Genomic DNA, 123,181 nt, shown 5'->3' on the forward strand with positions numbered 1-123,181 from the left:
TGAGGGGGAGGCTGGGCCTGCTGAGGAAGGAACTTCAGACATTTGTACCCGGTAGCCTCCCTCCAATGCACCCGAGGCCATTTACCAGGTGATCGTGGATTGATTGAAAAAGGGGAAATAGTCAGGATTTTGCGGGATTTCTAGTCATTGGCTTTGAAGTGATACAACTTTCTGGAGACCCGAAATGCCACTGTTGTCCATCAGTCAGTTATAAGTCAGGTGATCAGTGGCACTCAGGTGTCTGTCTCATGGTGTTCCTGAACTCACCTACAGTTACAGTTATTTCCCATTTGGGGAATGAATAATTGATCTACACAGCAACTAGAAGAATCCCCCAAAGACTGCATCTAACCATCTCTATATGTATATCTATATCCATCATTTATCTTGCTACTACTGCTTTTACTATTGTTGTAATAATAAGACAATATCAATGAAACAAGGCACTAATATAACAATAGTAATAGATACCACCTACTGAGTACTATTTGACAGACACTGGTCTGAGCCCTTTATATGGATTTACTCGCTCACTCGTCACGACACAGAGACCCCTAGAAACTATCTTTTTTTGTTCATGTTTGTGGCCTAAGTCGCCAGGCATTCATGTTATAGGAAGGACCTGGTCAGTCTGGGTGCTGATGATACTCATTTGTGCCACTTTGGGGCAGCAGTGACCCAGAGACACACCTGTCTCCTACCTGCCCCAAAATATCTGACACCCAGCTTTCAGAGAAGGAAGCTCTACTTGTCCTATAAAAGCATTTTAATTATTATTATTAATTTTTTTATTATTTTATCTTCACATCCAAAAAAGAATCTAATAATTCTGGAATGTTAGCCAGAGGCATTTAGAGACTAGTAATAATCAAAATAATGGCATTTAAACCTCAAAATATTACATCAAGTGAAAGATGCCAGACAAAAAGTTCACATTGTCTAATTCCACTTACAGGAAACATCCAGAATAGGCAAATTTATAGAGACAGAAAGCAGACTACTGGTTCCCAGGGGCTGGGAGAGAGGTGCGTGGAGAGTAACTGCTTCATGGGAACAGGTAACAAAAATGTCTTGGAACTAGACAGATGTGATACTTGCCCAACATCACAAATGCATTAAATGCCCAAATGCACAAATGTACTGGAAATGTACAGTTTAAAACTGTTACTTATTAATTTTATATTTTGTGAATTTTACCTCAGTTTTTAAAAGATGATAAACTTTTGTTTAAGTAGTTGAAAAAAAAGAAAGGCTTGTATTGGCTGAGCACCTCCTACAGTGGACCCTTGGCATGGGCCACTCACACTTGCATTTTCCCAAATATACAGCAGGAAAACATTTTACCTCCATACCCACAAGTTTTGCACTTGCAGATTCAAAAACTGTAGATCAAAAACAGTATTTCAATCCATGGCTGGGATCTGCAGATGTGGAGGACGGACTGTACGCATTTTTCTACTCCATTTGACATAAGGGACTTGAACATCCTTGGATTTCTGTACTCACAGGGTGTCCTGGAACCAACCCTGCAGATACTGAGGGGTGATTGCAGTTAAACTTTGGGGGAGTCAAAAGTTACATGCAGATTTTTGACTGTGTAAGGGGTTGGTGCCCCTAGCCCCCAAGTTGTCCGAGTGTCATCTACATATGGCAGGCCCTGCAGTGAGTGCTCACCTCCCATATTATAGCATGTGGTCCTCACAATCAACCCTCTGAGATAGGTGCAATTTTTATACTTGGTTTACAGATGAGAAATCTGAGGCAATAACAGAGAAGTTACATAATTAGCTCAAGACCATATAATCAGTAGTTTTCAGATTGAGACTCATACACAGGAAGTCTGCTCAGGGCCCGGCATTCTCCCTCTCTGTGCTCTGCTTCACTGCCTTCGGAGGCGGTCTGCTCCCCACGCTTTGTCAGAGGAGAAAGGAAGCTACCATGCCGGTGGGAGGAGTGGCCTACTACCATTTTTGTCGTACCTACTCTGGGTCGGTCACTTCCATACATTCCTTATTTAATTCCTACAATCGCACTTTGAAGAAAGACTACGGCTATGCCCATTTTACAGATGAGGGGCCGGAAACTCCGCAAGGTCAGGCAACATACCCCAGGTCACAGGACCAAGGAGTAGCCTTGCAGGCAAATCAGCTGAGATACCAGCCCTTGCTCTGAGCTGAGGACGGGGAGGCTAGCTCTGAGCCTCTCAGGCTGTCTCCAACAGGACCCCTTCCCGCGCTTAGCTCAGTCATTTCTGCAGCAAACAAGAAAGCAATGAGGAGAGAGAAGGCACTCACCTCCCCTTCCTGTCCCCCAGAATAAGCATTGCCATTGTCTTCTGTGGGACCCCCTTTCAGCCCAGTTAGTCCAACTGCAAAAGACTGTAGAGTTGGTTTCCTTTCTGCTGTGATGTGCATGTCTAGTGGTGGCTAAGCATTGACTTATTTATGACATGCTAATTAATTTAGGCCTGAGGAGCAATATAGACACAGGGAGAAGTCCTGCAGCTGGGCCTGAAACTATTATCTAATCTCCTGTTAATGAAGTAGACAACTTTATGTTTTTTTACAGAATTTTTCAGAATGCAGTTCCCCACGTGGGGTCCACAATTTTGACCTTTGCAATCATTTTACTAACAAAGGTGGACAGTTGTCACTGGCATTGAGGTTCTTGGGTTTCCCAAGATAGAAATAGAGAGAAAATCCCAGAAAAAACTTCCAGACGGATTTTAAAGCTTATGCTAGAGCATGAGAGAGGCAACACAGAGCAAAGGAAAGTCCTCTGAACCAGCTGGAGGCTGGCTGCTTTTATAAGTTGAGGACAAAGTGGGCCGAAACAGTGGGCATTTTGAAAAAGGCAGGCTTTCAGAATTTTCCATTTCAGGGTCGGTGACTTCTTCATCCAGTGGCCTTGCTAGACAAGATTACATAGTAACTATGTTCCTGTCTGCTATTGGGGCAAAGCGGCACCAACCCAGAAAGGCTGTATAGTGGTCAAGCCTTGATCCTCCGAAGCATGCTGGTCAGCAGTTTCAACTTCGGCAATTAGAGGGGAGATAAAATCAGCTACCTGTGCGTTTCTGAGTAGGAAGTAGAGGAGTGGCAACATTTTTTGGCTAGTTTACCTTGAGTTTCTGTTGACCACCAACCAGGTCCTAACTTGACTCTCTTGCCATCAGAAAGTTTCCACTCCTGCAGGCCCAAGTCCTTAGGCTGTCTTACGGCCCCACGCAGACATCCACAAAGTATGTGACTGGAGGAAATCTGAGAGAGGAGATTATGGGTAATTTTCTTTTTTTTTTTTTTATGTATCTCCATTCCCCAATGTTCAGCAATGGGCATGAGCATATCCTCACTTTTGTGATCAGTAATGGAAATAAAATTTGCATTTAAAAATAGAAATTAGTGCAGAAATCCACCATGAAGCAAATTATTGATTGCGATGTCCTCCTTTTTATTAAATTATAAAACTGTTATCAATACACACACTTTTGGTCTGGTCCTCACTAAGCTCAGCTTCAGGAGGTCACTTTCTAAGCAACAAAAATATACCTGGAACCCTTCCCCAAATAATCTACCTCTTATTCCAACCCATCTAAACATAGTAGCCACAGAGAACAGGACCTGAAAAGATACTTCCTCCAGAGCCAAGTGAAATTTCTGGCCCACCTTGTAGAATAAACGGCGAACCTGCCAGGAAGCTGTGGAGTTCCTTCCGCAGGTTCAGAACCCTGGCTTCCCTCGCAGCTAGCTGCACAGGTGCTGGGCCCTTGGGTCTGAGGGATGGGGAGGCGAGGAGGACGTGAGCAAGGGCTGCACACTCGCTGCCCTTGGCCACTGTGAAGGCCGGGTCCGTCAGTGCGGCAGGGCCAGTGCTGTCTGCACAGGCAGCAGGCACCCAGTCCAGCCCGTGGTGGTCATGCACAGATGTGGCCCGGAACAGCCGAATACTCTGTTTTGAAAAGGGAAGTCCAAAATCCAAATGTGTATGTAAAATTTGCCAATTTCTAAATTAAAAAAAAAAAGTCATCACCCTGTGTAGGCAAAAACGAAACAAAATAAAACAAAAACATGTTTGTGAAAGAGATTAGTTCCTTGGCTTCTGGCAACATGAAACCTTGGTTCTAACGTACTTTAAAAAAACACATAAATAAAAAAATAAAATAGTAAGTAGAAAAGTATACATGATCAACAAACTATTTCAAGAGATCCCATAGAAGGGGCTTTTAGATGAAAAGAGACGAAGACTGGACTTGAAGCAGAAAACTTGGTTTTGAATCCAAACCACACTGTGATTCATCCGCCGAAGGATTCTGAGCAAGTTGCATAACTAAGTTATGGATTACTTACAAAAGTAGTATTGGCACACCTGCCATTCTTGCTATGCAGCGCTGTTACACAGAACGAAGCACACTATCGATTCAGAAAGTTCTCATGCAAATAACTGATGACTTACACACTTTCGGAAGCAGACAACAGGTCAGGTCCAGCACATAGTGATGTGTTTATCTGCACAGAGACAGACTTGGCCCATATTTTTAATTGCCTGAGCTGGTCGATATCTCTGCTATAATCCAAATTTAGAGAATTAATCTTTTTAACGACTTAAAAATAGTTTGTGTGACTATTAGTCATAATAACTCACATAGCGACTAATTAGTGCTAAAACTATTGATCAAAGGTTTCAGAGTCAGTAAGCGTAATTACATGTTAGTGTGTACATTTTTGTCTGGCAGAGATGCAAATAAGTAATTTTCGTCTGGTTGAAAAGCTATCTACAAAGGTTATCATTTACTCTTCTGTAGATATTAACCAGCTGTATTTAGCCTAGAATTTTAATTCTAATATTCTTTAATTAATTGCATATATTTAACTGGTTCCTCAAAGGCTCTTTAAACAGGTCTTAACATCTTACTGAGTCTTTCATTAGGTAATGAAGTGAGCTACATAAAATCCTTGACATGTGTTCCTTTTCTATTGTCAGAAAAATCATAATTTTGTCCTTCTGCATACTCTACTTTAATATCAGCCTGTCTTTTCCTAGCCAAACTAAGTTCTTAGCAGCTTTTCTCAACTTATTTCACTAATGTTCTCCACTTTACATCAGAGGTATCAGTATTGAAGTTTAACCTGGGCACGATGTCAAAACTTGTTACGTTACTGTCCTGCTTTTGTGATAAAAGACAGATACTGCGTGCCAATTCATTTTTCCATTCATGCCATGTTTTTTACAACAGCATTTTTATAATACATGCTGCAGGGCACTGCAGAGGAATGAAAGATAAGTAATAGGCCTACACACACACACAGCCACACACTCCCTTTTAAGGAAACATAGAAGGGAAGGGGGAACGGATCTGCCTGTTGATAACTATTGCAGAATTCCAGCTGACACACATAAAGGGCTGCAAAAGGTTACTGAGGGAATCAGAGTTAAATTTGACTGGGGGCATCAGAGAAGGCCTAATAGAGAATGTGACAGATTAGCTGGACCTGGAAGAGTGACTGGGGTTTTGAAAGACAGTGAAGAAAAGAGCAGGGTGTTCCCAGTGGCAGGGAGAGCAGAGAATTCCAGAACACATATGGACCTTGTAGGAGTTGCCTGTAAAAGGATCTGAGGGTCTGTTGCTGCATGAAAAGCACCCCCAAAACTCAGTGGCTTAAAACAACCTTATTTATCATTTCTCATACATTTACCCATCTAGGCTGGACTCAGCTAGGATGTTTCTGCTTAGCCTGCTTATGCATCGCTCTCATCCTGCTAGGGGAACAGCAGCAGGTGGCCTGAGGAGTCACCGCTCAGAAGATGGCACAGGTGCAAGAGAGCAGTCACGTGGTCCATCCAGAGTCAAGGAGTGAGGAAACAGATCCAGACTCTTTAGCGGGGGGAAACAGTAAAGCCATATGGCAAAGGACATCCACACAGAGAGGGGTGAAGGACTGGAGCCGATGGTGCGGTCTCCCACAGGGACGGTAGAAAAACCTTGAGTGCTGTGATAAAGAATTAAACTTTGTTGCTAAGAGAATAGATCTTACTTGTTCTTACCACGATGGGGGGTGGGGCGGGGAGAGAAGTGATAATTTCCTGATGTGAAAGAGGCATTATCTAAATCCAAAGTGGCGATCATACTACAATACATAAATATATCAAATCAACAGGTTGTACGACAGTGTTACATGTCAATTATATCACTGCCCCCCAAAATGAAAAAAACTAAGCTTCATTCTAGGCAAAGGGAAATCATCACTTTTTTTTTTAAGCAGAAGGGAGACTTTCTCAGATTGGTGTTAGAAAGATGATTCTGCCTGCTAGCTAGGTGGAGAATTAGAGTTTACAACCATGCAAACTAGGATAGTGGTCGTGGGAAGAGGGACAGAGGGACAAATTAAAAATAGTTCTTATGTGGAATAAAGCAGGTCACTATTTGGAGGAAGAGTAAGAAAAGCTGAGACAACACTTAGGTTTCTGAACTGGTATGGCGGAACACGCAGTGGTACTGATAATAATTCAAGCTACTTCTACTGAGTAGTTACTCTGTGCCAGCTACTTCAGCAACCATTCTATGCATAGCATCCTATGAAAGTGCCACAAAAACTATGACATAGTGGTATAATTTTTTATCCCCATTTTATCAATGAAAATAATACTGACACTAACTAAATTTGAGCAATTTGCTCAAGTTCAAAGCAAATAACTGACGAACGGTTTTTGAACATGAAATCACTTTGATTCCAGAATGTGAGCTCATAACCTCTCTAGGCCACCTCAGCAGGGGTAACAAAGCAACCATCTCCTGGTTAGTTCTGAGGAAAGGAACTAACGTTTGACGTGGGAATAAGGGCTGCTTTAGTGAATTATATTCTGGCCCCCCAAACTGTAATAAAAATGCCACTGTATTTACTGGGGTAAAACACTTTGGTCTTTTTAAATATGCGATATTGGAATCATTTACACTTTGACTCAAAGATGCATTCACCTGGAAAGCACTTAGAACGGGCCCTCCCATTTCAAACCCTCCCAGAGTACCTTGCTAGGGTTCGCATTCCTGAGCTTCCAACGAGGTTCATGTGTATTCATCAGTACTGTTTCCCGCAGGTCCTTTGGGCGCCTCTATACTTCCTACAGACTCTAACGGAATTGTTTGAGAAAGCGGGGGGTGGTGTGGGATTTGGGATTAGAGGAGAAGGAAAAGGGGTTTCGAAGTTTCTTCAAACTTCAACCCCTTCCCCTCATTTTTCCAGGTGCCCACGCTCTCCACTCCTCTTTCTTCTCCTCAGAGACAGAACTACCCTCATACACTCAGCTCAACCATCCCAGGATGATTCTGATCAGTCATAATCTTCTTCCCCGACCGCCCTTCCTAGAGAGACCCACACTCCGGACAGAGGAACTTGGATGTGGCCTTCTCTGAGGTGGAATGGTCTCCGAGGATGGTGCAGAAACAGTGAAACCACGGCTCACCTTTTATTGCACAAAATAAATACCAAACTACAGTCACTACTTTGGGGAACATAAATGCCAATTTATACGCACACACATATATAAAATTTAAAATAAAAGGCAAATGGCAATGAGATAAGCTTTATCTGTATTTCCCTGTGTATACACACATATATTTTAGTTGCCATTCCACCTTTTATTTATCTTATTTAATTTTTATTGATTTTTAGAGAGAGTAGGGAGAGAAGGAGAGAAAAACATCCATTTGTTGTTTCACTTTTTAAAAAAGTTTATTGATTTTAGAGGGAGACTGTTTATCGATATGAGAGACAAACATCAGTTGGTTGCCTCGAGTACCAGCGGGCACCAAGTATTGAACCCACAGCCCATGTACATGCCTGACGGGGAATCCAAGCCATCTTTCCGGTGTACAGGATGATGCTCCAACCGAGCCACACTGGCCAGGGCTAGTCCACCTATTCGTGCATTCATTGGTGGCTTCTTGTATGTGCCCTGACCAGAGATGGAACCCACAACCTTGGCGTATCAGGACAATGCTCTAACCAGCTGAGCCACCTAGCCAGAAACACAGCCTTTCATTTTAATCTTACTTCTTTCACTGAATATTATTTTTAAATGTCAAATAGTTTATTTTTCTTAGGGTTTCTCAACTATATTACTTAATCTCTTATTTTTAAGACTTTTCTACTCATTCAAGTTACTCTTTAAATAAAATATAAATGTATAAACGAGTACGTAAATGTATCGTATAAAATCTATACTGTGTGTAAATATATGCAATTCTCACTTCTTCTGGCTCATTCATTCACCCATTCCTTCACACTTCAGCACCGACAGGAACTGGACTGCGCAGTGGCCCACGACGTAAAGGGGTGGGGTATTGTGATGGTTAATTTTATTCTTGACTTGGCTGGCGAAGTCACGGGGAACACATTATTTGGGCAAATGTTATTCTGGATGTTGCTCTAAGGGTGTTCAGGGGATGACAGTAACATTTAAGTCAGTGGTTTTTGGGCGAAGCAGGTTGTCCTCCGTAAGAGTCCCCAGGGGGCCTCATCCAGTCAAAGGCCCGAATACCGAACCCTCCCTGAGCTGAGCGGGAAGGAACCCCGCCGGCACTGGGCCGGTGCGCTCACACCGCGAGTCTTCCCTGGGTCTCCAGCCTGCGGGCCTCCCTTGCTGATTTTGTATTTACCAAGTTCCAACATCAAGTGAGCCCATTCTTTAAACCAAATCTCTCAGTCTCTCAATCTCTTCCCTCTCGCCTGCCCCCGGCCTCGCGTATGCATACGTGCTGCGGCTCTGTGTCTCTGGAAAACCGCAACTAATACAGGTACGGAGGCTTCCCCGCACGCCTCTCCCCTTCTCCCTGGAGATGATCCTCCAGTTCCTCCCTTGTGTCTGTCTCCCGGCCCATCCTCAAACCCTACTCAGAAAAACCTCTCACCGTGGAGGACTCCGTAGATGTACAGGCCTGTCACCGTCCTGATCCACGGCCAGGCTGCTCCGCCCTGGCCCTAGGGCCGCGAGCTGCTGGGGTCTCCAGCTTTCCAACCGCCACTCTCTACCCTTCTTTGCCGGCAGGGTGAGGGCACCTTCTTCCCCACCAACGCAGGCGCGCACTGCACGCACAGAGCTGCCCTAAAGGCCTGGCGCCGATAGATCGGTGAAAGCTCTCCACCACCTGGGCGGGAGGCACGTGTTTTATCCCATTCACCTGCGTTTCTGGGTAGGCTCAGGTGCTGGTTTCGAATCGAAGAATTTACTTGTACTTCCCAAACAATTTACACCCAAAGCCTGGACCTTTCGCAGCTCCCAAATTACTGCTGTTCATCCAACAAACAAAACAGGGGTTGACAGAAACAGTACACTGAGGAATGGACAGAGTTATGCATCACTTCTCTAACTGGCAGAGACTGAGCACACCGCTCCTGAAGTGGTAAATCACTGTGCGGTACCCCACATTCTCCAAGCAGGGGGTGTGGCGATGTGGCCCAAAGAGACCTACTGACAGTGCATAACTTCCCGCATCCTGTTTTATCCTACAAATTCGTGGGAGGTTTGCACTCTGGTGCACGACCTACCCTGTTTTACCACTCACTCCCAGCTCCATCCGTGGTCTTTGATTTTGCAGGATGATGGGTATGTGTTTACCTGGGGGCTTCATGGATCTCAGTACTGCTATTTGGGAGGTGTTGGCCCTGGATACTCCGGAATGGATCTCCAGATGAGGCTGGACTGCAGACCTGTATTTCTACACTTGCAGCTTTGGGTGCTTTATCCAGAACTTTTACTGAATGGCCTAGGAATTGTGCGACTGCCCCATGCAGTAAGACACGCATGTCCAGAATCATCCTGGCAAGTGACTGGCCGTGACTGCACGATGCTACCTAAGGCCCCACAGAATAAAAATAACGAGGCTGGGAAGAAATTCTGAAACAACTTTCCCACTTAGGGACATTCTGAATCAAATTGCATACCAGTCACCATTCTGGCCCCACAGTGGCCTCTGGAGAGCGGAGGCCCTCTGATAGCGTGTGGTGAACGCTGCCCTCACTCGTGGCTTTGTCTTTCCTATTTTGATATTTCCCTCAGTGCATTTGCCCAGTGACCACTTCCCCCCCCCCAAAATGCATTTATTTACTTTTAGAGAGAAGGGAAGGGAAGGAGGAAGAGAGGAGAGAAACCTCAGTGTATGGGAGATACATGGATTGGTTGCCTCTTGCATGCCCCCAACTGGGGGGGACCTGGCTGGAAACCCAGGCATGTGCCCTGACTGGAATCTAGTGATGTTTCAATTCACAGGCCAGGGCTCAATCCACAGAACCACACAAGCCGGGGCTAGTTTTCCTTAATTACACCCCACATATATTATAGGCAGCCTTAAGTCCTTCCCAGAACAAAGCAGGATACAAATTAAAAGGGATGGGGCAGGCACTGGTTGTCCACCGGGCACACTATGGCACATTCTGGGAAGCACAGGTCCTGCCTGTCTGCACCACTTAAGATATCACAAAAAAAGTGCTGGAGCCAGATGACAGCCTATCCCCTGCTGAAAAGCCTCCTCTCTTCCTGTCCCTGGGTTTGCAAAAGGGCTCCTTCCTGAATGTAAAGGACATAAGCAAACTGAATAATTGTATTTAGTGTATTTTTTTCTATCCACAAGAGGTCGCTTTTACTTATGAAATACCCAGATTTGAGTCAGTGCCTTGAGGATGCTCAGAAATTCAAGGTACTGCACTAAGTGGTTTCTGAATTACAGCACCCATATGGATAGAGACATAACCAAGGCTGTGTCTGTAGTATAACTCAGTTATGAGTAAGCTGAATTTCTAATGCGACTAAAGCTAGCTTAACACCTTTGTCTCAACTCATGACCCTGAGTGGAACCAAGACTCTTTCCTTTTCCTAAATTCAGTGTTTTGATTCACACAAACCTAAATTCCTAGGCTCTTGCTTAAATTGTAAACATATCTTAACCTTTCAAGAGTGAATGTAGAAGTACAAACTGATGCAACTTTTCTAGGAAGCAACTGGCAATAAACATGAAGAGCCTTAAAAATGTTCCTATGCTTTTGCTCAATAACTCCACTTCTGAGAACCTACCTGCAGAAAAGAACAGAATGGTGACCACTGATGCCCCAAAATAGATTACAAACAAAGAGGCATATTTCGTGTAAAAGAGGCAGAAACCCAGGAACAATCCAAATAGCCAACATAGCAGAACTGTCCACTTATGAAGCAGTCACGCAATGTATTAGTTTACAGTTATTAGCAATGATGTTTGCATGAGTTTTAACTACCTGAGAGAAACGTATGTAACAGAATGTTAAATAAAAAAGGTAAGAAACGGAACTATAAATATAATTTACCTCCAAACACAACACATGCAGACATCCACAAAATATGTAACTGGAGGAAATCTGAGAGATGGGATTATGGGTAATTTTCGTTTTTTTATGTATCTCCATTCTCCAACGTTCAGCAATGGGCATGAGCATGTCCTCACTTTTGTGATCAGTAATGGAAATAAAATTTGCATTTAAAAATAGAAATTAGTGCAGAAATCCACCACGAAGCAAATTATTGATTGCAATGTCCTCCTTTTTATTAAATTATAAAACTGTTATCAATACACACACTTTTGGAAATAAAATTTGGTTTTTTCAAGTGTCTGCTTTTGTGGAGCACAAACAAAAAACTTCTATTTCAATTTCTTGGTCTTGAAGCTATTTAGCGCTGGTAGCCAAACTACCAAGAATAGCTACTATATACTGTCAGAAATTATGGAAAATATTACAAAGACAAATGCTTCAAAAAGATGACACAGTGCAGAGAAAACCATAGCTATTAAACTGGTATAAAATTTAGTCAAAATGTTTTAGTCCATTATGGCTTTGTATAAAGCTTCAAAGAAGAAAATGTAAGCCACTGCTCATCAAAGGCACTTAAGAGTTGTAATAAAATACTTCTTTGAATTTAGTTGGAGTCGGACAGTTATTTTTATTCCTTTTTTCACATTCTGTTTCATGGTGAAAGAGTCCTTGAATACAGCTATTAATGAAAAATAGTTATCACTTCTTAATATACATGTTAAAAATACGCAAACAGATTTAATACAGATTTTGGTCCACTGAAGCAGGCAACATTATCAGACTGTAGTGTTTCTCTTAATTCTGAGCAAAAAGCCACCAACTCCCCAGACCTAGTCACACAAATAGAACCTTCAGTTCTGAATCTGCGTGGGCTGTGCCCTGTGCTCGCCACGAGGGACTGGGAGCTCAGGTCCCGCCACATCTCCACAGTGCAATTTAACTGGAAAGAACCAACCCACAGCTCCGCGGGGGTGTTGCCCTGAGGTGGCGACAGCAGGGTACAGAAAAGTCCATTCTCAAGACATCTACAATTCCGTGTCTCGGTACTGGGAAGGCTGGCTGTAATAACCGCGCTTTGAGTGTTCCGACAGCTGCTGGCGGTATTCTTCCTCCTCCACGTCACTGCCGTAACTTCCTCTGGCATCTTGATAGAGTCTGAGAGGACCTTTCTGTGGTTCAGGGGGTCTGAAACTTAAAGAGTGAGAAGGTTAAAGGCACAGCAGGCTATCACCCAAGATAGACTGCTTACCTCTGGGCTAACAAACCAGGGACACTCCTGGCCCAGCTGCAGGTTTGCAGAGGGATGGGACTGGGGATAAAAGCAATAGGCCAACACTGACGCCAGCTTGGGTAGCAAGGGAAGAGGCCATCCAAGTGCTCCCTGACCTACAAATTCCCCAGCTGGGCAAGGGGTTGCCCTTCCCATCCCTAAGGTCTGTTTGACTGGTAAAGCAACTTGCTCCTAGTTTTCTGTTGCTGTAAAACTAGACTGTAGCTTCCAGTCAGAATAGCCACAAGAAACGTGATTTATTTTTTTCCTATTCTTGGAAGCAGGAGACGATCCAGTGTTAAAACCTCAACTGGAAGGCACTGTGGTAATTCCTAGTGCTTATGTAGCATCTTTAAAAGGCAGGATCTTACCGACACCAGCCATTTGGCTATCACCTTCCCTTCCGGCCACAGTTCAGCACAAGTGGCCTGACTTTGCCAGGTGACGCTAAGGAGTTCAGGAGCTTGGCTAAAAGCCAGAAAATAGCAACAAAGTAGGTCTAGGCCCCAGAAATTTTGCTCATGTACTGTCCTAACACGATTTAATGTATCTGTGCTCCAGTGTGTCAAGAGAAATTGGGTTGAAATGCCAGTGAGTTGAAATGCCAGAGAGTTTTAGCATATAGGCAAAATTACCATGGAATTTTGACTCTTTATAATAAAATTTGTGCAAATAAGTAAGGTAAACCACTGACCATGGAGGAGGAAAAAGTTTTCTTTGTTATTCTGAAATGTAAATAGAGAAAATTCTTTCCTGGGAGTCTAAGTTCTAGGTAAGCCCCTCTTGTAGGCCTGTACCTGCCAAGCAGCCCTTACCTTGCGTACTGGGGCAAGCCAGGGTCCGGCTTGTGGGTTTTGATTGGAACTGCATAGATATCAGGGTGCTTCTGGGCAATTTCAATCTGTGGTGATAAAGGAAAAAGCAGAGTAAGAAGGAAGGAATGAACCACTGGGCAGTCTGCTGGCTTCCTGCCGGTCCGGTTTTCCAATTCCATTTGAAGGAGAAGAAAACCAGAAGAGACTCTGTAGTTTTCGTGCTTCCGTGTGATGTCTGAGTGGCACATGCCGAACGGGGGAACCACCTGGGGCAGTGAGATTCTGCCACATGCTGCCATGTGGAGGAACCTTGGGGACTTCTACTAAGTGAAATAAGCCAGTCACAGAAGGTCAACTACAGAATTCCACTTTTATAAGGTCACCAGTATAGTCGAAGTCCCAGAGGAAAAAAAAATCTCATGGTTACTGGGGGGTGATGGAGGTGTGCGTGAAATAGGGAATAACTTGTTTAATAGTTTAATAGGTACAGAGTTTCAGTTGGGAAGGATGAAAAATCCTGGAGATGGACGGTGGAGACAGTGGCACAAAAATGTGAATGTACTTGATGTCAATGAACACTTAAAAATGGCTAAAATGGTAGATTTTATGTTATGTACATTTCGTCACAATAATAAAACAAAGGAATGCTAAGAAGCACTGCCGTCATTGTGGTGGGTCGAAATGAGAAAAATCCCATATCCACTGGGCAGAATATGTTCCACAGACTTGTACCTAAATTCTTCTTTGACTTTTGAAATGTTATGTTTGCACATGGTACAAAAATGAGTGGCATCTGTGAAGCGAAAGGTCGCAGGTTTGATTCTCAGTCAGGGCACATGCCGAACCCTGTGGTCCCCAGTCGGGGCCTATGTAAGAGGTGACTGATCAATGTTTCTCTTTCACATCAATACTTATTTCCATCTCTCTCTCCTCCTCCCCTCCCCTCTCTCTAGAATCAATAAGTATGTCCTTGGGTAATGATTTATTTTTTGTAAAGTACAATCTATGGGCCTCTCAATTTCAAAACCCGAAGTTTGCTAGGTTTCTATGGCAAATCTGAGAGCAAATGAAGACTCAGTTACCAAACAAACATAAATGTTGTAATGAAAAACAACTTCTGAGAGGCATTGATTCTCCTGTCACTCTTCCACACTCCAAAACCCAACATAAAGTTCTGATTTACAAAAAGCAGAATCTTACTGTTAGGCTTTCCTGACTGGAAGAAGTGGTTATGCACGAATAGCCAACGGTCTGGAAATGGCACACAGAGGGCATGTGAACATCCCTTTGTGTTTGTGCCATGGGAAAAGGGCCTCAAAGCATTTTGATTAAATGAAAACATTTAAAATTCTTAATTGTCGACATGCAAAAATAATCCAGTGGTTTAGAGACAATTACCCTTGCATTCTGTGCTTCTTGGAGCTCCTGCATTCTCTGCAATCTTGCCTTGTGATCCATCTTCTCAAATATTTTAACTTTGCCCAGGACAGACTTGGGCGTGTTATCTTGCTCCACACTGTCCTCTCCTGCCTCCTCATTCTCTGGGGGAGGCACAGGAGTGGAGGGCTTCAGGATAGGCTTGCAAAAAGCAGGTTTTGCTGCAACAGGAGGAGGATGACTCTTGGTAGGTGCCCCTGGAATTTCGTTCCCAGCAACAGTTGAGGGAGAGTTTGACTTGTATTCATAGGATCTGGAGTAGTCGAAGGACTCTTCCCTGTTCTGGGTTCTGGCCTGCAGAGAGCAGTGACATATTTTTTACCTTAGGCTTTCGTTTGGTTTTCACATCAATATTAGTGGTTTAATACACTCCATTTCCTGATCAGTTTCCGTAGGTGGTCAACAAACAGCATTCCAACAAAGAGTCAAATATGGGAGGGCGAACAGCCACTGGCTGGGCACTGTGATCCCTTCCTCACTCCCTGCGAAGAGTAAGAGCTCTGGAAACAAGAGGATGCTGGGGAAGTGCTCAGAGCCCTGCAAGGGCTAGAAGTAGATCGGACCTAATTTCACCCTGGAGGAGATTCGAATTTTGGAGAACACCTCAGGACCAATCAGGCTTTTGGATCGAAGAGTGGGCTCCTGAGTTCACACCACACCAGGGTCCACGCCCCGGCGTGGAGGTGACGAAGGAGACGGGAGTGGGGGGGCATGCATGCAAATGGCCACTTCCCTTCACATTTCGATCCTAGGCCTGCTTGTAAATTTTCACTGTTATATTTTAAGAGGTCATTAATTACTTCTGATAGCTCACACGATCAATTATTACTTTCTTCTCAACTGAACTATTGAGTTAAATAGACAAATTTCATTAGTTTATTGAAAAGCATATAGTCATGTCTTTGAGTCAGAGAAGAGATAAAGAATCATGACACGCCCATGTGTTCTTATATTGATTTTGTGCTGGAGAACGATTTGCTTAAAAAATAAATTAGGCTTCCTCATAATAAGGGGCATTATAAACAATGGTACGGTGGTTGTTTTTCTTTAGCAAATCATCAGTAAGGATTTTCCTGGTGCGCCTAAATCAGACTGTGGGCAGAAAACTCCAACTGGATGGAAAAAGAAAAACTGAGCCTGCGTTTTGTGATTTGGAGCATGTGGCATTTGTCAAACTTTGCTCTTCCTGTGTCAACTAATTTAAAAATACTGACAGTTTTAGAACTGTACATTCTCCTAAAACTTCCTTTCCATCCTTCCTATCTTTTCTCCCTTCCCAAATTTCTTAGTTTACCCAACGGGACAAAAGGCAGGTTCTAATGGAGAAACAGTGAGTCAGCACCACAATTCCACACCATCTTCCTGTGCGTGCTCTTCCCTGGGTATGCAGAGAGCTCCAGGGGGGGCTGCTTCCTCTTCCTTCCCATCCTGGGCTTCCCAGCCACATACCTTGGGCGGCTCTGGTTTGAATGCCGGAGGCGGGCTATTGTCCCTAAGTTGATCTCTGCTAGTAGCCCTCCTCATCTGAGCTCGTGGCTCTGGGCTGGGTCTCCTTATGCTCTACAAGACATAAAGGTTTATTCACAACGAGAACATCGCAGCAGAGAGAAAAGAGCACTCGTCTGCTGTGCTGGAGTTCCAAGGACCTGCGTAAGTTCAGAATCTGAGGCTTGCAGTTTGCATAAACGTTCCCAACTTGCATGAGCTGAGACACTGACTCAGTGCTTCTTTACTAGAAAGGCAGAAACCTGGCAGACTCCCATTAGCAAATGCTCCAGATCAATTTTTTAAAAATTAGATGCATCCCTGGTAGTAGTCTCTTCCTTTAAAGTACAAAAGTCTAAAATCTAAAGTCTAAAACCTCTTTTCACTCAAAGCTTTTTACATTTTTAAGCATTAGGTATCTATATCTACAGACATGAAGAAGTTAACGTATTCTTTACAACTTGTCCAGTGCTGTGTACTAATATTTTTATTGTCACGGTGGGTGTTATCCCCTCCTTCACCTCAGTTTTTGGTACTTCTATTTTATAAAGAATAAAATCATTCACGAATTGCGCTAAGTTGCTAAAGGGAAGTCCATAGCAATCATTATCCAAATATATGGATAATCTCATCTACTGTACAAGATCATTACCCCAATGTTCTCTGAGGTGCAACTAATAATTGCTCAGGTCCTAACTTAGGGCATGTGGACCTGATTTCTAGGATCACATAGCTGTCTACTCACTGGCCAGTGGACGCATAGTACACGTGCTCAGACATGTATTTGATCATGAACTCAATTCAAAAATTGAAATACAAGAGAGAAGGAAACTGATGGGGAAACACTCAGGAGTTTCGGCAAGATCAGAAAGGTTAAAGGGAGGACGGAGGAGAAAAAGCAGGGATATCTAAGTGTGCAGAGAGAGGGGCCTAATCAAAGGTTACAAGTAAATACAATCATATTGTATTTAAAAAATGTTCCACCTGCAGTTTGGACGGCCAGCCCATGAAGCTGTTCAGTTTATCCACTGTGCCCAAGGGCACCTGGTTCCTGCCCTGCTCTCCCATGGACCACTACCCCTATCGTGCAGGCACTGACTTGGCATGAGGGACTCCCTACTAGTCATCCGTTGCAACCCTCAGGAAGACCTTCCGCAGCACCCTGAATTAACAGTTGTCCAGGAGAATTCCAGTGAAGCACCAGAACCTCTGCCTCCTGCCCATGGCCTCACGGCCCGTGGCCTGCCTCGCCTCACCTCCTCATGCTGCACCGGCTCCGAGGAGCGGGTGATGGAAGACACCAGCGGCTCCTCGGCTGGCTCATCCAGCTCATTGTCAGTGTAGGCGCCTCCTTCGCCGTCGGTGTCTTCAAAGTCACTGATGAGGCGGCTGTCGCAACTCAGATAGTCCGCGCCCATGGCGGTTAAGTAGGACATGCGGTCTTCAGGGTCATCATCCATCCCTTCCATCTAGAGGAATGTGTTTTGGAGGGTCAGTGGGGTGTGACATGGCTCCTGGGAGTGGGGACTCAAGAAAATTCCCAAGGGCACAGCCAAGTGACAGAAACCTCGATGTGTTCTACAAAGGGAAGTGAACCTTATTTTCCTGAAATCACTTGGCTTTGTGTTCATGTGTGTGCAGGGACTCAAATGAGGAACCCTTCGCCCTATCTGTCTTTGCCGCCAGATGCAGCTCCATCTGATACAGAGCTACTGAGCCATGCATGCTTCCTCGACTGTTGTGCTCTGTCTTCCAGAATCTGGCTTCTCTTCAGCTTCTTCTGCTGGTACTTGTCTCCTAGTAATAAATGCACCCTGCCTTGTGCTGCACCCCTCTTCACTCAGCCACAAGATTCTCAAATCCTTGAGGCAGAAGCTCTGTCCTGTTTAACTTCTTGTCCCTGTGGAGGCTAACACAAAGCCTCAGCAGGCCACAGGCACTCAGGAGATGCTAGACACCTTGACCAAACATGCAGTTCTCAAAGAGCAAGACTTGGGCTCAACAACCTCCTTGGCAATTGACTCATTTCCACAATGAAACTGTCCCTCTAAGCTACCTCTATTCGGCTAGACTACAGAAGACTATCGCCAAAGGCTCCCAGAACCACAGGAAATTATATACGCTCTCTGTGTCCTCCCCAAGGAGAGCTGTGCGTAAACTATGTCCACAGATGAGAAGCGGGGCAATTTTAGAAGTCTGTATGAGTTTCCTAATGCCCCCTTGTCACCTACTCAAATGCCTAGGGCCCATTCTCTGCCAATCTTTAAGCGAATGATTCCACCTCCATTTGCCTTTTCTTCTATTAATTTTTAACCATGTTTTCTGCGCACTCAACTTCATCTGTCACCTCCACTCTGAGTTTCCCCATTCTGAGTAAGCTGTGAGATCTTGTAAGCTCTGATTAGTGTGCTTAGGGTACAATACTAGTTACTACGTTAAAAGTAAAAGGGAAGTGAATGTAGGGTTGCACGGATCACATTCTGCTTTTCTTCTAAAAGCCCTTTCGCTTTATTACTTTTTCAGAGAATTTATAAAATTACGAACGTGACTGGCACACGTTGGCATTCCTTCAAACAGGCATGGCTTTACTACATTCACTACCCTCTTGAGAAAAGATTCAAAACACGGACTCTCACCTCACAGCAGAGCATCCATGCCACATACCTTCCCTTCGGAGACCCAGACTGCTTCCCCTTGCTGATGCTGAATTGTGTCTTTCAAGCTGCCAAACCAGCTATCATTTGCTGCATTCAGGTTGATTGTAGCTATAGAAATGTAGGCAAATGATTTGCATCAATTTGCAAAGCAACATTTACTTTAAAAACTTATTTGACATCATTCATACTCATTTCTGTCATATGTGAATGAAAACTCTGTCAAATGTAAGAGGAAGTTTGAACATACTTAAATACTAAATTCCTTCAGTTGGGTTTACATTACAAATAAATGTTATAAACCTAAAAATGGGTGAATTTCATTTCAGAATGCATATCTTTCATAAAAACTACTTTTAAAAACATGCTTTTAAAGAGTGTATTTTTAGGAGCAAAGAAAACACACCTAAAACAGATATAAAAGCACCACATTTTAAAGACTGTTACATATTCTAAATAAGAAAACTATACACTAGCATGCTATTGGTTATCTCCAATAAAATACTGAATATTTTAAATACATATCATTTTGACAGGTTTAAACATCTGGAATATACACACAGGTTAACCAAGCTCCATACGTACACGCTCAAGTGACGTACATTCTCTATACAGAACAAAATTGACCTTACGTAACAGGACTTCCCATGGATCGACCAAGCATTGTGCAAATACTTTCCATGGACCAGCTCATTTCACACTCACCCCAATTCTGTGAGTAGGTATCGCCATCACCCCCACATTACAGGAGAGAAACTGGGGTACAACAATGAAGCCAGCCCAGTGCCTCACACCAAGTGAGTACAGAAACCTAGATGCAAACTCAGAAGTTTGCTTTTACAGCTCATGCCTCAGCCAGGGCACAACACAGCCTGTCCAAAACTGCAAATTCAGAGTGCAGATATAAACCACCAGCCAAGTAAAACACTCAAGTCACTCTTCAGTGCTGTGTATTTATGGTACTAATGGAAATGAACTGACAAGCAAACTGGTCCCGGAGAACAAATGAAATCGGACCTAAAATAATCACACTGCAGGCAAATTAGGATTTTTAAAAAAATGACAATGTCATAACCTTTTCTCAGAGGGTATGGCATTCTAGGGAACACCCAAAAGTGGGGCTTCCTGGGAAGGGCGTCTGGCACCCTACCCTGCTCCATCTCGCCTGAAGTCTGCACAGTTCTCGGCAGAGAGCCAGGAAAGAACCACTGAGCCAATTTTGTAAGCCATTATGCTTCAAGTTTTCTGCCTAGTAACATATACCACTCTTTCATTTGAGGAGTTCTAACACTGACCTTGGAAAATCCCGAGTGAGCTTACAATTTCTCTGGTTATTTATTATTTATAGCATTAGAATAAAGTGATATATTGGACAACCCCCCAAAAATTAACCTTGATTCCTTGGACTTTGGCACCCTCATCACAGCCCTCTGCCAACGATGCTCTGCTCTTGGGTAGAATGTGATGCCGTAGTACTCAGACACGGAAGCGAGACTGGGCACCCAGAGACAAAATGAGTGGTTTGCAGTAAATGCACACAGAACATTAGGCTGTCTTTCTTTCTGAGCTTTTAGTTGGAGTTGTATGAAATAAGTACAATCTATTTATCATGAGAAAGACCTAGTTAAAATGGCCATTTATGAAATGCAGAAGATATGTTATGCCCCCCGGTAAAATGAAAAAAGGCCATAAAACCTCTTACTGAATTCACATTGAGTCAACTGTATGAAAAAGAAAAAAGAAGAAAGAACGTCACTGTGGCTCATTTCCTAATTCCCATATAAAGGTGACATCTAAGTTGGTAACAGTCATCTCATGAACTTGACCTCTTTTTAATGGGTGGGTACAGACTATGATTTACCTTTCCTTTATTTGGAACCAATAACTTGGGTTTATTGTTGGCTTTTGCTCATCGGGTTTTCCAGATTCTTTTGACCCTGAGCAGTATTAGGTAATTCTTGTTGCTCACCACCTCTAGACTAGACCTATGCTCCCTTGGGTAAGCTTAGCACATTTACAAACCTCAAGTGAAATACTGCCAGGATCGCCACTCAGCCTGTATCTGCCCCTGCTGGGAGTCCTGGGATTCCAGAAGCATCTGTTCCCAGCCTTGGTGCAGTGAGTCCCCTGCTCCCTCCCCAGCCAAGGAGGTTGGGAAGTGCCGAGAACAACAGCAAAAGCAACAGGCAAGGCTGGAGGGGTAGGGAGAAACTGAGGAAGGCTGCTAAGGGGTGTGGGGTTTCTCTCTGCAATGATGAAAATGTCCTGAAACGGACTGCGGTGATGGCTGTACAACTCTGAGGATAATACGACCCACTGAATTTTACATCTAAAGTGGGTGAATAAATCTCAGTTAAGCTATTCAGGTGGTAGGGATTCCCTCTAAAGAGCTTCAGCCGAGGAGCCCAGGCAGACGGCACAGCATCGCCATCTGCTTCCTGTCTCCACAATCCCCTGGGAAACCGGAAATTGCCAACTGTGACTTTTCAGCTGGTTCGAGATCCACTTTGTCCCCCGAGCCTTCTCAATGACACAGCATTATACGTTTAATAACACATAACATTGAAAGACAATAAAAATAAGCATAAAGTAACATTGCTAATAATCAGCAGCAGCATTTATTCAGTACTTCCAAAGTCCCGGGGCTGAACTAACCAAATTTCACATTAGTGAAACCTGTAAAAGCTGATAAAAGTGCTAAAATATCCAGTGGTACTTTAAAAATCCCAGTTTCACACGAAGGGTGGCCCTGCGTGGGTCTCTTAAGTCCACAATTCCATTGCAGTGGCCTATAAACCAGGAGCTGAGTGAACCCCAAACTTTATGTTTTAAAAAGTAACTTTTCTGACATGTACATGTAAATGTATCCTATAAGAACATTTTTTTAATGGGGAGGCAAAGGGGCGGCCCAACATTTTAACTTACACTGACAAGATAACTTGCTTTTAGGCAAATCTCAGAGTAAAGCTCCCCCTGTCACTGAGGAGCACCTTGGGTTTGCAAGGACAGCCCTTTAACACTGTCCCAATGAAGTACTCACCTCTGGGACAGGTCTGCTTGCTACTGCACAACAAGGAGAAAGGATATTGAGCCTAGTGACACAACGGGCAACCTGACCCTTGAGTCTGAACTTTGACGATGGTGTGTTCATCAAAGCAGCTCTACTCTTCCTACTTATTAACTCATAAAAATGCAAATTTAAAATCATTAAAAGCCTCTGATTCTGGCCACAACACATACTATCGAGTCATAACCTGGCCAGGCTGAGGGAAACACGGGAACAGATAGTGCTGACGGGGCCCATCCACGCAGCTTTGAGGAGTCAAATCAGAAGTCTGCAACAGTGCCGTAAAGAGGCCATTTGGCAGACACGGGGGCTTGTTGGTAACAGTTACGTGGGACTCTGCTCCATCTGTCTTTAAGACTGCGCACTTCCCCAGTGGAGGCTGGGAACATATGTACTGTAAGAACGGATCACTCCAAAGTTCTAGATGAAAGTAGATGTTCACAGTGTCTACATTGCCACTCCAGCTTCTAACTTTAGTCACCCTAAAACTTCCCATTTCTTGATTACCTTAGGCAAGATATGGTTTGCGGTGCCAGAGGCAGTGCTGACTAAGTCGCAAACAGCTATGCCCTGCCCACCGGCTAGGCCCAGGGCTGGCCTTCAGCACACAGAGCTGGGTCATGGACAGGCCTTGCCTTTAAAGATCTCACGATTTATCAGCGGGGCTGAATCAGGAGTTGTTGCACCCGCCACACATGGGCTCTTCAAGACTCTTGACCAGACACATCCCGGTACTGTGGCCTGTGCGCCAAAGGGCAAGTGATGATGACTCAACGGCTGATGAAGGAAGTGCCCCGGGGCTGCTGGCCCCTGCTTCTGCCCTGACCTCTCCTTTATCCAGCCTCCTGCAGCCTGGTTCTTCCTCCACAGGCCATTATTTCCCGTCCTGGTATCTCATATCCTCACATGAACCCCAAATTCAGCTCTCTGAGGGAAAGCTCCTAGCCGTTCCATGGACTTGAATTTGACTTGAAGGGATGACGTAGGCATAGGCTGAACATGACACCATCACCTGGGCCTCAGGTAAACTCATGCATTATCTGTTAAATGGAGGAACTGTCCTATGTGACCCACTCTAACATCAGAAAAATAAGTCTGTGCTGTAACAAATATAGAATATTGGACACACATGCAGAGACACCATAGTTTCGGTCTGGGCTCAACCAGATACCAGAGGCATGATCGTGCAGAAGTCACCTGTCTTCCTTACGGCCCAGAAAGACAGAGCCCCTGAAAGACTGAACCGCTGTTAGCTACCACTATCCTGAAAGGAGTAGTAATAATTACTATTATTGTTATATTATCATTACTATTAGTGGTAGCAGTCATAAAAACGACAGAGAAAGATTATATGTGAATATACGAGAACCACAAGCTCTTAGGACCCTACACTCACAACCTGCAGTGTCTGATGGACCACTCACTCCACCCTCTGCATTTGGCTAAATTACCTCCCAGGCACAGCATTTCGCCTCAGTGGTGAGTAGTGCAGCTCACCCCTTACCAGGAAGAACCAGTGACAGTAAAATAAGAGGCGAATGTGGGCATTCACTCATGCTTTCCCCCCTCCTCAGTGTCAGGTATGCTAAATATAACATAGGTTGACAATGACTGGCGCTCAAGTCAGAAGAGCTGTCATTATCTTAAGGACATGACATCCACACGGCCTCCTCCTGGGGCTCCCACGACCCTTCGGGACCGAAACGCTCTGTAACCCCCTCACGCCCTTAATTACACCATAGTCAGAGAACTAGTCATTTATATAGGTTGTGCAGATAATCAGTTAGTACATTCCACAATCTTATATCATTTTACTTTTATGAGTAACGGTAGCAATGGTCTTCATTTCAGGGATTTAAAAAATATTCCATTATGGAAAATTTAAACACAAACAGAAGGAGTGAGAACAGCTTAGGGAACTCCCGTGTAGGTGCCAGTCTGGTCCGGCCTCTGTCCCACCCACTTTCCTCACTGAAGATGACGTAAGCAGGTCCCAGACAGCCTGCATGTCATCTGCAAACACCCAGGGCTGGGTAAAGGGAGGTCTACAGTTGTGAGCACGCGGAACAGATTTTGTTTTGTTTTGTTTTGTTTTTTTAAAGATTTTATTTATTTATCTTTAGAGGGGAAGGGAAGGAGAGAAAAAGAGAAGTATGGTTGCCTCTTGTGTGTCCCCTGCTGGGGACTGGCCTGCAACCCAGGCAAGTGCCCTGACTGGGAATTGAACTGCAATCCTCTGGTTCACAGGCCCATGCTCAATCCCCTGAGCTATGCCAGCCAGGGCCAGAGTTTATTTTTGTATTATTATAATCACAGCCGGCATGGTTTCTCTCATACAAGCAACTGTAAACCTACTTTTGCCCACCCCTGTCCATTAGGTCATTCACACCTATTTTGTTTAGTAAACATTCCTAAAAGACAAGTACTCTTTTAGAAAACATAATCACAAGAACATTATCATCCTAAAAGCAGGAGTAATAAATCTTTAATATCATTCAATACCCAGGGTGTTCAAGTTTCCATGGTGGGGACATTTTTAAATAATGAGACCAAGTTCCTATCACTTTGTAAGTCAGTGCAAACATGGGTGGTAGGTAGAGAACGATGACACAATCTATACAGAGAGGTGGGTGCTGGGTGGTACAGCGGGCTCAATCACCAATCACTGCTGTTATGGAACTTCATGACCATGTTCAAACTGTCAAAGTCAAATAATACAAATGCCATGGTTCTCAACACACAGTTTTATAGGATTAGCTGCCTTTTGAGGAGTGGTGAGCAGTATTTCATATTACCATCTGTATTACTATTCAGATCATTATTTCTCCCACTTTTAAATTCTCCAATTCTCACCTTGGAGCAAGGAGACTACATTTTAAACTTCACTTACCTGTGAAAAGATGTGCGCACGTTTTTTTCAGCTTGTTGGCTTGATCATATAACTTTCGAGAGCTTTTGTTGGATGTTGGATTCAACCTCTGTCTCATGGTTTTGATGCCTTGTCTAGAGTCTGGGTTGAAGAAAATCACAATCGGGAACCACTGGGTATAATTCAACAGGTCCACGGCCTTAGGAGTCACATCCAGTAGGGCATGCTTGTCCTGTGGGAAGTGGGAAAAGGTCACAGAAAGGGCATGTCAAGTCACACAGCATCGAAGGATTGGTCTTAATCAGTAAAGGCAGCACCAGGTAAAACTTGTCAATTTAAATAAAAAAGCAGAAGACGTTTCTCTTCACATTATGTCTCCTAAATATTACCGATCTATTAGAATTTCCAAGAAAATGCATTAACAGGTAATTTGGTACAAAGCTGCAGACTCTCGGAAAAAACAACACATCACAACCACAGATTACCCAGCAGTTTCCACACAAAGAAACACCTTGGATTTTTATACCCCCTTCCCTTTTTTTACTGTTAACATCTAATGGTCACTAAAATACAGACTCCAGTTTCAAAATGACTGTAGCAAACCATGACTCAGTTCCTCTGGCAACGTGGCCTTGGGTCCCACCTTCTCACCTGTTCAATAATTTGCCTCACGGTATTTAAACGCACCACCCCGCTGGATTTCTCAGAGCCTGCATCTTTTGGTTCCGTTTCTGCAAAAGCAAAAACGAGAGGTAAAATAATGTTTTACAAACCCGTGACTACCAAATACTGCAACCCAACATCAGCAACGACAGGACATCCGACATGAGGCACCACCTGGTACAAGGCAACCGGGACGACCCACCCAGGCTGCGGAGCTGAAATCCAATCATAAGGAAACACACAGTCCCGTCGGTGAGGCGAGTGGCCCACACTGTTCACAACATCCCTGTCACCAAATAATTTAGAAAAGAGGACACGAGAAAGACATAAAAATCAAATGTATTTCAGGATTCAAGGCTGCATTCAGAATTTTAAAAAATAAGCCATGAAAGACAAAATTGGAAAACTGGGACAATGGAGAAAAACCTGAAAAACGGGCTCCATAGTGAGTGTTACTGAGCCAGTGTTAAGTTTCTCGGCTGTGACCGTGGTAGTGTGGTTGTGCGGGAGGAGAGACGGTCTTCACTCTCGGGAGATTCACAGGGACAGAGGGCGCTATAATGTCTGCAACTTTAACTCTCAAATGGTTCAGCAGAAATTTTAAGAAGTGTGTAAATGATGTTTATGGGGGGAGCGGCATATAGCAAAATGTTAACAGCTTATGATGGGGACTCCAGGGGACCTGGATGTGGGTGTTCACTATTTTTTCTTTTTTTTCTGTGTATTAGATATTTTTCAAATGAAAATTTTGTGAGGAAAAAAATATCACCGACAGACTTACTAGCAGTTTGGAAGAGGTCGGGTAACTCATTTGACAGCTTTTCCATGGCTACATCTGCTATGGGGCCAAATAAGACCACAGGTCTCTTGAAACCAGCTGAAATGAGACAAGAAAGGTGATGGAAACACATACACTTCCTCAGCTGTTAAAATAAAAAGCAGAAGTATTTTACAGGCTACTGATATGTCTACATGAAAGCAATTGCATTCTCCCACCCCAATTCAGCCCAGCTCTTTTCTGAAGAATATGCCTTCATTCCCCTATTATTAAAGATAAACTTCACTATAGGTAATATAAAAAAATAACTCAGGTTGTGAAACATGCCGCCATTTATGAGTTTGCACAGCTTGCCTATTGATAAGCCTTCTTTCGTGTTTGAACATGAGTCCAACTCTATAACCTTGCTCTGGTCTAAGCAATACAGGTAAGTTTGAACTTGATGGTTACAATGTGAAAATGAAGGCAGACAGCTGAGTCCGGTCGGATGACTTCCTGGCCCCACGCGGCTTCCTCACCTTCTCGCAGCAACACCCTCTCGTAGGCCGGGAACTTGGTGCTAACCGACACAACCGCCGTTAGGTCCTCCCGACTCTTCCGTAAGTTCTTCTTCATGCCGGACCTCTGGCCGCGCATTCTCCAGAAGTCTGCCCTGTCCCCAGCATTGTCTCTCTGGGCATTCTGCACGCTGGCCATTTGTTCGGCTCTGAGGGAGGAAACCACAGGAAGTCCATCTCTAAAGCTACAAAATGTGCCTACGTGCATGTCCCTAGCCAGGTGTGTGGTATGAGCCTGGGTTAGGGAAGACGCAGCGTGGCAATGGGGAGGTTTCACAGGGTGGGAAACGTGGGGACGCTCTCTTCCCAGTGGAGGCAGATAAAGGCTCGGTCCCCATAAAACCCCCCCAGAAGTTGCTCGGTGATAAACACACTAAAAGTGGCTCATTCTGACAGGCTGGTATTCAGCACACAGACCTGAGACCCCTGCCAAAATACAAGTGTTGGCAAACCATCAAGTGTCCACTGGGGTTAAGGGCAAGGGACACTCACTGAAAAAGGGCAACGTATCTCTAAGAGGCGTGCTGGTACACTACAGCCGCTCGGTATCTGCCCACATGCCCTGCGAAGCGGTGGACATTCCTCAGGATATTGGTCAGAGCCAGCCAAGTGCCACGACTGACTACGTGATGCTGAACACTCGCACAGACCAGCTGGCAGCTATTTCCAGGTGCAGGCCGCTCCTCGTAAACAAGGAGGAGACGATGGGAGAGGGCGTGAGGGCAAATCGTGGAGCCGTGGGAGGCTTCCTTTTGCAGAGGGATGTGAAAGAGGGGCGCGTGGGACTGTGTGATTTCACATACCTGCTCTTGTTGGGGATTAAGCCTTTCTCCAGTTCGTTTCCGATCCTCACGGCCAGCCAGTGGCCCAGCTTGCCATCATACAGGGTGTCCACCACGCGGAAGACCTCGCCTCTGGTGAAGGCCAGGCTCTGTGGCGTTTCCTTCTCACATTCAAAGTGGCTTCTTATAAAAAACGAATCCCCTCTGCCACAAGCCAGTATGTCTCTGTACACTGAAAACAAACGCAACACTGTCTGCTGCATTCTGCTTACCTAGAGGTCTTTTCCTAAAGAGTTTCCGGCTTCTCCTACTTCTGATCACCCCCTTTCCCTTCTGTCCATTCAGTAAAGCCAGCATACAGACTATAGAAACCACGGCTCCAACGAGAAAAAGACTAAAATAACTAACCTTTGAGCGGCTGTGATGATTATGGTTCTGTGTCAATTTGACTGGCTCGCAGGATGCCCAGATATCTGGCCAAACATTATTCTGGGTGTTTTTGAAAGGAGATTCATGTTTAAATTGGTAAACTAAGCAAAGAAGATTGATGTGGGTGCACCTCAGCCAATCAGTTGAAGGCCTGAATATAACAAACAGATGAACCCTTCCCTGACTTGCAGAAAACTACCTCTTTCTGCTTTTGAACTGGGATATCAGTTTTTCCTGCCTTCACACTCAAATGGAGGCAGCATCAGCTCTTTCTGGCAGGTCTCGAACCTGCCAGTTTCAGGACTTCAAGTCCACCATTGACTCTTGGTTCTCAGGCCTTTGGACTTGGACTAAAACTAGATTGTTAGTTCTGAGTCTCCAGTTTGTCATTCACTCTGCAGATCCTGGGATTTTCCAGCCTCCCTAATTATTAGGCTAATTCCTTATAATCAGTCAATCCATCTCTCTCTCTACAGCACACATACATACACCCTACTGGTTTTGTTTCTCTAGAAAACCCTAATATAGTTGTCAATCAATCCCCTGAAGCAGACAAGAAAATACTATCAAATCCCATTTTATAGGTGGAAACAATGAGACCCGGTCAGGGGAAGCAACTTGTCAGACTGATAAACGGTAGGTAATGTGGGAGCCAACCAGTAAGTGTGGCTGTTTGCATCTATCCTGTGAAAGGCTCGGGAGTAACTCCAGGCCGTACTTATAGATGGATCACCGTGCAGAACGGCAGTTATATTCCCAATTGATACAAGCAGTGGAATTATTTCAGTGGGTGCAGAGAATACTTTCTACAGAAAGTTAAATGGCACCCAAACTGTCTCCAGAGATCAGGTGTTAAAATCCATTTCAATTTTTAATACCCAAATTTACATCTTCTGGTCCCAAGGCACCTCTCTTGTCCTCCCCACAGTCTCCGCTCTGCCCCATTAAAATAATGGACAAAGCTGCTCACCATCAGGTCGGCTCTGAGCCAGAATGGTCACCATTTCGCCTTTGGGGATTTCTAACAGGTAGAGAACAGCATCTTCTCGAACCAGCCCTCTGAAATCCTGTGTGTTCACCTGACAGAAAGAGCAAGTGGGAAAAACAAAAACAAAGTTTACAAAAAGGTGCCACCTGAGAGCAATCTTATCTGATTGCTTTCATCAGGGTCTTCCCAGGGCAAAACTTAGATGTAAAGGTGAGGGGATTAAGAAGTACTAGCAGATAATCATAGAATAGCCATGGGGATATAGAGTACAGTGTAGGAGACAGAGTAGTCAAGGAACTTACACGCATGACCCATGGACATGAACAATGGTGTGGGGACTGCCTGAGGGAGTAGGGGGCACTGGGGGGGGGGCGGGGGGAATCAGGACAACTGTAATAGCATAATGAATAAAATATAATAATAATTAAAAATAAAAGAAGCCCTTAGTGTCCCTACTCAAGCCCTTGCAGCACCACGCTGCCAGCCTGGGCTGTGTGGGCACCGCTACACCTTTCTGCCTCCCCGCACTGCCAACCGCCCCTTAGGAATATGCATGCCATCGAAGACCTGTCACTAGATCAGATCAGAACTTTTGGGGGCTGTGTCTGGTCTTCTTTGAGGCTCCTGTTGAGGTGGCCAGGGAGGTAATGTGCAATCAGAAAACAGGCAAGTAGAAGGCAATAGGGAGTGGTGGGGCCTATGGCAAAGAAGCACCCTGGCCCCCCTGAAGGCATGAACGCAGTTTTTAAATCAGTTCAAACAAAAGCCTAAAAATTAGTATTCTAATCAATTCCACCTTTCTTCTACAGCTTCTATCACCTAAAAAGGTATTTAATGAGTTTAAGAAATTAAAGAGTATTAGCTTTATATAGCAGACCAATAACATGATATATAGGCTTATATATTTAAGCTTCTGATGCACACTTATTTCTGGCAAAAAGCCCACAACATTTACTCCCCACTGAGTAGGTAGGGTACACTGTGAATAGTTTTTGGAAATTAGAAAGCAAGTACATTTGAAACATGGGAAAAAAAAACATTTTGACATCTTTGTTTTGTACCTTAAAACCATTTTAAAAAAGAAAAACTATAAATAAGTAAAATGCAAAAATTCTTTTAAAGTCCATAATGTTTTAATAATGTGTCACAGTAGTAAAAAGACACAGAATTCCCATGAAATCTTTTCTTTGATCATTGAGGACTACAGAATTCTTTAATGCTCTATTATAAAAAAACAATTCATTAACTAATGTTAGAATTTATAATTTAGTTAATGTCAGACTGTATAATTAAGTGAACTAAAACTTGGTGCTTTTAAAACAAAGTGATTTGCTAAAACAATCACATTAACTTTCCCTTTGAGACAATATTTAGCCCCTAGGACAACAATCTTCCCTGTCTCACCGTCCCCCAAACCAGGATCACTGCACCTCGTTGTATGAACTTTCTCGTGCCACGTGTAGATCTATGCCTGTGTCTACATACGACAGGATGGCCACCTGTATGTTTTTACATGCATGCATATGCTTATATTTGTTTACTTAAGTAATACAGGGCCACAGGGCTAGAGAAAACCTTATCGGTCCCTCTGTCCACCTCTATGGTCACGTGAGACTGACCATCCAGCAAGCAAAAAGAAAACAGTCAAAATTTAAGCACACGTGCTGGCTACAAGGTAAATCCTCATGGTTAATAAGCAAACTTCGAAGTTTTTCTTTTTTCTCTTTTCCATCCCCTAAAAGTTTCTGAAAGAGAAATGACAACCATACCAGACAAATAATAAGCAAAGAGCTAGGCCGAGCACAAAAGCACGTGGATTTGTTATTTACAAGGCGCAGGTTCGGCCCCACACGGCACACGCTGCTGTCGTTCCACGTCAGGCCAACGCCTGACCAAAGGAAGAGCCACACTTAAAAAACCTGCGATACAAGAAAGGGATCAGTGCCCACAGACAGTTCACCACACGATTCAATTTGCCATGAGAGGTTGTTCTGAAACAAGGTTGAAAAAACAAAAAACCACAGGGTGGCACTTCGATGCTTTGAAGGTTAGTTGTATGGTCCTCTCCAATAACTACCTTCTTATCATCTGGTTTATAGTCCACAGGATCTACCGTCTGGTGTGAACCTGAAGGCGATTCTATAGCAGCCTCTGCTGCAGCAGGCGAGCTCAGTCTTTTTCACCCCTTCACAGACCCGGGGGCTCCTTTTGTAGTCAACAGAAAATTTATTTTCAGCCAAGAATGAGGAAGCCAGTTCCCATAGTTTCCTCCTTGTTCCCAAATGAAAGCAGGGAATGAGACCCTTTCTTAAATATAAGCCCTGCATACCGTGACCCTTCACCCATGGAAGCAAGTCTCCCCATCCTGAACAATTTACGGAGAGGTTGGCCTGTCACGTCCTTATATGAATTCCCTATTTTTTTCCCACAGAAATTTAGAAAATCTTTTCCCCCCCGAGTACAAGAATATTTTATCCTTGATCCTTCAAGAGCAAAAGCTTCCGCACTTGTCCCTGCCTTCCTATGGCCCTGACACTAGCAAGGAAACATGCTTTTTCTTCTTTGGCATCATCCACTCCAGAGTAAACTGGTATGAGCTGGCCTTTGGATGGGATTCTTATCAGGAGCACTTGGTGAGTGATGTTTCCTAGGATCACGTGGTACCACGAGGTTCACTCAGGTACACTTCGTCTTCTAGGATCCTGGCTGCAGCCAAAGAGGGTCTAGAATGTCACTGGAAAGCTTTGGCACGGCTCATGATCAAGGTCTGCCCTTCACGTGCTCCAGAAATGAAACCTGAGCTCCTGCAGTGGGGCCAAGAGCCAAGAAGGAAGAGGGCGTCTGTTCGTGCTCTGCTGCCTGCTTCCCCCGGAATTCTGCTCTTTATTCCCCTCTCCTCTGAGCCCAGATGATCTTACCAGACCCCCAGTGAGTCCTACCTAAGAAATGCAAGTTTACAGAAGCAGAAATTCCAGTGAAGCCAGTCCCCTAGCATTCTGTATTTGCATAATCAAGAGGTCCATGACATTCTTGAAGTTTATGCCAAAGTCAGTGGGAAATACATTACATGTGTCTCATAAAATGTCGAAGCTGAGTTGGTTATCATTTTTCAAAACCAACAGACTATACAAATACATATACAGTAACTTTAAAAGTACCCATATTCGATTAACCAAGAAATCCTCCTCCTGGACAACTTTAGATGTAAATAACATATTCAGTAGAAGCCACTTATTATTTTCCAATGGGTAACAGAAGGAACATTGACCTTCATATTCTTGTGCCAGGAACTCTGCTGGGTGCCTGTGTTAGAATAGGTGCCTGTGCCTATTCTAATTTTCCCAGGGTCCCTGCAAGGCAGGTATTTTTATCCCCAGTGGACAGATGCAGAAACCTGTCTCAGAGGTTGAGTGAAGGTCACAGAACTGATGAGAGGCTGGGATGCCGTTCAAATCAGATGATGTGGTGCCAACACCCACCTCTGCTCAATGACAGCACACTGCCTTAATGAGTGACAACCAGACAGGGGAATCAACAAAAAACTAAACATTAGCAAGATCTTTGCAAGGCTCTTCTTCCTAGGCCTTTAGTTAGTCTCAGTGTGTTTGTTAATCAAGCGAATACAAATCTTTGCGAGGGTCTTGAACATTGTAAGTTCCCCCACAGGAGTGAGTTTTGGGTTCTAGGGCTGAGAGGACAGGACCCATTCCAGGGAAACTGGGACCTTGATGCCAGGGGGTCCACACACGTGCAGCTGATCCATTTTTACAAGCGGGACCACTCTGCCCTCACTTCTGCAAGTCCCCCGGAAAATACCACTCTTTCTCTGTAACATCTAGAAACAGGGCTGGGCTTTCCTTACCTTCAGAATTTGGTCCCCTTCTTGAAGGCCTTCCTGCTCCGCCGAGGTCCCCTCTTGGATGCCGGCCACAAATATCCCGACATCATTGCCACCGGCCAACCGTAAGCCCACGCTGTCTCCCTTCCTGAACTTCACCATAATGGTGTTGGGGCTGCAGGGATTTCAGTTTCAGAAAGGAAAAATGAAAGATTATTTTTGTAAGAGGGGACCAACATTAGGAGATGGGAGATTTAATTTCTTCTATCTATAGAGTGATTTATGTTTAAGTCTCTCATTTCCCTCATGTAATATATAACTTTATCATCCTCAGTACTGTAAGATAAATGTAATAGGCCCACTTTATTAGTAAAGAAGTAGAAATATAAAATGTTTATGTGAGCTCATTCAAGATTAGAAAACCAATAAAGGGCAAGGTTAAAATTACAAAATTAAGGCCACGTGAACTATTCTTCCAAAGGAAAACCTGCCGCCACTCCAGGGCTCTTGTCAAATGGACGCACAGCCCGGGTTCTCATTGTCAAGTGCAGAGCGTGGCGTCACTGTCCTCCCCCCACACACTGGGATCGCCATCTGTGTGGTCACTGCAGCCCCCACAGAGGCATTAAGCAGTAAGTACCTCACCTATCTGGAGTTACCAACCTGCCAAACTCAAATACTCAGAATCACGTTCTGGAGAAATAACCAGGTAAGCGGACGCGCAGACAGAGTCAACAACACAAACTTTACCCCACTTCCTGATTTTGCTCTTCTACCAATGAGTTCTTTCTCATAAACACTAGCAACAGGGGTTGATTAAAGGTGGCTGATTTTAAGCAAAATCACCATCTGCTGTTAAAAAAACACCATTTTTTTCTGGATCTCAGTTAAGGAGACGGAGCTGTGTGGAAAAACAAAGGGGTTTAAAGGCTGAAAATAGATACCCGTATATCGCTTCATCTTCAGGACTGGGACGAAGAAAATTTCTCGGCGCTGCTTTTGATTGAGGAGCTGTGAAGTAAAAAGCACCTGTCATTACCAACCTGGACAAAGGGAGTGAGTCCATCTCAAAATACAAAGATCATCAAACCTATGCCCTGGCCAGGGTGGCCCAGCTGGTTGGGCATCATCCCTCAAACCAAAAGGCTGTGAGTTTGATTCCCGGTCAGGGGACATGCCGAGGCTGTGGGTTCAGCCTGCAGCTGGGCTGCAAATGCAGGAGGCAGCTAATCGATGTTTCTCCCTCCTTTATCCTCTCAGGGAAAAAGAAGATGACAAAATCCACCAAAAATTCAGTTCTGTACCTTATGCTATATATATCATCACATCAAACAACAAAAATAATTCTTTAAGGTGAAGTTTAATTTTAAGACAGCAGGTGCCAATGGTTTCTCAAAATAAGTGAGAAATGAACCTCTAAAATTCAAGATATATAATCATACATACCAGAAGATAGTATTTTTTAAAACTGAAAAAGACAAAAAAAACAACAAAAAAAACATCCCTGGCTAGTGTGGTTCAGCGGATTGAGTGCCGGCCTGCAAACTCAAAGGTCATTGGTTCGATTCCCAGTCAGGGCACATGCCTGGATTGTGGGCCAGGTCCCCAGTAGGGGGTGTGCAAAAGGAAACCAACATCCATTTTTCTCTCCCTTTTTCTCCCTCCCTTCCCTTCTCTCCAAAAATAAATAAATAAAATCTCTTTTAAAAACCCATAATAATGCTGTTTTCTCGTGGATAAATATTTATGCATGTAAAGTCAAGGTAATAAGTTCAGGGTGGTAGAGACAGGGTTGGGGTAGGGTTGAGATCAGACACGGGATATAAAAGGACCTCAGCCACTCGAATATGACAAAAAGTGACTGTGATACAATTAAAAACATCTATTTGGTCTCTGCCCCCCATTCCTACACAAAGTTCCTAAAATCCCCATAATTTCCAGGGCACTGGTGGGGCCGGGAACATCTTTCCTCTAACATCTGGTGTTTGACCCCAGTTCCTGACGCACAGCTCCTACACCCCTTGGGATTTCCTGGGCGACCGGAGGGTCCTTTGTTCCAAAGTCATAGCTCCTGTTAGTAGTGGCTTCTACTAATGAGCCGTTGGAAGAGGTAGAAACAGTGTTGCCTATTCTGTAAAAACGAGGCTTAGCCTGGAACATAAGGATTTCAAATCCTTGAATCCTAATGTCTTGATGCTTATTCAAGACATGCCTCCTGGTGGGCTCCTGGATAGCCTTGGCACGCAGCTGGCCATGACCAGAAGTTTGGGACTTTCAGCCTGCCTGCCCATCATCCAGGGAGGGGCGAGGAGGTGGAGACTGAGGTAATCATCGATTGTGCACATGACGAAGCCTCCACAGAACTATGGGGTTCGGATTGCTTCCAAGCTGGTGAATACATGGAGGTACTAGGAGAGCGCAGGCTTTGAGAAGGCACGGAGGCTCTGCATTCCCTTCCCCCACACCCTGCTCTATATGTATGGCTGCATGTCGCATGTGGCTGTTCCTCAGTGGTATCCTTTATAATAAATCAGTATCGGCAAGCACAATGCTTTTCTGAGCTCTGTGAACCATGCCAGCAAATTACCAAACTGGAGAAGAGGGTCATGGGAACTCCCTGTTTAGAGCTGGTTGGTCAGAAGTCAAGGTGATAACCTGGGACTGGAGACTGGCATGTGAAGTGAGGGCATCCTGTGGGACAGAGCCCTTAACTTCTGGGGTCTGCAGGGGGTCAGTGTCAGAACTGAACTGAATCGCAGGACAACTCACTTGGTGTCCGGAGACTTTGAGACCTGGAAGTGGAGGGGAGGGAAAAAGCTACACGTTTGGTGTCAGAACTACTGTGAGCAGGAACGGCTCGGGCTGGGATCAGAAACAGGACACAAAGTACCATAACTAATCAAATGGAACAAAATGCAACCAATTTGTTGGCAGGAAAAGGACTGTTTTTCTTTACATTTTTTTTTTAAATATTAAGAGAAAGAGCCCTGGCCAGCATGGCCCAGGTGGTTGGGTGTCTTCCCACAAACTGAAAAGTCACCAGTTTGATTCCGGGTCAGGGTATCTGCCTGGGTTGCAGGCCTGATCCCTGGTTGGGGTACGTGTGAAAGGCAAGCAACCAATTGATGTTTCGTTATCACATTTCTCTCCTTCTCATTCTCCCTACCTTCCCCTCTCTCTAAATAAATAAAATCTTTTAAGAGGAAAGAGAGAAAGAAAGATAGGAATGGTTCTTCCATATTTGAAAATGATTTTTCTCTCTCTTTCCAGCCATCCTCTGGATTTACTAAGCAGAAACTTCTGAAAGTGACTTTAAAATGAGCCCCGGGCCCTGGCCGGGTAGTTCAGTTGCTTAGAGCATCGTCCTGATACACCAAGGCTGTGGGTTTGATCCTGGGTCAGGGCACACACAAGAATCAACCAATGAATACGCAAATAAGTGTAACAACAAACTGATGTTTCTCTCTCTCCCTCTCCCTCCGCCCCGGCTCTCTCTCACAAATCAATAAAAAATAAACAAAATGAGCCTCACCTGGGGCTTCCTCCTGGTACCTGGGTTCCTTGCTGGTCTCTGTGCCAACCACAGCCGCAACGTCCTCCGCACACTTGAAGGGCGTGGGTGTGGAGCCCACCCTGGACCATCTGTTCTGGACGTCCTCCCTTGAACTTAAGCACATGTCCCGTGAATACTCACAATGTGACAGATTCACAACTACGTATGTGTGTGCACAGACAGTGACGCGTACAAGGGAAAGACACTCATCATTTATCTTACTTTGGCTTTTCCTTCAGCTTTTCGTTTGAGGAATGATAATCGTAGTCGGAATACTGCTGCCGCCTCTCCACCGGAGAAAACGATCGGTTTGACTCTATTTCCGAGACATCTGGTTTCAAAAATTAGAAGGGACTTTTTAATAAAATATTTAAGACCTGTACCAGAAATTATCCTCTTCTCTGGTTAGGAAACGTGGGAAATGGAAGAGAGGCAGGCAGCAAATGTGCCATTAGTCTCACGGTCTTCCAGAATTGAAAAAAAGAAACCAGATAGTTGAAAGGGAAAGGCCTTAATTAATGAAGAGAAAGCCAAATATAGAATTTTAGGTTCCTCCTTCATCACAGTTTCTAGCACAATTTCTGCTACTGAAGAGTCAAAGTTCAATTACTGGAAAAAAATATATATATACACTTCTCAAACATTAATGTGCATGTGACATAAGAATCACCTGAGCCCTGGTTAGACTGCAGTTGTTCTAGGCGGGGGAGGGGGTGGGGGGTGGGGGGTGGGCGCTGGGACAGTGCAATTCTACCAAAGCCCCAGATGCTGCTGATGCTGCTGATGCTGCTGATGCTGCTGATGCTGCTGATGCTGCTGGAGGGTGAGGACCGTGCTGTGAACAGCAGGGCAATGAGCTCCCAGCACGATTTCTCTGCACTGCACTCAAAGCACTCACAACTGCGTAGACCTCTGATATAATGAAAATTAAACTAAGTTCTATAAAGCAATGCTTTTAAAAATCAACATCTATCTTAAAACTTGAGAACTTAATATTTTTTCTAAACTTGGCTACACAAAGGCAATACTAGATGATTAACTAGAAAATAACACCATTACTTATTTTTACTGGTAGTTTGTATGTGTTAAAAATGTTACCCAATGTATAATTCATATTTGAGACATGAATATATGTCATGAAATAGAAGAGGTGACACAGATTGCTAACCACTGAACACACAATGTAAGCCATTGTGACTGATTCTTTGTAACATCTACCTATTTTTGCTAACCTCCATACTGTCTTCTCTCTGTTAGAAATATTAATAGCCACTTTAAAAAAACCTCACAAGAAATTGCAAGAATGAGTGATTTACAAATGTATGTGGTTAGTTCTTTGAACTGCTGGTACCGAATTTTTTACTAATGAGTTCTATTTTCAGTGGCCTAAACAGCGCCCACTGGGAGTTCATAAGTGCACCAGAACTTCACATTGGAAACCTAATTTCAACAGACACTTTAATAAGAAAATAACGACCGCCCTGGCTGGTGTGGCTCAGTGGACTGAGTCCCGGCTTGCGAACCAAAAGATTGCTGGTTCGATTTCCAGTCAGGGCACATGCCTGGGTTGAGGGCCAGGTCCCCAGTTGGGGGCCATTCTAGGGGCAACAGATTGAGGTACCTCTCACACATTGGTATTTCTCTCCCTCTTTCTCCCTTCCCCTCTTTCCAGGAATAAATAAAATCTTAAAAAAAAAAAAAGAAAAGAACGACCAAACACTTATCTTTGGGAATTAAAAGTTTAAAGGGGAGGCTTTCGCTGGAAATTTAACTTCCAGCGGGACAGCCACACTAAGTGCAGGTAAGAACGCGGAAGCAACAGCCCCCTCTCTTCCAGCCAAGCTCACGGCCTCCTCTCTTTACCTTCTATTTCTGAGTCACTGTCATTTAACGATGGGATGTTGACGAGCGTCTGCTTGCTGTCTCTCAACACCACCAGCTGGAGTTTTCCTCTTGACTTTTCTATCAGTTTCCGAGCATCCATTAAAGACATGTTCTCAGTTACAGTTCCATTTATCTGTGTTTATAAAGAACAGTAATGGTATATGTGATACAACTATTCACAGGGAAATTAAAAAATTCACATTTTCTCCTACTAAAAATGTACAGACTTTGCTCATCTATTCAGACAGACATGGGCTTTAGGGTGACTCACTGAACGAAAGTGAATTATCCTTTAAATTAAATATAATCCTGCATGCCTGGATCCCAAACACAGGCACAACAGAGCTGTAATGTACTTAAGTTACTCTGCTAATTTATTTAACTTCCAAGCTCAAGATAATGGTTCGGTTTACTACAGTAACGTGTCTCCTGACTGGAGAGGTTTACAAAAACTATTCAGTATTCAGCATTCATATACTACCAACTCTCCCTCTCATCTTCCCTTCGTTTGGGGAATAAGAGCTTAAACTTTAAACAAACAGGCAAGAAAAAAAGTACTCATTGAGCTATTTTTAAAAACTGACATTGAAGTATTACAGATCTCCAAGTCTGGTTTTTCCAATAAAAATTCTGGCGCTCAGCTGTTCTTCCCAGACGTTGTCTTACTACCGACTCCCACTGCAACGAGGTTTTACTGTGTCTGCACTTGAATGTGGACATGCAGGCGGCGAAGCCAAGCATGCGTCTGGTTGTCCTCTGCCCCGGCTGCCCACCTTGAGAATGATGTCCCCTTCGTGCAGGTTGCCGTCTTTAGTTGCCAGACCGGTGCTGGTCATCTCCTTTATGAAGATCTGACTCCCCAGCCGCAGGCCGTACTCTAGGGGACAAAAACACCAACGAGCACACAGTTCACCAACTGGCTCAGAAAACTCAGTCTGGTTTTTGGGAACTATTTTAACATCCTGATGAAAAATTAACTTTGCATGTGGGACATTCTGTAAGATGACTTAGCCTGGAGAAAAAGTCAATGTCATATGAAGCAAAAGAGGCAGAGGGACTATCCAGATTCAGAGACATAAAAACCAAATGCAACGCACGAACCTTCAGTAGATCTTTGATCTCATGTGGGGAAGAGGTGAGAGGGTAGGGGGGTGGGTTACATTATTTTGCAGCAATTTCAAAATGAACTGCACTATAATGTATTAAAAGGGGCATCAATGTTAATGTGATGAAGGCATTACAGTTATATAGGAGAATGTTCTTATCCGTGGGAGATACCTGCTGAAGTATTTAAGGGTAAAGGGTCATGTAGCCTGCAACGTACTTTCAAGTGGTTCCAGAACACTACTGAGAGACAGGGGGTTGGGTGTGGTAGGGAGGAGGGAGAGGGGAAGGAAGCAGGAGAAAAGGGAAAAAAAGGCAAAAGAAAACAAGTGGCAGAATGTTAACAACTGGTGAAACTAAGTGAAGGCTATATGTGAGTATCTGCTACAAAATTAACCCTTTTCCATATACAACGTTGGGGAGAAAAAACAATTCAGTACGTCTTAACAGGCACTGTCTGCTGATGGTGCAGTTGCCTGCAGGATGGCACTGTGGACAGAGCTGCCTCCACCTGTGACGACTCAGCGTGCATGGGGGCTGGCGCTGAAGAAATTTCAGTGTGTAAAGAAAAGGGGCAAATAATCCAGGCAAAGCAATAAAGCATTTAACTAAAACCGGCATAGCTCTGAGGGTTTATGGACTTCGAATTGCTCTCAAAACAAAAAACTCTGTACTGAGTGTGTATACTTTAAAATACTTGAAATACTATTCAGACTATGCTGATATTACTTGCCAAACTTGTAAAAATATGTATTTTTAAGGGTGAATTTTGGTTATTTTAGGATGTTAGAAGGTTTCAAAAGAGGCATATTTAAATTTTATTACTGTTCTGAAGTCAAAATCTTGTAATTACAAAACAAAGTAACTTTTTACAATTGGGGAAAGTTATGAATTAGGCTGAAAGATAAGTTTTACGTGACTTACGGTAAGATAGCATCAGATCCTACCATATGATGAAAAGTGTTGAGCCCCACTCCCCACCCACTTAGCGAGCTGACACTCAGGAAAGAATATGGGGTTGGGACTCAAGGTCCAGCCAAAGTGGAAGTGTAGGTGGAAATGCTTCACTTCTTCACACAACCAGAAGAAGGATGACAACCAATTTAAAAACAAGAAACAACCAGAAGTGCCAGGAAATCAAATTGCATGGAAATCCGACAACCAAAGAGTTAAAGAAACATTCATTCAGACCAGGAAGAGGGGTGAAGACGCAGCGGAGCAGAGAGGATGCGCAGCAAGGCGGTGGCCTGTGCAGGGGAGGCAGGGCTGGCTGAACAGGAAACCTCTAGCTGTGAAAAGCTGCAGGGGTTGCCACAGCAGGAGAAACTCCCAGCCTCACGGGGGAGAGTTTGCTGAAAAGTGGGGCTGGAGCAGAGCGAGTGAGAGGCATTGTCCCCTCTGACCCTCCCCCACAGATAACGGCACAAGGGAGCAAAGAGGGTTGCCCCGCCCTAGCAAATACCTAAGGCCCCACCCCCTGCAACACCCCCTGCTCTGAGATTAAAAAAATATATGGCCTAAATGAAAGAACAGATCAAAACTCCAGAAAAAGGGCTAAGCCACAAGGTGATAGACAACCTATCTAATGCAGAGTTCAAAACACTTATAATCAGGATGCTCACAGCAAAATGAAGAAAAAAATGAAGGCAACACAAAATGAAATAGAGCAAAATATTCAGAGAACCAAGAGTGAAGGGAAGGAAACTGGGACTCAAATCAATGATTTGGAACAAAAGGAAGAAATAAACATCTAACTGGTACAGAATGAGAAAGACAAAAATTAAAAAATAGGAGGGGAGGCTTAGGAACCTCTAGGACAACTTTAGGCACTGTAACATCTGAATCACAGGGGTGCCAGAAGGAGAATAACAAGAGCAAGAAATTGAAAACTTATTTGAACAAATAATGAAGAAAAACTTCCCTAGTCTGGTGAAGGAAACAGATTTCCAGGAAGCTCAGAGTCTCCCAAAGAAATTGGACCAAAGGAGGAACACACCAAGGTATATCATCACTAAGTTACCCAAGATTAAAGATAAAGAGAGAATCTTAAAAACAGTAAAAGGAAAAAATAGCTTCCTAAAAAGCAGTGCCTATAAGACTATCAGCTGATTTCTCCAAAGAAACCTTATAAGCAAAAAGGGGCTGCAAAGTATCTGAAGTCATGAAAGGCAAGGACCTACATCTAAGATTGCTCTATCCAGCAAAGCTTTCACTTAGAATGGAAGGGCAGATGAAGTGCTTCTCAGATAAGGTCAAGTTAAAGGAGTTCATCATCACCAAGCCCTTATTATATGAGATGTTAAAGGGACTTATCTAAGAAAAAGGAGATCACAAACAGTAAAATGACAACAAACTCTTAACTATTGACAATTGAACCTAAAAAACAAAAGCAAAAATTAAGCAAACTACTAGAACAGGAACAGAATCAGAGAAATAGAGATTACAGGGAGGGTTATCAGTGAGGAGGGAGAGGGGAAGGGGGGGGAAGTACAGGGAATAAGAAGCATAACTGGTAGGCACAAAATGGACAGGGGAGGTTAAGAATGGTAGAGGAAACAGAGAAGCCAAAGAACTTGTATGTGCAACCCTTGGACATGAACTAAGGGGCAGGGAATGCTGGTAGATGGGGGGATGCAGGGCAGAGCAGGAATAAAGAGAAAAAAACTGGGACAACTGTAATAGCATAATCAATAAAATATACAAGAAAGAAAGAAAGAAAGAAAGAGTGAATAATGGTAAGACAGCATCTTCTTTCATGGTTGGCAGTTCCCTACTGGCTGGGACAGAAGGCTGAGACAAGCTTGAGTGATAACTTCTTTCTTGCATATCAACCATTCCTTTATCCTCTTAAAAACTGCACTTGTAAGGTTGGTTTGCATGTGGAGATCTCTTAAATGAATTGGAAAAAATCAGTTAACCAGCTTCTAACACATTTACCAGGAAGCTACTTGGTGCCCTGAGATGCCAAGAGCTGGCCATATGAGTAGATCACATTTTTCTTAATCAAATGTAGATCTTGCCTACTGCCAAATTTCATTAAAGATCAATTCTTATGCAACTCTGGCCAGTGGTAACTAAGTTATTATGTAATCTCAGCAAAAGGCGGCCCAAAAAAACTTTTAAAAAGCGGCACTTTTTAAAAACAAATTCTAAGTCTTAATGAATTCTAAGTTTGAGGAACAAAATGGCCTAGGAGGATTAACACACTATATCAGCAAAGGGTCATAACCCCCTTTATTTCCTGTATAGTACTACTAAGACCAGGCATGACATGGGCAGTCCCTTAGCACAAACAACGTCTTTCTAAATTGTGGGTCACAACCCATTAGTAAGTCTTCTTACCAATTTAGTGAGATGCAACCAGCATTTTTAAATTAAATGTAATGGAACCTCTTGGAATATATCACATAAAGTACTCTCTCACAACACTTTTGTTCAAATCTGTACAGGTACAAGCCATGCTTGTTTGCTAAATGTGATTCTTTCTGTGGCAGGAGGGCGGGAGGGGGAGCAAGAAAAGGGAGAGGGAAAGATGAGAAAAAAGGAGGGGAAAGTCCGAAAAGCACTGCCTTAGGGAACTCAAGACCCTTGGATGCAAGTCCTGTAGAATGCGCACTAGCCCCCCCCCCCCACCTCGAAGGAGCCCGCAGGCCCAGCCACCTTCCTGAAAACCTTACCATGGTCCACCTTGCAATCTGGGAGCACAGCGGTTTTGTAACTCTTGTGGGCTGATGAATTAGGATGGCATTATAAATGGTTATAAAGAGTCTAAAGAATTCTTAAACCTCCTAAGATACATATTCCTCAGAAATAGGCTATTTAAAATGTAAATTCCCAACCTAGAAAGCAGTACTTTTCACTTTGCATGCTCAGGTGCTCTTTATCTTTTGTCCTCCTGGAAGGAGAACAACTAGAGAACAAAAGAAAATGAAAGATTTGTCACAAAGAACTTAAAAAGTCAGAAGCCAAGAATCAAAGCAAGGAGTATCTCCACACTGGGCTTCTGGCCCTGTTCATTCACCTACTTGTTTCCTACCAGCCATGGAGGTTTGAGTTCCAGCTCCAGCACTAACTGGCTTCAAGGTGTGGGCAAGTCCACTGACTTTCAGAACCCTGCCTGACCTAAACTGCAGGTGCTGGCAGCCTCACTGACTGCCACGCGGGGCTTTAGTGCATTCTGGATGGGGTCGAGTGTGTGCAGATGACCGGGAATGCAATGTGGGGCTGGCAGCCTGGGCCACGGCCAACCCCGTGCATGGGCATATTACCCAAACTGGGTTCTTGGGTTCCCCAAGATAGAAATCAAAAGAAAAGACCAGAGGAATTTCCAAGAAGATTCAATTCAGCTTGTCTGAGCACCAAGGAGACAGCACAGAGGAAAGGAAGGTCCTCCAAACTGGCTGGGGGGGTGGCTCTGCCTGGTTGCTCTGTAAGTGGAGACAAGGCGGGCTTGTCAAAGTGAGGACAGTAAGACGGGCTTTTTGAAGCAGGAGGGCTTGTGGAATGTTCCAAGGCAGGTAAGAAAGGCAAGCAGTTAGAAGATAAAACTCTGCCTTTTTTTTTTAAAGCAAAACATGGAGGAGTGGTAACATTCTCGTAGTCAGCTTACCTGGCCTTTCTTCTGGCCACCTGGCCTTCACTCGCCTTCCTAGTCACCTGGTATTTTTCCAATCCTGGGGCCCAAGTCCCTAAACTATCTCAGGCACACCAAAAATGTCTCTGACCTCTGATATTCCCACCTGTAAAACAGAACGTCTCCTACCTACCACACAGGGTGCTGGTGAGGATTAAACAAAGAGAACAATTTCAGCATAGGTCCTGGCAGAGAGCTGTTTCATCAGTTTAAGCTTCAGCAGGCCCACCAGGAGGGCTCATTAACTCAGGACCCACCCCTGAGTTTCTGAGAAATGGGGCTGTTGGGCTGAGGCCTGAGGGGTATACATTTCTAACAAGTGTCCAGTTGGTACTTATGCTGCTTTGAGAACCAATGGCCTAGTAGTTTAAAGCCAAATTTCTGCAGTCTGTGCAAGTTCAATGTGCAAGTCAATGAGCTTTCCTGTCCCTCAGCAAATGCAGGCACAATAAACTTATCTGTGCCTTATAAAATAAAGATACGCAAACTCCTACATGAGGCAGTGATGAGGGTGAAATGAACTAAATGGTGCAAAGCACTTAGGTCAGTGCATGGCACACAGAAGGTGCCATGTAAGAGTTAGCTATTATTATACTAGCGCTTTTCTACACCAAGCATTACTACCTTCATTTGCTTTGCCTTTCATCAGAAGGACCCCAATGGGCTTGTCCATCTCCAGCTGGCCTGCATGGTCTGGCCGCCCTCTCGGCTCGGGGCTGGGGCTGCGTGAGTGGAGGTGCTCGCGGCTGCGGCTCCAAGATCCTTCATACCGGGCATCGGGCTGTGCCCTGTGCCTGTACTCCACCTCCGGGCTGTAGGCCCGGTCATAGGGCTGGCCGTAAGCCTGTTCAAAGCTCAGGCCTCGGCTGCTATCTCGGCCTCGCCCATAGTCATGGTCCAGGCCCCGCTCCAGGCTCCGGCCGCGGCTTCGGTCTTGGGCTCTGCCATAGCTGTCCTGGTCCAAGCCTCGCTCCAGGCTCCGACCACGGCTACGGTCTCGGGCTCTGCCATAGTCATTGTGGTCCAGGCCCCGCTCCAGGCTCCGGCCGCGGCTCCGGTCCCTCTCCCGGCTGTGCGGCCGCTCGTGGGGGTGCCCCCCCTCCAGGCTGTCCTCCCAGCTGCGCAGCCGGCTCCTCTCACTGTACCGATCGCTGAATCCGCTGTGGGCACTTCTATGGTCAAACTCATCCATTACCTCAAAAGCCCGGTCATCTTCACTGAGGGGAAGGCCGCCCTGCAGGGGGGCCAACTGAACCTTCCGAGGCCTCTTGACCACCTGTTCACCAAAACACAGTGCAGATGTAAGAGGATCACAGTTAAGCATAAGAGAATGCGGTGGTTAAAAGCTCTGGTTCTCCTCCCAGTAAAACTGTGTGTCCCTAAGCCTCAGCTTCCTCTTCTGGAACACAGGGGCAATAAAGACTTCGGAGGGTTGAGAACGACGTCAGACAGAGAGTACAAAGTGCCTCCAAAATCTGCGTCTACTCAGAGTGTGAAAAGCACCAGTACACTTGAACTCGCTGTAAGTTATAAAAATGCAAATCCAGAAAGTGAGACATTCTATATACATCTGCTTCGCTTCTTCCAAAGGTCACTGTCATTAAAAAGGGGGCGTGGAGGGTTGGGGTGAACAGTGGCAGGGAGTGGGGGGAGCCCTCCTAGATTCAAAAGAATAAGACAGATTCAGGGCCGGGGACAATGAATGATTAGATCCCCTGGGGAAGAAGGAAAAGTCTATCGAAGAAATCTCAGGATATGCACTGGATGTTGGATGACACTGGAGAGTTGTTAGGAATGGTCTTACACTGGATAATGGTATCATAATGGTGCAGAAGAATGTCCCCATTTGGAAGACACATGCTGAAGTAAGCAGAGCTAAACCGTCATGTCTGCAACTTCCCTTCAAATGATTCACAAAAAGTTGTGTTTATGTGCACATACAGAGGGGAAAATAAGTAAATATGATAGAATACTAACATGCATTACATATATAACTGTTTAGTACATTAATCTCTGAACTCTCCCTTTTGTTTGAAAACGTCCATGATACAAAGTTAAAAAAAAAAATGAAATACCTCCCACCTGGTGCACCTCTCTAGCACTGCCCTCAAACCCGCTCCACTCAAATTTCTGCTCTGTGAGTGCACTGGCCCCACTGGAGAGAACACTCCCGGCAGCTCAGACCCGCTCAAGAACCAAGCGGCGTCTGGCTCAGAGGTGACCCTGTACCACTGTTTGCTACACGGATGAGAGAGCAAATAAATGAATGAATGCTATTGGCTGCCACTGCCTCCTAAGAAACTCTAGTTTGTGAAGATACAGCAGATCTTGTCTGGGCCTTCACAAACGAGTTTTTCAGGTGAAATCTATTTCCTACATTAATGCTTTTTCACCACTGTTCTCAATCTACTTAATTCTCACAGGGAGTAATTGTGTAACCGGGCTCTGAAAGCAAACTCATGCTGATAAGAGAACACAGGTGGTTGGAAGTTAGGAGAAAGAGGCAGGGAGGAATTATTTTCATCACCCATTACATCGCCCTGCTAAAGCACTGAGGATACAAGAGGTAGCAGCTCTTAGATGATACAACTGTGTCAAGTGTTTAAAATCAAGTGGTAATTTTCTTCTGGGCAAAACCCCAAAATTCTACAGAGGGGAGCTGACCCAAACCCAGAACTTACAATGGACGCGATCTTCCCGCTTTTTCTTAGCTGCTGAACGGCGAACGAATGGAGCACGCCCTCCATGGATGTGCCGTTAACCATGACCACCCTATCGTTCTCTCTGCGGACAGAAAACAACCACGGGGTATGAACAACTCCCATCTAGTCACTGTGAATCCTCCATGTAGGAACAGAGGCAGCAAACTGGCCTGACATGCTTATTAAAGGGCTGAGTGCCTGATGACTCCCCAGGCTTAATCAGTCCACTCAGTCTGGGTTCTGACGAGGGAACCCTGCAGTCCCTCAGCCTGCTTTTGACTGTTTACTGAAAACCAGCAGGGGGGAAGGACCCAAACCACAGGGTCCCTCCAGGAGCCACTTGACGAGGCTCCTGGCAAAAGTGACCTGCTGCCTCAGTCCTCCTCACCCCAGGGGCACAGTGGACTTCCCGAAGGTTTATATCCACTCGTGTTTCGGAGAGGAGGAGGTCAAGAGCTTGCCTCAGATTCTTAAAGAAATTCTGAGGTCACAGAACGCTAATTCTTAGTTTATCTCACCCCAAAAGTCATTTTAAAATTCTCTTTGCTCTCTGAAAGTCTACTAACTTTGATAAGACCATAGAGACTTGAAATGCCAATAGTACTTAAACTTGGGAGCTGTCTGGCCCAGAGTCCCATGGTTAACTTCAGGTTCTGCCCTGAAGAGACGATGCTGAGGGACTCAGACAGATGTTCATGAAATGGCATCATTTCTGCTGACCAGAAAGATGGCGCTCCCCAACGCCACGCCCCTCGTACAAATCAGATAGTCATTAATCCAGGGAATCGCCATTACACTCTTAACGAACATAAGTTAAAATAAACAGTGCTGGGTTAAGTGTTGAGGGGTAGAAGAAGCATGCCAATCCCATATGCCATGTTCAGAAATGGTCTCTCGACCCAGGAATGACAGCTGCGATGGTCTGAACTCTCTTCCCGAGGAAACCCTGCCCTCCTTCCTCCGCAGTCTGGATGTTCCCAGAGGACTGCTGTGTTTTGGCCCCAATCCACGTATTACACTCACGTATTGGGCTGGCCAGAAAGTTCATCTGCTTTTTTTCCTGTAAGGTGGCTCTAGTAGCGCTTAGTTGTCTATCACTTCATTCGAAACACTTCTGTTAGACTGTATTGTGACAGCTGTCATATCAGTGTGCACTTTAAAAAAATCAAAATCCATGAATTTTTGTGTAGCCATTTTAGTATTAAAGATGGAAGAAAATGTGCAACATTTTCGTCATATTATGCTTTAATATAATCAAGAAAGTAAAAACGTAATTGAAACCCAAAAAAAGATTAGTGCAGTGTGTGAAGAAGGTGCTGTGACTGACTGAACATGTCAGAAGTGGTTTGTGAAGGTTCGTGCTGGAGATTTCTCACTGGACGATGCTCCACGGCCTGGTAGACCAGTTGGAGTTGATGGCGATCAAATGGAGACACTGAGAACAATCAACTTTATGCCCCAGAGGAGACAGCTGACATACTCAAAATATCCAAATCAATGAAGTTTTTGGTGAAAATGAAAAATGGGTCTTTTATTTTACAGAAAAAAAAAACCCATGTATGGACTTTTTGGCCAACCTAATAGTATGTAAAAGCACACACACACATACATGTTTTTTGAAAATTATTTTAAAAGTGCACCCCACCCAAAGCATCCTGTTTCGAGACACCCAGGGGGACTGGCGGGGGTGGGGCGGGAAGGAGGAGCACTCACTGAAGCAGCCCATCGGCCGGCCCGCCCGGGAGCACGTCAGAAATGACGATCGACGTTTCTCCATTTTCAAAGTGGGGGTTGTCTCTGCCACCGGACACTGCGATTCCAAACCCTCTCTTGGAATCCTGTTCATTGAAGTTAAGAGAAGGAAATGAAAACAAAAACACCCTTCCATAAGCGGCTTGCAGGATTTGTTACAAGCAGTTAACACACAGTATAAAGAGCCAACCGATCACCAGAGACAGCTCAGGAAGAGTGGGCTTACAAAAACAAAATAAAGCAGCCTCCCTGCTAGCTGACAGGCCGACGGAGGGAAGTCCCTTATCTGACAGGAACAGCCTTGTGTAAGCTGGACAAGATTGATAGCACTGACTGGAGTTATCACTGGAAGCTGGCAGGGGATGGAAAACAACAGCTTCTGTCCAAACAGGGCTGTGCTGTTCGAATCGCCAATCACACCTGTCCTCGTATCCTGGCCAGAGCTGGCACCACATCACGCACAACTGAGTCTGTGCTAAATTCGTCCCTATAATGTGTACTTTTCACTTCCAAGTTAGATGAGCTGGCGACCCCATTTTCATACAGGGTGAAAAAGAAGGAAATGGATTTACAAGATAAAATCTGAAGATAACCTTAGTTTTGAAATCTTATGACAGCAAAACATTAAATTCTTTTCTACATGCATGTAAGGTGTACAAGATGGAAATACAGATTAATTAACTTTACGGCCAAGAGTAACAGTAAACTCAGATAATGCCAAATCCTAATTCATTTCAGTGTTTAAAAAAGCTAAGCTCCCAGGTACTACCATCCAGATAATGTGGGTATATGTGACTATAACCCTAATCGTGGTTTGATTATATAAAAATCTGCTCCAAGAATAAAAAATTTCCCCCCAACAAAAGCTCCTACATGGGGGCCCACCATGCCCACTGATGATAAACAATCACCAACACAAAACAGGCAGGGCTGCTCATTAATCACACGGCTTCCAATTTGGCGATGCCGTCACCTCATGCCTGGATTTGCACAGAGGGAGCTCCATCCTCTACACCAGGCCCATAATGTCTCTTGCTTGCCAAACTGGGATCTACCGCTCAAGGGGTATGAGACCTGCTGGTGGAAGGGCACAGAGAAGAGTCAGAAGACAACTAGAATTGAAAACAGGCCTGAAGGGGGAGCCTCTCAACGGACGAAACCATGATTACTGCCCCAGAAGTTTTAGCTCCGGGGCGCTGGTCTGTTCTTTTTTCTACCTGGATTAACTGCATAAGTGTTTATTCAGAAACAAAATTTTCATTAAAGACAGGGCCTGGAGTTGAAGGAGACTCCATTTGAGGAACTTATAATCCCCTCTAAGAAGTGACAGAGACGGGACGGATTCAGAGCAGGAAGAAGACCCTCCCCCCGGGGCCCAGGAAAGTCGCAGCAACACTGACCAAGGCAGCTCCATTTAATAAGACTTGGGAGTCACGAGTGAAGTTCTAGTCCAGCCCGGCTGCACCCGTATCACTCGCACACGCTTGGTGGCTGCACTTGTTTTGAGCGGGGCGAACAGCTATTGTGCTTACCCTGAAATCTGCTGTCAGACTGGACAGGAACGGCACTGACACTTACTGAGCAACAGTTAGGCACCAGACTCCCTGTACTGGAAGCTGTTCCTATTACATCTCATTTAATCCTGACTTTGAAAATTAAGTAAAATATATTTACTATCTGGTGTTACTTCTACTTTCAATACCACTGTGGGGTGGGGAGAGGATATTTTAATCTAATTAACTCGACACCTCTTCATGCAATTAGGAGTAAAACAAGGAAAACAATCCGTGTCTCCTGACTGCTAAAACAATGTTTTACAATTTAGTTTAGACATCAAACTCACAGAGGATGTTGTAAGTTTTCTCCATATTATAACTAAAGTCATAAAAGCTGTAGCGGCACATCACTGTCCTTAAACAGTACAGGTTATTTCCATTCCTCCCCTTTCTCTTTTTTTTTCATAACCTGTTCTGTCTGGAGGTAGATGAATGCACTAAATAACCTGTATAATTTTCTAGGTTATACAGACTTTAACAAAAAAAAAAGTAGTAACATGCAAATCTTTAATGTGGTCATGACTGCCAGCTGTTCCCTGCAATGCATGATCCACCTGAAGGAGGAACAAGACTATGTTTAGGTCAAAATAACCAAGACCCTCGATCTGCGAGCTCAGGAACACGAGGACAGCACGGCACTCACCTTCTGCAGGGTCACTGTGTACTGTTCCCATACCACTTCCTCCATGCCTGGGGCCTGTTTGAAAACAAGCAGAACCAATCTGATTAAAATCAAGAACATCCCAATGCTAAAAATAAAACCATAATTCAAAACAGATCAATTTACAGTCCAGCTCACATTTTCAATATCCCGAGTTAATACGATGTAGGAATGTTATGCTACCTATTTTCAAACACTCTTCCCATGACATGGCATTCGGAACAATACTGGAAGACTAGTGAAGCACACAGTGGGAGGTGCACCTTAATAAAAACAAAACATTCAGTGCGTATCCTTTTTATTATCGCCACCCCCAAACACTATCATTATAGAATACCTAAAAAAAAAATTAGATAGTTTCAAGCGGATATCTTTTCATTTAGTTTTTTTTTTTTTTTTTACCAGTCTCCCATATCTCTCTGTCAAAGCTAATCTCCCAGGCAAGTTTTTTGCATTTTTTTATGTCTCAAGGAATCCGTGGCCTTATCTCAAAGAACGTTCAACTGAATAACCCATGGAATCGCTTTTCTCCACTGGTGTTGTTGGATGTGAAAAACTAAAATGTCTCCATATATAAACCACGGGAGCTTCAGTCTCTAACAATATTCCAAGTAGATGTCTAGAAGAACTGGGAAATAGTGGATATCATTATAAAAATTATAATAATCCATTCATACAGGCTGCCTTAAGGGGAAACCCTTACAGGCCAGATATGCCGAGAAAGCTTAAAGCCAGAGAGATATACGCCAGTGACGAAGCAGGCATTTCAACTGGAGGCTGCTGGGAAGACAGACAAACTGTAGGGTGGAGATCAGATCGAAATAGATGGACTATTAGGGGAAAAACACCAGGCAGATGGAGAAGGCGGGGACACTGACCCCTCTCATCCTTGCCTCTGGGTAGAATGGAAATACCTAAAAGTATCTTGCTGGAGAATTCCTATCAACAGGCTTGTCATCACAAAGGCTGGGAACTGAAATTCGTATCACAGGTACCACTACGCACACCCCCAAACGCTCCAGCCCCAAGGGGCCCTGCTCTGGTAGTACCCAAGTACGCAGGGGCAGATGCAAATTCTCTCCGAGGAACTCCGGCTTCGAAGAACCCCCGAGATACACATTTGAGATACACGAGTCCACAATCTAGACACACACAGCAAGCAAGTCACCAGGACTGAGAGTTAAAAGAAACAACGACAACAAAAAAGCCCCTGCAGAATCAAACATAGTAAATACTGGAAAAACCAGTCACAGATGAAAAAAAGGATGTAAAATATGCATTATGTTTACCACAGGAAATTAGAAGAGAACAGTGAAGGTATAATGAAAGAACAAGAGACCATCAAAAATGACCAAGCAAATCTAAGGGTGGGGGGGGAGCAAACATATTTGTAGAAATGAAACTACGCGGTAATTGAAATTAGATAAATAATGGCTTTTAAAAAACCCACATAGTACACACAGGTGAAGATGCTCATTAATGAATTGGGAAGCGGATGTGAAGAAATTCACCAAAATGCAGCACAAAGCTTTAGAAAAGTGAAATATATGGGAGAGAAGAGTGAGAAAGCTTCCCAGTGGAAAAAAGCTCCCTGCGGGGAAATACATACTGGCTGGCGAGCAGCGGGCAGGCAGAAGAGAGTACTCGTTTTTAAAAGGACAACAATTAGAATAACAGCCAACTTATAAACAGCAGTAATAGAAACCTGAAGTCAGTAGAATATCTTTAAAACAATATCTGTTGATATGGAGGATAGAAAAGAATTTTTTTTAATCACAAAAATTAGCCCTGAGCTGGTGTAGCTCAGTGGGATGGGCGTCGCCCTGCAAACCACATGGTCACCACTGGTCCCGGTTCCATTCCCGATCGGGGCACACGCCTGCCTTGTGGGCCCGGCCCCTGGTTGGGGTGTGCAAAAGGCAACTGATGCACGTTTCCCTCCCACATCAATGCTTCCTCCCCTCTCCTCCTCCGTCCCTTCCCCTCTCTCTAAAACTAACTAAATAAAATCTCTTAAAATCACAAAAATTAGGACAGATTATTACCAGAAACAACCAAAAAGAATTTCCAAAGGATACATTTAAGAATGAAGGACAATAATCCTAGAAGACCTAAGATACAAGAAGAAGTGTCAGTAAAGCCTGAACACACACTGGCTGCAGGTGCCTACACTCATGTGTAATTTGTGAGAGTTAAACAAAGAAATAGAACTAAAAGCACCGGGCACCAGAGCATGTAAATCCAGGACACTTATACAGGATTAAATCGTTTGAAATGTTTTATTCAGGAGCATAGACAAGCTACTGATTCATTCTAAACTTCACTGAGTTAAATCTACACGTTAAAATTTCTAAGGTAAACCACTGCAGGAGTTAAGTCGAGTCCAGAACTTTGAAAATAGCAGAGGGAAAAATAAAATGAAAAAGAAAACAACCAAACTCTTAGGCTTATGGGGAAAGAAACTCAGGACAAAAGGCAACTCTCGCAACTGACATATTGGCGGGTCACTTTTTCTTTTCGGCAGGACAAGGTTAGAGAAGGGCAATTTTGTTTATACAGCGAGAGGGTAAAGCAGCTTGCTCTGAAGTAGCCATAACCAACTCCTCAAATTGAGAGGAATTTACAGTCATTTAGTCCACCCCCACACTCAGTTTGGGGACATTTCCACAGCTAATTCCCTCTGGCTCCAAGCAACCAGGATTCTCTTTAAAAAACAGAATTCAGATCACCTTGGCAGAGAAAAAGAAAACATACAACAGTCCCCAGAGAAGGTAAGAACTCCGTGCAACGTGTGTGTGTCCCGCTCAGCCACTCCTGCCGCGTGTCTCTGAGAACACGTGTCCGTGCTACGCACAGAGCAGGAACTCATAGGCTCTCCTTTCAATAAACCAAGAGGCAGATACACTATCATTCAGCGCTCAAGTCACAGGAAGAACACACTGATTAAGGGAATTTCTATCACATTCAGTGGCCCTCTGCTGCTTCCATGGCACATTCGAGGTGGTCGGACTGCAACTTCAGGGGCCTCTGGTCTGGTGTTCTATAGCCACCCCCTTCTGGAATTTTAGTCTAAAACTTTATGTCTAAAACAGCATTTCCCAGCATGTAACCGCAGGCAGGTCAGCTGCTTGCAGCTACAAAAGCCAATACTCAAGAGGCAGGGGCTGATGTAAAGGAAAGTGGTTCATTTTCAGGTGCCAGCCACCTGGAAGATGGGGGGCTCGTCACAAAGCCCATCTCCTGACAAGATGAGGGACTGGCTTCTCAAAGTCCATCTCCTGGGAGGCTGGGGAATTCACTTCTCAAAGCCTATCTCCACATCTCAGTGGGGCTAGAGGTTGTGATAAGGAGGGAGAAGGGAAGAGAACAAAGAGGTTAAGGGAGTTGAAAAGCTCTCTACGTGCAGACAGGCACAGTCTGTTCTGATAAGGACAGTGATAGTTGGTGCGCATCATCCTGGCTTAGTCATCCCGGCTCCATCATCCTGATTTTAGATGACCCTGACTTCAAGGTTTAAGGTCGGCATATCTCCTAGAGCTGGGATGCCTGAAGGTAGGGGGTCAGTGTCTTCTGAAGTTAGTTCCTAGGATTCTTATAGAAACACGCTGTTCATCTGTTCATCTACAAGCTACGTCTTAGTCAGAGTCCACACTTAGAGAAACAAGGTCAAAAGAATAATGGGTGGGTTACAATTTCTCACTGTTACAAACATGCGAATGATGGGTGGGTTACAATTTCCCACTGTTACAAACATGCGCCAGGATAACTCACAACTTTAATAAAGTTTCCTATTTTTTAAACAAGTTTTCATAAAGTGAAATAGTGAGCAGAAACAAGTGGTCAGAATTTACCCCCTTTTCCATAGACCACCTCCTAATGCTTGGTGCCTCCAGGTTCTGCTGCGCCCTTAGGAAAACCAATCCACTGCTCCCTGGAAATGACCTTGCCAGCGTGCGTGCTTCCCCAAGTTCACCTTCTCAGCACTTGACTAGACTTTAAAGCTGGCAAGTGTCAACAAAGTCCATTGCTCTGGAAGTTGTGGTAAAATAAATATAGTCGCCAACTCTTCTTTGAATGTAGTTATTTCTTCACACAGGAAGAAAAAACATCACACAGCACCCTCCCCAAAACACCTATTTAAAAACCATCAGGGCCCTGGCAGGTGCAGCGCAGTTAGCTGGAGCGTCCTGACGTAAACTGAAAAGTTGCAGGTTTGGGCCCCAGGCGGGGCATGTGTGAGGGGCGGCCGATCTATGCTGCTCTCTCACATCAATGTTTCTCTCCCTTCCTCTCCACCCGCCTTCCCCTCTCTCAGATTAATGAGGATGTCCTCAGGTGAAGATAAAAATATAATAAATTAAAAAATTATAAAGACCATCAGGAAAAACTAACCAATACCATGGCAATCACCCCAGGATTAAGCAACGCTATGAGGTTAAGGGGACCACAAGTTTCCAAAAAAAGGAAGTAATATTTAAGTTAAATGAACCAACACAGTGAAATAAACAGGACTGAAAATAATTATTTAACTTTCTTCAAATTAAAAAAAATTTTCTTCATCATAGTGACTGTGTTTTCCATTGAAGAGAGGATTTTCCTGCTGCCCCCTGCTGGTGGGAGCAGTGGGAACGGAAATCAGAGCAACCGCCAGGGGCGAGTCACTGATACACATCCAAATACAGAGTCTGTGCACCCCCCGATCAAGCAACCCCACTTCCGTACGTTCATTCCACAGAAGTATTTGCTCGAGTGCACAAAGACATGCGTGCAAATTTGTTTACACCTGTTCATAATTTTTAAAGTAAATAATTTTTGAAATATCCAACACTAGAGGCTCAGCTAACATGTAAACATAGAGAGATCTATATTTAAATGCCTGCTGGGGGATCAAGATACAAAACATCATTGTTTTCATTCCTATTTATATATATATATATATATATATATATATATATACACACACACACACACACACACACACGTATATATGAGCTTATAGGGAAAAGAGTAAGAGAATAAATAACAAAAAATGTTAAATTTCCCCAGGAGCTGCGGTATGGCAGAGAATATTTTTATATGACTGCACTACTTTTAGAATACATTTTTATTTTTTTAAAAAACAGCACACTCCCTTTTCAAAGTTTTAGATTTAAGTGTTTTTTTATTATTTGTCCAAATAAATGAACTGCTACAATATTTTATTTTAGAATGTTGCCAAGTAGCATGAACCTGGCATTGGCAACCCACTGCTCTTCCATAACGAGATTATACTGTCTCCCTGTGCTGCCTGCAGGGGCCATTTAAATTAGATTCGCCAGAGACAGGATTAATGTCCCGTCACTACCAGTAGGACTGAATCAAATTCTTGCTTGGTCCGGCCCTGCCAGGTGCCCAAAGGCCTCACCAAATCCATGAGACTCGGACCAAATCAGAAGGGGCCTCTTCTTCTTACCCAGGACTAAGGGACTTGTGACATACACCCTTAACCACTTAAAATTTAGATTTGAAAGAGTGTATGTTCTGTTCATCTAAGTGATAAATCTAAGATCTTAACTTTAAGGGTAAGAAAATGGGAGAAAAATACATTTTAATACCTCCTTTGGGCATTAAAAATATACAATAACTATGTGCATTTGGTCCACAGAGCTGTGACCTTTTCAATGGTCTCAGAGGAAACCTGTCACCCATTGAGACCCTCCATTCATCTATCCCCTCATTCATTCACTCATTGGAAATATTTATTAATACCCACTCTGAGCCAAACACGTGGCTGGTGCACCTCGGGATACCCGTGCACTGGGACAGCTGAAGCCCACGTGCGGTTTACCAACCCAGGTGTGCCCCCAAACCAAACCGCTGGTGTCTTCCTGCCTCTTCTACAGACAGTATTATCTTCTCAGAACACAGAGCACCCCACACAGTCACCCACATTCCTCAGAACACCAGCTCCACATGCACCCCCGGGTGCAGGCTGCCTGTGCAGCTCAGCTGGCAGCTGAGCTCATGCCTTTCAAATGGAACCCCTAGGCCTGCGACCCGCCCAACCTGGGCTGGGCTGCACACAGATCACAGAATCTCTATCGCTATTCAGGGTATCGGCCTGAATGCCAGCAGGCAGCTGCTTAACCCTGGGGGCCCTCTACCTGCAGGGCCATAGGAAGAGCACACGTGTGTGAGATAAAGATATTCCATATTCTATGACACAGCGATTCCTCTCCTGGCCCAGGAGAAACGTGTGAGTATGTGCATAAGGGCGCACAAAAGAGTATTCCTAGCAGCCATGTCCTGAATAGCCAACACCTGGAAACAAGCCAAATACCCATCAAAAGCAGACTGCACAAGGAAATCATGATAGATTATTAAAATGCAGTGCAAACAAACTAGAGCCACATATACACAACACATACGCACCTTAAACATACCATTCAGTGAAAAACATCCTAGAAGAGTTTGTAGAGTGTGAGATTATTTTTATAGAGTTCAAAAAGCAAATGCTTCCCAACAATGTGAACATACTTAAGACTATTTACTGTATGCTTAAGAATGGTTAAAACTGTAAATTTTACATTATGCCGTTTTTAGCACAATGGAAAAAAAGCCAATGAAACTACTCTTTTGTTTAGGTACATCTGTGTGTAGGTATGCGTATACAGTAAAACCGTAAACAAAAAGCAAGAAAATGAGGAACATAATATTCAGGATGAAGTAAGTGACCCAGGAGTGAGGCATAATGACGTAGAGGAGGGTACAAAGGTCTGTATCTGTCTTGGGGAAGGTCCATGGATACCTGTGATGAGCTCATGGGGATTTGCTTTGTAATTATGCTTTATGATGTAGATATATAATTCTTTTATGCGTACCGAACGTTTGGTACGCATAAAGTAAAAAAATTGGGGAGCACGTGAGTCCATATCACAAGCTACCTGATTCCTCGCCAAGGACCTTATACGAAATGTTTTTTAAAAAGATTTTTCTTTATCTCTTTTTAGAGAGGGGAAGGGAGGGAGGAGAGAGGGAGTGAATCATGAGCGTGGTTGGCTCTTGCACGCCCCCTACTGGGGAACCCGTCCCAGAGCCCAGGCATGTGCCCTAGACTGGTGGACTCAGGGGATTGAGCTACACCAGCCAAGGAACCAAAGGGTCGTCGGTTCCATTCCCAGTCAGGACACCTGCCTGGGTTGTGGGCCAGGTATCCAGTAGGGGGCGCCACCTGACAGGCAACCACATATTGATGTTTCTCTCCCTGTTTTTCTTCCCTTCCCCTCTTTCTAAAAAAATAAATAAAATCTTTAAAAAAAAATAAAGTTTCTTTTCTTAGATCTTGGCCAAACAAGTAAAATCCTGTATTTTACTTACAAAATAGGGAAACGTGTTAAAAAAGCCAACCAGAAAGCACAGATACCAAAAGTCTTCAGTGCCCTAATTCCCTGTGCATAGGCAACTTTTAGGCTTTTGTCCACAAACTGCTGCTTCTTAGTGATGAAGGCCAAAGGTGACGCTAAAGATTAAAACCAGCCCATAAGGGACATGCTTGCTCAACACCCCGAGCCATAAAAGTGAACACTTGTACCTGTTATGGCACTGCATTTGTTCAAACTATGGAAAAAGAACAGGAGGAAAAGTTTTTTTCCCCGTAACTTAGAAGCCTAAATGTAGAAAAAGAATACAGATTTCTGCATTAAGTATATGGAAGTAAAAAGTTCTGCTGAAAAACAAGAAATTCCCAAACACAGTTCCCAAGAGGCAGTGCATCAAGTTTTCCCCTGGAAGCCACCGGCTTCCAGAGCCCGAACACCTGGGACACAGCCGACCTGGGTTCATAAATCTCAGAGCGGCTGTCAGCTTCACATTCGTCTGCTAAAAATAAGACCAGGAATTAAAAGCCCACCACCGACTACAATCTGCCTCTCACAATTTGTTACTGAAAGCGGCAGCCAAAGAGAAAGGCACCCCTGTGGGAGGCACTTTGCCGCCTGTCCCCCACCCCTCCTGAAAGGAAAGGTTGGGAAAGAAAAGGGGGAGAGAGACTCACATGGCCTTTCAAGATCCCCAACTTTTTAACGACCTGGATCCACATCCTCTGCAGGACCTGAGCAGCCTTCATGGCCTGTGGGGAGTCACCAGCCAGGCCACTGCCCACATCCCGGCTGCTCACCCATTGCCATCCCCGCTCCTGGTTACGTAAGGCCGATACAATAGTGGCCCACATTCCCAGCAAATCCTGTTGTCATCTCGCACAGTGACATCCACACAGCGGGAAGCCAAACGCTTTGAAAAGCGCCACTTGTGGGGAAACAAGAAAACGGTCTGGACTTGCATCACTTGCCACAGCTTTCCGTCCTGCCCTCCCTCCCTTGCGAGGGAGCTAGAGAATGGGAGCCATTATTCCCGTTAGACATATAAAATGATCCAGGACGCAAGTAGAAATGAAGTAGGGCATTTGAAAGGAATACTATAGAAAGGAGTATCTGCAGAAGTATTTATCTATAGTGACCCTCCTATATAAATACACATGCACACAAATGTAGGCTGGATGGAAATGAACTGGTAACATTTTGAGTGAATTGAAATGCTCACATTGTACAGAAATTAAAAGGCATGAAGATGTTTCACATCCTTGGAGATAACTAGGTCTGTTTGCTAGAGGAAGATAAGACTGGGGGAGCTGGTGCAACTCGGAGCCAAGGCAGGGACAGAATGCTCACTCTGCAGTTTTCTCTTCCCTCCAACCTTTCTGTAAATTTAGCAGATAAAAGAAAAACAAAGGGCCTACTATCTGTGTCTTTCTTTGTCTTTACCACTTGGCAGGAGGGGGGAGGACTGGGAGTAAGTGTTGGAAAGCACATTTTAGGTCTCCGAACAACCAGAGAAAGTTTTAAGGGACGCTGCGGGGTTTTAGAGTTGGATGTCGGGGTTTGGAGGCATGGCCTCCGGGATCTGGCGAACATTCTCGCTACTGCATCAGGCGTTAGGCCCATGCACAGGGCCGAGCAGTCTGCAAGTAAGAAGAGTACCTCCCGATTTTTGAGGTAGAGATGTGCCATATATTTGGCCCATGAGATAGAGACTATATAAGAAGTCATCTGAACCAGAGGCAAGAATGTGAATTTTCACAGATCTCTGTCACTTAACTGTGGGCCTTGGATATCTGTCACCTTCTTTATAAAAATGGGGGCCATACCATCTTCCTATGCGATTCACATCGCTGTGCAACCAATCTCAGAGACCCAATGGCAGCATGAAACAAGGTGACCTCGACAAAGCATGCATGCGAAACCGCTAGTGTTAGCACAGACACTCAAAACATACATGTCCTCCCCTTGAATTTGACAACAGGTTAGCTTTTCATGGGTGCTGGAACAGCAAAACAGGGTGGGAAGGGGATGAAAGACTGTTTCAAATCTTACACTGTAGAGGGCAGAGAGTACACAGATAGGCTCCCAGCACCCCAGGCTCAGCCCAGAGCCGCTCGGCTCACTGGGCCCTGGGTGCAGAGAATCCAGGTGGGGGGGGGGGGGCTGCTTAAGGCAGCGTAACCCTGCACTCTGACTGACAGTCCCTAGGACACTAGAGCTTCCCCAGGGAGGAAATAAATACTTCTTTCCCTCAAATTTATGCATACTCTCCAGAAGTCTAAAGCACCCTACAACTTAAGAATTCTAGATTTCCAGGAGTTACAGCTTCTTCCCACACTAATTCTTTTTTTTAGTTGTGCTAAAAAAACCCACAACATAAAATCACAACCATTCCTCAGTGTGCGGCTCTGGAGCATGAAGTCCATTCCCACTGTTGTGCGGCCAACGTCTGGGCCTCTCATCCTGCAAAACTGAACATCTGAACCCATTAAACAGCTCACTACTTCCCCCTGCTGGAGGCTCCAGGAAACCATTCAACTTTCCATTTCTATGAATTTGACTACTCTGGATACCTCATGTAAGTGGAATCGTAAAGTATTTGTCTTTTTGTGCCTAGCTCATTTTATTTAGCACAATGTGCTTAAGGTTCATCCTTGTAACATGTGTCAGAATTTCCTATCTTTTCAGGACTGAATAATATTCCATTGTATGTTCAGACCACGTTTTGTTTATCCACTGATCTGCCGACAGACACTTGGATTACTTTCACCTCTTGACTATGGTGAACAATACTGCTATGACCACAGTGCGAGCACCATTTTTTATTCATTCAATAAATATTTACCAAGTGCAACACGCCAAGCTCTGAGGACCAAATGAAAGTCAGTAACACGTACAGCACCGCCCACAGGAAGCTCCGCAGAGCTGGCGTCGGAAGTGTTCTGAGTGCGCGGGGAGTGCAGGGTGCCTCCCAGGAGCAGGGGCACTGAGGTGAGGTCTGAACCAGGAATTCTGTGTGTGTGTGTGTGTGTGTGTGTGTGTGTGTGTGTGTGTGTGTGTGTGTGTTGGGGCAGCGGGGAGGGGGAGTGATGTGGTCAGGGCCCAAAGAACAGGGCCAAGACCCTGAGAAAGGCTGGGGGGGACCACAGAGAATGGCGGCAGAGCCGCCGCAGCCTGTTCTGCCTAGTAGTTGTTCAAAAGGACATTCTGGGGTGGACAGCTGCCACCATGAGAAGATCTCAAGAATGTAGGGATCTGCTTATCAAAGACTCCTAGCTCCCACAGTCACACATCCAAGAAACATTTCCAGACCGCAATTCACTGGCCCTGTGGATTGAAAGACAGAGAACACTCAGGAGACTTGACCTGGTGTGGTGAACACACAATACGACATACACACGATGGATCGTAGGCTTGTACACCCGAAACCTGTGAAACCCTGTGGGGCTGCGGTAAGGTGGGCGACGGCGTGACGGCCAGTACGGACACCGTGAAACTGACGCCCCGATGGAAGCTATTCACTGGGGATGGGAGGCCTGGGGTGGGGGAGCCGCGCACCAACCACAGGGAAGGCGCCCTCTCCCACACGGGGGGTTCTCGTGAGCTCGGTGCTGAGGGGTGACTGCCTTGGTGGGGGGGTGTGCCTTGTAGGAAAAGGTAACAGAACGGTGAGGGCCAGGAGGGGTCACCTGCAAGGTGTGCTCAAGACACTGTAAGCACTCCGTGTGGCTGGACGGTAAACCGCCAAACGTTCTCAGACCTGTCAAAATCACTTAATCTATGGCCTGTTAGTCTCAAAACACACCCGCCCTCGGAGCAGGAGACAAGCCGGTTATGAGAACTGCAAAAAAAAAGAAGCCACTGACACTCAGCAAAGCGCCACACCAAGGACTCGACACAGTTTTTCACTGAAGCCCACAACCCTGTGAGTCAGCTCCAAGTGGCCTGACTCTGGAACACTGACAACTCCCAACACTGGAGGGAGGGTGGGGAGCAAAAGGAACTCCCCTTCTCCGCTGGTGGGGACGCAAGATGCTCCAGCCACTTTGGAAAATAGTTCGGTGGGTTCCTAATTTAAAACACCCACACACACACCCATATATATGTATGGGATACATGTTATTTTACTCCAGATATACTCTCATGTCCTGAGATATTAAGGAACTTGCACATGGTAGTTCCTTTCCACAGCCAGTAGGTGGCAGGTCACAATCCAAACGCACACTTGCATGAGTCCAATTTTAACGAGCTACAAGGCAAAGAAACATGGGCAGATAATTACATTACACTTAATATCTCTATGTTCATAGTTCTGGTACACTAAGCAGCAAGGTATAATTATCATTTAAACAGACCTGTCTCATTTGTAATTACAAAGAAGCCAGTAATAAGCCAAAAAAGAAGGTGCTAATTTGGCAACACAGACGGCGATAGCCCTGGCTACTCCATGATTTTAAACCCAAGTCTGTATAACATTAAAAGATAGTTTCATTTTAAAGAAACAAACATACATCCAGCACCACCCTATGACAGGCACCAAAATAAAGAAAAATTATACACTATCAAAAGGCAGGTCAGAAAGCCAGTTATTCTAGTGCCCAGATAAAGCCTGCCAGCAGGGCTGGCCCCATAGGAGACACACCAGGGAAACTGACCCTCCCAGCCCCAAGGCACCTGCAGACGGCTGGCACTGCGTCTGCCGTGTGGCTGTGTGCCTGGTTCATGCCCCAAGAGCCAGTGAGCCCACACACAGCATCCTGAGCCTGGAAGACAGGCCCTTCCTACCAGAACTGGGGAATAAATGCAGGAAGTTAAAGGCCGTATGTAACCTCTGGAAACTGAACTGTCAACACCTGGGAGTTTGTTAGGAAAGTACAATTTCTAGTCCTACTTTGGCCGTGGCGGCAAGAACATGCATTTTACAAGAGCCCCCCCCCTCGTGATTATTATGCGCATTAAGTTTGCAGAAGCCCTGGCCCAGCAGTGCCCGGCACCAGAACTTTGTGCCATGGTGATGACATTCTGACGAAGTACTTGTTGCATGTGTAGAGTATCACAAACGTGGTAACTGAATGTGTTCTTGCCTGGTACAGTTAGCACAACCAGTAGCTGCCCCGCACCTGATGGAAACGGAGGGAGAAAACAGAACTCCCGGCGGCACCAGAACACACTCTCACTAAGGGGAGGGCAGGTCAGAGACAGGAAGGTCAAAGGCCCGAGGATTCCGGATTTCCTCCCACCCCGGGACAAACCAAGCTGTGAAAAAGAAGGAAGACGCAAATCAACAAGTCTTACCAATGACCGTGGCTTAATAATTAAAACAGAGTAGCTGGAATTTAAGTAAGTTACATGAACATAGTTAGGCTTTTTCTAAATGTTGTTCTTATGACCAAATTTAAAGAAAGAAAAAGTTCAAATGCTTGAAACAGCCTTATTTCCAAACTTAGAAGGGGGGAACTCATTATTTGATCTAAGATCTTCTTTACCATTTTATATAAACTGTCCATAAAAAAAAATGTGTGGGACCCACCCCCCCACCCCACCTGCATTGTCTCCCTTTTTCTGTAACATGGGAAATTTCAGATACGGGGGAAACGTCTTTTTTAAATTCTAAATTAAACAATGCTGAACTCATCTCAGAAAAATCCATTTCTGCCTAGTGACATAAACTGTGGACAGAACTGTATGCAATCTTAAAGCATAAAAAGGTATCCAGCATTTCCTCTTTGTGGGATTTGTAATGATCAGGAAATGAGCAAAGGCCGCTGCACAGCAAACAGACATAATCCACTAGGTGGCGCAATAATGCAGAAATAAAAAAGGGAGAGACTGCTGTTACACTTCAAGTTTAAAATTTCAACTGTAACTTACAGGAAATTAGAAACAGACTTTAATAATCACAATAAAATCCCACCATTATGAGCACGGGCCTGCGAACCAGACAATCGCGGTTCGATTCCCAGTCAGGGCACATGCCGGGTTGCAGACCAGTTCCCTGCAGGCCACTTCCCAGCAGGGGATGCACAAAAGGCGACCATACATTGATGTTTCTCTCCCTCTCTCCTTCCCCTCTAAAGATAAATAAATAAAATCTTAAAAAAAAAATTCCACCATTATAACTTTTATAACAAGCAAGGTAAATCTGTAAATAGCTGGAGAGGAGGAGGATGACCAAAAAGGAAACAGTACACTTCCAGTTATCGTTCATTAACATCAAACAAAACACAAAAGCACATTACAGTCAGTCAACACCCTGCCGTGTTCCCTACCCTGCTCTGGGCACTGTGGGACATCCAAAGGCGTTTAAACCATCTGGCAAGTAGAAGACGGCACTGTCGAATGCTGATCCCTGGGTCTAATTACAAGTATGAGAGAACATAATTTTCCAGGAAAAAGAGTTACAGGAGTCCAAGTTTTTGTGTAGAAAGTGGAATCCATTCATTGGTCCATTCAGTAAATCCTTAAGCCCCTCATTCATGCCAGACTCTGTACTGAGCACAGGAGAGTGAATGGCGAGGATAAAAACGCGGTCCTGCCTTCGTGGGGCTCACATGCTGACAAGGGTCAGCAGTACATCAAGGAGCCAGGCAACAGCTGCAAGGAAAAAACGGTGAAGGGAAAACACAGCAAGGTCTAGAATAGGAGCAACTGATCGGGGAAGGCTTTCCTTCTGCATGACTCTGGGGAAGGAGGGTTTGCAGCCCACAGAGCTGGGTGCAGAGCGGGACACAGATGGGGGACAGAGCTGGGTGCAGAGCAGGACACAGATGGGGGACAGAGCTGGGTGCAGAGCGGGACACAGATGGGGGACAGAGCTGGGTGCAGAGCGGGACACAGATGGGGGACAGAGCTGGACACAGATGGCAGAGCCTGGGTCTCAGGAAGGATCTTGGGCTCATCTATGAGTAAAATAAGTAAAACGTCTGAGGTAGGACAAGTGGATTTATATTTTTACCTAACCGAGTCCAAATGCCTCATTTTACTCAGAAGCAGGAAAGAAGTGTAAGCCTAGCTGGACAGCCCCAGCAGGACACAGGAGCTGGGAAGGAGACCTGGCACTGGGTTCCTTCCATTCTCGGGGATGGCCTTCGCAGGGGGGCGGAGGCAGGGGGCCCATCCCAGGGTTGAAGCACCAGTCAAGTGCTCCTCTTCCTGAGAAATGGATGCACACACCAGAAAACGTCCCAGGACCAAGGGAATAAACGGCACCATCAAGTGCCCATCCGAATAAGGGCCATTGCAACAATGGAAACCTACCCTTGGAAAGAAAATTCAGGTAAGGACTTCTACTGCATTTGCCAAGAAGACTCGGGCCAGGATTTTGCTTCCCTTTCCGGACAGGGGCAGAGGAGGGAGTGGGGGACAGTCACACGACACACTGAGGTCTCTCCAACTGTTCTAGTGGAAAATGGTTCACGTCCCAGGTTTGTCACTGACCGGCATGTGACCCCCAAGTTCTCCGAGCATCACGAGTGACAGATAACATGCACCTCACAGAATGGAGCAAGAATTGCATGTGAAAGTTTTTATAAACAGTAAACATACCGCAGAAATGAGATGTATTTCCTATATTAAGTAAACCCCAACTCTAAACAACAATGTGCCCCTGGCGGTGTGACTCAGTTGGCTGGAGCACTGTCCTGTACACCAGAAAGTTGGGGGTCTGATTCCCGGTCAGGGCACAAGTACGGGAAGCAACCTATCAATGTCTCTTTCTTTCCCTTCTTCTTTCTTTCTCTCCTTCTCTGTCTCTCTCCCCTCCCCCCTCTTCCTCTCTCACTAAAATCAATAAACACAGTTTTAAAATTTTAAAATAAAGAAACAAAAAATAAAAAGGACAATGTGACATAAGTTTAATAAAAGATCCTACAAATAGACTGCGTGCAGGCACTTGATATTTAATTATTTCCTGTGCACCAGGCTCTGGAAACAAAGGCCTATTGGCATAGAACACAGTCCCCGCCCTCAAAGATGCTTGTTTTTAAGGCACTGAGAGGCTTGGAAAAGTAGAGAGAACAATGGCAACTAATGCTTATTGAGCTAGGGTGCCAGCCACTGGTCTGATAATGTCTACTAACCCCGGCCCTTTCCAAATCCTAAACTGGAGGAATATCATTAATTCCTCTTCAGGACTTTGAACCCATGAGGGCAGTTTATCAAAACTTTGAGGTTTTCTCTGACAGGAAAGACTGAATGGTTTGGAATGGAAAGTCATCAGCCCAGAAACGCAACAAACGCCATCTGTCCCAAAGGTGGAATCCAGAGAACTAAGAACATCCAAAACCTAGACAGAGATGTTTTATGGTCTGGAGGCATTTCAGTTACATAGCCTTTCTCAATCCTAAAACAGAATGCACTTTGAAGTTTCCTTTACCCACATTTTCTTGTACTGATACAACTGCTTACCCGGGAGGACGTCCACACGCGGGACTTCCCAGTGGCCTCGTTATCAGTCACCTCCCTGGACGGAAACAGGCGAGAACAGCCCTCCTCCGGTGCGCAAGTCCCACCTGTACTCTCTCTTTTGCTCTCCCACGGCCAGCATCCGGCGTAACTACTCCAGGATGGCAAAAGAACAGGCAAGAAACTCCGGGAGTTCTGAACCAAGGGCCAGCAAACATTTTCTTAGAAGGCCACATAGATTATATATTTTAGCATTATATAAATACTTATATAGCCTCTTAGAGTGTAACCATTTTAAAATGTAAGAATAACTTCTAGATAGTAGGCAGAAAAACAAAAACCAAACCAAAGACCGCTTGTCTATAGTTTGCCAATCCCTAGTTTAAACTTGGGACAGAGGACTACTGTGCAGGTGTCACTTATCCCAAATTTAGTGACAGACGCTAATGTGTCTGTTCGCCAAGACATGGTCTCTACCTACGAGGGGCACACGCAATTTTTGATTTTTGCTTTCCTTTCTCGGTTTTCACTTTTTTCTCCAACAAGCCTTAGGGTTGTCCTTAGCATCCAGTCACTGGGGATAATCCTGCTTCTTTCTTCTTCCTTTTAAAATGAATTATGGGTAAGTTCTTAGTGGGTACGTGACCCAAAAGTTAGGTCAATTCAAAGTGAACTACACTCAGTTTTGGCAGCAATGGAACACCCCGGGTTATATTTTACCTGATCTAAAATCTGAACTTGTTCACAATTTCCAATCACATTCCGAGCGGGAAGCCGGCCTGAGATCAAAATCTTGCTTCGGGCTTTCCTCAAAGTGGACAATTAACTACTTGTGTAAATATCACCAACACACGTGCCGGGCAAGGCTCTGTGGGAAGGGCTGTGACGGACCCAGAAGCAAAAACCTTCCTCATGTCCAGCTGGAAGCTGCCTGTGAGCCCTGCAGCCCGCACAAAAGGACCGTGAGGACACAGCACCCGTGGCCCAAGGCACGCCCTGCCGTAGAAGGAAATTCCTACAGAGAGCTGTGAACCCTGGAAGTTTCCAATACCCGCCATGACGTCTGATTCAGATTCTGATCAAAATTAAATACCCGGCATTTGTCCCGGCCGAGGTCAGAACCAGAATCACCATTTCCGACAGAGTCGGCCTGAGCAGACTCCCGGGAGCCTATCTACCGCATCCATTCTGGGCCCTGGGGGAGGAAGCCACATGGTGCAGTGGTGAGGAACCAACAATGGTACCCTGGGTAGCATTCCGGGGAGGAACAGGGAAGAAATGATGTTTGGAGATTGCCTGGCTCTTTCTCCCCTTTGGGCTGGGTGGGGCTCTGGTATTCGAAGGCCTCCCCCCGTCCCAAGGCAAACGCCTGGCACTCCACAATGGCTTGCTCCATCACCAAAATACTCTGCTCCAAAATTCCTTCTGTTTTATCCAGAATCAAAATTCTCACTCTGCCAATGCATATGGTCTCAGACACACATCGGAAAAACCTGCGTGTTCTATGTCACACTAATGTGTGAGAAACTGGTAACCTAAACCTCTTGGAGGAATTTGATGTTTTAAAAGGCGTACTTTGACCCTCAGGAAACGTGTGATGGGGTTCTGACCTTCATCAGGGCAAGCTCCCAAACGTAGCCTATCTGAGATGCTCTAATTCCACGACCCATGTGGCTTTGCGTACACGTTTTTCTTGCCGATGAACTTTTTGTGGGAGGGTTGATAGAACAACAGTCATTCCTAACTAGAGACTGTGGGCGTGAAGTCGGCTTTCCCCTCACATATTCTCAGTATTTCTATAATACAACTGTGATTTTAGCCCGTTGTCTGTGTAATCTACTTCCCCATCAGGCTGTGTCCTGCTCATCTTAGAGCCCGTGGGGCCCCTACAGCAGTGGACACGCACAGCGAGGTCACTGAAGAAGGCAGGCGTCTCTCAGCAACACGGATGCAGTGCTGTCACGCACAGTTCCGGGGCAGGCAGCGGGGGCAGGGTGGTCCTTTACACTCTCAATGATGCTGTTTCAACTCCTACCATGACGCTAAGTGAAATGAGCCAGGAAGTAAAAGACAAATACTATATGATCTCACCTATAAGTGGAACCTAATCAAAAACAAACAAGCAAGCAAAATGCAGACGTGGAAATAAAGAACAGACTGACAGTGACCAGAGGGGAGGGGGAGGGTGCTAATGGGGGAAAGTAGGGGAAGGGGCATCAAGGATCAAGTCTAAAGGCCACATGGACAAAGCCAAAGGGGGTAGGATCAAGGGTGGGAGGCAGTGAGGGGAAAATGGAGACAACGATACTTGAACAACAATAAAAAATGTGAAAAAATGAATAAGTAAACAAACAAATAAATTCCTAACAATAACAGAGGGCCTGTGGCTTCTCCCCCCATTTCTCTGCCCACCCGCCTCTGACAAGCAGAGGCTGGAGCAGCAGAAAGAACCTGCAGGTTTCAAAGGTGTCAAACGGGCCTGGGTCGGTGTGACCCCAGGCAAGTTGCTTAGCATTGCTGAGCCTCAGTTTCCTCCCCTATAAAATCGGGTCTTAGCGCCGACCCCTAACTGATTGGGAGTACTCAGTGAGGTCTGTTCCAAGGGTCTAATGCTCCATCAGCCTCGCTGCTTCCTTCCCTCGCTTCATTAGAGACAGGTGACGTCTTAAGGCACAGAGCCACACCAGCTGCACCTGACCGTGTCCTGGGCTCCCTCACAAGTAGGCATTTTACACAAACATCAGGAGTCTGCTGAACTCTTGGGAATGCAGCTGGAGGGAGCCTACCCAACACACCCATAATATTTATAGAAAACAAGGACACAGTGCAGAGCTGTTTTGCGAGCTCCATAAATTCATATCTTAGATCTGTCAGTCCAATAATGCAAAGTTTTTCAGGTTCCACCGGCCTCCAAGCGGCCTGCAAAGTGCTCTTTGGGGAGGTGAGGAACCTAGGAAGAAAGGGAGAAAACACACACTCATGCTGACCACACGTCGGTCCTCTGAGGGTCACCTTCTCTCTTCTTTTCACCTTCCTTCACTTGCCTGACCTAACAATGCAAAGAACCAGACCTGCCTGCCTTCAAGAACTCACAATCCAGTCCTGGATGGGTTGCTCGGTTGATTGGAGTACTGAACTCATACATGAAGGTTGCAGGTTCAGTCCCAATCAGGGCACACGCAAAAAGCAACCAATGAATGCATAAATGAATGGAACAACAAATCAATGTTCCCCTCTCTCTCTAAAATCAATTTTTTTTAAGTGGGGAAAAAAACCTCACGATCAAGTCCCCAACATTAAACTGCACCCCTTCCCCACATGAGGTAGAATCCAGGCCTCACTGAACACACATTGCTCTTATGAAAGGACAGACACATGCACTGAAATTTATGTCTGAGGACGTTTTGTAGTTCACTGTTTCCAAGCATTTGCTTTAATGAAATTCATCCCAATCAAAAAGCTTATGTTGTGCCCTGGGGTGGCTCAGTGGACTGAATGCCAGCCTGTGAAGCAAGGGGTTGCTGGTTCCATTCCCAGTCAGCACACATACCCCAGGTGCAGGCCAGGTCCCCAGTAGGGGGGCGTGCCAGAAACAACTGCACATTGCTGTTTCTCTCTCTCTCTTCCTCCCTGAAAATAAATAAATAAAATCTTAAAAAAAAAAAAGCTTGTTGCTTCTCATGAAGATAATGGACAATCCTTGCAGCAGGCAACAAAAACAGAGCCAATATACCTGAGCTGGACCAACTGAAAGAGACCGAGAGACAAGACAGCACCCCAGTTTTTATGACACTGCAATGCATAAATCATTAACCCAAATAGAAAGCCAAAAGAAGAAGTCTGGTGACTGTCTGGAATGATATGTCGCTGCTGTTTGCTCCGGATAGTTCACTGCTACAATAGAGTCTAGTCAGGCCAACACTTATATTTAATCATCCAATAGCACTCAAAGACAACTCAGAACAGCAACGCAGCTGTTACTTGGAGCCTGCCGCTGAGCGCAAGGAGCCCTTTCCCCACAGTGACCGTGTGTGCTCACCTCTGCTCCTCTTCTATCACCAGGCCAGAGACAGTGTTCGAGGCAGCGCGTCTGACTGCAGACGCTCTGTGGTAGCACAGAGCGAAAGCATCGCCAATTTGTCTTCCAGACAAAGTACATCACGAATATGATACTTAAGAAATTTAGCAGCGCCGGAACTCATTTTTATTTTTAACCCAGCTCTGGTGCCCCACATTTCACAGAGGAAAGGCCCACAGAGAATTTTATCTTTACAAAGTGGGTGACTAGCCGATTTCTGAACGTGAGGAGGTTTCTGGGACCGAGGAGGGTGATGGCGCAATTTCTTGGCCTTTCTCAATTCCCTAACTTTTGTGGAACACTGGTTCGTGCCAGAACTTGACTTACGCTGTTTAAAAAAATGTTAAAGGATATCATTAAACAAAGATACAGGTCGTACTTCACAAAAACACACACAGCAGCACCACGCGTTCCTTCTTCCAGCTGTCACACTGCGAGCTGGAACACTGATAGACCGGTCAGACACATATATTTAAAACCAGCCATTTTCATTGAAGGAGTGAATTAGGTCAATGCCCTTAAGAAACTCCCCTTCAGCTCCATTTTCCACTGTTCGCACAGTGAAGCCCTTTGTCCATTGTGTTAGTCACTGTAAACTGTTTGGACATCCATTGTGAGCCCTGGCTGACTGGGTAAGTCTGGCTAAAAAGAGATAAAACAGGATTCTGTCAATATATCTCTAGCACATTTAAATTGAAGAAAGCCTTGCAAAGCTTTCTCCCCCTTGCTCTGATAAACCAGGTGCTGAAATGAAGTGACTGGTCACGCTTATCTTGGAGCTCAGAATATTTGCTTTCCTTATTGCTTTAAGTTTCTCTACAAGGCACCTTCAGAAATAATGCCACAGATACATGCCTAAAATAAAACATTAACCAATAAATCACTTGGCCAGTCTGTGTCTAGCTAACCACTTCCCCAAAGCCGTAACAGTAAGGTCTCTGAAAAGTAAAAGCAGCTGGAGTTATAGGGAAAATTACTTGAATGAAAAAAGATTCGCAGATATTCTAAAGTAAGAAAAATTCAGTTCTTTCTGCATGTGTGTGCCATTATTATAGGGAAATTTTGGCCAAAATTGATTCAAGATTTTTAAATGTCTCAAGAGCAATACATTATAGCTCACGTTTCATAATACACGTTAGAATTAGGACAGCTACTACTGCCAAATGTTCTGGTAGACTAGAGTATGCTGAAGCACAACACAGGATAAAAATCTAATCCCTCCATTTCATTTGTCAAAACATGAAGACACAGGGAGGAAAAGGGAATGTCCTCTTTAGCTCATCTATAAACCACATCTTTGTGTCACCTTTTACTTACTTTATTAAGAACACATCAGAATGACTTCAGAAAGACAAGTTTCTGAAGTTACACTTCATGAAGTTACACACCAAAGCAGCAGGTCTTAGAATTAAGGTACCTTTCAGTTTCTGCATTAATTTGTAGGCTTGCAAGTTATAATTTCCCAAGGGTATTAATAGAGAAAAGTGTCTAGAATCACGGAGCAGTAGATGAAAAAACTGAGAAACAGTGCCTTGCGTCAATGGAAGAAACATCCAGACCTGTAAAAATTTCGTGAGTTTATTTGAGCCAAACTGGCAATTGCTGGCAAGCAAACTCTCAATAGACTGAGAAAATGCTCCAGGAAATGGCTGTTTACCATTTATTTTGCACATCAGAATCAAAGGGGAAGACCCAAGGGGGCTATGTGAAATCCACTGTGACAGATTAGGGAGGGGGGAGAGAGTAAAGCAAGGAAATCTCTGGGATTAGATAAAAAGTAAAATAAATGAATAGACACACACTTATTCTACATTTGTGGGTACAGGACAGGTAACAGTCAACAATTAACACAGTAACAGTGAGGAGGTCTGTCGTCTCTGCTTTCGTTGTGCTTTAAGGGATCTGGACAAACAGGAAGTCACTCTGATGCTCCAAAGGCATGTTATCAGGTTTGTGACTGCAGATGCAACAAGACAACAGGCTTCAGTTAAGGTAAACACTGACCTTTGTTAGGGGAATACCCGCCTAGGACGTGATTGCCCACCACGTCCGCCCTGTGTGGTGACCAGTATCTTGCTGTGTATAATGCACACACTTTTGCCCAAACGTTGAGGGAAAATAAGGGCATGCATTTTCCATGGGTAGTACTAATTCTGCATCTACATAAATATTTTTAATTCTTTTACTTAGGCTTATGCATTAAAAGTGTAACTCTAAAAAGCAATATCGGTACCCATATACAAAAAAATATCCTGGAATATGATAACTGGCTGTTTCTAAATTAAACAAATAAAAAATTGAATCAAAAACTTAAAATGAAAGGTTTCTCCCCCACAAGTCTGGGCTAAAAACGTGGGTGTGCATTATGCACAGCAAACACAGTGCTTTCCGCCTCTGAGTGTGTAAGGCCGCCATGCGGGCCTATCCTGAGCTTGTCAGGTTTAGCATGTGGCCCTTTTTACACCCACACTTCTGTGACAGGTATGTCTTACGGCGGCATCCATACTCCGACAGGCGATGATAAAGTCAGAGGACCGATTCTGAACATGCCCTACAGAAAGCAGTCTCGCAGCTGCAGAGGCACCAATGGTCGTCTCAAGGTCTTTGGTCATAATCATGATACAATAAAGCATACCTGCTGCAGCTGAGGTCACCACTGCAACCCCAACAGGTGTCTATGAGCTGTACCTCCGGGCTCCCTACCCTATCAGCCACCTTGGGCTACTAATACTAAGGCTGCGAAAGTACCAAGGGACTTTGAAGGGCCTGGCTCTGGGTGGTAGCAGCTCTCTAACTTCCTCTGGAGCAAATCTGAAAGCTAGTGGTGGGGTCTGGGTTTTACATCCCTCCAGCCTTCCTACTGTTCTGGAGCCACTTAATTTTCCCTATTAAATCACCTACTCCCTGAAATAGCTAGAAAGTCATCAGCTTACTTCATGGAACCCTCACTGATAGGGTATGGCATGTCCATTTTACAGCTAAACATGAGAAAAGTAAATTGGCTAAGACCAAGGAAGTACTGGGTAAGACAAAAGAATTCAAACCCAGGTCTTTCTGACTTCAAAGTTACAAACACACGTCCACGCCATGGCAATTCTACTCCTAGGAATTTACACAAGAGAAATACATGCCAAAGTCCACAAAACAAGGTGTAGGTGATTTTTATAGCAGCTTTATTTATAATAGAAAAAGAAACTGACAATAACCCAAATGTCTATCAACAAAAGAATGGCTAACCAAACCGTGGCAAATTCCTATCACTGGAATACCATGCAGCAATAGAAAAGAACTAGAGAATCACGTAACAACACAGACAAATCTGACCAAGTTCACTGTGAGCAAAAGAAGTGGACACAAAAATCTTGATTTTATTTACATGGATCCTCTCAAGGCCAAGCTAAACCACTGCTCAGTGAAAGAAGTTAGAAGAGGGGTTCCCTTGCAGGTGGGGTAGTAACAGTCAGAACAGTGGCCACAGAGAACCTTCTCGAGTGGTGGAAAGTTCTCTTTTTTTGATCTGGGTGGTAATCACACAGGTGAATGCACTCATGCACAAGCTCACCTACCTCTGGGACTAGACAATAGTTTTGGCTGTGCAACTTTATAGACGCATTAAACGTCGCCAAACTATGGGCTTTCAAACAGTTGGTTTTATGTGTCATGTATTTTATCACAATAAAAAAATTACTAAGCTTTCCACTTGAGATTTGTGCACTTTTACTGTTTGAAAATTATATGTCAAGGAAACACCATAAAAATAATAATATATTAAAAGCTTCAGGATGAGTCAGCAGGCTTGGGAGGCCCAACTCTGGATACCACTGTTTCTATGGGAAAAGTTTTCCAAGTTTCTGACAAGTTTTTTTCAGCTCCACTCTTTGGTAAATTGAGTCAATTTACCTGCCTCTTCTTGACTCGAGTCAAGACATCTGCAAACTGCGCACTTGTGCAGTATCAGCAGACTAAATATTTCTCCCAGACCTTTGACTGAAATTCAAATTTAGGTTCTGCTAGAAAGAGGGCCACCGATAATCAAAATGCACTCAGAGCCTCTTCACTTCGACATGTCACCACTCGCCTGTTTTTAGGCTCTAAGAATAACAGCAGAGGGAAGAGCACAAATGTTTCCAGTTCCATTTCTGGAAAATTTCAATGGGTGTCTCAGATGCCACAAATCACTCTCCGCTCTCAAAACTCACCCAGACACTAAACAGACCAGCCCGAGGTAGGCGAACTGCTCTGCCTGAAGTTGGACTGAAAAACTCAGCTGTGCCTGAAGGGCTGCTGAAACGTGCATGACAGCGCCTGATGTCACAACAGTGAACAGCAGGCTCATCTTCAGCGCATTTGCGAAGAACAGGCCAGCAAGAGCTCCCAGCCAGTCAGCAGGCCTGCCCTACCTTCCCCCATCATGCCACAGCCATGTGGTCCCTGGGAGAGAAGCCCCCGGGAAAAGAGGGGAGTGTCGGAGTCCCCCAGGATACAACTTTTACTGGGGAGGGTGGAGGGGAAGAGGAAGGAGAAAATGATTCTAGTGAAGCTATGCAAGACGGCTTTGGTTGCTGGCTTGGGCTGCAGAGGAAGGAAGGGAATCCAGCACACCCTGTGCTGTTACATTATTTAAGATGCAACTGAATAATAGATCTTTCCATCACTTCGTGAGCTAAACAACTATAGCCACTCGGGTTCTCAGTTCACCTCTGAGACAAATGCCTTCCAGAGAGAATCCACTGGATCTCTTTTTAAATGAAAAAATAATAATAATAATAAACACAAAAGTTGTATACAGAGCATGGAAGAGACCATCGACTGTAACAACTCACTTCCCTACGAAGGAACTGAGAACTAGAACTGCGTGCTTCGGCTAAAGTCACCCAGCTAATTAGAAGGAGAGCTGATATGCCGCTACGGAAATGGTCTGTACGTAAGTTTGCACTCCTTTTCCTTTACAAACTTTCATCTGCTCACTATAGAGACATCAGGAATCCACTCTGCTAACTTCTCGATGCATCTTCAGTGCTGACTAGTCTGTGCAGCAAGTCTTCCCCAATCAGCCAGTTGGACGCAGCACACAGTAATGTGCCCTGTCTTCTGGGGTTACCAAGATGACTCACGCCGGGGAGGGGTTCCCAGCTGACTGGAAGTGACTGGCTGTCCCAGACGTGATACGGGCTCCAAGAAACACTAGCATGTGCACCCCAACCACTCACTGGCAAGAAGGCAGTTGAGTCAGTCTGAGGGAGGAAGTTAGCTGAGAGAGGAACAGGCTTCTCAAAATGAGCTCACCAGCAAGTTCCTTCCAAAGAACTGTTCTTTTCAAAAACAGAAATGGTTAGTTTTGCTAAATTAATTCCCTCATATAAGTTCATTCTGCTTTGCCAGATGTATTTGGCAACAGTCTTCCCAGGACTGGGAATGGGCTGCTGGTTTCTCATGGCACACATTCCCCCTGCTCCCCACTGTCAAGTTCCATCCCCCGGGGACACACACACTGCTCTGGAAGGCAAAAAGACACCCCACGACCTAGCACTGGGAAGGCTTCCTTTCAGACGGTGGCAACCAATGGCTCTCTGTGACTGAAAACACACAGCTACATTTGGAACGTCACTTGGTCCTGGGGAGCACAAAAGCCCTCGAAGCTCCACATCCTAGAAGAGTTCCTTAACTGCGACTGAGGACCAGAAAGCATTATTTCCCGTTCACCTTCAACTCAAGTAACACGATCTAAAGTGCCTGCTGTGTTCTCTCCTCCCCATCAAAGCTGTCTTTATTACAATGGCGAAGCTTTAACTGGCTTTTAATCATTATCTCTTCATTACAGCTTAATAACTGTTACCTACCCACAACAACCATCCCAATAATTCTCTCCCACAATGCATTATGTCTATTCCCTCCAAACGCCTCTGACTTGTGACTAATGATATTGTCACTAACTATAAATATGTAACTACAGTATGTATTTAGCCCCATGCTAATGCTGGGTACCTATCAGATGAGGTACATTATAATTAAAGTTTCCAAAGATGATGCTATTTTGTCTTGCGAACACAATGTTTATGTTTCAGATAGATGATGAAAGTCCACAGTAGAAATAATTACCATATTAATTAATTCTAAATCCACATTTACCTATGCATGTAGGGGAAGTTTAGTGAACAGTTGTATTCAAGGATATGACATAAAATCTTTGTCCTGATTTAGGTATGATTTACATTTTTTTGGTCTGTCCAGCTTCCTAAAACACAAACATGGATTTTACCCACGAGAATCTACCGAGTGTGCTGTCTCCGCCAGTATCACTCCTGCAACCCCGCATCCTTGCCGCCCCAAACACACACATGCATACAGTGTTGGGGGGAAAGAAACATAAATAGACTATAACCCAGGAGCATAACTAACTAAACATTAGTCTGATGGTTAATGCAGCGCGCTCTGCTCTGCACCTTACAATGCTGTGTGCGTGATGAAGTTTCATTCTGTTTTTAAGGTTAAAGACCTGATTTAACTTTAACCATCTGGCAGAGGCTTTAAACAAATATCTGTACTGATTGAAAATGACTAAAGTACAAGTTAGTAACGGAAAGCTTAGGATTTGGTGTCCATGCACAGGCACGGTCAGCGACTGGGTGACAAAAACAGTATTTCTATCCTAGTTATATTTACATAGGTGAACTTCCCATCACTCATTTTTCTAGGTCAAGGCAGAGTTACTTCTTTCCTATCTCAAGACTTCTAGTTCCCACGACAGTCCTGGGTAAAGCCTACTTCACAGACCACTGTGAGCTGCCTTTTGAAGTAAAACGCGTTTGCACGTGAGGCTGTCTGGTCCTCTCCATTCTGGAGCCTCGATAAAGGGCGAGCGAGATGCCCTTGATAACAGAGTGACGTCTGTCAGCAGTGCCCTTCTCATCCTCTGCTAAAAATGTCATTCCAGCAAACCTACAGCATTGCACAATGGCTCGTGGGAAGTGGAGAAAGGAATAAGAATCCAGCACCAAACAGCTTCACAAAGTCTGCAGCACCACTAGGAGAGCTCAGTGGACAACAGCAAGATGCATGTGAAGGCATAACGTCCATCAAATTCAACTGCCCTGGCTCTCTGGCCCATTCATTCTGGGCCTAACTTTGCTGACAGTGAGACCCAGGTTTACCTAGCTCTCCATAACCAAACTGTCACCTCACATTTTAAGCAGTATTTCCCAAGTCTCATATTTGAAGGCCTGCCTTCACAATTTTTGACTTATTCTCAAACCACTCATCTTGCTAATTGACTGTTTTTTTTTAATTCAACTGTTTTACTTAATACTTATTTTTGCCTCATTCTAAGTAATCTATCCATGCAATAAATGAGTTAGGTGGCTAGCTTTATTCTTAAAGTACAATATTCATGCACAGTAATTGAAAAATAGGATCTCTCCTTCTCTGCAGCACCTGTAAGTCTGGAAAACACTATTTGAGGGCCAGCAAGAGGCAGGGAAAATGCTTAATCAAATTCTTAGGTAGCCCTGACTGGTGTGGCTCAATGGGATGGGAGTCATCCTGCAAAGTGAAAGGTCACCAGTTCGACTCCCACTCAGAGCACGTGCCTGGACTGCAGGCCAGGTCCCTGGTGGAGGCCGTGCAGGAGGCAACCGATTGAATGGATGTTTCTCTCGCACATCAGTGTTTCTGTCCTTCTCTTTCTCCCTCTCCTCCTCTCTCTAAGAATAAAAAAAAAAATCTTTAAAAAAACTCTTGGGTATTTTTTCAATATGACAGTACTCAGTCTCTCTTCTGAGCTCACAGGTTATCGAGGCTGATGCAGCTTCAGATACAATGGCTGGCTGGGTGACGGAGGTGCTGGTTATTTCTAGGCCAAAAGGAAACCAGCACCTTCCCTTAGCAGGTCTGCTGGGGCCCTAGCAGTCAGTCACCGAGTCCTATTCTTAGAAGAGCATTTCCGAATTCAGTTAAGAAAATGGGAGCAGGCACTTTCCAACTCAGATCTCTGCCTCTCCTGTAATAATGTAAGCAGTGCGCGGGCCTCATCACTGCTTTCCTGGGTCACCTTTAACACTAGAACTAGGTCTGGCCAGTGTGGGTCAGTTGGTTGGAGCGCTGTTCCGCAACCAAAGGGTTGCAGGTTCGATTCCAGGTTGGGGCACCTGCCTGTACAGGAGGCAGCCAACTGATGTTTCTCTCCCTTTTTCTCTCTCTAAAAGCAATGAAAAAAAAATGTCCTCAGGTGAGGACAATAAAAAAACCTGGAACTAGGCATTGTCAGTATTGGATGTTGGGACTGATAACTTTTCAAATGTTATCTGATAACTTGTTCACTGCCAGTACATGAGTTTTAAAAAATGTTTAATGAGAATACCACCTCAGATCCTCATAAATGTGCTCGCTATAGAGGCATCTCCCAACAAGGATCATCATAAAAATTCTTGTGGGGGTGAAGTAGGTGCTAAGTAGATTTAGGGAAGATTTCTTTTTTAACGTTGGAAAAGTTCACAGTCATTGATGTTTTTAACCTGAAAATGGGTGTTAAATGGAACCTCTGAGTCTTTGTTTCTGACCCAGAAGTACCTTTGGATTTAGGATCAAGAGAGGTAATCTGCCCACCCACCCAATTTGCCAGGGAAAATGTCTCTCAATACCAAGGCTGGCCAGCCCACGCCTTTCTGACCAGCAGTTTCTGACCCCTGATGACTGTTTAGGGCCTAATTAATCAATGAGGCCTTTATAGGAAGTCACCTTCAACCTAGACAAATTAATCTGGGGCCACAACTCCTTACAGGGAATTCTTTTAGGGATTAGGCAAAAAAATTCTCTGACAGCTCACATTCTTGGTAGAGGTATGTTGAAAGTTTCAGCAGTGATTACTAACCCTTCCTACCTCTTCACCCCACCCCAGGCACGCCCACACCCCACACTTCACGCCACTCCCAAACCGAGTCTGCATGACTTTTTAAACTACCAGTACTCAGGACTATAGTGGCCCCGCCCTAGTTTCAAGAACATTATCTACCTCCTACTGAGAAAATCTTCGGGAGATAAAACCTTTGCAAACTCAATAGCCACTGGAGGAAGTTTATCATCCCCTTTGCATTCCCAGGCACTTTTGCAGAAGCCAAAAGGTTGGCCTGTGACCCTCTGTCAATGTACAAAAAAACTAGATCAAAAGTTAAACAAATGTAGGCAGAAGTCTTAGCAAATGGAATTCCCCAGGGAGGGATGTAAAAATTCATTGGTCATTAAGCATATGAGTGCCTCAAAAATAGTAATATTCCCTGTGTGGGGTGGAGCATTTACTAAGAAACTGGTGGGTCATTAACACAACAGGGATGTCTATGACTGTCTTACCCCTAAAGTTCCCGTGCCCGCATTCAAGGCCCTTCAAGAGAGTGTAATGTAAGTAACTCTCTTTACCCTGGACACCCACCTGGCACCCCCTACGTCCACTTCCAGATCCCACATACCTTATCCGCCCAGGACCCAACACTTACATAGTTTTCAGCACTCGTTTTGGTTCATCTTACTAGGTACCATTTACTTAGCACCCACCCACCACATGCCAGGCACCCTACATCATTTCATTCAGTCCTCACTTAGCCCTCTGAAGTGGGGGCATTGTTAGCCCCATTTTTTATAGTGGCTTACACCATAAAGTATCTGTTCAAACGCCACAGCAAGCATCCCTGGGGAGTGCGTACAGGACGTGTGTACCGCACACTCCCTCTCTCAGCCACAGGCATTCCAGCACAGCAGGCTGCAGAGTCTAAGGCACAGCCCTCGATTTTCAGGTCTAACAGACTCTTCAAGGCAGAAATTGAGTACCACTCACCCAGTAACCTCTCACAGTGAGGCGCACAGTAGGTGCTTATTTAAGTTATTAGAACGTATTAGCTGCCCACTCTTGAAAAAAAGTTGCAGGCAGTATTTCAAGGAAGAAAATTCCCCTTCATCAATCTCTGGCATCTGCTCTGAAAGAACTCAAGGAACGCATCAAAAGCCTAGTAAAGCAACTGCCCCTCATCTTCCCAAAGAGGGCAAGCTCCAGCCAGCATCCTGTCCATACTTCTAATTGGTCTTGGCTGTGTGCACGCTTCCCCAGCAGGACTGGGGCACAGGCACCCTCTTATCATTTGTGAAGCTATTCATGAAAATTTACTGAATAATCAAATTTCATTCTTAGGCGTGAGAGTAACTGGCACTTTGCTACAAATGCAATTACTCTTACTAATTTCTCACTTAAAACATCTCCTTCCCAGGTGTGTAGGTAGATGTGACCCACCGACTGTCTCTCCTGGGAGTGACCCTGACAAAGGCAGACCTGTTCTCCAAAGTGATTGTCGGGGCACCTACAGCCCTGCAGAAGAGGGCCTCTCTCCCTCTTTGCTACAATTCCCTGGGGCAGAGAATGGGAGTGTGTGATCCCAGGGCAGTTTCTTTGGTGCGAAGAGTCTCTGCTGAGAACCGCAGGGAAACCACAGCCATTACTCAGGGCAAAGAGCTGCCAGGGAAGCAGTGTTGCCTTTGAACTGAAGCGAAAATAGAGGTGGGAGGCTGTATTCCATTACTAAGCTCTGGAGCATTCACTCTCAAGTTTGTCCACACTTTGAGAATGTTAACACCCTGTAGTCAAAACTTTGATTATTTGCAACTTAAAATAAACTACTGTGTAAAATCAGAAGCTTGACAAATGAAGGCATAAAAGAAAAGGAACTAAATGACAGGTAAGATAATGCCAGAGTAGAAAGCATCCATTACTTTTTCCTGTGGTTTCTTCCAAAACTCCATCTCCATTTCCCACTGAAACCAACTTTTACCTATATTGCAGTGGCAGCGGATTTAAAGGGAAAAATGAAGATCCCGGTTTCTAAAGAACTGTCAGCTTGTCTCAAGCACACATGCCTGTAACTTTGATAGAGTGTGGTTTGAAACCGAAGGAACACACAAAGGCACACATAAGGCGACACAACAGGCTGAAGAGATGCCTGCCTCCAAGGCAGCAGGGATCCAGGACAGAGTGCAAGACAGTTTCCCCTACTCCTGACTTAATCTGAAACCCAAGTGACTTGAGGGGGGGTGGGGAGGGGGGAGAGAGAGAGAGAATGAATATCCAGGAGCCCTGGAGGGCCAGGCTTACCCCCGTCGCCCTCAGCCCCTCCTCCGGTTGGGAGAATCCCGGCTACCTACAGCATATCAGGAACGACCAAACAAGCTCTCCCAGACTCACTCGTGGCTACCCTTTTCCTAACCAATTAATGCACTAGGGTACTTACATGGTGCCAACCTGACAGCTCCCGCCGGGGTAGAAACCCGCGATCTCCTCGCACTAGCATCTCCGGCGCGGGTCCCGCGTGGACCCCGCTCCTCCTCCTCCACGCTGCGGGTCAGTCCTCGGACCTGCTGCCCCAGTGCCGGCCCGCGAGGACCCACCCCTTTGTCCCTCCTCCCGCGGTGGCGGCGTAGGTCCGCCCCCAGCCGGAGCTCAGCGCCTGTGTGCCCGCCGCTTGGCCCGGGAAATTCTCAAATGGGCCGCTACCACCCCCGCGCGGCCGGGGGGAAGGCTCACCCGCGCCGCGCCCCCAAGGCTCTCGCGGCAGGCGGCGTCACGCGCGACTCCCGGCTGCGGGCGGGAGACCGCGGCGGCCACAAGGAGACCCCGCGGCCCTAGCGTCCTGCTGCCCCGACGGCCGCACCATTACCCACCCCCGGCCGGCCGGATGGTTCGCTCCGCGGCGCGCACTGGGGCCCCTGGTCTGGCTCCGAGCGCGCGCGCCCCGGGAAGCGGTGCAAATTGTGAGTGCCGGGGTGAGCTGGGGACTGGCCTGCTAGTCCATGGGTGCTAACCTGGAGGCCGCATGGGCATCCTATACCTACACTTTTTGGAGAGGTTTACGGAGCCTCTTCGGTTCTCTTGCGAAAGAAAGAACTGGGGAAACTCCAGTTTTCTGTCCCGACCTGAGGCCTGCCCTGCCAGCCAACACATACACGGCATTCACTTTGCCCCACATTTCTCTGCTCAACAGCAGATTACCCGAATTCCAAGGGTATAAGATGTTGGTGTTAAATAATAAAAGATGGATTTTGAGGAAATATACATCTGCTTATGTCTCTGACACATTTCCAACAACTCCAGGAGATTGAAACTCCCCTCCCTGCATCAGCATTTAAAGGCTACCAGTAGGTAGGTCACAAACACTTATTGGCAGGATTCATCTAATTCAGCTCGGTACACTTACTTGTATTAAAAACTGTGTACAAAGAATCGTGCAAAATAAAAGCTTCCTTATTTTAAGGGCATGTATATTACTTGGAGAATCAAAACAGGTATGCTGACTAAAAATATAACGTTGGATTTGAAATCTAAGGAAACCACGTTGTAAGAGGAAAAAGGTGCGGCCCACCCTGCTCTTCTCTTAAATTGAAAAGCAAAGCTCCGCGCGGGCTCCCACGTAGAAAGTCAAAGGTAAGGGGTCTGATAGGATACAGATGTCGGGCTCTCTCCCTGAAAAGTTGCTTCACTTCCTGTCTCGTCCAAACAAGTTTGGCAGTTTATGTGGGAAAACAAGTCCAACACAGGCCTCCCGGTAAGTGTCAGGCTGCTGGCCTGCTTTGCGGCAGCTACGTGCGCACTTCTGAATCAAGAGCACTGGGAGCGCCATTTCCCAGTTTTTTTCAGGTCCCCGCAACCACACGTTTCGGGTGTCTCCACGGTGTAGGGTGTTACTCTCTTCATCTATGCACCATTTAAACGATGTTTCCAAAATTAGGTGGTGCTGACTAATAACAACAATGACAGCATTTGTGAACTGGTCACACCTCAGTGATGAGATTATATCACCAGCATTTAAAAAGGAAGAAGGGAATCCAGAATGTGGCAATTACCTCTGCCCAATTATTCCTTGTTTTTTCTTTCTTTCTAGAGTTGTGCTGTTCCATGTGATGACCACTTGCCACATGTGGATATTTTAGGTACTTAAATTTAAATTAACAAAAATGAAAGGAAATGAAAAATTCGGTATCTTAATCACACTAGTCCCATTTCCAGGGCTCCGTCAGCAGCCACAGGCAGCTAATGGCTGGCACGCAGGACAGTGTTGCTACAGAATGAACACTTGGTCATCGAGGAAAGTCCTAATGAACTACACTGCTCCAAATGAGGAAATAGCCCTATAGTAGAAATACCAATGTCCTGGCACTATAATAGTTCTAATTTAGATCACTGTTGAAAACACGATTGGGTAGATACAGTTGCATTGGTAGTGGCAGGCTAAATCAATGCAACTCTTTGGAGAAGCAATTTATAGGCTATATTTTTCATAATTGAAGTTGTACGTATAAATTTAAACCCCACTCCTGTAAGTTGTTTCTCCAAAGAACTTCTATCCAACAAGAAATCACTGAACACCTTCGGTCAAGCCAGAACCTGCTGATAAAAGACTCAGGCTCTCACCTGAGGGAGCTCAGCCTCCTCCTGTAGACCATCAGGAAGTAACCAAAAATGGAAAAGAGGAAGGGACGGAGGGAGGAACTGTGTATTCAGTGAGATTCCTGGAAGGCTTAGGGTGGTTTGAGGGCTTTCAGAAGAGGTTCCTCACTCAGACTAAGAGGATGAGGTTTACGAAGCCTTTTCAGAGATGGGATTACTACTCTAAAGGATGGGCGTGAATGAGTTTGTGAGACAAAAAGAGGGGGGAAAGCTTTCCAGGTAAAGGGAATAAATAACAAGTGAAGAAACAAGGAATGAAGAGAACATGGACTTGCTCTTGAGGGGCCAGGAGGTAAACAAAGCAGAAAATGAGATTAGACTGGCATTTTATACAGATCACGGTCAGCTTCTTGGAAGATGGGTTTATCACAGGGGAGCTGTGGGGAGGGTATCAGTAAGAAGGACAAGACCAGCAAAAAAAAAAAAAAAATTGATGTGGGAATGCAGGTGAGAGATGATGTGATGTGTTAGACAGTGTTAGATAAAAGGGCCAATTCAATAGAAGTTACGGAAGTACAGTCAGCTGACTGGATGACTGCCTGATTAGAAATGAGACAAGGAAGAGAGAAGTGAGTGTAAGGCAACTCTCAGGTTTCTGGCTTAACTAGGTAGATGACAGTGCCTTTTTACCAAAATAGTGAACATAGGAATGGGAGCAGACCTTGGGGGGGGGGGGGGGGGTTGAGGAAGACCAAAGAATTTAATTAAGGACCGATGGAGTTTCCAGGGCTATGGAGATGTTCAAGTGGCTACAATGTGCTGGGCACTATGAGCACTTGGACAGAGAGATCTGAGATGGAGGATCAGATTTGGGAATCACCAATATGTCAAGAAAGCTGAAGTCTCACAGAACTAGAATAAATAATCCAAAAATTTATATGGAGCCACAAAAACCTTATTTGACAAAGAAGAACAAAGTTGGAGGAATCATATTACCTGATTATTAAACTATACTACAAGGCCATAGTAATCAAAACAGCATGACACTGGCATAAAAACAGATACAAGAATCAACAGAACAGAATAAAGAGCCCAGAAATAAACCCATGCTTTTATGGTTAATTAACATTTTACAAAGGAGGCAAAAACATACAGTGGGGTAATGACAGTTACTCAATAAATGCTGCTGGGAAAATTGAACAGACATGTGTGAATGAATGAAACTAGACCACCTTCTTACATCATACACAAGAATAAACTCAAACTGGATTAAAGACTTAAATGTAAGATTCAAAACCATAAAAATCCTAGAAGAAAACACAGGCAGTAAAATCTGGGACATTTCTTATAGCAACATTTTGTCTGATATACCTCAGGCAAGGGAAACAAAAGAAAATGTAAACAAATGGGACTGTGTCAACCTAAAAAGGTTTTGCACAGCAAAGGAAACCATCAACAAAATGAAAAGTTAACCCACTAAATGGGAGAATATATTCACCCATGATACATCTGATAAGGTGTTAACAGCAAATATTTACAAAGAACTTATAATAAGACTCAACAACAACAACAAAAGCAATACAATTAAAAAATAGGAAAAGGATCTGAACAGATGCTTCTCCAAAGAGGGCATGCACATGGCCAATAGACATATGAAAAGATGCTCAACATCACTAATCATCGTAAAATGCAAACTAAAGCCCCAATGTGATATCGCCTCACACCTGTCAGAATGGCTATCCTCAATAAATCCACAAATGACAAGTGTTGGTGAGGCTGTGGAGAAAAGGAAAACCTCATGCACTGTTGGTGGGAATGTAGATCAATGCAGCCAGTGTGGAAAACAGGATGGAGTTTCCTCAAGAAATTAAACATGGAATGGCCTCATGAACTAGCAATTCCACTTTGGGGAATATAACCAAAGAAACCCAAAACACTAATTCTAAAGAATATATGCACCCCTATGTTCACTGCAGCATTACAATAGCCAAGATTTGGAGGCAGCCCAAGTGCCCATCAGTAGATGAGCAGGTAAAAAAGCTGTGGTGCATTTACACAATGGATACGACCTGGCTGTAAAACAGAAGGAAATCTTACCATTTGTGACAGCATGGATGGACCTATTATGCTGAGTGAAATAAGTCAGTCAGAGACAGACAAGTACCATATGACTTCACTCACATGTGGAATTTAATAAACAAACTAGAAACAGAACACAGACACAGAGAACAGACTGACAGCTGTCAGAAGGGAGGGGTTTTGGTAGCTGGACAAAAAACGTAAAGGGATTAGGCAAACAAACTCCTGTACACAGACAACAATACTGAGACTGCAGGGGATGGTGGCTGGGGGGCAGGGGGAGGGGAGTAAAGGGCGGATAAATGATGACGGAAGGAGACCTGACCTAGGTGGCAAACGCACAATGCAGTGTACAGATGATATGTTATAAAATTATATGTACGAGACTCACATGATTTCATTGGTCAATGTCACCCCAATAAATTCAATAAAAAAATTTTTTTAAAGAAAGAAAGAGAGCTGAAGTGATAAAAGGAAACGGAATCACAGACACACCTCAGAGATGTTGCAGGTTCAGTCCCAGGTCACACAAATAAAAGGAGCACTGCAATGAAGCAAGTCATAATCCTTTTGCTGGTGGAGTGACTTGCCTTGAATTTTTTAAAATACATCTGTGAAGCACAATTAAGTGCAGGGCAATTAAACGAGGTATGCCTGTGTTCAGAGACACCCTGTAAATTGAAGCTGAAAAGGATTAAGGATAGGACGCCTCCTTGGGAATGCCAACATTTAGGGAGCAAGCTCAAGTCCCCAGACCAGACACCAGAGAGAAACTGCCAGAAAGGGGGGCAAAAACCCACTGGAGCCAAGTGTCCAAAAAGTCAAGGGAAGAACGAATTTCAAGGAGGGGGGAATAGCCAACAACAAGCAACTCTGCAGTCAGTTAAGGTAAGAACAGAAGATGCTAATAAGAAGAGGACCAGCGCTCACCTTGGCTAGCGCTGTTTCAAGGGACAGAGGGGACCAGAGGTGAGATCACAGTGGGCGACTGGGAAGTAAGGCAGCTCTTCACTGTACGCCCATCCATGAGAATGCAGGAAGGGAACCATTCTTGTCCAGTGACAGAATGACACTATAAAATGACAGCAAGTCAACTGGCATAGCAAGCCATCACTTCAAACTCTAATAAGTCAGTCTATACAGCAACAGGGAGAATGGCATGATCATCAATGAAAAATAACACAAATCCTTTCTACAATGGCAACAATGAAAACTACAAAAAAGATTTGGAAAGTATATAGCAACATAATTTGATGAAAGGATAAGGTTGTATGCATTTTAAATTGTCGTTGTTTGTGCAGTGGACAATTGTTAAACACAATGTATGAAGTCTCTGAAACAACTTGGTCAGAAGACCTGGAATGTGATCAACTTAACACTTTTAACCAAATTTCCTCAAGAATGTTAAGATTTGGGGACACACACATGTACATATGCATATTTGTGTACAGAGGTCTGTGCAAAAGGTGTCCAGACATGTGATATGAAAAATAGAGACATTTATTGAAGATACAAGACATAAGAAACATTGTACACAGGACAATGACTCCTCAGTCCCCTTAAAAGCAGGCACCTTGGGGCCTCACACAGCTCTCCCAACCACCATCAGCTGCCCCATCATATTTTCCTGAACCTTAGCAATGGCCGAAAATGTCTTCCCTTTCAAAGGTGATTTTAGTTGTGGGAAAAGGCAGAAGTTTCAGGGTGCCAAATCTGGGCTGTAGGGGGCTGAGTCACCTGGGTGATTTGATGTTTCACCAGAAAACTACATAAGCCATGATGCATGAATAGGCGTGTTGTTGTGATGAAGCTGCCAATCACCAGTTGCTCATAGCTGTGACCTTCTGAATCATCCAAATAGTTTCTGTGGAGGAATATTCAAACTTAACATAAAATCGGATGCAGATTCGTTGCTGTACTCATTCAGTCATTTTTAATGCGATGGCCACACAGTACACATGCCAATTCAATGGCATCTACCGCCCCCACTGACTAATACAGTGAAGTCATTATTGTTCACACATGTGCACTCCAGTCCACTCTCCTTGGCTGCCAGGTTACATCAATGTCACACAAACCAATGTCATTATATTAACAATGGCTGGACTTTTTCCAGACAAACCTTGTGTGTGTATGTGTGTATATTTGCAATATGATTATAAAGTCTCACTAAATGAGAGCAAAGGAGTCTGACGTTGAAAAGTTTATAGGTTAGTGAGCCATTTAGTTGCTTTGTACGCTGAAGAGCAGACTGGAGTCATAAACACACTCTCCTTCAATGAACATGTCTTGAATATCTGCCATGTATGTACCCTGGGGTGGATACAAAGAAGAAAAAGGCAATATACAATGAAGGGGGCCTGCTCACAGTGTGATAAAGACAAAGACACATAAACACATGATGACAAGGCACAAGAACTGCACAAGTACAGGTATGACTAAAGCTATGAGGCAGCAGCTAAAACTCTGCCCAAGGGAGGGGCACTTTTCAAGAGAAAAGGCCTGGCATTTCCTCACCTTCCCAGTGGTGGCCTTTTCTCTCCTGACACCTCTTACCCTTCTCAGTCCAAACAACCATATCAATAACCCAGCACATTTTCCTAAAGGACTCCTTCCACAAGCAGCCAGCCACCCCTCAGACCCTGCAAAATAACATCCAGGAGAGAGACACCAAAACTTTTGCTCCACCCTGGCTAGTGTGGGTCAGTTGGTTGGAGCAGCATCCCATAAAACAAAAAGTTGCAGGTTTGATTCCCAGTCGGGGCACATGCCTAGGCTGCAGGTTCAGTTCCCAGTCAGGGCATGTATGAGAGGCAACCAATCAATGCTTCTCTCTCACATCACTGTTTCTCTCCCTCTTTCCCCCATCCCTCCCCCTCTCTCTAAAATTAATAAGCATGCCATTGGGTGTGGATTAAAAAAATAAAACAAAATCTCATTTAAAAAAAAACTTCTGCTCTGACCCTCATGCTTTCATTTTTAGTTATTTTGTAAGTATATTTTATTGATTATGCTATTACAGTCATCCCAATTTCTCCCCCTTTGCCCCCCTCCACTGGTTCCAGCCTTCCCTCCAGTGATTCTCCCCTGCATAGTTCACGTCCATGGACTGTGCATGTAAGTTCTTTGGCTCCTACATTGCCTATACTGTTCTTAACCACCCCCTATTTTGTACCTACCCAATTATGCTTCTAAATCCCTATACCTTTTCCTCATTCTCCCCTTTCTCCCTCCTAGCTTATAACCCTCCAAATGATCTCTGTATCTATGATTCTATTCCTCTTCTAGTTGTTTTTGTTTTTTAGATTCTGTTGTTGACAATTGTGAGTCTGTTGTCATTTTAATGTTAATAGTTTTGATCTTCTTCTTTTTCCTAAATAAGTCCCTTTAACATTTCATGTAATAATGACTTGGTAATGATGAACTCCTTTAGCTTTACCTTGTTGGGGAAGCACTTTATCTGCCTTCCATTCTAAATGATAGTTTTGCTGGATATAGTAATCTAGGTTGTAGGTCCTTGCTTTTCACCACTTTGAATATTTCTTGCCAATCCTTGCCTGCAAAGCTTCTTTTGAGAAATCAGCTGACAGTCTTATGGGAACTCCTTTGTAGGTAACTGTCTGCTTTTCTCTTTACCTTTAACCTTTTTCATTTTAATTATGGTGTGTCTTCGTGTGGACCTCTTTGGGTCCCAGTTGTTTGGGACTCTATGTGCTCCTGGACTTGTATGTCTATTTCCTTTGCCAAATTAGGGAAGTTTTCTTCCATTATTTTTTCAAATAAATTTCCAATTTCTCGCTCTTCCTCGGGTACCCCTATGATTCGGATGTTGGCTGTTTTGGAGATGTCCCAGAGTTCTCTTAAACTATCATTCTTTTTTTTTTAATTCTTGTTTCTTCATTTTGTTTTGGTTGAATGTTTATTTCTTCTTTATGTTCCAAATCACTGATTTGAATCCTGGCTTGCTTCCCTTCATTGTTGGTTTTCTGTAGATATTTTCTTTTATTTCCCTTAGTAAACCTTTTTTTTTTTCCCTTATGGCTTTTGCCATTTTCAATGAGATCTTTAAGCATTCTGACCACCAGTGTTCTAAACTCTGTGTCTGATAGGTTGGCTATCTCTGCGTCACTTAGTTCTGTTTCTGGGGTCCTGTTCCATTCCTTTATTTGGGCCATATTTCTTTGTCTCCTGATTTCGGCAGCCTCCCTGTGTCTGTGTACTAGATAGGACTGCTTTGATTCCATTTTAGCACACCTTGTTAGGTTGTAGGGGGCAGAGCCTTGGGTATTCACCAGAGCAGAGCAACTGTGGCTCCATGTGTGGGAGAAGGGTCAAAGAGGGGGCAATGACGCTGCTGGCTAACATCTGGGGGGCTTGCCTGGCCTGTGCCACATTTCCAGTCACTTCACCCACTTCTGGTATGAGACTGGCACCCCTCCAGCTGCTGTCCTGGTTGTGGTTCCCTGGGTGGGTGGGTTTGCGTATATACCAGCAGTTTACCACCAGAAATTATGAGGCTTTATATTTCCCCCCTAGCGCTGGAGCCTTGGGTTACATGGTCTGGCTTGGGGCATGCCTCACTCACTCACAAGGTGTACCCCTGATCTTTACCCACTGCATGTGAATGTGGGGCTGCCGCTGCCTCACCTTGCTGCCTCTCGGCCTCTCCATCCCCAGCTGGCCACAGCCACACAGAGTTCTCTCCTCCCTGACTTCCAGTCTCTGCCCCTCCCACCCATCTGGATGAACATAGCTTTTTAGAATTCTTGGTTGTCGAACTTCCATATAGTTCTGGGTGTTTTTCTGGGTGATTTTCTGGCAGTTCTGGGTGTTTTTCATTTTTAAGTTAATTGTGTTCCTTCTTGTGGTTGTGCAATGAAGCAAGGCTTGTCTACCTTAATACTACTCTTGCTCACTTTCCAAGTCGAACTCCTGTATGTACCTGAGAAAGACATTGTGAGCACAGAGCAGGAAAGCAGCTGTCCACAAGCCAGGAAGAAGACCCTCAAAAAGAACCAGCACCTTGATCTGGGACTTCTCAGCCTCCATAATCACACGGGGGGAAAATGTCCGTTTAAGCCACCCAGGCTGTGGTATTTTGTAACAGCCTCCTGTGCTAAGACCGCCTCTAAATCCTGCATGAGCTGACCTTGCTGCCTTCTCCATCCTCAGCTCATCCTCCACTCTCCCAAGCTTACTTCCTGGAGCCACACTGGCCTTTCTTCATGGATGTTGCAGTTGAGATACTGCCATGTTCCTTCCTGCCCCAGAGCCTTGGTTCAAGCGCTCTGCCTGGACCCAGTGCTCTGCCTGGACCCAGCGCTCTGCCTGGACAGAGCCAGGTCCTGCTTAGATTTCTCTTTCCATCTAACATGGGAAGCACCCCTTGAGGGCACTACCAGGAAGCAATGCCCTCAGGAGAGAACCAAGTTTAAGTTAAAGCAAAGAGACAGAGTCCAGTTGAATGTTTTGCTCATGGAGGAATAATCACTTGAGAGCACAGTGCAAAGGTGTGAAAAGATGAGGCCAGTGGGTGGTCTGCTTAGAGCGTGAGAAACCTAGAGGGCCTCCAGCAGAAGGCGAGAGTGTCCCAAACAAGCAAAGGAGCCTACTACCCACATCTCCCCCCTTTTAACTTTATTATTAGCATCACTACTATTAGTAATACATTGGCATGGCTGTTATTAGCACTGCAATGAAAAGAAGTTAGAGTAAGCACAAAAGTGATGAAAACAAAGCGATCAGACTTAGAGGGAGAGAATGTTCTCAGTCCTCAGTGGATGGTGCCTTCCATTCACCCTCCCTTCTCCCTACTGATGGCACAAATCCCAAACCCAGCATCCTCTCCATGGTGTTTCTGGGTACACGATGGGGTTAGCTGGCCACAAAGTTGACAAAAATCACTGTGCGATTCAGAGTCAGCTGTGTGCTGGGTGGGTTATGAGTCTGAGGAGGGCCTGGACTGGTGTTGGGGGAGTTCTGCTTGAAGGGCTGGCTGCACCTTTTGGAGCCCAGTCCAGTGCCGACGAGACCTGCTGGGAGAGAGCTCTGCCCTGCGCAGGCTGCCCTGGGTCCTCAGAGGCACGTGCTCCGTGTTTCCACAGCTTTTATACTTTTACGGCGGCTTGTACTGCAGACCCTATGAAATCCACACTCTTCCCGGCACAGACACCACTTCTTATCCCACCATTAGAAAAAAAGATGCTGATAAACAATGGTCAATGAAATGAATGTTATATGCCAAAAACTTTCAAGCATTCTTTTAGCTCATTTTTTTACAGATTTTGTTTATTTATTTTTAGAAAAAGGGAAAGAGAGGGAGTGAAACATCAATGTGAAAGAGAAACATTGATCCATTTCCCTCTCACACCCTCCCCCCCAACCAGGGACTGAACCCGCAACCCAGGCCCGTGTCCTGACCAGGAATCGAGCAGGTGAACCTTCACCTTGATGGCCAGCACCCAACCCACTGAGCCACACTAGTCACGGCTAGCTCATTTAATGCGAATCCTGGCAATGCCCCTGCCTGCTTGCTATTACCACCCCACTTTAGAGATGAGGAAAAGGAGCTCCAGAGAAGAAAAAGCATGAGGTCATCACAGGGCAGATGGTGGATGAGAATCCAAACTCACGTCTGTCGGATGCAAAGCCCCTTCCCACCACTGCTCTCTGGCCCCTGTGTTCACTGTGAGACAACTGCATGGAGTAGCGGGGAGAGGAGGGCTTCGTTTGTGACTGTTGTTGCCCTTTGATTCCTTTTTTTAATTAACAGATTTTAGAGAAAGAGAGGAAAGAGGCAAAACATTGGTTTGTTGTCCCACTCATTTATGCATTCATTGGTTGATTCTTGTATGTGCCCTCACAAGGGGTCGAACCTGTAACCTTGGTGCATTGAGATGATGATCTAACCAATCGAGCTACCAAGCCAGGGTGCCCTTTGGCTCCTTTTAACAGAACTCAGGAGGGTTTTTGCGGACACAGCACTTGAACAATGCTGCGACATTATGTTTGTGAAACTCCTCCTGTGCAACATTATAAAGGTAAATGCCACAGATGCCATTTGACTCGAGCCCACGGGCTGGTAAGTTAGAACCCTTGATTCCAATGTGATTCTGGGGTCTACCTGGATTTCGGAGCTCCCTCTCCCTAAACAAGTACCTGTTAAGAAAACACCTGGTAAGTTCACATTTTCACTAAGTAAAAAGGGCCTCCTCTCACAGGTGTGGGAGGGAATCTGAGGTGAGAGAGGCCCCGGGGACTGTCTGCATAAGGCACACAGTCCTCCAGGGAAACCTGCACCACCGCTGGCAACACCTGAATTGCTTAAAATAAAAACATATCACCAGGATCCTCTAACCCTAAGAATTCAGTATCCCCGATGGACACAGATTAAAGTTGTTGCAGAGTCTCCTAGATTTTCAGAGAAGTCTCCGAGCTGAAAGGGGCCTTAGAAAAATGCTGCAGAGAGACAGTTTTCCAGGGAAGCCATGCAAATTAGCACAGCCTCTTAAAACAAAGGAAGCTGGGCCTGGACAGGGCACCTCCAGGAGGCATTCAATAACCGTGGAAAGTGTGGCTGGGAGCACTCCTGTTTCTATAGGACAGAGCCCTAAATTTCTCTGACAATAAGAATCACCCGACATCCAAGACCAGTCCCCTGAGACTCGGATTCAGTGGGTGTGAAAGGGGCCTGAGGAATGGACATTTTTAGCATTCACCCTAAGACGAGTTGCATTTGGAGGGAGGTTTGGGAAATTCTGCGAAGAAACCATAAGATTCTCTGACACAAGACAGAAAGATTGTCATTTTGAAGGAAAGTAAAACATTTTGAAGGTCAGAAAATAATTCTCTCTTTGCAAAATGATGTCTTTGGTTTACAAAAGAGAACGTCTAGTCCTACAATTGTTTTTGTTAGGTTTATTGACACATATATTTGTATATAGACATAATTTAGATTTCAATCATTTTTATATAAATGATATTTGTGCATTTACCCAAACTATATAGCAGATCATAAAAATGTAGCAAAATGCCATTAAAATGTCACTCCAGAGCAAACTACTGTTACCAACTGGAGAAGCATCCTTCCAGGTACCTCCCCCGGCAGGTAAGCAGGTAGATACCGTGTGCAAAGTCATACACTGGGCTCTGCCAGACACGCCCTCCCTCTGTTATTCTACATAAGAATATTGCTTGACTATTTTTTCATGGCAATATATCGAGCTATATCATCATTTTTATCTGCATAATATTCCATTTGTATGAATATAGTACTGTACCCTGCTAAATACATTCTTATATTTAAAGTTCTTTTTACAATTGGTATAGGGGACAAGAAAAAAATCAGATGGATGAAACTCCTAGGGTTTGTTTTGCAGTGATAATGAGGAAGCAAGTAGCTTGCAAGACTTACGCTGAAGTTATAAGAGGTGTCTAGTGTAGACAGTAAGTTAGTAGCTGTAGGATGTGTTAAAGATAAACAACAACTGGAGCATTTGTGTGTTAAATATAGATGAAAGGAGTAAAACAAATGAGAGCATTACTTAAAAAAAGAATGAGATAGAGGAGGGGAAGTAAATCTTAAATAGTAATCGGCTAATAAAATATACTTAATTTAATAAATGTTTCATGTATAATTTTATTTTAGATATATCAATATAAATAAAATCTTATATAACTTATTATTTTATTGTTAATGATAAATATTGTCTACTTAATACAATATTAATATTATATAAAGCTCAGCTCATGTCACCTCCAGATTGACAGCTATGTCATCCCCACATTGGTCACCCATTGGTGATACCCAATATATCCAAAGAAAGCCCCAAATATCCTCTGTGCTGAAACTCAGATAAAACGCCAATTGCTGGTGAGAGCTATCAGCCAGGCGTTCTCGCCCTGCATTCCTCCGACAGCAAGCATGAGTTGGCCTCAGACACCTTCCATCTGCTGAGACCCTCCTTCGCCCTCAACTCTGGTCTTTGTGAGCGCACTCTCTTCCGGGAAAGCAGGCGCCGCAGAGACCCAGGGCAGGTGAACACTGCAGGCACAGACCTCTACAGGTATGGACCCTGTACCCGATTCGTACCCCAACGTAATTGTAGTAATATGTTCTGTTCCCTTCCCCTTGCTTCTTGCTGTGTGTTTTCATGTTGAAATAACTAAACGAATGGTGCAAGTGGGCCAGCTGATTTCGGTCTCTGATTGTCTGTGTCCCAGGACGTCTGGGAAAGCTTGTGGGGCTGAGTCCTTGGGGGCCAAGGTGCACGAAGCTCATCTGCACCACTCCCAGAGAAGCAAGCAGGGCGCGGAACCACGAGGAGTGAAGTCGGGCTCCCAGAAGGCACATCCAGCTCTTTGCTGACCGGGGGTGTGAGACTGAGATTAACACAAGAGTGAAAACGTTCATTCAATTTCAGGAACGTATGGGGCTTTCGGCTTTTCCCAACTCTTAAAATTATTATCTAAGGTTTTAAATAAATCCACCAAGATTTATTTCCAAGAGATTTAGAGCTCTCTGAGATTTACATTCTGTGCACTAAATCACATAAAGCATTTTGTATTGTTTTTCTGAAGGAATCCTAGCTATCTGCCTCTGCTGGAGCCATCCCAGTTGATAAAGTATTTGGGTTCTTGTTCTTGATCTTTAGAAAGCGTCCCCTTTTCCTGCTGCACATATTCTGCTGAGCTAAAGCCAACAGGAGAGACAAACTTGACTTTAACACACGATGGAGCCTCTTCCGAAGTGGGCTGGCAGAGTTATTTTAGTAACCAGACTCAACATCTGAAGTAAAAATAATCACATATATAATTATTTTGATTTTTTGAATATCAATAATTATATTACAATACCAATCTCAAACACTAACAATAATAAAGTAATTACATGTTCTCAAAAATCAATAATTATTTTACATAGCACTATAATTATGATTAGGTTGGGGAATCCTGTCCAAGGTGTTTTGTCTAATCTCACTATATAACTAATTACCTGAAAACAAGTTAAAAATTTGGCTGAATTGAAAACTGCTGTCACCAACTCAACAGATAAATATGTGATAAGTACCAAAATGCAGGATCCAGTGACGACACCCATCCCAACCAGAAGCTACTTGAAGATTCTTTGCCTCAGTTTTATCTGGTTACATGGGACTCATACAGGCTTCCCCACCCAGCCCCAGCCCCAGCCCCAGGCAGCCAACACAGGCAGCTGCTCAGCACTGTGCCTGCTCACTGCAAATCAGACCGCACCTCCCAGCCAGGGCAGCATTGGACACCAGAGGATTTGCTCAGGTAGTGCAGTGCGGAGCCCACAAGGTACCCGGAGACCAGTCACTGAACCCTGAAGTGACTGGTATAGGTGGAGGGGAAGGTGTTGGAGAGAAGGGCAGGTGGTGGTAAGGAAAATAAGCAGGCAGAGTTACAATCCCCTAGTCATCTTTTAATTCTGAGGTTCTGGATTGTCTTCAACATGCAGGAGTGTAATTACATTCACATTTCAGAAGCTAGCTTTTGAGTGTTACTCATCTGTGTGCTACACTCAAAACGTTCAGACATCTCTGATTTTCAGAGATAGGCCTGGGGGCCGACACCTGTCTTGTTGATTTCATGAGTAAGCCATGCACTCTAATTTTTGTTTGGAAAACATGTTAGACTGTAACAAAAACATTGGGAGGTAAGAATAAGCTTATTCTATTTTTATTTTTCTTCCAATTAAATTGTGTGCCAATTTCTCATGGTGAGTCTGCTAGAATTGCTAAAATGACAAAATCTTTATAGATAAGTATTTGAAGTGATGCTGTTTTATTTTAAATACTTAGAAAGGGAAATATGGAATTTTTGTGTGGGTCCTGACAAAACCACTTGTCTAAACTCCCTCTGGCTAGAAATTAAGTTGTTGAAATTCCTGAATGCTGAAAAACATCCCAGGTAAATGTACTTATAATACAAGTGCAAGGCTAACATATTTTTAATAACACTTAGGCTGGTTTGAAAAGGAAATTAAGAATAGGACATCTATAGCCCTGGCTGGTGTGGCTCAGTGGATTGAGCGCCAGCCTGTGAACCAAAGGGTTGCTGGTTCGATTCCCAGTCAGGGCATATGCCTGGGTTGTGGGCTGGGACCCCAGTAGGGGGCGCATGAGAGGCAATCGATCCATGTATCTCTTACACACTGATGTTTCTTCTCCTCTCTCTCTCCCTCTCCTCTCTCTAACAATAAATAAATAAACTCTTAAAAAAAAAAAAAGAAAGAATAGGACATCTATCATCTATACACAGATAACCTGTATATTTAACGGTTTTTAACATTTTAATTAGAACATCATCTTGAAAAAATATAGCGCATTTATTTCATGAATTTTAAACATTTCATAATTTCCCACAGTCTTCTTAATATTTTATTTTATTTCTTAGATTTTATTTATTTACTTTTAGAGAGAGAGGAAAGAAGAGAGGAAGAGAAGGAAAGAAACATCGATGTGTAAGAGATACATGGATCTTGCCCTGGCTGGTGTAGCTCAGTGGCTTGAGCGCTGGCCTGTGAACCAGACAATCAAGGTTCCATTCCCAGTCAGGGCACATGCCTGGGTTGCAGGCCAGTTCCCAGCAAGGGACGCACAAGATGCAACCATACATTGATGTTTCTTTCCCTCTCTCCTTCCCTGCCCCTCTGAAGATAAATAAATAAAATCTTTAAAAAAAAAGAGAGAGATACATGGATCTTTTGCCTCTCACATGCCCCCAACTGGGGATCCAGCCCTCAGCCCAGACATGTGCCCTGACTGGGAATCGAACCAGCAACCCTTAGGTTCACAGGCTGGCACCCCATCCCCAGAGGCACGCCACCACAGTCTTCTTAAACATGTAAGATAGAAAACTGTAATATAAGAATATCTTATTCAGAAACTCACGAAACTCAAACTAACAGGCTAGCTAGCAGTGTAGTCCCCCAATCTCCACACCAGTGCTTTTCCCAGTGAACCACGAGAAAACATTGAAGTAACAAAGAAAATGCCAGAAGGCAGTGAAGCACTGGGTGAAAGAGCACAGCTATGAAGTCAGACAGACCTGTGTTTCAACAAGTCTCAGTTCTTCTACTTCTTGAGTTTAACATATGACATTGCCACTATTTGACTGGTTTTGATGCATAAAAATGGCCAGTTTACATGGTTCTGCCTAATGGCTACAAGACTTGGGCAGCTTATCTAAACTCTCTGAGCTTCCATTTCTTCATCTGTAAAATGGTGTTATACATAGTATTGTGATCCCTCAAAATTAATATGCTGACTATCCAGCAAAGCTGTCATTTAGAATGGAAGGGCAGATAAAGTGCTTCCCAGACAAGGTCAAGTGAAAGGAGTTCATCATCACCAAGCCCTTATCATATGAAATGTTTAAGGGACTTCTCTAAGAAATTAAAGAAGATCAGTAAGTTGAAAACAAACTCACAACTATCAACAAATGACCCTAAAAAGAAAAAAAAAAACAACGAAAACAAAAAACTAAGCAGACAACTAGAACAGGAACAGAATCAGAAATGGACATTACATGGAGGGTTTTCAGTGGGGAGGGGAGGAATGGGGGGGAGAAGGTACAGAGAAGAAGAAGCATAATTGTTAGGCATAAAATATATGGGAGAGGTAAAAAATGGTACAGGAAACAGAGAATTCAAAGAACTTATATGTACAACCCATGGACATGAACTAACGGGAGATGGCTGCAGGGTTGGGGGTACGGGGTGGAGAGGGGATAAAGGGGGGAAAACGGGGATAACTGTAATAGCATAATCAATAAAATATACTTTAAAAAAATTAATATGTTGAAGTCCTAACCCTCAGCACCTCAGAATGTGACCTTATTTGAGATAGGGTCCTTACTTTACAAAGGTAATGAAGTTAAAGTGATGTCTTTAGGGTGGTCCCTAATCCGGAATGACTGGTGTCCTTATAGAAAGGGGAAATTTAGACCCAGTGAGATGCTCAGAGTGAAGACGGCCATCTACAAGCCAAGGATGGAGGCTGGAAGAGATACGTCCCCCATAACCCTCTGAAGGAACCGACAACTTGGTATCAGACTTCTAACCTCCAGAACGGAGACAATACATTTCTATTGTTTAAGCTACCCAGTTTGAGTTGCTTTTATACTGCTGTCCTAGAAAACGAGTACAAATTGGAATTATAGTCGGACAGACACCTCAGAAAGTGGATATGAGAATTAAATAAAGACAACGCAGGTAAAAGGTTTAGCACAGTACCCACCATATGATAACAGCACCCCAATAAACACGAAGATTTCACCCTGGCCAGTGTCGGTCAGTTGGCTGAGCATCATCCCATCAACTGAAAGGCTACGGGTTCAGTCCCCAGTCAGGGAGCGTGGCTGGGTTGTGAGTTCAATCCCCAGTCAGGGAGCGTCCGGGGGGCAAGCGATCAAAGTTTCTCTCTCACATTGATGTTTCTCTCCAGCTCTCTCTCCCACCCTTCCCTTCTTTCTAACATCAATGGGAATGCCCTCAGGTGATAATAAAAATAAATAAAGAAAGAACATAAAGCCTTCATTCTTATTACTGGAATTGCAATGGCGTTTTCACCACAAACACAAAACTTCTCCTCTAGCCCAGTGCAGAATCTCTAGGCCGTTTGACATCCGGTCTCTTCCCCACCAGTTGCTTCTCCCCTCTTTGCACACCTGGCCAACGATGTCTCACCCTCAAGATCCCTCTCAAATATCACCTCCCACAGAAAGCCTACCCTCACTTGGTCAGCACCTAAGGCCTTCTGCTCACACGCACTGTCAGGGATGAGTACAGCCCTTTCCGCACAGCAATGCAAACACTGCTTCCAAATTAGAGTCCCACGCCCCCCAAGACAAGCCTTTATATTCCTCCAGATTTCCCTCAGGCAGTGCTGTCTGAGACGCTCATTAGATGTTGAAGAAGAACCTCTTCCCCACAGCAAGGGAAACCGGCCACACACGCCATCCACAAACAAGCCCATGCTCCAAAGCAGCTGTTAAATGTTAGTGGTTCTCAAAGTGTGGACTGGACACCAGAAGTGTCAGCCTGTTGGGGACTTGGTAGAAATACAAATTCCTGGACCTCGCCCCAGACTGACTGAAGCAGGGACTCCAGAGTTGGAACGCAGGAATCTGTTTTTTAATAAACCCTCTCCAGGTGATTCTGATGGGGTTCAAATTTAAGAACTGCTGTCCTGCGTTTCTCCAATTCAGTAGGAGGAGCTTTGGCTGCTGTGTGAGCTCCTTGAGCATTATTACTACAGACCAAGGAGCCCCTATGGGAGGGAAGGCTGCGGAGGGGCTCCCAGGTGCACAGAAATAAAAGTTGTAAGCTTCCAGTTACAACTCACTTTTCCTAAGCCCACGTTATGGGATGACTTGGCGATAACCGTAAGGTACCTAAGTTGCCTCACAATGAGAACCCATGTCTAGGAAGTGAGTCTCTGCCCGAACTCTTAGCATCCTTCCCGAAGGCAAAGAGGTGAAGATGATTCTGCCATGTCAGAAAAGTGGTCATAAAGCCGCCTGAAGTATCAAGAAACCAACACCAGGCAAATACTGCTCCCCAGACTCCAAGACTGAAAAGGAGGGTAGGACAGTTAAAGGCTAATGATCAGAAACCTCAGGTCGAGGGCAGCTTCTTAGACACCCTCCTCTACCCATGCCCAGCGTTGCTAATAGATCCCAACATTCTTGCTCAACGACCTTGACTAAGAATCCATTCTCCAGGCAGCCACTACCAATTGATCAGAACTGGCCCTTGAGAAAAACCTGTTTACTATCTGAGTTTAGGTGTTCAGCTCTAAGTTCTATAGAGTTAGTATAGAAACCAGCCAACATTATGGCAATTTCACTGAGTTTGGGAGTCTGGGGCTGTGTAATCTTGAGGAAATCATTGAACATCATGGAATTTCAGTTTCTTTATTTGCAAAAGGGAGCTGATAATCCTTTCAGGGTTGTTCTGGGGATAAATGAGAGGGGTGATTTGGGCGAAAGCACCTTGCCCAGTGCCTAGCAAATAAAAGGCTCTAAATAATTATTTGCTGGATCTGAAACTAGGGCGATGTGGGTGCTCTGGAAAAAATCCTCACCACCCAACACTACCAGAGGCCAGTTCACCGGAGAAAGGCAGCCTTCAGTGTTGACACATAAAAGGGCTTTGGAATAAGGCACCGACTTGGGAAACCAAACCGGTGCGGAAGCGCCTGCGGTTGCCAGCGCAGGAAATGAGAACCAGTCAGGTATTTGTCAGGAAGGATTCTGCCCGAGTCAGAAAACGCCTTCCCTCCAACTGACGGTGTCACCTTCCAGCTCACTCTGCCAAAGCCCAGGCTGTCCCTCTACTCATTTGACCTGGTCAATAGGTCCTACCCAGAAATCTCTTAGGATCTGGGGCCTGTGTTTGGACCCTTGAAGAGCTCCACAGACACCACCTCATAAACAAACCCAACCCCCACCCTGTCGGATCAGTGGAAACCAAGGACCTTCCCCATTTAGACAACTAGACTCCAAGAAAGGCCTTTGTAAGTGCCCGGTGCCTGCTGTGTGTTAACTCATTTAGCTTCACGATAACATTCCTTTGTTACAGATGAAGGATCTGGGGCTCAGAGATTTGATACATGTACCCAAATTGCACAATCAGAAGGCAGGAGTGCTGGGATTTGAACAGCTGTGTGCCCTTCACACCCCACTGAACTCCAGCTCTGACGCATAGGGGGAATCCACGTCAGCAGGGACTTAGGCAGGAATGACGAAACAAGTGCACGAAAAAATTCCAGCCACCCTCCAGCCAGACATCATAGACAGTCTATAATCAGGGGTTAAAGCGTAACTAAAAACAAATACATCCCAGCATCTGTCAAAATAAAATTTAATACCTTGTAAATCTCATTTAATTCGTACTTAAAACTGAATCAGTAAATAGATAATACTCACTCTTAATCTTTCACTAAAAGCTTGTACATAATTAATCTTTAGAAGCCAGTGTGACTGATTTTTTTTTACAGAATTCTGCTACCTCAAAGAGAATGGGAAAAACATCACTTGCCAGGATGTCCTACAACCACAGACACCAAAATACCTTGGCAGACCTTGGTAGGAGTTGAATTTAATATGCTTTAGCCAGGAAGAACCTCAAGTTCTTCACCTGAACTTATACCTGTCAATTCAGACCATAAATGCAGGCAAGATGTTTCATTCTTCGGTAAACAGGATGTTACAATTACACTTTCTTTGATGTTAAGCAATTTCTTTATTAGAAACATTGAAAATGGTGGCCTTGATGACCTCAAGGATAGGAAATAATTTACATCAAATTCTGATGGAGGAAAGATTGTTACTAGATTGATGAGCGACAAAGAGGAAAAAAAGAAAACCGCAAGTACCTGGTGAAGCAGGCTGTCGGCCAGCGGAAGTCTGTGTTTCCGGGAGCGCCTGCGGCAGCAGGGACAGCTGGGGTGCCAGTCCCACTCACAGGGGGAGGACAGTAATGTGGTGCTCCGCACCCTGAAAAAGACAGTGTTGTTAAAAATCCAGCACGGTCATTCCCAGCTTCGTGAGATCTCGAGAAATGTGCCGAAGTTCACCTACTACACAATTCACTTGTCTATAGTGTAGCTTTTAGAATGTTCACAGAGTTGTCCAACCAGCAACACGACCCATTTCAGAACATTTTTACTATTTCCAAAAAAAGAAACCCCTTAGAAATCACCCATCATCCTCTAGTTCCCTCTCCTCCTCACATCCTGGCCCCGAGCAGCCCCAATCCCATTTTTGTCTCTATAGATTCATACCTCTTCTGGGGGTTTCATATAAATGAACTCTTATAATATATGATCGTGTGTGCCTGGATTCTCTGACTTAGCATGTTTTCAAGTTTCATCCATGTCATAGCATATAGCAAAACTTCACTCTGTTATATAGCCAAATAATATCCTATTGCATAGATACATCATAGTTTATCACTTCATCAGCTGATGGACATTCGGGTTGGTTCCACCACTCGGCTACTATGAACAGGCCAGCACAAGTGTTCATGTGGGCGTTTCCGGTTTTCTCAGATCTACATCTAGAAACAGAACTGCTGCCCCTGATGTTTTCAGTCTTCAAAACCTGGAGAAAACGAGTGCCCGTGTAAAAATGGGCACCCTCAACCCACCTGAGAGGGGCATCCCGGGGAACAAGATCTTCCGAGAATTCACTTTTCAGGTTAAAGAAAAATGCTCAGCAGGTGGGAAAATATTTAGAGAACACTTTTTTTCTAAATTGTGGTAAGAAACATAAATACACTTAACATAAAATACTGCTTTATACTGTAGAGAAAACATTTTCAACTAAACGGGAATTCGTTTTTTACAGTATTTATAATACTGGTTCATTGGTATGTGGCTTGCAAGTAGAAGAGATGGCAAATACTCTCTTTTTACCCTTATCCTAAGAACATCCAAGAAAAAGCCCGTCTGGGCATTCGTACTAATTCTACCTGTGCCTTTCCAATGGCACGAGGACAGCAGCTCACTCTGGGCCGGGCCGGCCGGGGCGGGGCCGGGGAGTGGCCGGGGCTGGGTCCAGCCCTCCCAGCCTTGTGCTGGGCAGTCGCAGAGACCCTTCCAGTGGGAGGAAGAATGTGGCATCTCACCACTGCTGCACCCACTCTTCTGTTTGCTAGACAAAGCGGTATTGTGCCATGTGTGCAAAACACTCCCGACACCATGAAAGAGAAATAAAAGATCGTGTCGATTACAAATAATCGACCCCGCAGCCTAGGTATGCGCCCTGACCAGGGACTGAAACCGCAACCCTTTCGTGCACGGAATGACACTCCATCCAACTAAGCCATCCAGCCAGGGCAAGTCTGGTAATGTTTTGTGACCAGAAATATGCCAAAGGAACTTAACTCTTGTTTGTATCAATTAGCCTATGGTAAAATCTGTTTTGTTACTCATCATTTTGCTTAAAGTTGCAGTTTCCAAAAACTTATCCATGATATTAAGTGAGGACTCCTGCATATCGTAGTAATCAAAATACCTCTTAAAAAGAATAAAAGAGATAGTATTCTTGGAAGAAATATTGGCTTCACTATTTATTCCATCAGCCCAAAAGAAATGCTCATGGGCAGATTCCCTTCTGTAGAAGCACACCCAACCATCTACTTACCACAGAGAACTCTAACAATCGCAGGGAGGGGAGGTATTGGGACTCAAAGACCTTAGGAAGATCATAAAGTTCAAGGTCAAGGCTGTGATGAAAAGCATTCCTCTAGCTGCTTGCTCTGCAAGGTGTGCTTCATGATCTGAACCATTACCATCATTTGGACGATCCACTGGGCTCACCTGAGCTGACGGCATCACCTGGAAGCTTATTAAAATGCAGAGTCTCAGGTCCCACTATAACCACAAAATTAAAATCTGCATTTTAACCAACTGATTCTTATGCACATTCTAGTTTGAAAAATAAGATACCAAGGTGCCTCTGAAAGATTTAGAACTGATTAATAAAATGAAAGCAGAAGATAACCCATCCTAACATATCCAGAAGGGTGACTTGACTTCCAGCTTAGCAAAGGATATTAGTATGTCCAAAGGAAGGCTATTTCTCTAGGTGACAAGGAAGTAGCAAACAAACAAACAAAACGGGAATCAGCAAAACACCGTTTTGTCCGTGTGCATTCAAAGTATTACAGATACAAGAAAGACCTTGTTGGCCTGAGATGCAGTGCTGCTAAGGGAATGTTCTCTTAAAAAAAAAAAAAAGAAACATTCACCTGCCCTTAATAAAGATCATGATGGAGTGAATAATTGGACTTCTGTTTGGCTTGACTTCAGGAAATGAGGAGAAGCAGAGATGGTTCTACTTAGGACACTTACTCATGGAAAATGTTATCTCCAAACAGAAATGAATAATTTTGCAATCCACTCATCTGAATCATGTGAGTTTGTTTAGTTAGGGTGAGTCCCTTGATGAATGACCCTGAGCCAGAAACCAAGAGCATCCAGCTGCTGTCTGGGGGCCAAGCCCTCGATCATGACTCAAATGAGGCTGAGTTTCACACTTGTAAAATTTGAAGGCTAAAAAACTAAGGAATGGTAAGTATACAGGCAGCATGTTGCAGCTCTCTGGGTCTCCAATCGTATGTCCTCATCCATCGCCACATTCCCTTCCTGCTAAGCCCAGACTTGGCCTTGGGGTCCTCCCTGACTTGACACTCTAAGCAGCCTACACATCAGCTGGCTTTGATGTGCTGTATGAAATCTATTTATCATCCCCGACAAAACATTCTTCCAGCTCTAATCACATTATTCTAGGGCAGAGGTCCAGGGTTATAGCATGCCCAGTCTCTAGGGGCTACTTGAACAATCACAATTTGATCCTCACAACATTTTCTATAGCCCCCAATAAAGAACTTTAACCCACATGGACCCTCCCAGAGTCACCATACGTCTCTTGTCCCCTCCACACATATAAACAATTCCTTTTACTTTTTTAAAAAAGATTTTATTTATTTTTAAAGAGAAGGAAAGAGAGGAAGAGAAACATCGACTTTCAAGAGATACATGATCAGCTGCTTCTTGTAAGCCCCCAACTGGGGAACTGGCCTGCAACCCAGGCATGTGCCCTGACAGGGAATCGAACTGGCAACCTTGCTGTTCCAGGCCAGCACTCAATCCATTGAGACAGGCCAGCCAGGGGTTCTTCTGTTTTATTATTTTCAAAAAGATTTTATTTATTTATTTTCAGAGAAAGGGGAAGTGAAGGAGAAAGAGAGGGAGAGAAACATCGATATGCGAGAGACACATCAATCGGTTGCCACTCACAGGCCCCCAAATGGGGACCAGGGCCGCAACCCAGGCCCGCCCCCAGCAGTGAATCCAGCCCACACCCTGTCAGTCCGCAGCCGGCACTGGGCCGCACCAGCTGGGGTTCCTTTCACTCTTTAAGGGAACAGTAATATGACAGTAACTGTAGTAATAACAATGATGCTGTCTTGGGATTCCATTCTAAAGCATTCCTAAAATTTCTGAAAGAAATATCTCATTTATTTCTAATAACAACTACCTTTGACAGATGGGGAAAAAAAATCTACCTAAATCGCATGTCTCAACAACAGCACTATTGACATTCTGGGCCGGATGATTCTTTGTAGTAGGGGCTGGCCTGTCCATTTTAAGATCTCTGGCCTCTACTTACCACCTACCAGTACCCTAAGTTGTAACAAAAATGTGCCCAGACACTGGCAAATGTCCCCTGGGGGGCAAATCCCCTACCACCGCCACACCCCAGCACCCCAACTGAGAACCTAAATAATTAGAGTAATTACCTTAGGGATATGGGACTATGGGTGATTTTCCCCCTTACTTTTCTGTATTTTCTAAATCTTCCATAATAAATGTAAATTATATATATGATTTCTTTAAAGTAGTGACTTTCTACTTTTTAAAAAGAAATATTATTAGTTACACAGATCCCTTGAGTTGATCCTTGGGCGGGTGCCAATGTGCGGCTCACTCAGTTTTGAAAATTAAATTCAGTCCCTAAAAATACCACCACGCAGGCCCCTTTAAATGAGCTTCACCTCAACGTGTAAACGACACGAGAGGGACTTCTGGGGAAAAGTCAGGACCGAGGCCTCTCATCATGAAGAAAAGAATGGCTCAACCCTTCTGCAATGGGGTAAAACAATGGGGCTTTAGAAAAAGACGGAAAATAAAAACTGGTGTTTCAAAAAAAGTATTTACCTGAAACACAGTATACATATACACTGTAGTCAGAAAAATATTTGGATTGTAGGGGGAAAAAGGGCACATTTACATTGTTAGACTCCGGGGAAATTTTCAAATCAGAATATTAAAGTATCTAGATGTAAAAATCAGCTCTAGACTATTACACCAGGAATTTTCTAGAGTTATAATTACCATTAATTTCATTACTGGATGTTTTTTAAATCCATAGGGGAAGACCATAGCTGCCAAGTTCTCGATGAAGAGCTCAACATTTACTGCCCTTATGACAGAGATGACCCTCTCCTCCATCCAGACCCCCAAACCCCCACCACGCACCTTCTGGCCTCCTCTGCTTACCCAGGCTGCTGCCAAAGGTTCACGTGTCTTCTGCTCTCAGGTAGAAGTTCTCTTTTGTTAAGAGGGGTGATACCAATTGCTGCTTCCAGAATAGCCATGTATTTTTTGTACCTCATCTTGTCTCTCTCTCACACGACAAGGTCTTGCAAATTTGCGTCACGGTTCAGCTGAAGCAGCTGAAGTAATCTGCAATACTGGGAGCTGGAAGCCGCTGTGCTTTTAGACGCTCTGTGTTCCCTAGCCAGAACTGTTAAACTCTAGGTGGGGGGTAAGGGTGGCAGCCAGGCAGAGGCCAAACCGCAGAGAAATAAGGAAAAGGATCACTCAGATTTCCCTGCAATGGCAGTATTATATAAGGCTAAAGAATTCTGAATAAAGCACTAATGAAAATGATTTGCAGGACCCTGGTTCTAAACACAGCAATCTCAGGTACACGCCCCTATTAATCTGCACATAAATCTTTGAGGCCGATAATCCTTCACGTACTAATGGCACAGGAGGTGATTTATCTCGAGGTCTGGTAATAATTGGTCCAAAAAGCCTGTGTGCCACTGGATGAACTAAAATCAGAAGCAGATTTGCTCATCCTACAAAAAACCTCTCTTTAAAAGGCTGCACTTTGACAAATGAAGAAGGTCCAGTTGTCATTTTATAGCACTTTGCTTGAGCCAATAGCAAAGATTGAGAATCAAATGTGTTTTGGATTGTTTTCTGTTGTACATATATTTTGAATATCTCTAGAACCTAACATGGGTGAGCGCTGCCAGCATGAAAGTACATTGTTTGGGGATGTACAGAACCCACCCCCTCCCCCTTTTTCATAAGTGTCTCCCCTCAACTTTGAGGACCTTTGTGGCCCACTTTCTGTGGGGTAAAGCTGGACGGCCCAGCACAGTGGCCCACCTAATGGTACACGTGGTACCATGGTACACATGACCTAGACTGGGTCGACCAGTCATCCCTGGGATGAAAATATAATGTCCAGAGAAAAATGCCCTCTCGTTGGGGTTGCTAACCAGGGCTGATAGGAGTTCGGGATGTTAGCAGTCACGCTCCAGCTCTAGCAGAGAGAGCTCGTCACTAGGAGTTGAAAAACAGAGCAATGGAACTGTGATGACAGAGTTTGTGGCCCCACCCATTTTGTGAAGTTGGTTTTAGTTCCGTTTCTGTCACTCCGAAGGAGTCCTGACTTCTACACCTCCCTGACCTACCTACTGAAGCCATTTTTTCCTATTTAATGTGCTACAGGAGTTGGTTACACTGCTCCTTGTCTAAACAAACTCCTGTACAGAGAAGAACCAAAACAGAAGAGTCGGTTGCTATGTACTAACTCCGATCAACTAAGATACCCAGGCAGGAAGTGTCCCTGGGCCTCTCCCAAGCCCCAAATCTTCAACATTCTCTACAGATTCTCTCTCTCCTCAATTGCAAATTTCTTTTTATTTTTCTTTTCTTTTCTTTCAACCTAAATGACATAAATCAGTGATTTCCAAAGTAGGGTGCACACATCAACAATCTTTGGGGTGTGGAAAGAAAATACCCAAATATCTATTTCCTTCTTTTCTCTCATTAAAATTTTAGTTTGAGTATTTATGTTTTTAAAATTCATATGTTCTTTGAAAACTAATATATATTAAGTTACATCAAGGTGTATAATTTATAAATTGATGTACTCATATACATAGCAGTATTCAGACAGAAGTGTATGAGCAAAAAGAGTTTGAAGGTTGGCAGCCTAAGGCTTCAGCTGCTCCCTAAGCCTCAACTTCCCCACTTATAAGAGGAGTGGCCCAAACAGATGAACAAACGCTACATTATGTTCCAACCACAACAAAAGACTAAGAGCTCCCACTTTACTAGGCCTGATTGTACAAATAGTCTGACCACAATCAAGTGGGGAAAACAAGGGATAAACAATTTGGATTGGGAATATTTCATTTCCAGAGCATTCACAAATATGACTCCCACAGACTGTTCTGCAAACAACTGGTACCAGTCAGTCACAGGAATTCTTTTATGGGCTGAACTCGGTTGGCTACAGCTGCCATGGCTGAGAAAAGCCCCAATACGGCCCTCATTTAATCACACAGGAAGATGTAATTATACTTACACAACAGGCTTTGTTCTAACAAATTGCATTTCTAATGACGCGTGATAAAAATTACTATACAATCCTCTCAAATAAGAAATGAAGCCAGAGCTAAAAAACAATATCCAGTTGAACTTGTTACCCGCTGGGAGCTGTTTTACTACAGTGAAAGTGACATAATACTTTGTAAATGGCATGTTTTAAAGTCCCATTTTCTATAGGAATTCTTTATGCATTTAACACGCAACTCTTACAAACTGGTTCTTAGCAAATGCTGATCTTACACAAAATTAAAATTGGGTCTTTTATTAGGAAAAGAATTGTGCCTTAGCAGATAATTAGAAAGATCTGCTTTTCTCCCATAAATGAGATTGTTTGGTTTCCTAATTTATTTATGTATTCATATTTTAAAGTTGTCATCTTTGTATGAACGCCTTCATAATTCTACATAAGGACAATAACATGGGGGGGAGGAATCTAGTCAAAATACCCCATCCAGATATGTAATCATATGGCATTTTATTTATAATTCTGAAAGTTCTTTAGAAATATGCATTAATTTGGTTAATTACCTGAGTTCTAGAAATTCTTTACAATAGCAACTCTCTGATTAAAAATTACTTAGCTATTTTTAAAAAATGTAATGCATGATCCAAAATGTCTTTTATATCAGGATGCTCAAAATCTGTCTGAATGATTAAAATAGAATATAAAAATCCACAGACCAGACTGATGTTCTCTGTGAACTGACTATCTCCACTTTGTTTCTGCCAGCGGTAAACAATGGGTACCCCTCTCCACTGGGTATTTTAATAGCTCCTGAGCGTTAGAACTATAAAAATGGAAATGAACTAATGCCACAAACAGGCTATTTTATAGGGTGTGGTCTGCTTTTCAGGGAGCTGGAAAAAGCCTTACTAAAGGTAGGAAAGGCAGAAAAACAACTCTTTGTCTCCTTCTTAAGCTCTACTACAAATAAACCAGATGACTTTATGCAGGTCATTTCATTCCCTGACTTAATATCTTCATAAATAATACATCTTTACATATTCGCTACTCAGGTGACCCATCAGAACACAGTACGTGAAGGTCAGGCTATATGATATAAAAGAATTATTAAAGAGTTCAAGAAGATTAGAATCCTAGATTCAAGCCCTTGTAGCCCAGAAGAGCCCCTTCCCTTCACAGTCAACCTCAGAACACAGGACTGGGTTTAAACTATGACCTTGAACTGGATGCCACTACTCTGCCAATCCACACCTATCCTCCCACCGAACCAAACAGATAACGGAAATAACCCACTGCCCAGCCCCAGCAGCAGCCGCCTCTTGCCCTTTCCTGTTTCCTGAGTCCTCCTGCTGGTTCTCCTGGCATGAGACCTGGAAGCCCGCCTCACCCGTTCTGGTGGTGCCCAAGCACACCAACTCCAATCGTGACACAGGGAAAGACAGCTGCAGTTAAATGGGAAGGCTTCGCTTGAATCCCACCTCTGCTGAGCAACACCTGTGAACTTGCACAAGTTACTTGACCCTTCTGAACCTATTTCATCCTCGGTACAACTGGAGTAAGACCCCACCCCAGGGGTGGTTTTAATAATAAATGAGATGAGGTATACTCATCAATGGATGCCATCTCCTCCTCTCTTCCCTGCTCTCCTTCCGCCTTCCCCATCTGTCCTTCTGTTCCCAATACCGCTTCGAGAATTCATCCTCAATCCTCATTTCTCTGCAGTCAAGTACAAGGTGCACTTGAAACTTAACCCTCCCTTGCAGCTGCAACTTCATTCAACACACAGGGCAAGAACCAGAGAAGTCCAAGGCTGAGCAGTTTCATAGGAAAAACAGAGATTGGAAAACAAGCTGGCTGAAAGGCACAGTGGCCCAAGGGTTGGAGTGAGCATCAGAAACCCTTAAAAAGGAGAACAGCCCAGACCCTTGTGGCTCAGTTGGCTGGACATCAGCCCACAAAACAAAAGGTCACTGTTTTTTTTTTCCTGGTCAAGGCACATGCCTGGGCTGCAGGTTCAGTCCCTCGTAAGGGTGCATGTTGGAGGCAGCTGGTGGATGCTTTTCTTATGTCAATGTTTCTCTCCCTCTTTCTCCGTTCCTTCCCTTCTGTCTAAAAATAATAAAATCTTTTTTTAAAAAGAGGGGAACATAGGGCCCTGGGGCCTAGCTGGTACCCACCAAGTGGGGAGGTTCTCCCTTATAATCTTTCCAGATTTTTAACCTCTGCCACATAATAATTATTAAAAGCAAAAATTACTACAAACAACTATATGCCAACATATTGGACAATCTGCAAAGGCATCTGAATCAGAAAGGAAGAAGCAGAACTGTCATTATTTAGAGATGACATGAAACTGTGTATAGAGAACCCTAAAGATTCCACCAGAAAATTAAGAGAACTGATAAAGTCAGTAAAGTAGCAGATGCAAAATAAATATCCAAAAATCAGTTGTACTCTTTAAAAATATATTTTATTAATTATGCCATTACAGTTGTTCTATTTCCCCCCTTCATTCCCCTCCACCCTGCACACCCCATGCCCCACCATCCCCCCTTTAGTTTATGACCACGTGTCTCAAATTCTTTAGATTCTATATTTCCCCTACTATTCTTGCCCTCCCCCCTATCTATTTTCTACCTACTATCTATGCTACTTATTTCTGTACCTTCTCCCCCCTTCTCCTTCTCCCACCCACTCCCCTGTTGCTAATCCTCCATGTGATCTTCATTTCTGTGGTTCTGTTCCTGATCTAGCTGTCCTCTTACTTTGCTTTTGTTTTAGGTGTGGTTCTTAATAACTGTGAGTTTGCTGTCCTTTCACCGTTCATCTTTTTTATCTTCTTTCTCTTAGGTAAGTCCCTTTAACATTTCATATAATAAGGGCTTGGTGATGATTAACTCCTTGAATTTGATCTTATCTGAGAAGCACTTTATCTGCCCTTCCATTCTAAATGAAAGCTTTGCTGGATAGAGCAATCTTGGATGTAGGTCTTTGGATTTCATGACTTGGAATACTTTCCAGCCCCTTCTTGCCTGTAAGGTCTCTTTTGAGAAATCAGCTGACAGTCTGATGGGAACTCCTTTGTAGGTGACTGTCCACTTATCTCTTGCTGCTTCTAGGATTCTCTCCTTCATTTTAATCTTGGCTAATGTAATGATGATGTGCCTTGGTGTGTTCCTTCTTGGGTCCAACTTCTTTGGGACTCTCTGAGCTTCCTGGATTTCCTGGAAGTCTATTTCCTTTGCCAGATTGGGGACGTTCTCCTCCATTATTTGTTCAAATAAGGTTTCCACTCATGGCTGTTCCTCTTCCCCTTCTGGTACCCCTATAATTCGGATGTTGGAACGTTTAAAGATGTCCTGGAGGTTCCTAAGCCTCTCCTCATTTTTTGAATTCTTGTTTCTTCATATTTTTCTGTTTGGTCATTTTTTTCCTCCTTCTGGTCCACTCCTTTGATTTGAGTCCCAGTTTCCTTTCCATTACTATTGGTTTCCTGTGCATTTCCATTCATTTCAATTAGTTTAGCCTTCATATGTTCCTCTAATTTGTGACTAAAATCAACCAGTCTGTGAGCATCCTGATCACCAGTGTTTTGAACTGTGCATCTGAAAGTTTGGCTATTTCTTCATCGCTTAGATTTATTGGCTCAGGGGCTCTGAGTTGTTCTTTAGCCAAGTTTTGATCTGTTCGTGCCTGTTACATATGAGGAGAGGAGCCTTAGTTGTTCACCAGGGCGGGGCCACCCAGGTGGAAGGTTTGTGACACTGTATGTGGGGGCGGGGTCAAAGAGGGAAAATGGTGGTCCCCTCTGCCGCTTCCTGCCACTGGGGCCTGCGCGGTCCGTCTCACTGCTAGCTCCTTCATCGGTTTATCTGAGCATGAATGTGTGACCGCAATCAGCCCTCAGTGGGTCCACTGCCTTGCGCCCTCAGTGGGTTCAATGCCTTGCACCCTCAGTGGGTCCGCCCGCTTCTCCACACCTGGGATCCACCCACGGCTGCTGGAGCACCTGGGTTGCGCGCCAGGGTCTGTCAGGTGGATCTTTCCTGCCCGACCCCACTCTGCTGCTGGCTCTGCCCCTCTTACCGGTTTGGCTGAAGGGTTCATTGTTGTCAGACTTCCGTGTAGTTCAATTTTCTGTGTTTTGGCTGCATTTTTGTTGCTAAAACTTTGTTGTTTTTAAACTTGGTTGTGAAAGAAAGCGCAGTGCTTCCACCTACGCCTCCATCTTGGTGGAAGTCCTCAGTTGTACTTTTATATACCAGTAATAAACTATCAAAAAGGAAAACTAAGAAAACAATCTCATTTACAACTGAATCAAGAAAATAAAATAAAATAAAATACCTAGGAATGAATTTAATGAAGGAGGTAAAAGATCTGCACTGAAGGAAAAAAATCAAACAAGATACAAATAAATGGACACATATATAGGGCAAAAGACCTGAACAGACACTTCTCCAAAGAGGACATACAGGTGGCCAATAGACATAGGAAAAGACGACCAACATCTCTAATCATCAGAGAAATGCAAATTAAAACCACAATGAGATCCCCTCATGCTCATGGAGAGAGAAAACTAACATTGTTAAAGTACGATGTAAAAATGTCCACATTACCCAAAGCAATCTATGGATTCAATGTAATTCCTATCAAAATACCAATGGCATATTTCACAGAACTAGAACAAATAATCCAAAAATGTATATGGAGCCACAGAAGACTCCAAAAAACACAGCAATCTTGCAAAAGGAGAATAAAGTTGGAGAAATCATGCTACCTTGATATCAAACTGTACTATAAGAGTATAATAATCAAAACAGCAGGATACTGGCATAAAAACAGACATATAGATCAATGGAATAGAATATAGAGCCCAGAAATATGGTCAATTAATATTTGACAAAGGAGGCAAGAGTATACAGTAGGGTAAAGACAGTCTATTTAATAAATGCTCTTAGGAAAATTGGACAGATACATGCATAAAAATGAAACTATACACCTTCTTACACCATGCACAAGAACAAACTCAAAATGGATTAAAGACTTAAAGGTAAGGCTCAAAACCATAAACATCCTAGAAGAAAACACAGGCAGTAAAATCTCGACCATTTCCCCTCTCAATATCTCCTCAAGCAAAGGGAAACAAAAGAAAACATAAACAAATGGGACATCAAACAAAAAAGTTGTTACACAGCAAAGGAAATCATCAACAAAATGAAAAGTCAACTCACTGAATGGGAGAACATATTCACCAATGATATGTTTGATGAGGGATTAATATACTAAATTCATAAAGAACTCAAACAACACCAGAAGAACAAACAACGCAATTAAAAAATGGGCAAAAGACCTGAACAGACACTTCTCCAAAGAGGACATACAGGTGGCCAATAGACATAGGAAAAGATGACCCACATCTCTATTCATCAGAGAAATGCAAATTAAAACCACAATGAGATCCCCTCATGCCTGTCAGAATGGCTATCCTCAGTAAATCCACACATGACAAGAGTTGGTGCGGATGTGGAGAAAAGGGAACCCTCGCGCACTGTTGGTGGGCATGCAGATGGGGGCAGCCACTGTGGAAACAGTATGGAGGTTATTCTAAAGCCTAAACATGGAACTGCCTTGTGACCCAGTGATTCCACTTCTGGGTATATAACCAAAGAAACCCGAAGCACTAATTCAAAAGAATATATGATCCCCTCCTTCACTGCTATGTTATTTACAACAGCCAATATATGGAAAGAACCCAAGTGTCCATCAACAGATAAATGAATACAGAAGTGGTGCGTATATACCGTGGAATATGACTTTATCATGAAAGAGAATGAAATCTTACCATCTGTAACAACATGGATGGTATTATGCTAAGTGAAATAAGCCAGTCAGAGAAAGACACATATCACATGATTTCCCTTACACGTGGAATCTAAAGAACAAAATAAACAAAGAAAACGGAAACAGGCTTATAAATATAGGAAACAAACAGGACTGCTAGATGGGCGGAGCTTTGGGAAGTCTGGGTGAAGAAAGGTGAAGGAGGTATAAACTGGTAGCTACAAAACAGTCACGGGGATGTAAAGTACAGCATCGGAAACACAGTTCCCAATATTGTAATAACTATGTGTGGTGCTAGGTGAGTGCTAGAATTATTGGGGGGATCGCTTTGTAAATTGTGTAATTGTCTAACCAATATGCTATATACCTAAAACTCATATAAAGTAATATTAAATGTCAACTGAAATTGAAAAAAAAAACACATGAGATCTGGCTGGTGTAGCTCAGTGAATTGAGTGCCGACTTGCAAATCAAAAGGTTGCCAGTTCAGTTCCCAGCTGGGGCAGTTGCCTGAGTTGCAGGCCAGGTCCCCCAGCTGGGGGCATGCAAGAGGCAACAAACTAATGTTTCTCTCACATACCGATGTTTCTCTGCCTCTCTTTCTCCCTCCTTTCCCCTTTCTCTAAAAATAAATAAATAAAATCTTTTAAAAAAAAAAGATGAGCTGTGACCATTAGGGATCTGGAGACCTACAGAAAGAGATGCAAAAACCTTGAAGAAAATCTGGAAGACCCACTCTTCTTCTCAAAGCCAAATTCTGTCCCTTGAAAAAGAGCTCATGATCATTGGTTTGCAGTGTGGGAGGCTGGACTCAAAACCTTCTCCTCTCAAGAACGGAGGCTGTAGACCTGAGACAAAGAATAACCAAAAAAGCAATGAGGCTTGAGCCACGCCAACTCAGGGAGAAAGCAAAATTAATGACCCCTTTTTACAAGGAGAAAACTGAGGCTCGAGGTTGAGAAGTCTGTCCTAGGTCATGCGTGCAGCGCGTAAGTGGCAGAGCCAATATTCAAGCTACTACCCTGCCCTAACGCCTCCCAGCGTGGGCCCTCAAGCATCTGATGATCCAGACAGAGTGTCTGCTCCCCAATCCCTGGGCAGGGCTGCTGCTCCCCCTGAGACAGGAGGGTCTCCTGCCCCTGCCCTCAGACGCCCTCCTTCTAGCCGCAGGCCTTCCTTTCCCTTCTCTTCCTCAAATCTGCTGTTTTCAGTGGGTCCAAGTGCAAAGTTTGTGGCCAGAAACTCCTGCAGGAGGCCCTGCCACCACCATCACCAAGCGGGCTTCCCACCGAGGGGTCACTGTCCTCCTTATCCTGTCCCTCAGGTTGGGTTTTCCCCTGCACACCCTCATCGAGAAAACGAAAGTGAGTTAGTTCCTGGAGTCACTGAACTTGCACATGACCCTAATGGTCTAGTCCCTTAAACACCACAGGTTCTGCCCTGGCTGATGTGGCTCAGTAGACTGAGCGTGAGTCTGAGAACCAAAGGGTCATGGTTTGATTCCCAGTCAGGGCACATGTTTGGGTCGCAGGCTGGGACCCCAGTAGGGGGCATGTAAGAGGAACCACACCCTGATGTTTCTCTCCCTCTTTCTCCTTCCCTTGACCTCTCTCTAAAAATAAAAAAAGTCTTTAAAAAAAAGCCACAAGTTCTTAAGTCATTTTGTTTTATATTTCCTATATTTCTAAATTATCTACATTTAATTTATCTTCAGTTTAAAATAACTCTCTTTTATATAAATGGTTCTATTTTTTCTCAGATTAGAGCTTGAAAGTATTATCTATTTTAGGATACCTGTTATCATCATTTATATTATAATGGTATTATATTATATTATAAACTCTTATAAAAATAGTGAACTTTAACTTAATGAGTCAGCCCACTATACCCTAAACAATATATATTTTTTGTGTGAGCAGTTCAGCCACCAGATACCTTTGAAATAGCAAAACATGCCCTCTGCCAGTGGTTCAATGCAACACAGGTAAAAGAAAGGTAAGGCCAGTTTCTTGTTAGTCTCAATAAATTTTAACTGACTTAAAAAATCATGTTTGTAGGTCTGTCTCCCTCAGGATTCTGTGGTGACCCAACTGGTAGGAACGGTGGCATATTCATGTTCACACCTCTAGTGTCCTCCTTGCTCAGGAACTGGCATAGGCACCCAATAACACGAGGGCACACTTCATACGTAAGAGTCAGCAAGGTGTACTGGCTAAGGTCCTGCACCCCAGAGCCAGGCTGCCTCCTTTTGAGTCTCAGCTTCACACTTAGCTGTGTGACTTGGGCAAGTCTTTCAATCTCTCTGGGGCCTCAATTTCCTCATCTGTAAACAGGGGATAATAGCACTTACTTGTTAAGGTTGTAGAATCAAATTGAATGAATACATGCAAAACCCCAATTTTTCCACGCTCCCAAGTGGACCATTTTGATCTTCCAAGTGTCCATTTAGATCTCCTCGTGGCCCTTGCCCTTTGGCAGCTGAGGCACCAATAACCTTTGACACACATTCTGGAGGAGTCCTGGAGTGGCCCCCAGCCTGACCAGTCCTTCCAGCCTCCAGAAGGTAACTGCATACTGCCCAGGGCATCAACATTTGGACCTCCCACTCCTCCCTGTTCCAGCTCCCCTCGCACCTGCTGCTGGGCCACACTGTTTTCCCTGAGTCACTTCTCAGTACCTAATTGTATATTTGTGATTACCTGTTTATCACCTGTCTCTGCCTCCAGACTGTAAGCTCTACTCTGAAGACAGAGACTTATTTTGCTGACATTGCATCCACTTCCTGTTGACTATTCTAGTCCAACCTCATACCCATTCATTCATTCCTTCTCCAAACAACCAATGAGCTCCCTATCAAACACTCTGATTGACATTGGACATATAAACACAACAAACCATCTCTGTCCAAGAGAAGCACCCAGTGTAATGGGTGACTTCTAACTGCAACTAACTGCAGTGACAGCTAGTTGAAGTGACAACTAACTGCAACCCCACATGGTGGAAGAGAGACGAGTGACCATGGGACAGAACCATGACAAAGGAGAGAGAGGACAATTCTGTCCCAGGATCTTAGCTTTTCACAGCCTTCACAGAAAAGGTACTTGAGTTAGGTTTTAATAATACTCTGACAACAGGATCTGAGGCATCTCAGGAAGAGGGAAGAGTAACATCAAGAGCCAAAAGAGCAAAAACAACAAGGAGTGTCCTCAGACCGTGAGCAGAGTCAGCCGGCAGAAAGCCAGTGCATGGTGTACCGGTAAGCCCAGGGCCTGTGGAGGGATGCAGCGATGCCGTTTGACATGAGGCTCTGCACAGAGTGGGGAGTGGCAGATGTCATTCCCTCTTGCTAACACAGCCTTCTGAGATGATGCCACACTATAATTTATTGCACATGTCCACTGTGCCAGTCACCGAGGTAAGTATCCTACATGGATTACCTCGTTTAGTTCTTACATGAACCCTAAGAAACAGATGCAAATTCTCCATTTTCAGATGAAGAAACTCAGGCACCAAGTGACTAAGTTATCTGCCCGAGGCCACACAGGTAAGAGGTATGACTCCTACCCAAGTTACAAAAGTCATGCGTGCTGACACCCACTGAGCCTCAGTAGGCATCCTGGAGCCCTTAGTATGCCCTCATCGCAATGAAATGTAATTGCTTCTTTACTTGTCTCCCTGGAGAACGTGGGTCTCATGAGGGCAGAGACTTTGCTCTGCTAATCACATCTCCCCAGCACCTGGCACAGTGCCTGGCAGAATACAGCCATCAGCAGTGCACGTTAAGAGGAAATGAATGCATGAATGAACAGGGCTTTGACCTCCGCCAGTGTGTGCTCTTGCCCTGTCCCTGTAGTAAAAGAATGCCACAAGTCCTGAAACCAGGATCTGAGTGCAGAAACCAAGACCACTTCTGGCCTGCCCCCCAGCTTTGGTCAGAGGGACCAAGTCCCTGAAGCACAGCTGTAGCAGTCGCGTGGACAGACCCTTCCCCGGCGCGGGCATCCACCACCAGCCTCACTTTCCGTTCTCATCCCCGTCTGTGCACAGAAGAGTTAACGTCCTTCAAAAGGCCTGCTTACAGAGTTGGTCCTTGGCTGACAGCTCGGAACCTGGATGTTGGGAAGGTTCCCACCATTCCCAGGACTGACAAGAGCAGCTCCCTGTCCCTAAACTATTTGCACAAACAATGCAGTTTATGATAAACACCTGCTTCCTTCTGGCAGTCTGAATGTTGGGTACATCCTACACAGAAAATGCCAAAGTAGTAAGTCCCCAGAACAAACCCTGGGCACTGAGTCTAACGACCTTCCCTGGTGAGCAACATTTCACATGCATTGTCACAACTCATGGCTGTTAGAATTAAGCATGTCCTATGGAACTCCACTGGGAGAGGTTGCTGGAAGCTCGGGCCTGGTTTCCCCAGACTTCACTCATTGCGCCTTTTCCCCTTGCTGGCTTCACTGTAATAATCACAGTGGTGAGTACAACTATATGTGAAGTCCTGTGGCTCCTCCTAGAGAATCATGAAAACTGGGGGTGGTGGCAGGGCTCCCGAGATGCTGTCTCTGTGCAGAAGCAGGATTGTGAAACACTTCCTGTCTGTCCAGTCCTATCCACTAACCAGAGGAATCACACCCAGGGCCTGCAGGGGCCAGGCAGTAATGGAAAAGGGTGTGACTGGTTGAAGGGATTGGGGACAGAGGAGAGTCTAAAGTAGGCAGTTGCTCTCAGCTCCTACCACACCAGCAAGTCCCAGGCAGAGCTCGGCAGTTGGTGTACAACCACAGGTAATTAAATCCTTTCACTCTGCTAATAACAAATGCCCCCAGAGGATAAGAGAAAAAATCCTGGGGCAAGCTTTGTACTTTTTCTAAAACCCAAGAGAAATGCCTTACATCCACAGATACAATGAGGATTCCTTTAAAATAAAATATACAATAAAACATGGGGATGTTTGTCCAGACTTTGTGAAGCCACATCAAGAGTGGGATACAGCTCCATTTCAGAGGACCCAACAGCAGTGAGTCCCTACCCTTCTTGGATCTCTTTTGCATAGCAAATCTGACCTTCATAACGTGGACTGTCAGCACCCACTCTCGGAATCAGCTTATGCGAGTTATGCTAAGGAGACCAGACACACAGTAGCACAGATATTAAAGCTGCTGGTTTACAAAGCTTGGCTTGGTTCCAGGTTGATGATGATTAGCAGTGACAGGCAAGAGGAGGGAGGGTGCTTAGTCATGACTCCAGGACTGTCTTATGAAGGAAAGTCCACACTTGACCTTGTGGCCCCAAGCAGCACATCCTTCTACCAGGTGATGCTGGCCTCCCTAGAAGTAAGTGATAGAAAGGTGAGGCCTGCACAGCTACCACACCCACCACCCAGGGGACAGCCCTGCCCTCCTCTGCAACCAACATCCCAGGTGAATACTCAACCCTGTTTACAGCGGGTAGGGCCCTCACTGACCTTGGTGTCCTCATAACCCCTGCCCATTCCTTCCCCATCTCAGAGGCTTTTCTTCCTCCAGCTGCCCCTCCCCACCACACCTCTACATTTCAGTCCTCAGCACTTGTCTATGCACCACCCCCCTGCAATTGTACCCTCTTCCCTGCTGTCACCAAGCTTCTACATGCATTTGATGCCCAGGCCAACCTCGAGCCTACCCCTTCCCCCACTCTTGCTCTGGTCCTGCACTTCCAAACGCCTCCACCCACGGTTCTCAGTGTGCTGCCCAGACCGGCAGCATCACCTGGGGACTTCCAGAGGCGCTCAGGGGCAGAGTCTCAGGCCCCCGCCTGACACCTACTGAATCAAAAACTCTAAGAACTCAGGGAGTGGGGCCAGCAATGTGTTTTAACAAGCTCTCCAGGTGATGCGGATAATGGTTGAGAAACACTGCATCACACACTTCCACTTGCCCATCCCGTGTCTGTCTCAAAGGGAAGTCATGTTCTTTTTCTAATCCAGCTGATTTTCCCATGTCTCTTCATATTGCCTATATTGACCAGTAATACATCAAAATAGTGCAACCCAAGTGAAATATGGTGGGGCCTCCAAATGCAATAGGTATTTTAAAAATCCATTATTGACTTGTAGAGTGGAGCTGCATTGACATGCAGAGCTACAGTACATGTAGAGAACTACATGTAGAGCATGTAGTGCCACACGCCAGGCCCTGAGGCAAATAAATAACTTGCTGCATGGCTACAGAGAAAAAAAACACTGCCAAGCAGGTTGAAAGAAAAAACAAAAACACACTAACACATGCAAAAATGTCCATCAGTCTACCTTCTTTTTTGGAGTACATAAAAGGAAAATAAAGAATACCCTAATAAAATACATAAACAGTTTACTAACATGATTTTGAAATTACATTATTGTATATTTTAATATACAGAACGTACAGATATTAACCAATACAATATCAAACACTATTTTGTAAAGCATTTAAAATGTCCACCATTGGCATCAATGCATTTTTTTTGTTATGTTATTAACATCTGAGACAAACATGCTTTTGTAGTGGGCATTAAATCAGCATGTAGAAAAATATGTGCCTGCCTACTTATTCCCCCTCACCTCCAAGAAGCTATGTGTTCCTTAATTCTTCACTCAAATCCTTTGGAACATAAGGTGCTATGATACATGCACTAGGCCAGGCCCAAAGGCAAACAAAAAGATGAGTCAAAACTGAAATCAACTTCAAAAGAGCAATGGGCTAAATTTACACCTTCAGCATTCTTCTACACTACTGAAACTAGGAAATCTATTCAAAAGCATTTCCTCTTTATCTAGTCTTTCCTTAGAAAAAAATGTTTAAAAAATCAGGAAAGACTAGCACATGAAAAGATGTTCAACGTCAGTAGCCATCAGAGAAGTGTGAATGAAAATCACTTCAGGACTTCTGATCAAGATGACATGCCTGATGTCTTCGAACCACATCAAAATTACAACTAAAATATAGGACAAACACCACTCAGAACTGTCAGAAATCAAATGGAATGGAAGTCTGACAACTACAGAATTAAAGAAACCACATCCATTGAGACTGAACCTGCAAGCTGGTGCCATATCTGAGACTCCATCAACCTGCCTAACACAATTTGATCCCAGAGATTCTGTCCCACCCAAGCCCCTTTTCCATATGAATGGCTGATCTTGGCTCATGCTTCAAAACTTCCTATATCCTACCCAACAAGCAACAGCTGGCCTCAGTGACCCCCCCAGGCCCAGCACTAGCAACAGCCAGCCTAGATTCACAGTTTGGCTTCCCCTGGGAACCTCCACGGCCAGCACAAGCAGCAGCCATCTCAGATGTTTTATAGTTCACGGAGGGTGGCTCCAGGCAAAACACAGGTGGAGGCTGACCTTGGCCTGCACCACCCAGGAAACACCAGGGCCAGTGCACCCAGTGGGCTGCTACAGCCCACATCAGAGATCCACAACCCTGCCCCTGCACAGCTGATCTTCCACAGAGGATAGAGGTTGGTGGTCAGTGGTCACAGACAATCCTTGCAGCTGATTGGCCTGGGGAACTCCCTCCCACTCATCTGCCAAAGGCAAACAAGGCTCAACTACAAGAGGAGTGTGTACTCAGCCCACATGAAGGGACACTTTGAATACCCAGTTTGGGTAATAAGGGAGGCTGTGCCTCCAGGACAACTACTACATTAAGCCACACTGCCAACACAGGGAGTCAAAGTAGCTCTACCTAACACATAGAAACAAACAGAGGGAGGCTGTCAAGATGAGGAGACAAAGAAACACAGCCCAAATGAAAGGACAGATCAAAACTCCAGAAAAACAGCTGAATGAAATGGACATAAGCCATCTATCAGATGCAGAATTCTAAACACTGGTTATAAGGATGCTCAAGGAACTTAGTGAGGACCTCAGCAGCATAAAAAAGATCCAGTCAGAAATGAAACATACACTGATTGAAATAAAGAACAATGTACAGAGAAATAACAAGAGAGAGGATGAAGCCAAGATTCAAATCAATAA

At 44.4% G+C, this 123,181-nt stretch overlaps 1 protein-coding gene across 5 annotated transcripts; it reads right to left on the reverse strand.

Moving 5' to 3' along the window:
* Window positions 1-11,547: 11,547 nt before the first annotated feature.
* On the reverse strand, window positions 11,548-102,666 carry TJP2 (tight junction protein 2). Of its 5 annotated transcripts, none has more exons than XM_037157598.2 (23): window positions 102,546-102,666; window positions 50,793-50,846; window positions 48,555-48,679; window positions 46,821-46,923; window positions 44,764-45,415; window positions 39,176-39,279; window positions 38,382-38,535; window positions 36,741-36,849; window positions 36,498-36,631; window positions 33,910-33,976; window positions 32,990-33,140; window positions 29,110-29,218; window positions 27,732-27,942; window positions 26,890-27,077; window positions 26,375-26,470; window positions 25,582-25,661; window positions 24,952-25,162; window positions 19,005-19,105; window positions 17,597-17,809; window positions 16,305-16,415; window positions 14,817-15,149; window positions 13,419-13,504; window positions 11,548-12,524 (listed from the first exon to the last, which is right to left on the reverse strand). In XM_037157598.2, the coding sequence occupies exons 2-23, from the start codon at window positions 50,835-50,837 to the stop codon at window positions 12,359-12,361; spliced, it is 3,549 nt and encodes a 1,182-aa protein (XP_037013493.2). In that variant the 5' UTR covers window positions 50,838-50,846; window positions 102,546-102,666; the 3' UTR covers window positions 11,548-12,358. The 5 variants fall into 5 exon arrangements, with proteins under 5 accessions (XP_037013493.2, XP_053512265.1, XP_037013490.2 ...); XM_053656290.1 differs by lacking the exon at window positions 102,546-102,666 and adding an exon at window positions 87,073-87,167; XM_037157595.2 differs by lacking the exon at window positions 102,546-102,666 and adding an exon at window positions 81,911-82,113.
* Window positions 102,667-123,181: the final 20,515 nt, after the last annotated feature.

The sequence above is a fragment of the Artibeus jamaicensis genome, unplaced genomic scaffold, assembly GCF_021234435.1.
Source record: "Artibeus jamaicensis isolate MK-2021 breed Jamaican fruit bat unplaced genomic scaffold, CSHL_Jam_final scaffold_1964, whole genome shotgun sequence".
NCBI classification, from domain to species: Eukaryota; Metazoa; Chordata; class Mammalia; order Chiroptera; family Phyllostomidae; genus Artibeus; species Artibeus jamaicensis.

What these genes read in the sequence shown, in the direction of transcription:
- TJP2 (XM_037157595.2), bottom strand. Translation starts at nt 81,970, where the DNA reads ATGCTAGTGCGAGGAGATCGCGGGTTTCTACCCCGGCGGGAGCTGTCA. An exon ending in AAGCTGAAGGAAAAGCCAAA is followed by an intron (nt 36,632 to 36,740) that starts GTAAGATAAATG and finishes CATGTGCTTAAG; the next exon opens with TTCAAGGGAGGACGTCCAGA. An exon ending in AAGAAGCACAGAATGCAAGG is followed by an intron (nt 13,505 to 14,816) that starts GTAATTGTCTCT and finishes TTATCACCACAG; the next exon opens with ATTGAAATTGCCCAGAAGCA.